Below are 131,109 nucleotides of genomic sequence, written 5' to 3'. Positions count from 1 at the left end.
AATTGATGAAAACTACATCACAGAGGGCATATGTTGCTATTGACCAACAGCACTGTAATCAAGGGGATAATGATGAGGATTATTATGGTGGTGACTTTAATCACTTATTGATGATCACTAAGTTATCGCTGCTTTTCCTCCTGTTGAAGAGAATTATAATCATAATGATGATGATAAAGGATAATGATATTCTGCTGCTGCTACAGTACATGTACTTCTGATGATGATGATGAAGATAGCCTTCCACTGTGATCCACAGTCCAGAGCAGCTCAGCCCTTTAACACCGTCTGCCACCGAGCCTCCACAGACCCCAGATTCCATAGTGATTTATTAAACAGGTGCTGGTTCACACCCACTCCTCCTCCCTCTCATTGAGCTGCAATCTGCCTCTTGCACAGCCTCTGGTGCCTGTACTCTCTGGGGAGAAGGACACACTGTTCCCCAGGGCAGGCTCCATCTCTCTGCCTCCACCCGGCCCAGCCTCTGTGTGCCCCTGGCCCCTGCCCTCTCAATGCATTGTCTCCATGTCTCTTACTGAGAGCCCAACATGATGGAAGTGCTCATGGACAACCGGGTGCCTGCTCTCCCTTTGTCCCCCTGAATGGGGCTGGAAATTGGGCAACAGAAGTGGAGTCCAGATGCCTGTCCGGCAAACTACACAAAGAGAGGCCACAACAGCATTAACCCCCAGCTCCAATGGAAGCATGGACCTTATCAAAGTCTACAAAAGCTAAACAGAGCAAATGGAAACATCTCATCAGGAGTCTTACATGCTGACCACACCGCACGTGTCGCAAAATAAATGTACACATACATGTTATTCAATCATAGCACCCACACGTCAACGAGCGTCTGCGTGGCCAGGCGCTAAAATAGAACTCGGTTATATTTGTGACCCTCAACGCGCTGCAAGTCCTGCCTCTCCCATCTCCTTATTGATTTTTAGGAGCATCTACCCACGTGGGTGATTGAAATATGAACTGAGCAGTGGCGGCTCCTGAAAAAATTCTCAGGAGGGGCAATTTTTCGGATGATTTAGGTGACCTACACACATTTAAAAAAAGATATGTCCAGCAACAACATGAAGACAGGGGCAGCATATAAGTCAATACCAGAAGCATTTATTGACTGATCTCAAAAGTGTTGGCTTACCAGGGTTGGTGGAGCCCTCAGTTTCATCTTTGCCTCGCAAAGCTAACTCAAACACTCCGCAAAACTTCACACACTGGATTAGCCGGCTGAGGATGTGGCGGTTCTTGCTAATGTCGTAGTAAATATATTTGTTATAGTGAATATGGAATATGATATGTTGAGTAAAATGTTGTGCTAAGATCTATTTAGGTCAGGAGCTGGTTATAAGTTCTGTTCCTATCCAATAACAATGGACAAAAGGGTCCTATCTTGTCAGCCTTGTCAGCAGGTGGCCAAGGACAACACCCACGCCATAGGCCTCTCAGTTCTTCCAACTCACGAGTTCTTGCTCTGAGGACACACACACACACAAACACACACACACACACATCATCACTGTTAAACACACACACACACACACACATCATCACTGTTAAACACACACACACACACACACACACACACACACAAAAATCCCCTCTCTTAGGCTGAACATTTGAAGACAGAGAACCCGACTCAGAGCCAATGCAACAGTGACAGTAGCCTGCAGGGGACCTCGCCCAACTCATCAGGACCAATCAGAAGATCAGAACTACTAGATTGAACCTACTTCATTTATTGCATAAAATGTCTGCACACAATGTTTCGGGGCTCTCTTCAGATAATAATAATAATAATAATAATAATAATAATAATATGCCATTTAGCAGACGCTTTTATCCAAAGCGACTTACAGTCATGCGTGCATACATTTTTGTGTATGGGTGGTCCCGGGATCGAACCCACTACCTTGGCGTTACAAGCACCATGCTCTACCAGCTGAGCTACAGAAAGTGGATACTCATGGATGCGCATTGCAATTGTAAAATGTCAACACAATTGGAGACACCACGTCATTTTTGGAGACATGTTATTGACAGTAAACTATTGTAGATGCGACTGCTAACTAAATAAAACATTTTAGCTGGCTAGCTAATCATCTTAGCTAAATGTGGGGCAAACAATTCAGTTATTTACCGTTAATTTGAGGGATTGGGGTGAAAGAAATTGAGTTACATAGTGATACTTTACGATATACTGTATTGACAATATCGCAATATTTTAGCGCTAGTTGGCTGTACCTGCACCAAAACACCATTATTGTTCCTTCATAGCTTGTTCTCAATCTTTTCACATTGGGAGCAAATTTGTTTTCAGCACTTTTATTTCCATGACTGATCAAAACTCGTTCTCATGGCTTTCTGATCCCTCTGCAACAGACATATGGTGCGCAATAAAATCACAGTATCGAATCGCAATACGTATAGAATCATGAGACTCGCAATGCTGATGCATATATCTTATCGTGAGGTTCCTGGCAATTCCCAGCCCAAGTTCATTTGCCACAACAAATCTCTTCGCTAGCAAACGCGATGTCTTCTCCAAAACGGCAATGTGTCTCCAGCAATGTTTACTTTTTTGACGTTCTATGGCATCTCCACTTTCCAAGCATATATGACCACATGTAATATTTTGGTAAGTGATGCAAATAGTGAACTATGTAGGGCCAGGATGTAAAATATATGTAGCTGCAGCAATTTCTCTTATCTGATATGGTAAGTAATGGGGCTTAATTTATAGCTCCCTAAGAGTTTGACGAACGGGTCCGTGAACGCGATTCCAGATATATTTACCTCTGAATAAACTGCCTTTATTACACCATATCCACATCCAGTAAACTTGTGATTATCAACACTAACCTCATCGTTGTGGCGGCGGACAGCTAGCCTGTATCCCTCGTCATCCAGTTGAGTGAGTGGCAATGTCTTTTTTCGTTCAGTACCAATTTTTGGAAAATCCTCGGGTGTAGGACTTTCCGCCTTTAGTAGAAACCTGTTGAATTATTAAATTTGGTCTGGGAGGTCCTAATTGTTTCGTTGCCAATTTATCTTCATTTGTTCGCCGAATCGCCGACAAAAAGGAACTTCTTTCAAACAATCCACTCTTTTCTCAGTTACGTTCATGGTTACGTAACGTATGACGAAAGCGCGTAAGTGCAAGCCCACAGACACCCATTGAGATTGTATTGAAGGCTCTGAAATTTGAAAAAAATAGATTTTACATGGGAGTCTATTACAGACTTCTGGGCGATTTTCAACCTGACTGAAATCGCCCCAAAAGGGGGGGAGCCATTTGAAGCACGACTTTAGCCTGATTCGACATTTAGTGGCAGTGTGGCACTGTGGCAGATCAGACGTATAGATTACAACACTGATAACTACTGTTGCCGTGATATAATTGATTAGAAAAAAAATCCCTTCCTTTTCCCGTTTGGCAGTGCGTCGCCCATATCGCCCTATTGAACAGGCCGCCCCTGGAACTGAGGTCTACTCTCCAGTCCAGTTGGTTGTGGTAATGCACCATAAAGTTGGTTGCCAACGGCCATATAAAGTCCAAAAAAGAAGACGAAGCCTGAAGGAGGAGAGATTACTAGAAAACAAACTTTTACCGTTTTATCTGTGGATTAATTGTCGGAGTAGAGGACCTTATGCATTTCATGTAAAATAACAACCCAATGTTTATATCCCAGGACAAATTAGATAGCAACAGCAAGCTAGCTAGCTAAATTGCCATAAATATTTAATGGTTTTCACCTGTCCCCAAATTAATATAATTGGTTCAGAGTTTATTTTGATATTTCAACCTGCGTGTCCTGATCGCGTCTGGTGTGGGTGTACAAAATCAAGATGCACGCGATGGCGGCGCAGGCGTGCGTGCGGTCTGGGTAGCATGTTAGTGGCATCATTGGGTGTCAGTCTATATTTAAACAACAACAAATGCCACCAGTTGACACTCTCCAGGTGTTGGAGGTTATCCATGCACTCATGCCCAATTCTTAGGTATTTCTCTCATGATGCAGTCAAAATAAATACATTACTTTTTGTGCCTTTGAGGGAAACGTATTCAGATTGAAAAAAGTTTTTACCCGAGAGCAGTTGTGTTGTTTACTTGGAATTCAGCAATGTGCATTTAGGTAGAGTCCATTGATATATTTTAGATAAAATAATGTTGTTAATTGTAATAACCAACGGTCCCAAGCTATGTTTAAAGTCAATTGATCCCTCTGCATGGGGTAGAGTATGTGGATCGTCGGGAAAGTGTGGCGGGGTACAGATGGCGGGACAGGCTAGTGAGTTTGACTCCGGTAAAGAACGTGAGGTTCAGCTGTCCACCCTGAGCCCTGACCTCATGTCTCTCAGATCACCGTCTGGCTCCATACCATAACCTGGAAACCCAATCCAGAGACAAGACTCTACAGACAACTACATTTTCCCTTTTACACAAACTCTACAGTATATCCCAACCAGAAATGTACAATTCTAATGACAAATTAAACACAACTCTCAACAACTCGAAATGTGAGCCTCTGATCATGGTTGGTTGTTCCCTGTACAGTGTAGAAAGCTCCTTCAGGGATGCTAGTTTCTCTCTACCTGCCTCTCCTGGGCTCACCTCGTCACCTACAGTATCTACCTGTGTTTCTCCTCTCCCACAGAGAGGGTCCTTAGCTGTCAACCTCTGTGGTAACTGATCAGCCAGTCTCATTAGTCACTGGTGCAGACCCTTTGTCTTCCCCTGCCTGCCTGGCTGTGTGAGGGACCTTCAGTCAGCCTGTAGGACTCAGGCTACGTCCCAAATGGCACCCTATGCTCTTTGTAGTGTACTACTTTTGACCAGGGCCCATAGATCACTGGTCAAAAGTAGTGCACTATATAGGTAACAGGGTGCAATTTGGGACACAGCCTCAGCCTGGGGTTTATTTATAGACCTTGTGTCACTGCCGTGCAGGGCCCTACAGCAGGTCCTTTACATCCAATACAGTACAGTGCTAAGGTAAGCAACTAATATTACAGCTGCATTTGGCGGCCAGCCCATCTTTTCTCATTTCAGGCCCTTCAATACAGACAACGTGAACATACACCCTCTTATCATGCCCTAAAACGTCAGTGGCAAATTGTAGGAGTTGTATTTTGTATTGAGTCACCCCGGAGGGAGTGAGGTGGTTTGTATTACTAGTTCTCCTTTCTCATCAGTCTACCTGACCAGGAGTGCTGACTGCTATTGGATCTCCTCCACTAAGTGTTCATGAGCCAAGGAAAACACTTACTTACTCTTTCTCTGGCACAACTGACTGCAAGTCTTTCTCTGCTATATAGAGTGCCTTCAGAATATATTCACACCCCTTGACTTTTCCCACATTTTGTTGTGTTACAAAGTGGGATTAAAATGGATTTAATTTATGTTTTCTGTCAACGATCTACACAAAATACCCCAATGTCAAAGTGGAAGAAAATGTCCAATTTTTAAAATGTATTATTAATGGAAATAAAACACTATCTTGATTAGATAAATATTCAACCCCCTGAGTCAATACATGTTAGAATCACCTTTGGCAGCGATTACAGCTGTGAGTCTCCAAGAGCTTTACACACCTGGATTGTACAATATTTGCCCATTATTCTTTTAAAAATTCTTCAAACTGTCAAGTTGGTTGTTGATCATCAAATCCATAGATTTTCAAGCCGATTTAAGTCAAAACAGTAACTATGCCACTCAGGAACATTCAACGTCATCTTGGTATTTAGCCTTGTGTTTTCGGTAATTGTCCTGCTGAAAGGTGAACCAAGTTTTCCTCTAGGATTTTTCCTGTGCTTTTTTCTATTCCATTTCTTTTTATCAAAGAAAACTCCCTAGTCCTTGCTGATGACAAGCATACCCATAACATGATGCAGCCACCACCATGCTTGAAAATATGAAGAGTGGTACTCAGTGATGTGTTGTTAGATTTGCCCCATACAAATGTGTATTCAGGACAAAAAGTTAATTTATTTGCCAAATGTTTTGCAGTATTACTTTAGTGCCTTGTTGTAAACAGGATGCATGTTTTGGAATATTTTTATTCTGTACAGGCTTCCTTCTTTTAAGTCTGTCATTATGTTAGTATTGTGGAGTAAATACAATGTTGTTGATCCATCTTCAGTTATCTCCTGTCACAGCCACTGTAACTGTTTTAAAATCACAATTGGCCTCATGGTGAAATCCCTGAGCGGTTTCCTTCCTCTACGGAAAATGAGTTAGGAAGGGCATCTGTATCTTTGTAGTGATTGGGTGTATTGATACAAAGTGTAATTATTAACTGCACCATACTCAAAGGGATATTCAATGTCTGTTTTTTGTTTTTTTACACATCTACCAATTTGTGCCCTTCTTTGTGAACCGTTGGAAGACCCTCTGGTCTTTGTGGTTGAATCTGTGCTTGAAATTCACTGCTTGACTGAGGGACCTTACAGATAATTGTATGTTTGGGGTACAGAGATTGGGTAGTCATTTAAAAAGCATGTTAAACACTTACTGCACACAGTGAGTCCATGCAACTTATTATGTGACTTGTTAAGCACATTTTTACTCCTGAACTTATTTCGGGAACTTACTCCTTCCCATAACAAAGGGGTTGAATACTTAGTGACTCAAGACATTTCAGCTTTACATTTTTAATTTGTAAACATTTCTAAAAACATTAATCCACTTTGACATTATGGGCTATTGTGTGTAGATCAGTGACACAAAATCTAAATTTAATCAATTTTAAACTCAGGCTGTAACAAAATGCGGAAAAAGTCAAGGGGTGTGAACACTTTCTGAAGGCACTGTAGTTGTTCCAGCTTTGAGAGTCTAATCTTTTGCACAAGGCTTGCCTTGTATTAAAGATGCACTCTCAAACTTTTGTATAATTTCAGCCACTAGTTTTGAAAGTGGTGCTCACGAACCAAAACGGGTCCCCATATGTGTACCACGTCATCAAATTGTGTACTACGTCATCTAATTGTGTACTACGTCATCCATTTTGTGTGATATGTCACAAATTTTACAATTTGTATGATATAAGATTTTTGCAATCTGTTTGATATGTTACGAATCCAATTTGATACATGGGGTTATAGTCATCGTCATCATGTCCTTTCACACTGCTCAGAAAGATAGACATCTGTGCAGCACGTCATACCATACAATGCCATATGGGGCTTGTCAGGCCCAAACACATTACAACAGTTGAGAAAGATGTAGATCGGGATAGGGAGCAGGAGGGAGAGCGAGAGTAGTGGAGGGGGAATAAACCACTGGATCACTCTCAAAGGATTTCTATTATGAACTCATAGTGCCCTCTACTGGCCATTCTTCCCACATGCAGTCCTCTCATGGTAAATTCAACACATTGCCTTGTCATGAAATGTGAATAGGGTTCCATATTATATTGAATGGTCCTAAAACAGTGTATATTGTAGCTTAATAAATGCACTTTATATTACAGTTCCCTTATTACTGGGTAATTATAAGTACAGTAACAAGTTTTGTAATTACCCATTGTTGCGCCGTATTTATATTGTACTTAGGGTTAGGTTTAGGGCTAAGGTTATGGTTAGGATTAGGGTTGTGGTTGAGGCTAGGGCTATGGTTGGTATGTTTCCATTGTATGAATACTTTTTTAAAATGTCATACACAAGTGGCAAAACAAAAACTGTAAACAGTCATAATATCACATGGCAGCAGAGCCATGGACCTCAGTGCTGCATGCAACAAATAGCTCAAACTTTAGAAGCTTGAGATGCACAGGAGGTTGGGGGCACCTTAATTGGGGAGGACGGGCTCGTGGTAATGGCTGGAGCGGAATAGGGGGCATGGTATCAAATACATCAAACATGGTTTCCATGTGTTTCATGCCATTCCATTTACTCCGTTCCAGCCATTATTATGAGCCTCCCCTCAGCAGCCTTCACTGCTGAGATGATAGGATTATATGAAAATAATATATACTGAACAAAAATATAAACACAACATGCAACAATTTCAGTTACAGTTCATATAAGGAAATCAGTCAATTGAAATAAATAAATTAGGCCCTAATCTATGGATTTCACATGACTGGGCAGGGGCGCAGCCATGGGTGGGCCTTGGAGGGCATAGGACCACCCACTTGGCAGCCAGGCCCACCCACTGGGGAGCCAGGCCCAGCCAATCAGAATGAGTTTTTCCCCACAAAAGGGCTTTATTGAAGACTCCTCAACCCCCCCCACATTTAACTCCAAAATGACAAAGAAACATCAATAGGCTTTCTAAAAGCACTATGCCTTCCAAATTTCTATTTAAAAACAGAAATGTTCTGGTCTTGGTCCTTCTTTCTCCCTCTTTCTGTCTTAACCCTTTTTCTGATACTTCACCTCATGCCCTCTTGTCATTTACATTTTAGTCATTTAGCAGACGCTCTTATCATCTGTCTCCAATTCTCTCTCTCTCTGTTCCACTTGCTCCACCCCTTCCTCCTCTCAGTGATCAGCGGTCCCTCGAGTCTATGGAGAGAGAGAGGGCATGTGTCGTCAGAGATAAATGCATAAACAGTTGAATTGTAACTATCCCTAGGAATGGGTGGGAAAATACAAATGCACAGTATTTAAGTATTCAGGCATACAGTATGTATTTACATACCAAATTACCCTGCATATTTCAACATTTCTCTGTGGAACTAGTTGTCCAGCAGGGGCAATAATTAATAATTGTACGCCTCCACCATTCTGTTGACAGCACTCTTTACTACCACCCATGTCATTCCACCAGCCCCTGGGGCAACTAAGGTCCAGTGGGGGTAATTTCACTGACACAATCCCACTTCTGCCCAGTTGTCAACTTAATCTATAGGCTGGCATTGATGAATAGTTATATTGATGAATAGTGCCAGGTTAAACATTATTGATAAAAAAACACATATCAAGATTAAGGAACATTATGCCAATTCCACAATGGAACTCAAACTAATCCACACAAGTATTTGGAGGAGAAGGTCAATCTTGGGTTCTCCTCATTCCAACCCTGCCTTATATTATGGATTGACCCATCTGGCCAAGTGTGGAGCTCCATTACTGATGAGCAGCTTAAACAAAGACAAGAGGCCGGGTGATGAGGTACTGATTACACACTGAATTATGGGATCGCTCCTGCTCTAGTTGTTCCTGTGATGAGGTGGGTAGTCACAGCTGAGGAAGGCACCAGTACTATTTGATTATCTGTTGTGTTGCCTCCTCGAAGCCAGGTGCTGAGGAATAATGACCACAGATAGCACAATACATATTGCCCCTGGATGTTAGCTATACCTTATTGATTTGGTTTGGTTTGGTAAATGCAACATACAGATCCGGTGCCTGGTTGGTTATAGACCATAACAGATTATTTGAGCTCAGTGACACAGCGATGTAAGTGGAGGGTTCCCGATTTAGATGTCATCCTCTCCTGTACTGGAGTGTTTCTAAACATCTAACCTACATACAGTGCATTCGGAAAGTATTCAGACCCCTTGACTTTTTCCACATTTTGTTACGTTACAGCCTTATTCTAAAATGGATAAAACACATTTTTTCCCTCATCAATCTACTCACAATACCCCATAATGACAAAGCAAAAACAGTTTTTTTGAAATGTTTGCAAATTTGAAATATGACATTTACATCAGTATTCAGACCCTTTACTCAGTACTTTGTTGAAGCACCTTTGGCAGCAATTACAGCCTCAAGTCTTCTTGGGTATGACGCTACAAGCTTGGCACACCTGTATTTGGGGAGTTTCTCCCATTCTTCTCTGCAGATCCTCTCAAGCTCTGTCAGGTTGGATGGGGAGCGTCGCTGCACAGCTATTTTCAGGTCTCTCCAGAGATGTTTGATCGGGTTCAAGTCCGGGCTCTGGCTGGGCCACTCAAGGACATTTAGAGACTTGTCCCGATGCCACTCCTGCGTTGTCTTGGCTGTGTGCTTAGGGTACGTTGTCCTGTTGGAAGGTGAACCTTCGCCCCAGTCTGAGGTCCTGAGCGCTCTGGAGCAGGTTTTCATCGAGGATCTCTCTGTACTTTGCTCCGTTCATCTTTCCTTCAATCCTGACTAGTCTCCCAGTCCCTGCCGCTGAAAAACATCCCCACAGCATGATGCTGCCACCACCATGCTTCACCGTAGGGATGGTGCCAGGTTTCCTCCAGACGTGACGCTTGGCATTCAAGCCAAAGAGTTCAATCTTGGTTTCATCAGACCAGAGAATCTTGTTTCTCATGGTCCGAGAGTCCATTAAGTGCCTTTTGGCAACTCCAAGCGGGCTATCATGTGCCTTTTACTGAGGAGTGGCTTCCATCTGGCCACTCTACCATAAAGCCCTGATTAGTGGAGAGCTGCAGAGATGGTTGTTCTTCTGGAAGGTTCTCCCATCTCCACAGAGGAACTCTGGAGCTCTGTCAGAGTGACCATTGGGTTCTTGGTCACCTCCCTGACCAAGGCCCTTCTCCCACCGATTGCTCAGTTTGGCCGGGCAGCTAGCTCTAGGAAGAGTCTTGGTGGTTCCAAACTTCTTCCATTTAAGAATGATGGAGGCTACTGTGTTACTGGGGACTTTCAATGGGGCAGAAATGTTTTGGTACCCTTCCCCAGATCTGTGCCTCAACGCAATCCTGTCTCTGAGCTGTACAGAGAATTCCTTCGACCTCATGGCTTGGTTTTGCTCTGACATGCACTGTCAACTGTGGGACCTTATATAGACAGGTGTGTGCCTTTCCAAATCATGTCCAATCAATTGAATTTACCACATGGACTCCAATCAAGTTGTAGAAACATCTCAAGGACGATCAATGGAAACAGGATGCACCTGAGCTCAATTTCGAGTCACATAGCAAAGGGTCTGAATACTTATGTAAATAAGGTATCTGTTTTTATTTTTAATAAATTAGCAAAAACTTATAAAAACCTGTTTTCGCTTTGTCAATATGGGGTATTGTGTGTAGATTGATGAGGAAAAGGAGTCTGAATACTTTCCGAATGCACTGTAAATAACTACTCATAAGTAGAAACACAACCTTATGGAATAATCCTTGGATAGCTTTTCAGAATTCATCGATAAAATTGGCCGACATGGAAAACTAAAGGCATAGAAACCGTAAATGACTTGCTAACAGGAAATACATTTATTTCCATTACAGAATTAAAAAGTAATTTTGGACTGATCAATGTAGATCGTTTCAAATCCATGCAACTTAAAAGTTACTTATCACGAAATTTCGATTTGAAATCTTGTGGATTTGAGTCAGAAAATGATGTTAATATGATAGGGAAGAACTATAAAACCTTGTAGAGAGAATATCCAAGTGACAATCTCTTAGAAAGAAATATAAACTATTGGAACCAAGACTTAAAAATAACTGAAATGGAGGGAAAGTTGGACAATAAGGAACGAAATTACAGTTAACAAAAAATGTATAGAATGTATTATACAAGATACACAATTAACAAGTTCTACAGTACGGCAGAGTCATGTCTCAAGTGTAAAACTAATATTGACTCAATAATCCATGCTTTCTGGGAATGCTATAAAGTTCGGAAATTGTGGGTGGGGCTAGAAAGTTGTCCGAAGTATTACAATGTAAATTTACTTGTAATCCATCCGCCTGCATATTTCAAGACATGACATATGGGGGTATGGTGAGATACCCAATGGGCTGGACGATTCTTTTCTCATTACTCATTTTGAAAAAACGTATACTAATAACTTGGAAGTCAATCAATCCGCCATCATTGACACAATGGTCAAATCAAATTATGTATTATTGAAATAGCATGGGCGACCAAGAAAAAACGAATTGGTACAATTTAAGACCAAGTGGCAAACAATAATGCAGACACTAGGGATAGGGGTGTGAGCATGCGGGTCTGGGCAGATGAGATGTAGTCATTGTTTTTATTTGTCTGTAAGTTGTCATTCGTATGTATACAGTACGTTTGTTTTTGGAATGTAAAAAAAAGAAAAAAGGAAATAAATAACTACTCATTGTTATTTGTAGATCATTCAGTCACAATGTACCCATGATCCACTACAGTTTGATCCTCTCGAACACAGCCATTATCTCTCCTCTGGTGATTGCTCACAAGCAGGGAGTCTACAGTAGTCAGGAACAGTAGTACTGTATATGTACAGGTGGGGGAGATATTGCTTTAATTTAGAGCACAGGGGAACATGATCAAGTGGATTGCCATTTAGTTTTTCCCCTCTGTCCGAGCACATATTTAGAAGCTGTGCATTGATATGTATTGGAGACATAGAACCAGCCCATTCACTCTCCTAATAATCCTGGTGTCTCATTCATAGTCAAGTCATTCACATAGTCCCCTCTGGTCATGGCCTTCAGATCCTTCCTCTTTAGTGATTCAAGCATAGGAGGCTTTTGAGGTGAGGACGGCTCATAATAATGACCGGAACATGGAAACCATGTGTTTGATGTATTTGATACCATTCCACTTATTCCGCTATAGCCATTACCCCGAGCCCGTCCTCCCTAATTAAGGTGCGACCAACCTCCTGTGGATTCAAGTATTGTGACCCTACTGTGACTGTGGGGTCTGTATATTATGGTATAAAAGTACTGTGACTGTGATGCTGTACACTAATACATTATGAGGGCGCAGTACTCTAAAGTGATTAAATGCATCAGCCTAATAAGTGCCACAGATGATGAGAGATATGGATATGATGCATTAAAATAGGCTGAAATTCTAGTATGTGTAAAATCAATAGATTATTTTTATGTAATCACGGTATCCAGAACCAAATCTCACGTGTGCTGGACATGATAGTCTGTCACGAGAGAGACTGGTATTTGTGCAATTTACCTCTTTGGCATCTGTCTGTGTGAATAAAATCCATCTCTCGGTGAAGAGATGCTTTTCAGAGAAAGATGTTGAGACTGAGGGTTCACACAAGGAGAGGATTGGGGGATATCCTCCTTGTGGATTATGTTTCTAGTTGAAGTCACCTCTCAATTTCAAATGTAAATTAAAATACTGCAGGCTATCATTTGGTTTTGAAAACGGATGCTCTGCACCTCTTGACCACTAGATGACACTAATCAATCATACATTAATAACAAACTAATCAGTGATAGATTCTCTGCTGCATTTGAGTTCCACTTGTTTAGATAAGGAGAAAGTCAACTGAGGAACAAGGCACAAAGAGTTGAATTGAGTCATTAATCATGCCAGACCAGACACACTATAAAAGCATGGACAGAGAGGCCCATATTCCACCTGGCATTGAGATAAGGGGTTCTTCGCACTTGAACATATTTAACAAAGAACTTCTTCAGGAAGTCAACTGCAGCTCCAAAGTGAAAAGATAGCAAATAATTAGGGAGTACATGCCATTGAAATAAGCTATTATACAGAATGAATGGACAACAAGGAAGTACTTATTTAAAAGCCCAGTGCAGTCAAAAACATGATTTTCCTGTGTTTTTAAAAATATATTTCCACTCTGAGGTTGGAATAATATTGTGAAATTGTGAACATGATGTTATGCCCTTTTAGTGTAAGAGCTGTTTGAAAGAGCGCCTGAAAGTTCTGCCTGTTTTGGTGGGATGGAGTTTTGGCCTTCTATGGTGACATCACCATGACGTAAATTAGTTAACAAATTAATAAGAAAGAGAGTACCAAACCTCTCTGCCAATAACAGCTAGGTTTCAGTTTTCCCCTCCCCACTCAAACCACTCCTAGCTAAAGTCCTAGCTAAATTCTTGCTTGAGAAACTGCCCTTTGCTAAGAAGCTATTTTTGTTTTTTGTATATTTTTTTTCACCCCAATTTCGTGATATCCAATTGCGATCCAATTACGATCTTGTCTCATCGCTGCAACTCCCCAATGAGAGGCAAAGGTTGAGTCATGCGTCCTCCGAAACATGACCCGCCAAACCGCGCTTCTTAACACCCGCCCACTTAACCCGGAAGCCAGCCGCACCAATGTGTCGGAGGAAACACCGTCCAACTGACAACAGAAGTCTGCCTACAGGCAGGGGCGGTGTGTTCAATAGGGCGATATGGGCGACGCACTGCCAAACGGGAAAAGGAAGGGATTTTTTTTCTAATCAATTATATCACGGCAACAGTAGTTATCAGTGTTGTAATCTAGACGTCTGATCTGCCACAGTGCCACTAAATGTCCAATCAGGCTAAAGTCGTGCTTCAAATGCCCCCCTCTTTGGGGCGATTTCAGTCAGGTTGAAAATCGCCCAGAAGTCTGTCATAGACTCCCATGTAAAATCTATTTTTTTCAAATATCAGAGCTTTCAATACAATCTCTATGGGTTTCTGAGGGCTTGCACTTACGCGCTTTCGTCATACGTAACATATAACCATGAACGTAACTAAGAAAAGAGCGGGTAGCAGCGTCAATCAATTCACTACTTCTATCAAAATGGCTAGGCTTCAGTGCAACTCGATTGTGTCTTTGAAAGAAGTTCCTTTTTGTCGGCGAACAAATGAAGATAAATTGGCAACGAAAAAATTAGGACCTCCCAGACCAAATTTAATAATTCAACAGGTTTCTACTAAAGGGGGGAAGTCCTACACCCGAGGATTTTCCAAAAATTGGTACGAACGAAAAACCTGGCTAGCAGGCTGCGATGTAGCTAATGCAGTCTTCTGCTACCCCCTGCTTACTCTTTCACCCTGAAGGCGGCACGGCAGACAGCACCGCTTGGACAGCGACTGGTGTGTAACGGACATGCACCATCTTTCAGGAAAGATTAAGAAACATGAGCTGTCAAAGACCCACATGGATAGCTGTTTGAGATTGTCTGCTTTGGGGAGAGTGAACATTCCCACTCAACTGGATGAGGGATACAGGCTAGCTGTCCGCCGCCACAACGATGAGGTTAGTGTTGATTATCACAAGTTTACTGGAGAACTGAAACTGACAAGGCTGACAAGATAGGACCCTTTTGTCCATTGTTATTGGATAGGAACATAACTTATAACCAGCTCCTGACCTAAATAGATCTTAGCACAACGTTTTACTCAACATATCATATTCCATATTCACTATAACAAATATATTTACTACGACATTAGCAAGAACCGCCACATCCTCAGCCGGCTAATCCAGTGTGTGAAGTTTTGCGGAGTGTTTGAGTTAGCTTTGCGAGGCAAAGATGAAACTGAGGGCTCCACCAACCCTGGTAAGCCAACACTTTTGAGATCAGTCAATAAATGCTTCTGGTATTGACTTATATGCTGCCCCTGTCTTCATGTTGTTGCTGGACATATCTTTTTAAAAATGTGTGTAGGTCACCTAAATCATCAGAAAAATTGCCCCCCCTGAGAATTTTTTCAGGAGCCGCCACTGCCTACAGGTGCCCGGCCCGCCACAAGAAGTCGCTAGAGTACGATGAGCCAAGTAAAGCCCCCCGGCCAAACCCTCCCCTAACCCAGACGACGCTGGGCCAATTGTGCACTGCCCTATGGAACTCCCGGTCACGGCCGGTAGTGACACACCCTGGGATCGAACCCGGTCTGTAGTGACGCCTCAAGCACTGCGATGCAGTGCCTTAGACCGCTGCGCCACTCAGGAGACATTTTTGTTTATTTTTGACCATTTTAATTGACAACATTCACAGTAAGGTACTTAATTGTTACCCAGTAATGATCTGATATTGAGATAAAAACAGCTGCATTGGACTTTTAATTATATTCACACAAAATACATTTTAAGGCAATCCAATTTCACAAATCACAATTGATCTCACGTGGGTTATAGTGTACATTTTATGGTTCCTTAAACAAAGTAACAGTGATATAGAGGCTAGGCCTACTCTATAAAAGCTTGCCCCACAATTTGAAAATCTGTTCTGGGAATATATGTGGAGTGAAAAACAGTGCAGGCTTAGAATGTTCCCACTGTGCAGTTTGAGATTAGTGCCTCTCTCCATATACCCTCAATTAATTATCAATAATTTATACTAGCCATCAGCGTCAAGTTTTCTTGGTATGTTAGTGTGAATAAGCTGGGGGTTTTGAATAAGCTGAAGTTATTGAAAAGATAGCTATATCTTTTCAATAGGCTTTTCAGATATCCTTGGGGTTTGTTCCTATCTGGTGAAAGTAAAACAAGAGCATCAGTTACATAGACAGGTCATGGTGAGGTCATGTCAGGGTCTCTCTCATTTACCTATACCTGTCTACTAGATAATGATGCTCAGAGCCACAGACAGTCACATTTCACCTCCATTCAGACTAGCGAGTGACTCTGTCTGGTTTAACATACAGTGGGGAAAAAAAGTATTTAGTCAGCCACCAATTGTGCAAGTTCTCCCACTTAAAAAGATGAGAGAGGCCTGTAATTTTCATCATAGGTACACGTCAACTATGACAGACAAAATGAGAAAAAAAAATCCAGAAAATCACATTGTAGGATTTTTAATGAATTTATTTGCAAATTATGGTGGAAAATAAGTATTTGGTCAATAACAAAAGTTTCTCAATACTTTGTTATATACCCTTTGTTGGCAATGACACAGGTCAAACATTTTCTTTAAGTCTTCACAAGGTTTTCACACACTGTTGCTGGTATTTTGGCCCATTCCTCCATGCAGATCTCCTCTAGAGCAGTGATGTTTTGGGGCTGTCGCTGGGCAACACAGACTTTCAACTCCCTCCAAAGATTTTCTATGGGGTTGAGATCTGGAGACTGGCTAGGCCACTCCAGGACCTTGAAATGCTTCTTACGAAGCCACTCCTTTGTTGCCCGGGCGGTGTGTTTGGGATCATTGTCATGCTGAAAGACCCAGCCACGTTTCATCTTCAATGCCCTTGCTGATGGAAGGAGGTTTTCACTTAAAATCTCACGATACATGGCCCCATTCATTCTTTCCTTTACACGGATCAGTCGTCCTGGTCCCTTTGCAGAAAAACAGCCCCAAAGCATGATGTTTCCACCCCCATGCTTCACAGTAGGTATGGTGTTCTTTGGATGCAACTCAGCATTCTTTGTCCTCCAAACACGACGAGTTGAGTTTTTACCAAAAAGTTCTATTTTGGTTTCATTTGACATTCTCCCAATCCTCTTCTGGATCATGCAAATGCACTCTAGCAAACTTCAGACGGGCCTGGACATGTACTGGCTTAAACAGAGGGACACGTCTTGCACTGCAGGATTTGAGTCCCTGGCGGCGTAGTGTGTTACTGATGGTAGGCTTTGTTACTTTGGTCCCAGCTCTCTGCAGGTCATTCACTAGGTCCCCCCGTGTGGTTCTGGGATTTTTGCTCACCGTTCTTGTGATCATTTTGACCCCACGGGGTGAGATCTTGCGTGGAGCCCCAGATCGAGGGAGATTATCAGTGGTCTTGTATGTCTTCCATTTCCTAATAATTGCTCCCACAGTTGATTTCTTCAAACCAAGCTGCTTACCTATTGCAGATTCAGTCTTCCCAGCCTGGTGCAGGTCTACAATTTTGTTTCTGGTGTCCTTTGACAGCTCTTTGGTCTTGGCCATAGTGGAGTTTGGAGTGTGACTGTTTGAGGTTGTGGACAGGTGTCTTTTATACTGATAACAAGTTCAAACAGGTGCCATTAATACAGGTAACGAGTGGAGGACAGAGGAGCCTCTTAAATAAGAAGTTACAGGTCTGTGAGAGCCAGAAATCTTGCTTGTTTGTAGGTGACCAAATACTTATTTTCCACCATCATTTGCAAATAAATTCATAAAAAATCCTACAATGTGATTTTCTGGAAAAAAAAATCTTAATTTGTCTGTCATAGTTGACGTGTACCTATGATGAAAATTACAGGCCTCTCTCATCTTTTTAAGTGGGAGAACTTGCACAATTGGTGGCTGACTAAATACTTTTTTCCCCCACTGTAACTCATGTTATTAATTGAAGCTCTATTTTATAGCCAGTGAAAATCTTCTTCGTAAGCTATGACCTCAAAAAAATTCTGCCAAATTGGCAGGCAATGTTAAAAAGCAGGAAAAGCAGGACCGAAAATATGAGGCCATGAAAAATTCAAGATTCTGCCAGTCAATTATTAACTCAAAGTTCTGGAACACAGGTCTGATGTGATGAGGTAGTGGGTTGAGGTTAGCATTAGTGGCGGTCATGGTCGTTGTGTACTTCACTGCAGGTCAAGGTGAGGACAGATCAGTCTAAAAGATGCTGGATTTGATATCATGTAATAAATCCATTACATCCAACAACTAAAACAACACATGGGCCCCGCAGACATTAATATTTCACCTGACAACCCATTTATGAGCTGAGGCAGGACCTCAGACTTACACTACAACTTAAAAGCCTAGCTCATGCTCCTGTCTGTCCTCTCACACAACTATCTATTAATGTTTCCTGGGGATTTTTACATGCGAAAGAAGTGTGTCCTATATATAAACTTTTAAATGAGACTAAGGTAATGCACTTCAATTGTTTTGGCATCTTTATAGACTTTATCTGGAATTAATATCAGTATGAACTATATCCCTGAAATGTTTTATCTATGGCATTGACCTGCTTTATACATTTCAGTACAAATCAGGAATAATCTTCTCCATGCTCATTCACAGCATTATTCCATACACCCTATCCATTCAGTAGGCATGCCACTGCCATGCTTTTCTTCTTAGATGTTTGACAGGCCTGTAGGCCAATGCTTGTATCCCCTTAGCACTTGACCTTAAAGGTCCAATGCAGCCGTTTTTTATTTCAATATCAAATCATTTTGGGGGAACAATTAAGTACCTTACTGTGATTGTTTTCAATTAAAATGGTCAAAAAGAAACAAAAACAGCTTCTTAGCAAAGAGCAATTTATCAAGAAATAATTTTGCTAGGACTGTCTGGGAGTGGTCTGAGTGGGGAGGGGAAAACAGAAAACTAGCTGTTATTGGCAGAGAGGTTTGGAACTCTCTTTCTTATTGGTCTATTGACTAATTTACCACCTGGTGATGTCTGGTGATCCAGGCTGAAATTTCAGCCGGTCTTTTAAAACAGTTCTTACACTAAAAGGGCATTATCATCAATTTCACAATTTCACAGTATTATTCCAAATTCAGTGTGGAAATATATATTTTAAAAAACACAGGAAAATCACTTTTTTTTATGCACTGGGCCTTTAACAACTTTCTTCACAGTTAATAAGGCTACATTACAAGTCTTATTTCATAGTAATTAGTACTATAGATTATTAATCTTGCGTAGAGATGTTGCAGAGTAGACCGTATAAAAACCACCTGTGCAATGTTAAACCACGTCCATAATGACAGGGGGCGGGGCATTTCATGTGCACACAGGTGCAGGCGGGTAGGTGGCCGGTTATAACGGTTCACTTCGAGGATAAGGAGATGAAACTGCTGTCTATGTTTCAACTCTGGGGAGAGAGGGGACGCAGCACAAATGTAAGGGTTTGTGGAGTGACAGGGGTAAAGTCAAGAGAAACAGAGCGTCGACTTCTCGACAAATGGTTACGTCTTTGACCGTGTACTGTGGAAGTGTACCAGCGCCAGTGCTCTGCAATGTTTGTTCGCCGGACGGGAAAACTGAAATAATCCATTACCTTTCCTCTTTCCCATACTGTCGAAGTTCTGCTTCCCGCGTTCACTTTGGCCAAAAGCGGAGCGGAGGACCCGAACAGGAGACGAACTTCAAAAAGACAACAGACGCCTAGTCCGTCTGTAGACAAGTTTGCTGTTCGTCTTGCGGCGCGCACCGGGCACGTGCGGTTGATGTTGGACGATGGCGGTATCTGGGAGAGTCCGAGCGCTCCTGTTATTGTTATGGATTTTTCAAGGTAAGATCATTTTGTGCCACAGCTTCTCTACTTACCCTTTTAGTTTTTTGGATTTGTAAACAAGTGATACATTTTATACTATTTCAGTCATTGTCGTTCCAGCTCTGTGCATCAATGATTTACACAGACTGTTAAGGTCTTGTGGTAGAAGTTATTTTTCACATTTAGTCGTTCTGTGTAGCTTTCAGAAGATGTGTGGCATTGGAAAATTCCTCAGGCGATTTCACAAATTGTTTTTAAGATTTGGAACTGCGAGGGCTGTACGGTAGGCTACCACCTGTTTTATAAATATGATGTAGCCAATGAATACCTAAATCATGTGTGAAGACCTTGCGCTCTAGTCTAGTGTTCTAGCATGATGAAAAGCATATTTTGGCTCCTGTCTGTCCCAATAGCATTTGCATGGTGTGTTACAATAGTGTTGTGGTGTTGTAATGTAGTTTGTAGAAATTGCCTCCTGAGATTTGGCCCCTGAAATTAAAAGTGATCTAGTACACGGAATAATAAGATATACCCGGAATAATAAGATATACCCTACATGTTTTTTAGGTGGCTATTATTTTTCAAAGCACCATTGAACCAGGTGTTGGTTTCCTCAATAGTGGAGGGGAGAAAGGTGTGGTGTGCTCATAGCCTACCTATCTCACTGGCTACTGGCTACATCCTTTCACCTGTCAGGACAGTTGAAACTATCAAAGGGCATTTTTATTCTGATGGTAGAGATGTAGTTTTGAATCAGGTTTACCCACAGATAGCCAATTGCAGGGATCATCAACTTGATTCAGCCGCAGGCCGATATTTTTTTTCTTGAGCGAATGGTCAGGGGACCGGAACATAATTACAAATAATTTTTAGAGGGCAAATCGACCGCAAGAAGCCCAAACATATATAATATTTGACTAAAACAATTATTTCAAACCTTGCTTACATTTGTATACGGTCACATATATCTCTCTGTAATGCGTGGGAAATTAAAATCACTTGGAGCTGATTTGCTGGTGTTTTACAGTCTTATGTCCAACAATAAAAAATAAAATAAAATGTTTATTTTGTTGCTCAAAAACTTGGGGGGCCAAATAAAATCACAGACAGGCCACCAATTGGGGAACCCTGGCCTATTGTAACCCATTTTGTGTTGAGAAAACCCCCATACTAGATATGTGATTGACTCCCAGCAGCAGCACAGTGAGATGAGCATTGTGGTTGTCGCTAAGCTGCCCAGCCTACGCTGCTGAAGTCAAAGGAGGTTGTAATCCGCTGATTTGCCCTGGCGTTTTAACAAGGCAAGGACAAGGTACAGATTCACCGGCCGGCCCGGGTGGCGGTCTTGGCTGATGAGATTAAAACGCAAGTGATGACGACAGACTGGCTAAGGGACTGGTTTCACGTCAGACTGGGATTAAAATGGCAAACATGAAGTTGGAGTGTGTTCATCATGACACACTCTGTCCATTCAGTCTGGAGTAAACCCTGTGTTTTAGGATGGGCCATGGCCAACATGAACTCATCAACTCACTGCATTATTTGACTTCCGTCTGTCCTACTTACATAGGATGTCAGGGGATTGACAGCAACCATTGGCTCCTACAGTCAGGGAGGATTTATCATCAATGCCATAGGACAGGACACCTGGGTGGTGTTTGATCAATTAGGATAGCAGTAAATAAGGGTGGTTTTGAAAACCACTGCTCTAGGCTATCAGCTATAACCTCTCAACTCGGCCCCTATAATGTTCTGCAGATGTCAGACCCTGATACTGCAGTTTGCTGCTAGATAAGGAAGGTGATTACACTGTATGTTGCTAGTTTATGGGCGCTCTGTGTGCTTATGCTTAATGCGAGCACATGATGGGGCCTATTAAATGCTCACCCAGCTGAAGTTGTTGCCTCCTAACATTAAATAATAATATGTCATTTAGCAGACGCTTTTATCCAAAGCGACTTACAGTCATGCGTGCATACATTTTTGTGTATGGGTGGTCCCGGGGATCGAACCCACTACCTTGGCGTTACAAGCGCTGTGCTCTACCAGCTGAGCTACAGAGGACCATTAAGTAAGCCTACTGTCAATGGAGAGCTTCCATTTACAAAACAAAATGTCATTTAAGTTTTCATTAGCATTTTGCCTGTTTTTATCACAGTTGCTATGCTCAGATTAATTGGCAACTTTGATTGTTGAAAGGAAGTTGTAAAGATGTTTTGGGAATAGGGATTAGGACAGAATGATCTCTGTGGAAGGGTATTTCATACCCTAGCTATTTAGAGGGAGAAATAAAGAATCATGTTTATTTGTATTACAGTGAGGGAAAAAAGTATTTGATCCCCTGCTGATTTTGTACGTTTGCCCACTGACAAAGAAATGATCAGTCTATAATTTTAAAGGTAGGTTTATTTGAACAGAGACAGAATGACAACAAAAAAATCCAGAAAACGCATGTCAAAAATGTTATAAATTCATTCGCATTTCAATGAGGGAAATATGTATTTGACCCCTCTGCAAAACATGACTTAGTACTTGGTGGCAAAACCCTTGTTGGCAATCACAGATGTCAGACATTTCTTATAGTTGGCCACCAGGTTTGCACACATCTCAGGAGGGATTTTGTCCCACTCCTCTTTGCAGATCTTCTCCAAGTCATTAAGGTTTAGAGGCTGACGTTTGGCAACTCAAAACCTTCAGCTCCCTCCACATATTTTCTATGGGATTAAGGTCTGGAGACTGGCTAGACCACTCCAGGACCTTAATGTGCTTCTTCTTGAGCCACTCCTTTGTTGCCTTGGCCGTGTGTTTTGGGTCATTGTCATGCTGGAATACCCATCCATTACCCATTTTCAATGCCCTGGCTGAGGGAAGGAGGTTCTCACCCAAGATTTGACGGTACATGGCCCCGTCCATCGTCCCTTTGATGCGATGAAGTTGTCCTGTCCCCTTAGCAGAAAAACACCCCCAAAGCATAATGTTTCCACCTCCATGTTTGACGTTGGGGATGGTGTTCTTGGGGTCATAGGCAGCATTCCTCCTCCTCCAAACATGGCGAGTTGAGTTGATACCAAAGAGCTCGATTTTGGTCTCATCTGACCACAACACTTTCACCCAGTTCTCCTCTGAATCATTCAGATGTTCATTGGCAAACTTCAGACGGCCCTGTATATGTCCTTTCTTGAGCAGGGGGACCTTGCGGGCACTGCAGTATTTCAGTCCTTCACGGCGTAGTGTGTTACCAATTGTTTTCTTGGTGACTATGGTCCCAGCTGCCTTGAGATCATTGACAAGATCCTCCCGTGTAGTTATGGGCTGATTTCTCACCGTTCTCATGATCATTGCAACTCCACGAGGTGAGATCTTGCATGGAGCCCCAGGCCGAGGGAGATTGACAGTTCTTTTGTGTTTCTTCCATTTGCGAATAATCGCACCAACTGTTTAGGGATGGTCTTGAAGCCCATTCCAGTCTTGTGTAGGTCTACAATCTTGTCCCTGACATCCTTGGAGAGCTCTTTGGTCTTATTTCCCTCATTAAAATGCAAATCAATTTATAACATTTTTCAAATGCATTTTTCTGGATTTCTTTGTTGTTATTCTGTCTCTAACTGTTCAAATAAACCTACCATTAAAATTATAGATTGATCATTTCTTTGTCAGTGGGCAAACGTACAAAATCAGCAGGGGATCAAATACTTTTTCCCCTCACTGTATGTTGCTACTGTGTGTAAGCCATTAGTGTCTCCTGTCGCTTTATCTGTACCTTGTGGAACAGCAGGCGTTAATGTGACCTATGAGCTGCTTTGTCAGGGTTTTGCTCCATTTAACACGCAGAGTGACAGGTTGCTGATGCCATGTAACTCTCTGCTCTCTCTGGGGAGGAAGAGCAGTAAAATTAGCTAGAGGTCTATTGGATTGAGGAAGCCTCTTGTCAACAAACACACTGACAGGATTGACAGCTAGTGCAAATGTCACACTTTAACTTAAACTGGCCAATTAGGCCTGACAGAAGAGATATGATAACATTGCTATGTGACAGTTTTCTTTGTTTGAGACAGCTGATTCAACAAACATGATTTTGATTTTTCCCTTATTCACTAATGATTATTTTCCTAGTTTGCAAGCATAAATTATTCTGCCACTTTCTAGGGTGTCCAATCAAAAATGCATCTTTTGACTAATGGTTCAAATATTAATTGTGTAGATGCTCCTTTGAGAAAACCAATGGTCCAAACTTCATGTCTCTATCATAATCCGTTCAAAAGTTATTGGAGTTTCTACCCTTGTAGGATGGCCACGATTAGGGTGACACAATCAATGGAGGCCAGAGGAGAAAAAAAAGTGGTCTAAAATCTGGGAAATAGTATTGCGTCAGCTAGGCTAGATGCTGTGCGAGAGTTAAGGCAAACTGACAGGCTTACCGTTGAACTCGTCATCTTTCTTCTCGAATCCAGACATAAAACAATATAGAGGTAAGATGGATATCGATTTTGAGACATGACATGTAGCTTTTCACATTAATGTGAAATCCCTGTTATTTTTCAAAGATTTCTCAGGAAAAAAAAGCTGATCTCTGTGAAATGTCAACGGAGCACTGAGCGTACTGCAAGTTTTTTATTTTGAAAGTCCTTTACATTTAATTCGGCTCGTGTCATGCTAATTTAGCTTTTTGCGACCCGTGGAAACTTTGATGAATACCACCACCTAAACATGTAAAATCCCCCAAAGTCGCTGCGACTTTCTGTCAACAGAGCTCGGTGCTTATTATTGGATGTACTGTATTAGGTTACGAAATCCGACTTTAAAAAATATATAATGTTAATGATATGTTAGAGAAAGACCCCACTGAACGATTCAGAACATGAAGAATCATATTTGTCTTGGTAAAATGTATTTTATAACATAAGGAAGTGAAATTTCATCACCAATGTGCATTTTCACCCACTCTAGGCAGAGTGGGTAGACACTCTACACTTTCTATGTCAAACCATAACAGGAGATATACTGTCCTGTACTGAAATACGTGAATTTATGTTGGGTCCATTTGAGCAATTAATCGCTAAGTAATCATAGTGCTTTATGGTAGGCAAAAATCTTTGGTATTAAAGATGATTGAATAGTAGTACTGTTTCTCCCCCAGAGGTTTTACTTGTGTTCAGCATTGTTTGTATGTGAAGTTAGCAAAAGCACATTTATTCAATTGTAACAGTGGGGGCGGATGGCACGGAGGGAGCCAGTGCCTTGGAATCAGCTCCTCTCTCAGCAGAGATCATTAGCAAGGCTAATGCCCAGCTAGCTGGGGCAATTATATATACCCCCCACAATGCAGCCAGGACGTGTAGCACCCACAGTCAATATTTCACCCCATTAACTCCTACTACTACTGACAGTGAATGGGTGAACATGTTACACTGAGTTGTTTTAATATTTTTATTTTAATATTTATTGTAATGTAGAATCCTCTGTTTCTTTCCATTCTTTTAGTTGTTTGAGCTCCCTTCAGAATAGCATACAGTAGCCTTCTTTTATACACTGTCAATCTGCTGATGTGTCTGACCTGAATTAGCAGCAAGACAAAAGTAGCCTACAATGGTTGTTTTTAATGGGTTGAAAATAGGCCTGTCTTTGTGGCACGATAATCTCAGTCGAACATACAGTACAGTGATTTATGTTGTCTGTTTAGTCTACTATGGTACAGTATGACTCTGTGGGGAAGGAAACGGAGCGGTTCTGATGATGAAGCTGAGTCTGGCAGTGAAGCGAGCTGAGGCTGAGGCACACAGACTGATTGACTGCAGTAAAGGTGGCGGTGTGGGTGCTGCCACAGCTGCAGCCTGACAGGAGCCCTTCACCACCACCACATCTCCATCAAGGTCCTGTCCTCATGTGACTAATGATGCAGGGGAGGGCAGGCAGCAGGCAGGGGAGGGGAGGCAGGGAGGGGAGGGCAAGTGCGAGAGGGCAGGCATCAGGCAGGAGAGGGGGAGGTCAGGTATGGGAGGGAAGGGGGTAGGAAGGCAGGAGAATGGAAGGCAGTGGAGGGCAGGTAGGGGACGGAAGGGGGAGGGGGGGAAAGGAAGGCTCAGGTTGCCAGTGAGATGAGTCAGGACACAGGCCAGTGAGGCCATGCCAGTCTGCCAATTACTGACTATGACTGGAGGCTCCTCAGAGGAGGAAGGGGAGGACCATCCTCCTCAGTAAATTTCATAAAAAAATATTTTTTAAAACATAAAAAAAAGTATCCTTTTTAGCCTCAACAGCACTCTGTAGGGTAGCACCATGGTGTAGCCGGAGGACAGCTATCTTCCGTCCTCCTCTGGGTACATTGACTTAAATACAAAAGCTAGTTCAGCCTACTCAAACACCATGCTCAAACAGAGGGATGCTATGTCAGCTAGCTGGCTATATCCAACACAAAACTGGTACTTTTCCAAGTCAAGGTAAGCTTTTGGTTTTACTAATTTATTGCCACCGGGGCCCGCCGGTGTAACTGCTAAACTGCGTACTGACAATACACTGTAACATTACTGCATGATTGTAGCGGCTTTACTAACGCGTTAGTTCCATTAGCTATGTTGACTATGACGTTACTTTAGTTGATATGGTGACAACGATGTAGGCTGTGTGTAGCGGTTTTGATATGGTTTGGCTTGGAAAGGTTTCGCCTGGGCACATACAGATGATGTGTTGTGTGCATTGAAGTCCACAAACGAAGGGAAAAGGTGAGAGGAGGAGCGCGCATAGATGCGAGAAGTAATACAACGTGGCTGCTTTGAAAGTGAACTGTGTTTACGCGTGATCAGGGGTGTATTCATTCCGCCGATTCTGTTAAAAAGTTTCTTAAGCGGAATAAACGGAACGAAATGGGGATAAACATACCTGAATTTGTCCAATAGAAACTCTCGTTTTCAACTGTTGGTCTAATGATTACACCCTAGATCAACTCGATGCAGGCAAGAGAGTGCAAGGCGGTGTTGAATGTGTCACTGTCTGTCACCTCAAATTTTTATCTCGACCTGTGTGCATCTACGTTGTCAACATTAATTCACAGGCTAGGTTGTAGGAACCTCATGATGGGTATAGGGAAAATTTCAAGTATCATGTAGTAGCCTAAACCTATCGCTGTTACATTGAACTGGGTAAATGGAATATGAATGACAGTCATCCAATATGCTGTAATAGATATAAGGCCATGCTCATAAAATTAAAATAAAAATGTTCTTCCTCATCATAAACGGCACAGACCGCCACTGGACTGAGACAACGTGCTCCTTGTTTTGGCCTCAATAGAGTTTCAGTTAATTTATTCACCTTTTAGTATTGACTTTTATGTCATTTGGTTTGACTCAATTTCACTTTTCATACAATGCATGTCAGTTGGAGTACTTGATGTCCAGGGGTTAACGGTATCACGGTGTCCACTTCATAAATGACGGATCTCAGAGCAAGCGACGTGCCATTTACTCCCTGGCGTGGGCGGTGATTTAGGCCAGGTGCATCCTGGGAAAAGAGCACACACTAATGAGGTAGTCACCTTTTTTAAATGAGGCCTTTCGCTCCATCATACAAACTGACAGCAGTGTGTGTGCTTCAGAGAGAACGAAACAACCAATGGAAGATCACAAACCAACACATTTATATGAATCATCCCTGTTAGTGTATCCTACCATACAGTACATGCCATAAATCAGAACAAACCCACATTCAGCACATAGTGTTGCATTTTATTTTTATTCACAATCCTGTTGAGCCTAGTGTGAGTTGGGAGGCTGTGGTGGTCTAGTCTCAGCTTCCTGAATATGTCATTAAGATAGAGGGGAATAACTGTTATTTATCCTCTCTCTCATGTACCAACACAAACAGCCCTTTGTTAAAACAGAAACCTCTGTAAAAGTGTCTTTCATTGACATTTTTAAAATGGCTTGCCATTGATTTCCGAGGCAGGGTACAAAGGCGTGAAAAGCGGTGGTCCGTAAAACCTGCCTTTATTCTGTCTGCTTTGTTGTGCAGGTAGGAGACGGATTACCGGGTCGAAGTGAAGGGTTTTGTAGTGAGCGAGTGGAAGATTAGAGTTGTTTGTGTGTAATTGTAGAGAGATTGGATCCGGGGGTGTAATATCAGAGGAGGGGTCTGTGGTAGATCGCTGTTAGAGATTGGTTAGCGCTGGAATGGTGGATGATAGGCTTGCAGAGTAAAGCTAGATGGGTTTGTCAAGGGAAAAGGGCAGAAGATGGCTGTGCTGGAACGGAGGAGGGAGATTGATGGGTTTGGCTGTGGGGAGATGAGAGATTAGTATTCATTGAGGAGTGAGAGAGAGGCATGCTTTATCCTCTCTGCTGGCTGCAGGCCTCAGGGCCAGGTGGATGGGGTAGATCAGGAGGGGTGTGACCTGGTCTTAGAAGGTGCCGTCAGGTTTTAGACCTTACAAGCCTGGTTTTGTGAGGCTAAGGACCTTCTAAGGAGGGTCCCCTGGGGCAATCTGAGAGGCTACTGCAGGGGATTGAGCAGCACAGGGTCTGGCTGTTGTCCAATACAGATTACAGCCAGCTAAGTATGTTTCTCTGTCTCTGAGCGAATGAATGAGAGCGTGAGAGAGCATTTTACAGAGGAGATATAACATATCCAACTGATCTACACCTCCACTCCAGCATTCCCATCCCTCTGTATGTAGACAGTTTGTATACAGGCTACAGATGCATTGATACTGTGTGCTGTATAACCATACCAACTCCATTACATACCTGTTTTGACATAGAATTTTACAGCCATGCTCATAGGCTGTATTTACACAGGCAGCCCAATTCTGATCTTTAGCCCTATTATCAGCAAAAGAGCTGATCTGATTGGTCCAAAGACCAATTAGTGGAAAAAGATCAGAGTTGGGCTGCCTGTGTAAACACAATCTTAGACCCTAATTTACATTTTAGCAGACTCTACAGTAGTGAGTGCATACTTTTTATTTAATTTAATTTTTTACTTGTACTGGTCCCCCGTGGGAATCGAACCCACAACCCTGGTGTCACAAGCGCCAATTGCTATCCACTGAGCCACACGGGACCGTCAGCTAGACTTTTTAGCTCTAACGTCAATCTACACTGTGTTACATTCTTGCCCTGTTCCTCTGGTAGAATGACAATCACCATTAAAATGAATACCTCAGGGTTTTTGGTACTACTGCTGATCAAAATAGAAACACCACAATCAAGCAGCAGAGAGACCAATATCCGTGTGTTTTACAACTGCCTTCTTAAAAACCCTAAAGTAATTGGGTCAATTACATGATCCTATCTCCGGATTGACTGAGAACTGTTGGAAGCATGGACCCAGGTAAGGTAATATCCTGAAAGAGCGACTGCCTTTAAAAAGCAATGAATCCCTTTGAAAACCGACTTTGGGGCTTCGATATGAGTCAGAAACAGTTATTCTAGTGTCAAATTTGACTACAAAGTGTAAATAGGATAATTTTGGTCATAAAGTCAGTCTCGTCTAAAACTGAGTTTGGAACATCCATGCGTCACAATGGGCAACTGAAGGTTGGGTTTTGATTTAACAATGTACATTTGCCCACTAACATGGGGTGAACAGCTGCAGTGATTGTGCTCTATCCAATAGCATAGACAGTGAGACAGACCTGCCCAGCAGCTCCGACTTTGTTTACATAAGACAACACGTCGCACATTTTTTTAACTTGAGAAATACAGCACCAAACACCTTAGTTAGATGTAAAATTGCGCAACTAAAACATCCTTGGCAAAAACGTCAAAATTAATTACAGATTTCTTGAGTTATCTTAGATTCAACCTGGGGATTTTGAGAAAAGTGAAATAGGCTTCTGTGTTTACAGTGCCTCATGGGGGACAAACATCATTAACCTAACACGGAATCGGTCAGGATACACACCTCCAAGACTGAAATCTTGTTTTTCTAATGAGCAACAGAAAAACGTGCCTTCAGTGGCTCTTTAACATCACTTTTAAGTGGCATGCAGCTTTCTTCCATAATAGGCTTTTCATTAGTCTGCTGCAGTTTCAATTTACCTCTTAATAAAGACCCCTTACTTCCTAGTTGGACTGACTCCCTCCCTAACAATGTTCTCTGTAAGTCAATAAGGAATTACAGAATATGAACATGTTAGAGCTCAGATCAGGGAATTGGAGACAGCTCGCTCTCCAATTATCCTGACTCCAGCAGTACGTCATCATGGAAATCAGACAAATAGATTGAAAAGTGCCATTCCAGGCAACCTGCTTCGGCAATTGGCTGAACCGTTGGCTATTGGAATGACCAGGTTTTAAGTCCCCCTGAGTTGAGACATTTGACATTGCTAAGAGCCTTGGGGAAGTCCTCCTGGTAGATTATATTACCAATATGGATATACAACACAACCTTATTGGCTGAATGGAGAATGTCTAATCAAACCAAATACATGTATTTGCCCTGCACTGTCATTGGCTCCTCTAGTAACATTTCATCAGAGTGATATATAAATAATAATTAGGTTACATATCGGGGGAAAATATACAGAATGACTTTTATTAGATGTTCTCGGGAGTGGAACTTTTTTGCTTTTCTAATTTATATTTCAAGCCCCGAGGTTGCCTGGTTGGCTCTCTAAATTGATGCGCGCAGGGCTGCTTCTCAGAAACCTGCTTCGACCTGATAAGCCCAGTTACTATTGGCGTTTTCAGAGGGCTTGCTCAGGCTCCCTTCAAATATTTTCAGTTTCAGGTGCTAAGATGAAATCATAGTATGCACTCAATTCACGTGGTTTGGCGTCTACCATACCTCAGATCCCTAAAATATGGAATTAATTCTGAAAATATAGGGACATATATGACCCCCAGTTCAAATCTGTCAAATCTGAAACTGACGCCATTTGTCTGTTCATTTGTCTCAAATCATTCTGTTATTTAACAGGCTGCAGTTCTAAATGGCTTTACTTCAAAAATAATTATCTCAGTGGGTATTCTGCTCACTGATGCTATTTCTAATGCAGCACTACTATTAGTCCATGTTATCAACACAGAATCAGCCATCATGTACTCTGAGTAGCAGACATCGCCATTGTCAGAAATTGTTCACCAAAAGCACATTTTGGTGTCTGATGATTGAGAGAGAGAGAGAGAGAGAGAGATGAAAATAGACGATTAAGGGTTGTGGGGAATTTATTTACTGGTTGGGAAGGTCTCTGGACAGTCAGGCCTGACACAGATCTTTAGGTGACACTGAGATCTTTAGGTTCTGTATCATAGTCAGTGGCATTTTCAGACTGGCAGGTTCAGGCCACATACTGTAAAACCAGTGCCACGTTCAGTTGTCAAACGTTATCGAATGTTGCAGATAGGAATGCCATGAATAGAGCAGACATGATTCCTTGTTCTGCATGTCGGAAAGGCATGTTTGTTCTACAAACATATTTCCATCTGAACGTTCCAAAACGTTGTGTCCTTCTGAACGCGCCCCAGGTCTAGAGGATCGTGATCTGCATATACATGAGTCCACCTCTGTGACTGTTAGGTGTTTGAAGCACCCCTGTATTCTTTCAAGGGTGCAGTAATACAAACAATTGCACACTCACCGAGCATGTCAGTATTCATTGGAGTTTTCATCCACCATATAAATGGAGCAATTGTCTGAACGCAGATAAGGATTGTGTCTAGGCATTCATAGAATTCCTCATACTTTTGTGGAGATCACTACCATATTCATCAGTTCAGCCATGTGCACCACTATACTAGGATGTCTGGACCTATTGGAAATTACTGAATTGGTCTCGAGCCACAGAAAGAGCTGGTCAGAATTCTCTGCAATACTTTACCAGCAATGGAGTCTGAAAATCCTATATGCAGTTGTCACTATTTCTGTCTTTAACTTTCAACCAGTTTCTTCTTACTCTTCGAGAAGTCATATTGGAATTTAAAGGGTTAATAAAATTCCTTATTTATGTTCTAATTTCACACCTGGAATACCTATCCACAGCAGAAAGTCTTAAGTCCATCTCAAACCTTCCAAATCCGAGGCAGCCCGCAATCCAAGATAACCATTCCCTCCCCTTGCCGCAATCCACTGAAGTTATTCCAGTGAGCGCTGATCGGATCGCTGCTATGATTCTCTGCAAAACATAAATAATTCTCTTGGTGTGTCAATTAGGATCAGCTTGCTTCATACCATGTTGTTCTGCAGCCATCTGTAGGCCAAATATCTGTCCAGGACCAGCATGGCATGAACAGTAAGAGGGCAGTGGAGAGGTGAGATTAATGATAACAGAAACATAGGTTACTGCGTGGAGTAGTTGCAGAGAAGAAAGGCTTGCTCTCTCACTTCACAGTAAAAATATCAGTTTTTCTACTGGTCTTGGTTTGGCGTTTTAAAGATTTTATAACTGTTACAAAAACTATACTCTCCTTTAGGCTATTTTTTTACTGATGCGCTGTTAAAAAAGTGTTATAAAAAGGTTACATTTAATAACAAGCTGCCACCATTTTGTGTGTGTTGGGAACCAGAAAACGTAGGCATTTATTTTAGTTTATTTTGGTGGGGGGGCCTAATTTATGTAGTGTTAAATTGAGTTAATTAAGATGAGCTCTGGTCGTCATGGACATGAAAGGAAGCATTAGAGTAGGGCTGGGTGATATATCAAATTAATTCGATTAATTTGAATTTATGTTTTAGCACAATATTACATGCCTATCGCAATAATCATAAAAAAAAAAAAAAAATGAGCGTTTGTCTGCTTGTTCTCATGTCTGTTTGGTCTTGTCTACTTTGCTCCTTCTGTTCTGTGTGCACCTTCCCTCTCACACACCAAACCCCTCTTCCTCCTGCCACTCACAACAACAAAGATGAAAGACAACTTCTTCCTTTCTGACAAACAGTTTGAACTCCCTGTTTGCATTTATGGTTTTGTCCAACATAATCGGTCATTTGGACACCGAAAGACATTGAGACAATATTTCACTGTAATAGACGAGAACTTAAATGGAGAGCATTATGTCATATTTCTGCATTGTAGTTTCACTAAATCTCCATATTATATCTATATAGTGGAATAGTGGAATGTTTCACAGCCAAAAATATTTTGGGCCTATACAAAAATCGCATTCTGAAAATGCAGCCTTTCTATTTGACTATTTCTATTGGCCAGTCTTCTGTTGTCAAATGGGAAAGCTGCCCCCTCCCTCTCTTCCATCAGCGTCACTCAGGCGTGGACATCTCCTCCTCGAGCACAATAGTGATGGGAAGTTTGGCTCTTTTTACTGACTCTGATCTTTGACTCGTTCAGTAAAAAAATAAAAAAAAATATATCTATACAGTGGGGGAAAAAAGTATTTAGTCAGCCACCAATTGTGCAAGTTCTCCCACTTAAAAAGATGAGAGGCCTGTACTTTTCATCATAGGTACACGTCAACTATGACAGACAAAATGAGAAAAAAAAATCCAGAAAATCACATTGTAGGATTTTTAATGAATTTATTTGCAAATTATGGTGGAAAATAAGTATTTGGTCAATAACAAAACTTTCTCAATACTTTGTTATATACCCTTTGTTGGCAATGACACAGGTCAAACGTTTTCTGTAAGTCTTCACAAGGTTTTCACACACTGTTGCTGGTATTTTGGCCCATTCCTCCATGCAGATCTCCTCTAGAGCAGTGATGTTTTGGGGCTGTCGCTGGGCAACACGGACTTTCAACTCCCTCCAAAGATTTTCTATGGAGTTGAGATCTGGAGACTGGCTAGGCCACTCCAGGACCTTGAAATGCTTCTTACGAAGCCACTCCTTCGTTGCCCGTGCGGTGTGTTTGGGATCATTGTCATGCTGAAAGACCCAGCCACGTTTCATCTTCAATGCCCTTGCTGATGGAAGGAGGTTTTCACTCAAAATCTCACGATACATGGCCCCATTCATTCATTCTTTCCTTTACACGGATCAGTCGTCCTGGTCCCTTTGCAGAAAAACAGCCCCAAAGCATGATGTTTCCACCCCCATGCTTCACAGTAGGTATGGTATTCTTTGGATGCAACTCAGCATTCTTTGTCCTCCAAACACGACGAGTTGAGTTTTTACCAAAAAGTTATATTTTGGTTTCATCTGACCATATGACATTCTCCCAATCCTCTTCTGGATCATCCAAATGCACTCTAGCAAACTTCAGACAGGCCTGGACATGTACTGGCTTAAGCAGGGGGACACGTCTGGCACTGCAGGATTTGAGTCCCTGGCGGCGTAGTGTGTTACTGATGGTAGGCTTTGTTACTTTGGTCCCAGCTCTCTGCAGGTCATTCACTAGGTCCCCCCATGTGGTTCTGGGATTTTTGCTCACCGTTCTTGTGATCATTTTGACCCCACGGGGTGAGATCTTGCGTGGAGCCCCAGATCAAGGGAGATTATCAGTGGTCTTGTATGTCTTCCATTTCCTAATAATTGCTCCCACAGTTGATATCTTCAAACCAAGCTGCTTACCTATTGCAGATTCAGTCTTCCCAGCCTGGTGCAGGTCTACAATTTTGTTTCTGGTGTCCTTTGACAGCTCTTTGGTCTTGGCCATAGTGGAGTTTGGAGTGTGACTGTTTGAGGTTGTGGACAGGTGTCTTTTATACTGATAACAAGTTCAAACAGGTGCCATTAATACAGGTAACGAGTGGAGGACAGAGGAGCCTCTTAAAGAAGAAGTTACAGGTCTGTGAGAGCCAGAAATCTTGCTTGTTTGTAGGTGACCAAATACTTATTTTCCACCATAATTTGCAAATAAATTCATTAAAAATCCTACAATGTAACTGTTTGGCCATAATGACCATCGTTATGTTTGGAGGAAAAAGGGGGTCGCTTGCAAGCCGAAGAACACCATCCCAACCGTGAAGCACGGGGGTGGCAGCATCATGCTGTGAGTGTGCTTTGCTGAAGGTGGGACTGGTGCACTTCACAAAATAAATGGCATCATGAGGAAGGAAAATTATGTGTATATATTGAAGCAACATCTCAAGACATCAGTCAGGAAGTTAAAGCTTGGTCGCAAATGGGTCTTCCAAATGGACAATGACCCCAAACATACTTCCAAAGTTGTGGCAAAATGGCTTAAGGACAACAAAGTCAAGGTATTGGAGTGGCCATCACAAAGCCCTGACCTCAATAACTATAGAAAATGTGTGGGCAGAACTGAAAAGGCGTGTGCGAACAAGGAGGCCTACAAACCTGACTCCGTTACACCAGCTCTGTCAGGAGGAATGGGCCAAAATTCACGTAACTTATTGAGGGAAGCTTGTGGAAGGCTACCTGACATGTTTGACCCAAGTTTAAATTGTTTAAGGCAATGCTACCAAATACTAATTGAGTGTATGTAAACTTCTGACCCACTGGGAATGTGATGAAAGAAATAAAAGCTGAAATAAATCATTCTCTCTTATTATTCTGACATTTCACATTCTTAAAATAAAGTGGTGATCCTAACTGACCTAAGACAGGGAATTTATTTGCAAATTATGCGGGGTCCGGATGCGCCAGCACCGGAGCCGACGTAAACCGGTCCTTCAGTCTCCTAAAGGCCCTGTCCGCATCAGCTGACCACTGCAGGCGCACCGGACCCCCTTTCAGAAGGGACGTGATGGGAGCTGCCACCTGTCCAAAACCCCGGATAAACCTCCGGTAGTAATTCGCAAAGCCCAAGAACTGCTGCACCTCTTTGACAGTGGTTGGGGTTTGCCAATTACGCACAGCGGAGACACGATCCACCTCCATTCTCACCCCTGACGCGGACAACCGATAACCCAAAAAGGAGACAGACTCCTGGAAAAACAGACATTTCTCTGCCTTGACATATAGGTCGTGCTCCAACAGCCTCCTCAATACACGACGCACCAGGGCTATATGCTCGGCTCGGGTAGACGAGTACACTAGAATGTCATCAATGTACACGACCACCCCTTGCCCCTGCATATCCCGGAAAATGTCATCTACGAAGGATTGGAAGACTGATGGAGCATTCATCAACCCATATGGCATGACGAGATACTCGAAATGACCTGACGTGGTACTAAACGCTGTTTTCCATTCGTCGCCCTCCCTAATGCGCACCAAGTTATACGCGCTCCTGAGATCCAGTTTTGTGAAAAACCACGCTCCATGCAATGACTCCGTCATGGTCGCAATCAGAGGGAGTGGATAACTGTATTTCACAGTAATCTGATTGAGACCACGGTAATCGATGCACGGGCGCAACCCTCCATCTTTTTTCTTCACAAAAAAGAAGCTCGAGGAGGCGGGAGAAGTGGAGGGCCGTATGTATCCCTGTCTCAAAGATTCGGCTATGTAAGTTTCCATAGCTTTTCTCTCCTCGAGACAAAGGATACACGTGGCTCCGTGGGAGCGCTGCTCCTGCCTGGAGATCAATCGCACAATCCCCCTGTCTATGAGGAGGCAACTGCGTCGCCCTAGCTTTACTAAACACGAGAGCTAAATCCCCATATTCAGGCGGAATGTGCAGTGCGGGCACTTGGTTTGGACTTTCCACCGAAGTCGCCCCTACGGAAACACCCAGACATCGCCCCTCACACTGAGCAGACCACCCATTGAGAGCCCTCTGTTGCCACGAAATAGCAGGGTTATGGGTGCTTAACCAGGGAATTCCCAGCACCACCGGGTACGCAGGAGAGTCGATCAGATACAACTGTATAGTCTCCTCATGACCCCCCTGCGCACACATCCGAAGTGGCGCTGTGACTTCCCTAATCAACCCCGACCCCAACGGGCGGCTATCTAAAGCATGAACGGGAAAAGGTTTGTCAACAGGTAGGAGAGGGATCCATAAATCTAAACAAAACTTTCGATCAACAAAATTCCCAGCTGCGCCTGAATCTACTAGCGCCTTATGCTGGGAATGAGGTGCAACCTGTGGAAAACAAACAGGTATACAAAAGTGCGCAACAGAGAGCTCTGGGTAAGTGGGGCGTCTACTCACCTGGGAGGGCTCCCCAGTGTGTGGCCTGTTGTCTCCTCCCTCGGGGAACCCTCCCCAGCACCTGGCCGCAGTGTGCCCTCCACGACCGCACTTGGTGCAGGGGACAGGCCCCCTCGGGCTCCTCCTCCTCCTTTCTCTAGCGCCAGCACCCCCGAGCTCCATAGGGCTCGGCTCGGAGGTGCCGGAGGGTGGAATGGACGGACCCCACTCGGGACGTCCACGGGTGGCCAGCAGGGTGTCCAGACGGATGGACATATCGACCAACTGGTCGAAGGTCAAATTGGTATCCCTGCAGGCCAACTCACGTTGAACGTCCTCCTGTAGGCTACATCGAAAACGTTCATTCCACCCTGCGTCTGCCGCTAGAGTCCGGAACTCCAGCGCGAACGCCTGTGCGCTCCTCCTCCCCTGTCTCAGGTGGACTAGACGCTCCCCCGCCGCTTTGCCCTCAGGTGGATGGTCGAACACGGCCTTGAAGCGACGGGAGAACTCGGCGTAGGAGATGGTGGTGGCGTCCATCCTCCTCCACTCGGCGTTGGCCCATTCCAACGCCTTGCCCGTGAGACAGGAGATGAGGGCGGAAACGCTCTCGTGTCCCGAGGGCACCGGGTGTACAGTGGCCAGGTAGAGCTCCACCTGCAGGAGGAACCCCTGACACCCGGCAGCTGTTCCGTCATACGCCCTCGGGAGCGAGAGCCGAATCCCACGGGGTTCCGGACCTGGGACTGGTGGACCGGCCGATGGGGGTGGCAGGGTAGGTGGAGATGTGGGTACCCCTCTGGACTCCCATCGGTGCAGGGTGTTGATGACGTCCTGTAGAGCGGTCCCCAGTTGTCGTATCTGGTCATCCTGGCCGCGGACATGCTCCTCCAGCGACTCAGGCGTGACTGTTGCTCCTGCTGATTCCATTATTGAAGGTGTGTGATTCTGTCAGGGGTGCTGAAGGTGGGTGTGGTGCAGGAATCAAGCGCAGGACGCAGAAGCTTAGTCCAAAAGACTTTAGTGAGTTATTCACGTAGTACACGAGAACCATAAGCCCTGAGGCGAAACAAAGGCGCACACAGGCGTAAAACAAAAGGCGCACTAACATGTGCGAAAACCTCTCCAAACAACGGAGGGAAGATACGTAGCTCAGAACACCAAACAGAGGAGCAATCACACACAACACCAAACACACACAACGAGAACTAAATAGGACACTAACGAGGACTAACTAGACACAGGTGTACAACATCAAGACAAAACCAAACGAACATGAAACATAGATCGGTGGCAGCTAGTACTCCGGGGACGACGACCGCCGAAACCTGCCCGAACAAGGAGGAGGAGCAGCCTCGGCCGAAACCGTGACAGAGAGTTACAAAAACAAGAAGCGTCTGGACATAAACTGAACCAATACTGCCTGAAGAGTGACGCTGTGGAGTGCTCATCAGGGTAGTGATGAAGTCCAGGTGTGCCTCATAAAGGTTGCCAGGTGTGTGTCATATGTCGAGCGCCGGAGCGGGAGTAGACGTGACATAACATGTGCTCACCTGGGATTTTAACTCTCATAGGCTCTTGCATTACGGTCTTCCTGCTATGCCACAGTGTCTGTGTCAATTATCAGTTAATCTGACTATTCTCTCATCATTGATTTGATTGACTTATTTCAACAATTTTAGGTTTTTCTGTATAGTTGTCTAATGTTGGTGGGGAATATTACTCTGTTTTTAATGTTACTCCTTAATCACTATGATCAATACAATAGTTTTTCTTGAGTGTTACTTTTAACAGAGCTGAGATTTACTTTGAAGTGCAAAGTGTAGCAATACAGGTGAAATCAGTTATTAACACAGACATGGCGGCCGAGCAAGGCGATTGGAATGTCGTGAACCAAAGGGTTGTGAGTTCAAATCCCACATGTTGAATATGAATTACTGTATAAAAGAACATGCACAATGTAATCATGTATGTCAACGTGTGTCAAATATATCCGTTGAAAACATTGTATGTTAAAAGCGCTATGCAACCTGGCAGTGTGGTGCCAGGACAACAACCTCTCCCTCAATGTCAGTAAGACAAAGGAGCTCATCGTGGACTACAGGAAATGGAGGGGCGAGCATGCCCCCAACCACATCGATGGGGCTCTAGTGGAGCAGGTTGAGAGCTTCAAGTTCCTCGGTGTCCACATCACTAAGGAGTTAACATGGTCCACCCAAGTCATAAACTGTTCTCTCTGCTACCGCACGGCAAGCGGTACCAGTGCACCAAGTCTGGAACCAGCAGGACCCTGAACAGCTTCTACCCCCAAGACTGTTAGACTGAATCCAAACATTACACTGATTTTATGTGTATTTTACATTTACTGTACTTCTTGCCACATTTGTTGACAACGAAATCTGAAAATACTCTGGATACTGTGGCAACCCGGGGGCCAGCAGGGAGCTACAAAGGAAGGAGCAGGCCCTTGGTCAGCTACAGAGGGCTAGAGAGGCCAAGGTCAGTCAGCACCATGGACAGCTCTACAGGCACCAACTGGGGCTGGTGATTCAACACCAATACTACCCAGTCCAATTGGCACCTGGAATTGGTCCCACCTGTCCCACGTTACCCCAAATAGGTATAAGTAGAGGTGCAGTCGCTTGGGCAGACAGGAAGAGGGTACGTCTAGACCTCAGAAGAACCGGAGTGAGTATGATAAGCACCTCGATCAGACGCCAAAGAAGATACTAGGCAATGTTCGACTCACCTGTCTCTCTTCATTTTCTTTGCCCCAAAGGAAGAGGACCCATTCCCGGGCACCACGCCACCCGGCGCAAGTTAAGAGCAAGTATTGAAACCCCGGACTCATCGCTCTCTCTCTGTTTTGTTCATTAACACAGGCGGTCCAAGGAGCCGCCACGCCAGACGCAGAGTGACCCACTGTTACCTGAGAGGCCTTTCAGTTGTATTCCTCCCCTCCCCGTTCCCCCCAACCTTTATTAAAGAACAACTTTTGTTTGAGCACCTCAAAACGGTCTCCCGCTGTCTTCTTTTATTGTTTCACCTCTGACTCCCCTGGGCTGCCACAATACATTCAGTAACATGATAAGACTATTCCTGGAAAATGTGGGGTCGGTGCAACATAAGACCAAAACATTACAAGGGTTTGAGTGAGAGGACTAACTTGTGTATTTGGAACACAACCCTGCATTCCCGCCATCACACAATTTACTGTTTACACAATCCAAAAATGATCCATTTATAAATCGCAATCTGGGTCAGGTGGGCATGATTTGAAAGCTTGTTCTATTGCCAACATGAACAGCTAAGTTATAAAATACGATCTTACAGTGTTAGGCTTTCACAAGGCAATTCAGAGAAACGCATCGTAATTTTGGTGCGCATAGAAAGGAGTCATGAGTGCATTCAGATGCGTGTGCCCCTGTGAATTTTCTTCCAATAAACAAACAGGCTCATTCTGTTCAGGACAACACAGGGTATGACGCCTTGTCATATTGTAACTGTACATCAAACAGTGATAATAAACGTTGACACTGTATGATATGAGTTTTATGATTTGGAAATGTGAAGTGCACATTTGGACTCAGAGGTGTTTGGCTTGCTTGTATGACATGAAAGCTGTATTTATTATAATCCTCAACTTTCAAAATACATTGAGTCCTCTTTATTTACAGCATTTCCCTTACTCAGACAACAAAACATTAGCAAAAGTTGCCTAATTACCAGGAGGGATGGGGCCAACTTCTTATCACGCACGGTGCTCAAGTTCAGAATGGCTGTCAGTCAAAACCCATACAGAGCTGTAAAGAGCAGAATCAGAGCTCTGACTTCATGTATAAGCATGTTACTGTACAGCCACTACGTTCCAATTTACACACTTATTAGTGCCATATTCAAACCGTATATGATACCCTTTTTATGTCTCAACTCCCAAAATTGATGGAGAGCAGACCTTACTAAAGCGGAAGTATCAATCCTGGTAAATGTATTCTCAGTTTCTGTCTAGCGTGGCAGCATTTTACATTTACATTTACATTTTAGTCATTTAGCAGACGCTCTTATCCAGAGCGACTTACAGGAGCAATTAGGGTTAAGTGCCTTGCTCAAGGGCACATTTACGTCATTTAGCAGACGCTCTTATCCAGAGCGACTCACCAATTGGTGCGTTCACCCTATAGCCAGTGGGATAACCACTTTACAATTTTGGGGGGGGTAGAAGGATTACTTTATCCTATCCCAGGTATTCCTTAAAGAGGTGGTGTTTCAAATGTCTCCGGAAGGTGGTGAGTGACTCCGCTGTCCTGGCGTCGTGAGGGAGCTTGTTCCACCATTGGGGTGCCAGAGCAGCGAACAGTTTTGACTGGGCTGAGCGGGAACTATGCTTCCGCAGAGGAAGGGAGCCAGCAGGCCAGAGGTGGATGAACGCAATGCCCTCGTTTGGGTGTAGGGACTGATCAGAGCCTGAAGGTACAGAGGTGCTGCCCCCTCACAGCTCCATAGGCAAGCACCATGGTCTTGTAACAGATGCGAGCTTCAACTGGAAGCCAGTGGAGTGTGCGGAGGAGCGGGGTGACGTGAGAGAACTTGGGAAGGTTGAACACCAGACGGGCTGCGGCATTCTGGATGAGTTGTAGGGGTTTAATGGCACAGGCAGGGAGCCCAGCCAACAGCGAGTTGCAGTAATCCAGACGGGAGATGACAAGTGCCTGGATTAGGACCTGTGCCGCTTCCTGTGTAAGGCAGGGTCGTACTCTCCGAATGTTGTAGAGCATGAACCTGCAGGAGCGGGTCACCGCCTTGATGTTAGCGGAGAACGACAGGGTGTTGTCCAGGGTCACGCCTAGGCTCTTCGCACTCTGGGAGGAGGACACAGCGGAGTTGTCAACCGTGATGGCGAGATCATGGAACGGGCAGTCCTTCCCCGGGAGGAAGAGCAGCTCCGTCTTGCCAGGGTTCAGCTTGAGGTGGTGATCCGTCATCCATACTGATATGTCTGCCAGACATGCAGAGATGCGATTCGCCACCTGGTTATCAGAAGGGGAAAGGAGAAGATTAGTTGTGTATCGTCAGCGTAGCAATGATAGGAGAGGCCATGTGAGGATATGACAGAGCCAAGTGACTTGGTGTATAGGGAGAAAAGGAGAGGGCCTAGGACTGAGCCCTGGGGGACACCAGTGGTGAGAGCACGTGGTGCGGAGACAGCTTCTCGCCACGCCACTTGGTAGGAGCGACCGGTCAGGTAGGACGCAATCCAGGAGTGAGCCGCGCCGGAGATGCCCAGCTCGGAGAGGGTGGAGAGGAGGATCTGATGGTTCACAGTATCAAAGGCAGCAGACAGGTCTAGAAGGACAAGAGCAGACTTATGTGCTAGCTGTCTAGTCTGTGTTTTTTATAAGTGTGCAATGAGCATAAAAATACACATTTATATAAGCAATTGGCAACTTGTTCTCATTCTAAGAAATAAGCATATTGTTATACAGGTAGGCAACTTGAAACATATAAACAAAGTGGACAGGCTAGTATGCTGTTCAAAAAGTTGAAGACTGACAGGAAGGTGTGTTCATATCAGTTCAACTGTTGTACCTTGTTAGCTAGCAAATAGATCCAAGTTGGCTAGACTTGAAATATAAAGATTAGCTGGCTACTAACTAGCATGTGGGTTTGTGCTTGAGAGATTGTTAATGAGACCTGTGTTAATGTTCTATAAAGCCTGCTACCAGAAGTTGGTCATTATTAATGGATGTGCGTGGTTCTGGTCAATTTTGTATAAAAAGGGTGTTTTTATAGACCGACTTGAAAGCCAGAAGAGTGATTATTGCAAAAAAGCAGGTTAAACTATTTTGATTAAATAATAAAATAGTGGGGTGTGGAAGGCTTATACTGTATTTATTTAGCCTAGATATGATTTTACAAGCACTAATTCATTCGATTGTTTGACTGTTTGAAATGCAGTGTATTGAGCTTTAATTTTGCAACAACTTATTTAGAGAAAACATATATACAAAAATCTAGATATACATATATCGTTAATGGACCATAAGTTTGAAAAAAAATCGAGAGATGATTGTTACGCCATATCGCCCAGCCCCAATTTAGAGACAGGAAAACAACACGGTTTGTTTTGGAGACATGGATAAAACTGTTCCATTAGGTTCTCCGAACTAATTAGAACAGCCTTTTCCTTGAATTTGCAACAAGGGATTGATAGACAGGCTAAATTCATCAAATTAGTAATGGCACAAGGGTACACACTATGTGTGTGTGTGTACACACTATGCCTTGGAAGGCAGTCACATGATCTGTTTGCATTTCCCACTAATACTATATATACATTTGGATTGTCTCCCAACCAAGTCAAATTGTCTGTCTGGACTATAATAGTTAATTTTGTATGAACTTGAATGCATTTGGACTTGAGGGTTCCAAGCCGATGTGTTATTTGAATTGGGGCTGCTTTCTCAAAGGTAAACCATGAATAGCGGAGATTACATGATGTAAAACGTTGGTAATAGCTTATGAAAAGGGTATCCACCCGCCCACCAGCAGCCAGCCAGGTCCCGGTGCCTAATGCAACTGTGTGGGAATCAAAGCGCAGCGCAGTGGCCAGATTAAGACGTGTTCTCTGTACAGTTGGGATCAGCCTGTCCCAAACTCCCTGCCTCTCCCTTAAAGCCAGTTTGGGCTGATAATAAGATTAGAGTGTGGAGAGACAGCTTAGCGACCTGGACTAAGATACGTCAGCCATCCCTCATCTCATCTCAATGAGTGCCACAGGATCGAGCAGACTGGCTGGGGATGGTTTGGTTCGAGATGGAGTAGGGGTTAAGAGCAGTAAACCTCTCTATCCAGCCTTTACACACAAGCATATGCAAATGTAGGTTTGGGCTGTATACATTTACATTTTACATTTACGTCATTTAGCAGACGCTCTTATCCAGAGCGACTTACAAATTGGTGCATTCACCCTATAGCCAGTGGGATAACCACTTTACAATTTTTTTATTTATTTTTTTATTTATTTTTTTATTTATTTTTTTAGGGGGGGGGCGGGGGGGTAGAAGGATTACTTTATCCTATCCCAGGTATTCCTTAAAGAGGTGGTGTTTCAAATGTCTCCGGAAGGTGGTGAGTGACTCCGCTGTCCTGGCGTCGTGAGGGAGCTTGTTCCACCATTGGGGTGCCAGAGCAGCGAACAGTTTTGACTGGGCTGAGCGGGAACTATGCTTCCGCAGAGGAAGGGAGCCAGCAGGCCAGAGGTGGATGAACGCAATGCCCTCGTTTGGGTGTAGGGACTGATCAGAGCCTGAAGGTACAGAGGTGCCGTTCCCCTCACAGCTCCATAGGCAAGCACCATGGTCTTGTAACAGATGCGAGCTTCAACTGGAAGCCAGTGGAGTGTGCGGAGGAGCGGGGTGACGTGAGAGAACTTGGGAAGGTTGAACACCAGACGGGCTGCGGCATTCTGGATGAGTTGTAGGGGGTTTAATGGCACAGGCAGGGAGCCCAGCCAACAGCGAGTTGCAGTAATCCAGACGGGAGATGACAAGTGCCTGGATTAGGACCTGTGCCGCTTCCTGTGTAAGGCAGGGTCGTACTCTCCGAATGTTGTAGAGCATGAAACTGCAGGATCGGGTCACCGCCTTGATGTTAGCGGAGAACGACAGGGTGTTGTCCAGGGTCACGCCAAGGCTCTTCGCACTCTGGGAGGAGGACACAACGGAGTTGTCAACCGTGATGGCGAGATCATGGAACGGGCAGTCCTTCCCCGGGAAGAAGAGCAGCTCCGTCTTGCCAAGGTTCAGCTTGAGGTGGTGATCCGTCATCCATACTGATATGTCTGCCAGACATGCAGAGATGCGATTCGCCACCTGGTTATCAGAAGGGGGAAAGGAGAAGATTAGTTGTGTATCGTCAGCGTAGCAATGATAGGAGAGGCCATGTGAGGATATGACAGAGCCAAGTGACTTGGTGTATAGGTAGAATAGGAGAGGGCCTAGAACTGAGCCCTGGGGGACACCAGTGGTGAGAGCACGTGGTGCGGAGACAGCTTCTCGCCACGCCACTTGGTAGGAGCGACCGGTCAGGTAGGACGCAATCCAGGAGTGAGCCGCGCCGGAGATGCCCAGCTCGGAGAGGGTGGAGAGGAGGATCTGATGGTTCACAGTATCAAAGGCAGCAGACAGGTCTAGAAGGACAAGAGCAGAGGAGAGAGAGTTAGCTTTAGCAGTGCGGAGAGCCTCCGTGACACAGAGAAGAGCAGTCTCAGTTGAATGACCAGTCCTGAAACCTGACTGGTTTGGATCAAGAAGGTCATTCTGAGAGAGATAGCAAGAGAGTTGGCTAAAGACGGCACGCTCAATAGTTTTGGAAAGAAAAGAAAGAAGGGATACTGGTCTGTAGTTGTTGACATCAGTGGGATCGAGTGTTGGTTTTTTGAGAAGGGGTGCAAATGTATACCGTATATACCATGCCGTATACCGGTTTATTTCTCTCAAATGTTGTGCTCAAATTTGTTTACAGCCCTGTTAGTGAGCATTTCTCCTTTGCCAAGATAATCCATCCACCTGACAGGTGTGGTATATCAAGAAGCTGATTAAACAGCCTGATCGTTACACAGGTGCACCTTGTGCTGGGGACAATAAAAGGCCATGAAAATGTGCAGTTTTGTCACGCAACACAATGCCACAGATGTTTTGAGGGAGCGTGCAATTGAGACGCTGACTGTAGGAATGTCCACCAGAGCTGTTGCCAGATAATTGAATGTTCATTTCTCTACCATAAGCCGCCTCCAACATTGTTTTAGAGAATCTGGCAGTACGTCCAACAGGCCTCACAACTGCAGACCACGTTCATGGCGTCGTGTGGGCGAGCGGTTTGCTGATGTCAATGTTGGGAACAGAGTGCCCCATGTTGGCGGTGGGGCTATGGTATGGGCAGACATAAGCTACGGACAACAAACATAATTTGCAATTTATCGATGGCAATTTGAATGCACAGAAATACTGTGACAAGATCCTGAGGCCCATTTTTTGGGGGGGTATCTGTGACCAACAGATGCATATCTGTATTCCCAGTCATGTGAAATCCATAGATTAGGGCCTAATGAAGTTATTTCAATTGACTGATTTCCTCATATGAACTGTAACTTAGTAAACTCTTTGAAATTGTTATGTTGCTTTTTTTTGTTGTTGGTATAAATACCTACAGTCAACTTGTGCATTACGTTAGGAGATCAAGCTGATCGCGTTTTTTCATTCATTCATTAATTCATGGCCCATGTTGGCTAGCCGTGTTGGGCTGGTGTGGGCTAACCCGTGTTGGCCTGGTGGGGCTAGCCCGTGTTGGGCTGGTGTAGGCTAACCCGTGTTGGCCTGGTGTGGGCTAGCCCATGTTTAGCTTGGTGTGGTCTAGCCCGTGTTGGGCTGGTGTGGGCTTGGTATGGGCTAGCCTGTGCTGGGCTAGCCTGTGTTGGGCTGGTGTGGGCTTGGTATGGGCTAGCCTGTGCTGGGCTAGACCGTGTTGGGCTGGTGTGGGCTAGACCATGTTGAGCTTGGTGTAGGCTAGCCCGTGTCAGGATGGTGAGGGCTTGGTGTGTGCTGATGTGGGATTGCAGTGCCCATGCCCACTTACCCACCAAATACGGTTTCCACTAGATAGCACAGCCACAGTCAAAATGTTCTATATTGTAGTAAAATGTGCTTTTTGATCTTAATTTAAGGTTAGACATAAGGTTAGCAGTGTGGTTAAATTAACATTTCACCGCTGCTCTATTTCACTATATAAACTATATACAAAAGTATGTGGAAACCCCTTCAAATTAGTGGATTCGGCTATTTCAGCCACACCCGTTGCTGATAGGTGTATAAAATCGAGCACACAGCCATGCAATCTCCATAGACAAACATTGGCAGTAGAATGGCCTTACTGAAGAGCTCAGTGCAAAAAAATGTCTGCAGCACTGAAATTCCTCAAGAACACAGTGGCCTCCGTTATTCTTAAATGGAAGAAGTTTGGAACCACCAATACTCTTCCTAGAGCTGGGGCCAGCTCTAGGAAGAGTCTTGGTGGTTCCAAACTTCTTCCATTTAAGAATAATGGAGGCCACTGTGTTCTTGAGGAATTTCAGTGCTGCAGACATTTTTTGGTACCCTTCCCCAGATCTGTGTCTCGACACAATCCTGTCTCGAAGCTCTACGGACAATTCCTTCGACCTCATGGCTTGGTTTTTGCTCTGACATGCACTGTCAACTGTGGGAACTTATATAGACAGGTGTGTACCTCTCCAAACCATGTCCAATCAATTCAGTTTACCACTGGTGGACTCCAATCAAGTTGTAGAAACATCTCAAGGATGATCAATGGAAACAGGATGGACCTGAGTTCAATTTCAAGTCTCATAGCAAAGAGTCTGAATACTTATGTAAATAAGGTATTTTATATTTTTGCAAACACTTCTAAAAACCTGTTTTTTCTTTGTCCTTATCGGGTATTGTGTGTAGATTGAGGATTTTTATTTATTCCTTTTTCGAATAAGGCTGTAACTTAACAAAATGTGGATAAAGTGAAGGGGTCTGAATACTTTATGAATGCACTGTACAATTACATTCTAGATGATTCTGTGCTTCCAACTTTGTGGCAACAGTTTGGGGAAGGCCTTTCCTGTTTTAGCATGACAATGCCACCGTGCACAAAGCGAGGTCCATACAGAAATGGTTTGTTGATCGGCGTGGAAGAACTTGACTGGCCTGCACAGAACCCTGACCTCAACCCCATCAAACACCTTTGGGATGAATTGGAACGCCGACTGCGAGCCAGGCCTAATCGCCCAACATCAGTGCCCGACCTCACTAATGCTCTTGTGGCTGAATGGAAGCAAGTCCCCACAAATGTTCCAACCTCTAGTGGAAAGCCTTTCCAGAAGAGTGGAGGCTGTTATAGCAGCAAAGGGGGGACCAACTCCATATTAATGGCCATGATTTTGGAATGAGATGTTCGACGAGCAGGTGTCCACATACTTTTGTCATGTAGTGTATGTCCATATGTTATTAACATATCATATGTGTCATAAAACATTTAAATGTCCTCACTACACGCAAATACGAGCGTTTCTGCATCTCACCGGTAGAAACGGGCCAGCTACATTTCCTGGTTGTAAGCTAACTACAATGTCCAGAATTCATAGCTATTTCAGGACGTAGTACAGCCCCCTGGAGGTGTATCCAGTTGATGTGAGAAATATCAAAATGTCTGTTTTAGGCTTGCACGGTATACCATATACCAGGATAATTGGAAATAGCCATGGGATTATGAAGCTTACCGTAGTTCCCCAGAACAGTTGAACCGCTCATGTGTTTGTATACTGAACAAAACTATAAACGCAACATGCAACAATTTCAAAGATTTTACTGAGTTACAGTTTATATAAGGATCTCGTCACGGTATCTCTGTGCATTAAAATTGCCATCGGTAAAATGCAATTGTGTTCGTTGTCCGTAGCTTATGTCTGCCCATACCATAACCCAACCGCCACCATGGGTCACTCTGTTCACAACGTTGACATTAGCAAACCGCTCGCCCACACAACGCCATACACGTTGTCTGTGGTTGTGAGGCCGGGTGGACGTACAGCCAGATTCTCTAAAACAATGTTGAAGGCAGTTTATGGTAGAGAAATTAAACATTAAATTATCTGACAACAGCTCTGGTGGACATTCCTGCAGTCAGCATGCCAATTGCACGCTCCCGCAAAACTTGAGACATCTGTGGCATTGTGTTGTGTGACAAAAAGGCACATTTTAGTGGCCTTTTATTGTCCCAGCACAAGGTACACCTGTGTAATGATCATACTGTTTAATCAGCTTCTTGATATGCCACACCTGTCAGGTGGATGGATTATCTTGGCAAAGAAGAAATGCTCACTAACAGGGATGTAAATAAATCTGTGCACCAAATGTTATAGAAATAAGTCCGCAAATAGTCCGGGTAGCCATTTGATTAAATGTTCAGGAGTCTTATGGCTTGGGGGTAGAAGCTGTTAAGAGGCCTTTTTGACCTAGACTTGGCGTTCCGGTACCGCTTGCAGCGCGGTAGCAGAGAGAACAGTTTATGACTAGGGTAGCTGGAGTCTTTGATAATTATAAGGGCCTTCTTCTGACACCGCCTGGTATAGAGGTCCTGGATGGCAGGAAGCTTGGCCCCAGTGATGTACTGGGCCGTACGCACTACCCTCTGTAGTGCGTACGCTCTACTCCTGAGTGGCGCAGTGGTCTAAGGCACTGCATCGCAGTGCTAACTGTGCCACTAGAGATCCTGGTTCGAATCCAGGCTCTGTCGCAGCCGGCCGCGACCGGGAGACTCATGGGCGGCGCACAATTGGCCCAGCGTCGTCCAGGGTAGGGGAGGGAATGGCCGGCAGGGATGTAGCTCAGTTGATAGAGCATGGCGTTTGCAACGCCAGGGTTGTGGGTTCGATTCCCACGGGGGGCCAGTATAAAAAAAATAAAAATAATAATAATATGTATTCACTAACTGTAAGTCGCTCTGGATAAGAGCGTCTGCTAAATGACTAAAATGTAAATGTAAATGTAGTGCCTTGCGGTCAGAGGCCGAGCAGATGCCATACCAGGCAGTGATGCAACCAGTCAGGATGCTCTCGATGGTGCAGCTGTATAACTTTTTGAGGATCTGAGGACCCATGCCAAATCTTTTCAGTCTCCTGAGGTGGAAGTCGTGCCTGGCCATGCAATCATGAGTGGACATGGAGTACAGGAGGGGACTGAGCACGCACCCCTGAGGGGCCCCCATGTTGAGGATCAGCATGGCAGATGTGTTGTTACCTACCCTTACCACCTGGGGTGGCCCGTCAGGAAGTCCAGGATCCAGTTGCAGAGGGAGGTGTTTGGTCCTTAGCTTAGTGATGAGATTTTGAGGGCACTATGGTGTTGAACGCTGAGCTGTAGTCAATGAATAGAATTCTCACGTAGGTGTTCCTTTTGTCCAGGTGGGAAAGGGCAATAGAGATTGCATCATCTGTTGGGGCGGTATGCAAAATGGAGTTGGTCTATGGTTTCTGGGATAATGGTGTTGATGTGAGCCATGACCAGCCTTTCAAAGCACTTCATGGCTACAGACGTGAGCGCTACGGGTCTGTAGTCATTTAGGCAGGTTACCTTAGTGTTCTTGGGCACAGGGACTATGGTGGTCTGCTTGAAACATGTTGGTATTACTAAGTAAGTGGCTGAATTAATAAGGTCATGGGGCATCATATTGTGTTCGCTTTCTTCCGTGTTTGAGAGGTCATAGCCCTTTTGGATGAGTTATCTGTACAGCTGCCACTGCAGCTTGATTTCCTTGCGTTTTTTTCTCCTCTCCGTTCTGGGCCCATCTGCTCCTCCCCCTTCTCCAATCAGAGCAGGCAGACCTGTTGCCCTAGAAACTCCCAGACTCCACACAGACAATGTGTACACAGTACTGTTCTTTCTTCAGACAAGCATGTGTCAAAAAATTATCTCGTTCACGTTTGCTTGTAAATGTCCAAACTCACCAAAAATGACATTCGGTAGCTCCTACCTATATATGTATAACTTTATGAGCTGGAGTGCCTGTCTTTGCAATTCGTTTATTTTTGTTTGTGCTCGTTGGCATATTCTGCTAGAAGCCTCCATGGAAATTCGCTATTACTTGTGCTAATTTTGTTAGCGTTCTGGTAATGGACGCCCAATTAGCTTTTTTTGCCAGGTGGGGGGGGTTTGGGGCCCCCTTGTATACTAAGCCGGTAATGCCATAAATCCCAGTGTGAGAGAAGGACGATATGAGGATATGAAAATCTGGATACCGCCCAACCCTATGCAAATGTAAACAGACGCACCTCACACAAACTTTCTCCCACATACTATACACACTAAGAATCACAGATTGTATGCATTCACACACTTGACACACACAAACACTCCCCCTAATCTCTGCTAATTATCTCTCACACAACACACACACACACACACACACACACACACACACACAGTGAATTTACCCCCAACACGACAGGTTTCAAACTTATCTGCCCTGTTAAACTGTGGGAGAATTAAAGACTTAACCCCTCTACCACCAACTGTCACAGACTGTCGTCACACAAGCTGTCAGTAATGGGATGTTTAATGAATTGAATCAGCAAGCTTTATCGAGACAGAGAGTAAATTAGTGTTTACAGTAAACAAGTCAACTATACTGTAACTCCCGTATCTTTGGTTATGGCGGGTGCATGCATGTTCACTCTGACAGCTGCATATACTGTATATGCATATAGAAAGCCCTCTCTCTCTGTGAGTAGTAAGGGATCGTGAAAAGCTTTTGTTTTGTGTATGTGTGCACTCAGCTGGAAGATTACCCTCATATGACCCTGTGTCGAGTGATTGTGTTCCAGGTGTGTGGGGTCTGTCCATCAAACCCCCCCAGACCATCAGGCAGCTGAATAGCCACCACTAGGCAGCTATCTGCTCACCTGCCCCCCCGGACCTCCTACCACCACCCCCCAATGGACATTTACCCTGCCCCCACCCCCCAATGGACATTTACCTCAGTGGTGGCCTATTGACGTGTAAATCCCATGTGCCCGCGTCTCTCCAGCTCTGGAGTTTGATGGACAGACGGCTGAGTGTCAATAACGGCTGCCTACCCAGTACACCTGCAGTATATTCAGTGCCAGGTGTAGAGAGAGGGATAGGAGATGTGTTTGAACACAATATGTTATGATAATAGCCTCTTAAGAGTCTATAGAGAATATATTCTATATCAGATAGGTAGGCATTGCTGTTGCTTTATTTTTCTCTCTGTTGTTGGTCTAGACAACAACTTGTAAGCTAGTCTCTAAATCTAAAATAAGATCACAGCGAAGTTCTTTGGTTCTTACATCCCCAGGATGCTTGTTTTCCTGTGTAATTTTTGTGTGCAAAATTCTATATACATATGTACAGTGGGGAAAAAAAGTATTTAGTCAGCCACCAATTGTGCAAGTTCTCACTTAAAAAGATGAGAGAGGCCTGTAATTTTCATCATAGGTACATGTCAACTATGACAGACAAATTGAGGAAAAAAAATCCAGAAAATCACATTGTAGGATTTTTTATGAATTTATTTGCAAATTATGGTGGAAAATAAGTATTTGGTCACCTAGAAACAAGCAAGATTTCTGGCTCTCACAGACCCCTAACTTCTTCTTTAAGAGGCTCCTCTGTCCTCCACTCGTTACCTGTATTAATGGCACCTGTTTGAACTTGTTATCAGTATAAATGACACCTGTCCACAACCTCAAACAGTCACACTCCAAACTCCACTATGGCCAAGACCAAAGAGCTGTCAAAGGACACCAGAAACAAAATTGTAGACCTGCACCAGGCTGGGAAGACTGAATCTGCAATAGGTAAGCAGCTTGGTTTGAAGAAATCAACTGTGGGAGCAATTATTAGGAAATGGAAGACATACAAGACCACTGATAATCTCCCTCGATCTGGGGCTCCACGCAAGATCTCACCCCGTGGGGTCAAAATGATCTCAAGAACGGTGAGCAAAAATCCCAGAACCACACGGGGGGGACCTAGTGAATGACCTGCAGAGAGCTGGGACCAAAGTAACAAAGCCTACCATCAGTAACACACTACGCCGCCAGGGACTCAAATCCTGCAGTGCAAGACGTGTCCCCCTGCTTAAGCCAGTACATGTCCAGGCCCGTCTGAAGTTTGCTAGAGTGCATTTGGATGATCCAGAAGAGGATTGGGAGAATGTCATATGGTCAGATGAAACCAAAATATAACTTTTGGTAAAAACTCAACTCGTCGTGTTTGGAGGACAAAGAATGCTGAGTTGCATCCAAAGAACACCATACCTACTGAGAAGCATGGGGGTGGAAACATCATGCTTTGGGGCTGTTTTTCTGCAAAGGGACCAGGACGACTGATCTATGTAAAGGAAAGAATGAATGGGGCCATGTATCGTGAGATTTTGAGTGAAAACCTCCTTCCATCAGCAAGGGCATTGAAGATGAAACGTGGCTGGGTCTTTCAGCATGACAATGATCCCAAACACACCGCCCGGGCAACGAAGGAGTGGCTTCGTAAGAAGCATTTCAAGGTCCTGGAGTGGCCTAGCCAGTCTCCAGATCTCAACCCCATAGAAAATCTTTGGAGGGAGTTGAAAGTCCGTGTTGCCCAGCGACAGCCCCAAAACATCACTGCTCTAGAGGAGATCTGCATGGAGGAATGGGCCAAAATACCAGCAACAGTGTGTGAAAACCTTGTGAAGACTTACAGAAAACGTTTGACCTGTGTCATTGCCAACAAAGGGTATATAACAAAGTATTGACAAAACTTTTGTTATTGACCAAATACTTATTTTCCACCATAATTTGCAAATAAATTCATAAAAAATCCTACAATGTGATTTTCTGGATTTCTTTTTCTCATTTTGTCTGTCATAGTTGACGTGTACCTATGATGAACATTACAGGCCTCTCTCATCTTTTTAAGTGGGAGAACTTGCACAATTGGTGGCTGACTAAATACTTTTTTCCCCCACTGTATATGGTAATTTATAGCTTGTCAGCATGCATATGAATGCTAACATTCTTTTATGTTTCTTGGGTGGCTGCATCTCATCTCCTGACAGAACTGAGTTTTGTCTCCAATCCTTGGCTGACTCAGCCTCTCTTATAGCACACGGCTGTTGATCGATTAAACCACTGCTAGATGTGGCACTTTCCCCCTCCGGTTTCATATGTTAAAGATTTGCATGTTGTCCTACCTACCTGTACCTGCCCTTGCAGAAAACCTCATAATTTCACATTTGGAAAATTACATGTAGTTTCATGTTAGCACATGTTGCTTTACATGTTGTCACATTAACTTCACATAAGATCTCGTGATCAGATGAAAACGTGTTTGTTGAATATTTCACGTGAAATTCATGTGGTTTTTCTGTAAGGGCACGGCTGCTATTTTCAGCAGTTTGTAGAGAAAGAGACATAAATACTCAACAATGTATCACTTTTTGTCGTTGACTACTACGGTGGTGAAATATAATGTGTGTTGCGCACATTTGAAATAGTTTAGACTAGTAAAACTATCACCAAAGGAAACACCTTTTGAATCAAGAAGTGCTTGACTACATTTTAGTCATTTAGCAGACGCTCTTATCCAGAGCGACTTACAGTTAGTGCATATAAAAAAAAAAAATTATAATCATACTGGCCCCGTGGGAATCAAACCCACAACCCTGGTGTTGCAAATGCCATGCTCTACCAACTGAGCTACATCCCTGCCGGCCATTCCATCCCCTACCCTGGATGACGCTGGGCCAATTGTGCGCCGCCCCATGGGTCTCCCGGTCGCGGCCGGCTACGACAGAGCCTGGATTCGAACCAGGATCTCTAGTGGCACAGCTAGCACTGCGATGCAGTGCCTTAGACCACTGCGTGTTTTTATTAATTTTTTCCATTCATCGAAACCATTATGCATTTTTCAGTGTGTGCTGCTTCTGTCTTCTCCCATCAATGGGTCATGATTTAGGGATGAGTCTGCTTGCTTTCATAGCAGGACATCTAGGCTAATCAGAGAGCTGCGTCTATCCCACCAACTCTCCATCTATGGTTGGTGCAATAAAGGTTAAAGAGGCTGGAGGGCTCCATTCTACTACAAAGACACTTGAACCCGTCCTCCGTTGACCCACCAACTACTACACACTTAGGGTTATATTTTAACAACCCTAGCGCAACGTCAATCTAAGCGCTGGCGGTAGCGCTATAGGCCCAGGGGGTGTCATAAATATTTTTTCTATTTTCACAGCGGTTAATATGAGTGCGATAGCTGGCAGTAGTGCGAAAGGGCTGGATTTTGATTAATAAACAGGTTATAGGTGTGACAAGGGCTTGGACACTCACTGGCCAATCTATTTGTTCCATGGCTTAATACTGCATGCATTTGTCATAAGATCTGTAGGTTATTGATGGTCTTTGCGTTGTCATCAACTTCATTTCGGATGGGGACACGGAATATTTTCCTCCTAGTCCATTGTGGATTGATACTACAGTTTGTTAAATAGCATAAACTACAGTAACGAGTGATAGCAACAGTAAAAAACAAAAAAACATCCAGTGTTTGCTCTGTGTTTGGAGTGTCAACATTTGTTTTAATTGGCTTCAACAACAATAGGCCTTTACGCATCGCATTTCTCCTCATAAAAAAAAAATGGTATGTGTGAGGCACGTTCTCAATAAGCAACATATAGCCTAGGACTACCGTTGATAAGGCGTTATAGGACTGAACATTTTTAATAGCCTATGTTTGGACGAGCGCGTCTTTGGTAACCGGAAATGGGGATGGATACAAGCCGAATGAAGTATACGCTGCAGGTAGGCCTGTGCAAAAGCATGTTGGCAAAAGCCTTTTTATGACTCCTTGGCTAATGCATGGCCAGGATAACAAAGACACCAGACACATTGCTGTTGAACCAGTTTCCGTTATAGTGGGGTAAGGGTAGCCTACTATAAGGGCTTGTTTTTTTTATCAAACGAAACGGAAAACATGCAATTGTTACAGGAAAGTAACTTAAATGTTTCTAAATATGAGTGTCACCGGATGATCTAATCTCTTGTTCCATGATGGTCATATAGCCTACATGGAAAGGCCATCGGATAATCTAATATCTGGTTCCATGATGGGCATATAGCCGACATGGAGGGGTTTTTACGCACATCCAAAATAATAACAGGAGCTGTGTAAAAGTATGTACTACAATACATAGATAGATAAAAAGGGGATGTCGGCTCACTGTTCTGCTGCTGTCAAACTTGGTATTTTAATAAAGCTTTGGTAATTAAGATTTATTTCAAAGCGGTCTCACGAGCCAAACCCTTTATAGATAGTCTTGACTACTTGGCGAATGCATTGGGTATGACAAAAAAAAACAGCCTTCATTGAGAGGAGGGGAGGCTATGCTTGGTTTTTAATGAAATGGGGAAAAATATTAGTTCCCAAATACGAGGTTTACGGTCACAAAAAGCACATCTCTTGTTCCATGTGCATATGGGCACTGTTCGTCACAGCTAGATAGGCTACGCTTCCGCTGTAACCAACCGCCATAACCAACCGCGTTACCGCTAAAACCAGCTTTCGGTTGGTCTTAAATATCCGCTTTGGCGCATGTTTTTAAGGACACACGAGCACATATAAGAGAGGTAAATTACCAATCCTGGCTAGGGTTTGAAAATAAAGAGTGCTGGCTTTAACAGTTCGAAATTGCAAACGAGCATGTATTTGACAATTCAGCTGACTTAACGCCAGCCGAAAATAGAGCCCTTAGGGTGTCAGCTGGGGGGTTAGGTGAAGCGTAAAGACCCCCAAAGAGGATTACGACCAAAAAAAGGTAATCTTAAGATTCTCACTCTCTTGTCTTTAAACATTACACAGAGGCACAAGGTCAGAGAGAGAGAGCACTTCAGTTTACAATGCACTCTCTCATTCATGTGCTGCTGCTGCAGGTTGGTTGCCTAGCCCCAGTTAAAGACAGTGTAAGACCCAAGAGGCTTTAAAAGCCTGTCTCTGTTCATCTATTGTGACAGGGTGTGGGAACCAAACATTGGAATCCATTTAGGCTGTGGCATAATCCATACTGATTACGCTCCTCTCGCCACAACGATTTACATCCATCCCCTAAATTAGTTTTGAAAGGCTATTAGGGATTATTATTAGCCGCCTTGTCTCGTATGTTTACCTTCTTGATTTAACTGTGATAATGTCCAGTCATGGGCTGTGCCCATGTGCATACAACATACTGTGACTTTATCATGCACCTTTGTAAAATAGTATGCAAACTTGTTATATCAAGGATTAGACCTAGCTTCAATCTTTTGATTTTAGAATTATCCCCAGTGCCATTTACATGTAAAGTGGCCCCTATGGATTCGTCTAAAGGGTGAGCGCTGATCTCTCCAATGAGATGTATTATCAGTGAGTGACAGTCCTTGGTGATGTCCCTCCTTATGAACCCCATTGATTATGCCTCCTCTACAGTACATTCATAGAGATTGACTGACAGACAGAGCAAAGGTCCTCTTAAATCATCTTTGATTTAACATTCTTATCACATATTCCATTGATCTGTAATTAGGACCTTACCATGTGTTCATTTATTTCAATATTGAACACTACAAATACAAAACTGTGCTTTGAAAACAGCTTGGGAAACTGGTTTATTCGGGAACAGAGTAGCAGCAGCAACAGTCTGGGGTTATGAGGCTGCAGGGCTCAGGTGGGGCCATGACTGACAAAGTATTTCCAGTGTTTTCCAAGTACTAGGCTAAGCGCTGTGTTATGTCTCTCAGCGTTGGCTAAGCTCCACTGTGGGACACACATGTGTCTACTGGATTTGAGTGCTGGCTTGCCATTGATCTTTGTGTGTGTGTTTAGTTTTCTGTGTCTACTGTGTGTGAGTACTGGCTTGGCACTGACCATGGTGCAGGGCCACCTGAGCCCTGGTCCTAGGGTTTTACTGCCTCCCAGCTGCATCCCAGCTAACAATTCTAAGGAGAGAGGGAACGTTTTTGTAATGTTACCCGTAATGTTCCCCTAATGTTTACGTGTCCAGTTTTCCGTTAGTTAGGGGAAGATTCTATCTATTTTAGCTAAAAACTTTTGAGAACCATTTTAGCATATGTTGGTGTTGAAGGTAGAAAGTTCCCTTAATGTCAAGCAAAAATAATCTAGAAGGTGGTTACAATGTTCTCAGAATATACAACATTAATGTTCTAGATGCGTTTTATGGGACTTTGCAAGAACATTCATGTGTCCAGTTTTCTGAGGGTTAGGATAATATTCCATCAACGTCTCACCAAACATACACAGTACATGGTTGCCATGTTCTCACAATATTAGATATTAATGTTCTAGACACATTTCATGAGACAATTTGCAAGGACATTTACATTTTACATTTTCGTCATTTAGCAGACGCTCTTATCCAGAGCGACTTACAAATTGGTGCATTCACCTTATGATAGGCAGTGGGACAACCACTTAACAAATTATTATTATTATTTGTTTTTTGTTTTTTGGGGGGTGTAAGTGGGGGTAGAAGGATTACTTTATCCTATCCCAGGTATTCCTTAAAGAGGTGGGGTTTCAAGTGTCTCCGGAAGGTGGTGAGTGACTCCGCTGTCCTGGCGTCGTGAGGGAGCTTGTTCCACCATTGGAGTGCCAGAGCAGCGAACAGTTTTGACTGGGCTGAGCGGGAACTGTGCTTCCGCAGACGTAGGGGGGCCAGCAGGCCAGAGGTGGATGAACGCAATGCCCTCGTTTGGGTGTAGGGACTGATCAGAGCCTGAAGGTACGGAGGTGCCGTTCCCCTCACAGCTCCGTAGGCAAGCACCATGGTCTTGTAGCAGATGCGAGCTTCAACTGGAAGCCAGTGGAGTGTGCGGAGGAGCGGGGTGACGTGAGAGAACTTGGGAAGGTTGAACACCAGACGGGCTGTGGCGTTCTGGATGAGTTGTAGGGGTTTAATGGCACAGGCAGGGAGCCCAGCCAACAGCGAGTTGCAGTAATCCAGACGGGAGATGACAAGTGCCTGGATTAGGACCTGTGCTGCTTCCTGTGTAAGGCAGGGTCGTACTCTGCGAATGTTGTAGAGCATGAACCTACAGGATCGAGTCACCGCCATGATGTTAGTGGAGAACGACAGGGTGTTGTCCAGGGTCACGCCAAGGCTCTTTGCACTCTGGGAGGAGGACACAACGGAGTTGTCAACCGTGATGGCGAGATCATGGAACGGGCAGTCCTTCCCCGGGAGGAAGAGCAGCTCCGTCTTGCCGAGGTTCAACTTGAGGTGGTGATCCGTCATCCACACTGATATGTCTGCCAGACATGCAGAGATGCGATTCGCCACCTGGTTATCAGAAGGGGGAAAGGAGAAGATTAATTGTGTGTCGTCTGCGTAGCAATGATAGGAGAGGCCATGTGAGGATATGACAGAGCCAAGTGACTTTGTGTATAACGAGAATAGGAGAGGGCCTAGAACTGAGCCCTGGGGGACACCAGTGGTGAGAGCACGTGGTGCAGAGACAGATTCTCGCCACGCCACCTGGTAGGAGCGACCTGTCAGGTAGGACACAATCCAAGAGTGAGCCGCGCCGGAGATGCCCAATTCGGAGAGGGTGGAGAGGAGGATCTGATGGTTCACAGTATCAAAGGCAGCAGATAGGTCTAGAAGGACGAGAGCAGAGGAGAGAGAGTTAGCTTTAGCAGTGCGGAGAGCCTCCGTGACACAGAGGAGCAGTCTCAGTTGAATGACCAGTCTTGAAACCTGACTGGTTTGGATCAAGAAGGTAATTCTGAGAGAGATAGCAAGAGAGTTGGCTAAAGACTGCACGCTCAGGAGTTTTGGAGAGAAAAGAAAGAAGGGATACTGATCTGTAGTTGTTGAAATCGGAGGAATCGAGTGTAGGTTTTTTGAGAAGGGGTGCAACTCTCGCTCTCTTGAAGACAGAAGGGACATAGCCAGCGGTCAAGGATGAGTTGATGAGCGAGGTGAGGTAAGGGAAAAGGTCTCCGGAAATGGTCTGGAGAAGAGAGGAGGGGATAGGGTCAAGCGGGCAGGTTGTTGGGCGGCCGGCCGTCACAAGTCGCAAGATTTCATCTGGAGAGAGAGGGGAGAAAGAAGTCAAAGCATAGGGTAGGGCAGTGTGAGCAGGACCAGCGGTGTCATTTGACTTAACAAACGAGGTTCGGATGTCGTAAACCTTCTTTTCAAAATGGTTGACAAAGTCATCCACAGGGGGGTAGGATTCAGCAGGGAGGAGAAGGTGGCAAAGAGCTTCCTAGGGTTAGAGGCAGATGCTTGGAATTTAGAGTGGTAGAAAGTGGCTTTAGCAGCAGAAACAGAGGAAGAAAAAGTAGAGAGGAGGGAGTGAAAAGACGCCAGGTGGGAGTCTAGTTTTCCTCCATTTCCGCTCGGCTGCCCGGAGCCCTGTTCTGTGAGCTCGCAATGAGTCGTCAAGCCACGGAGCAGGAGGGGAGGACCGAGCCGGCCAGGAGGATAGGGGACATAGAGAGTCAAAGGATGCAGAAAGGGAGGAGAGGAGGGTTGAGGAAGCAGAATCAGGAGATTGGAGGGAGAAGAATTGAGCAGAGGGAAGAGATGATAGGATGGAGGAGGAGAGAGAGAGCGAAGGTTGCGGCGGCACGTTACCATCTGAGTAGGGGCAGAGTGAGTAGTGTTGGAGGAGAGCGAGAGAGAAAAGGATACAAAGTAGTGGTCGGAGACTTGGAGGGGAGTTGCAGTGAGATTAGTAGAAGAACAGCATCTAGTAAAGATGAGGTCAAGCGTATTGCCTGCCTTGTGAGTAGGGGGGGACGGTGAGAGGGTGAGGTCAAAAGAGGAGAGGAGTGGAAAGGAGGCAGAGAGAAATTAGTCAAAGGTAGACTTAGGGAGGTTAAAGTCACCCAGAACTGTGAGGGGTGAGCCATCCTCAGGAAAGGAACTTATCAAGGCCTCAAGCTCATTGATGAACTCTCCAAGGGAACCTGGAGGGCGATAAATGATAAGGATGTTAAGCTTGAATGGGCTAGTGACTGTGACAGCATGGAATTCAAATGAGGAGATAGACAGATGGGTCAGGGGAGAAAGAGAGAATGTCCACTTGGGAGAGATGAGGATTCCTGTGCCACCACCCCGCTGACCAGATGCTCTCGGGTATGCGAGAACACATGGTCAGATGAGGAGAGAGCAGTAGGAGTAGCAGTGTTTTCTGTGGTAATCCATGTTTCCGTCAGCGCCAAGAAGTCGAGGGACTGGAGGGTAGCATAGGCTGAGATGAACTCTGCCTTGTTGGCCGCAGAACGGCAGTTCCAGAGGCTGCCGGAGACCTGGAACTCCATGTGGGTCGTGCATGCAGGGACCACCAGGTTAGAGTGGCAGCAGCCACGCGGTGTGAGGCGTTTGTATAGCCTGTGCGGAGAGGAGAGAACAGGGATAGACAGACACATAGTTGACAGGCTACAGAAAATGGCTACAATAATGCAAAGGAGATCGGAATGAAATGAACTAAACATCTGGGAAAGCGAGAGAGCGGGGCCTCCCTCACTTATGTTTCACTGAAACACCCAAATATAACTCTCCCAACTTCCACCTCGGAAACTATAATTGTTGTAAACTACAGCGGTTCAATGTTTTCTAGGAATAGACTAACTTAGTTTATTCAGCTAGCTAACTTGATACAGTATTCTTCCGTGAAAACCATCCAGGGCACCGAATCCTATGACGCCACAGCCAATTAGCATGCCAGCCTCCAACAATACGGTTTAGCACCAATACTCAGCCACAACAAACCACCAGTGTGTCAACACGCCAAGCAGATCATTCGTGTCCGTGTCTAACGTTGTGTAAACTTCTGGGTTAGTCCCGACAGCTTGAGCGAGGCCGTCGTCAACTTATTCAGCCAGTTAGTTAGCTAGAATAGTTCGCATACTAGCTAGCCATTGCTCTCTGCCAAAAAACAACAAAAAACTCCTCCCACGGCACGAACACACAGAGAGAGCCAAGCTAACGTTAACTAGTCACCCATGTCCCGAATTCCCTTGAACAACTCTGGTTACCAGTATGTAAAAACAAAACACAAATGTAGGTTATAACTTACCCCTAGCAGCTACTGTTAGCCAGCCAAGTGCAAAGCTAGCCACTGAATCGACTCAGCCAGTTTGCGTCTGTTCGCTAGGTCGTTCCAGCTATTGTTTAGTTAGCTATCCAGGTAGCAACAAGCTAGCTACATTTTTAAGCACAGTAGCTACTAACTACCTAACGCCAACGCTTCAGACAATGAGGTTAGGTTACATTCCTGTCCCCCAAAAAATGTAGGGTTAGGAGAATATTCCATCAACGTCACATCAAACATACACAGAACATGGTTGCGATGTTCTCAGAATATACACTGCTCAAAAAAATAAAGGGAACACTTAAACAACACAATGTAACTCCAAGTCAATCACACTTCTGTGAAATCAAACTGTCCACTTAGGAAGCAACACTGATTGACAATACATTTCACATGCTGTTGTGCAAATGGAATAGACAACAGGTGGAAATTATAGGCAATTAGCAAGACACCCCCAATAAAGAAGTGGTTCTGCAGGTGGTGACCACAGACCACTTCTCAGTTCCTATGCTTCCTGGCTGATGTTTTGGTCACTTTTGAATGCTGGCGGTGTTTTCACTCTAGTGGTAGCATGAGACGGAGTCTACAACCCACACAAGTGGCTCAGGTAGTGCAGCTCATCCAGGATGGCACATCAATGCGAGCTGTGGCAAGAAGGTGTGCTGTGTCTGTTAGCGTAGTGTCCAGAGCATGGAGGCGCTACTAGGAGACAGGCCAGTACATCAGGAGACGTGGAGGAGGCCGTAGGAGGGCAATAACCCAGCAGCAGGACTGCTACCTCCGCCTTTGCAAGGAGGAGCAGGAGGAGCACTGCCAGAGCCCTGCAAAATGACCTCCAGCAGGCCACAAATGTGCATGTGTCTGCTCAAACGGTCAGAAACAGACTCCATGAGGGTGGTATGAGGGCCCGACGTCCACAGGTGGGGGTTGTGCTTACAGCCCAACACCGTGCAGGACGTTTGGCTTTTGCCAGAGAACACCAAGATTGGCAAATTCGCCACTGGCGCCATGTGCTCTTCACAGATGAAAGCAGGTTCACACTGAGCACATGTGACAGACGTGACCGAGTCTGGAGACGCCGTGGAGAACGTTCTGCTGCCTGCAACATCCTCCTGCATGACCGGTTTGGCGGTGGGTCAGTCATGGTGTGGGGTGGCATTTCTTTGGGGGGCCGCACAGCCCTCCATGTGCTCGCCAAAGGTAGCCTAACTGCCATTAGGTACCGAGATGAGATCCTCAGACCCCTTGAGACCATATGCTGGTGCGGTTGGCCCTGGGTTCCTCCTAATGCAAGACAATGCTAGACCTCATGTGGCTGGAGTGTGTCAGCAGTTCCTGCAAGAGGAAGGCATTGATGCTATGGACTGGCCCGCCCGTTCCCCAGACCTGAATCCAATTGAGCACATCTGGGACATCATGTCTCGCTCCATCCACCAACGCCACGTTGCACCACAGACTGTCCAGGAGTTGGCGGATGCTTTAGTCCAGGTCTGGGAGGAAATCCCTCAGGAGACCATCCGCCACCTCATCAGGAGCATGCCCAGGCGTTGTAGGGGAGGTCATACAGGCACGTGGAGGCCACACACACTACTGAGCCTCATTTTGACTTGTTTTAAGGACATTACATCAAAGTTGGATCAGCCTGTAGTGTGGTTTTCCACTTTAATTTTGAGGGTGACTCCAAATCCAGACCTCCATGGGTTGATACATTTGATTTCCATTGATAATTTTTGTGTGATTTTGTTGTCAGCACATTCAACTATGTAAAGAAAAAAGTATTTAATAAGATTATTTCATTCATTCAGATCTAGGATGTGTTGTTTAAGTGTTCCCTTTATTTTTTTGAGCAGTGTACAATAATAATGTTCTAGACACGTTTCATGCGAAAGTTGCAAGAACATTTCTGTGTAGCAGTTGTCGATAGAAACATTCTCCCACCCCAAAACACAGTGCTTCTAACATAGCGTTTTCAACTGACATATTTTACATACCTGATTACATTGTGCATGTTCATTTATACAGTAATTATTATTCACCATGTCCTCACTTGGGATTTGAACTCACAACCTCTTGGTTCACGCCATTCAGATCTTCCTGCTACGCCACCATGTCTGTGTCAGGTATCAGTTCATTTGACTATTCTCTCATCATTGATTTTATTGACTAATTTAAACAACTTAAGGGCTTTCTGTATAGTTGTCTAATGTTGGTGGGGCATATTAACCAATTTTAATAATACTCCTGAATCACTATGATCAATACAACTTTTTCTTGAGTGTACTTTTAACAGAGCTGAGATTTACTTCAAAGTGCATTCACCCTATTGCTTACACCTATCAAGTTGTTTTAGATGAAAGTGCCTAGGGAGGTGGGGTTAGGGCTTCTTTTGGACAGGGCCTAAGTATACTGGCTCAATAAGCACATGCCCTAGAGATATATGTTATTGGGACAGTGGTTAGGGTATATCTTACCCGTATACATGGCTGGATTACCAACACATACTGACCAGCTCATGTTATAGACAGAAGCGTGCTACATGGCAGACCAATCCGAACTCTCGGCATGTCCATAAAGGCTTGATTAGTGGAGTGCTGCAGAGATGGTTGTCCTTCTGGAAGGTTCTCCCATCTCCACGGAGGAACTCTGGAGCTCTGTCAGAGTGACCATTGGGTTCTTGGTCACCTCCCTGACCAAGGCCCTTCTCCCCAGATTGCTCAGTTTGGCTGGGCGGCCAGCTCTAGGAAGAGTCTTGATGGTTCCAAACTTCTTCCATTTAAGAATGATGGAAGCCACTGTGATCTTGGGGACCTTAATGCTGCAGAAATGTTTTGGTGCCCTTCCCCAGATCTGTGCCTCGACACAATCCTGTCTCGGAGCTCTACGGACAATTCCTTCAACCTCATGGCTTGGTTTTTGCTTTGACGTGCACTGTCAACTGTCGAGTTTATATAGACAGGTGTGTGTGCCTTTCCAAATCATTTGTCCAATCAATTGAATTTACCACAGGTGGACTCCAATCAAGTTTAGATGTTTCTACAAGGATGATCAATGGAAACAGGATGCACCTGAGCTCAATTTCGAGTCTCATAGTAAAGGGTCTGAATACGTATGTAAATAAGTTGTTGTTTTTTCATTTGCAAAAAAATTCAAAAATACTTTCACTTTGTCATTATGGGGTATTGTGTGTAGATGAGGCAAAACAATAATGTAATGCATTTTAGAATAAGACTGTAACGTAACAAAATGTGGAAAGAGTCAAGGGGTCTGAATACTTTCCCAATGCACTGTATATATTTTTTAAGCCTTGTCTCATGCTAACGGAATTCATGCTGTAGGCTATCGTTTCCAATAGGCCATTGTAAAGCCGAAAATCTAAGAAATATAGAAGCTGTGACATTACCCCGCATAAACTTTTCCTAGTGGAAATGCTCCCATTTTAGTCAAATGCAAACTCTGCAAAGGCAGCATTGATCTCCTTGTCCAGAAACACCACATCAAACCTGAAAAAGCATCTGAAGGTCGTGCACAAAGCTAGTAGCCAAAGTTCCAGAAATGTGTGAACGAGGAGAAATGTATACACATTATGATGATAAACAAAGGTACATAAATAATATTTCCAAATATTCTAACAAAATGTCCATATAAACAATCAAAATGTCTGATAAATGCAATTCAAAACAGCAATAGTGACATTAACATATTGCTTAGAACGTGACTTCTCTAGCGGATCTTGAACCCAGGCCACCAGCACCAACAGCAAACGCCCTAACCACTGTCCCAATAAGGGATATCTCTAGGGCAGGGCTCTCCAATCCTGTTCCTGGAGAGCTATGGTCCTGTAGGTTTTCTCTCAAACCCTAATATTGCGCACCTGATTCTAATAATTAGCTGGTTGATAAGCTGAATCAGGTTAGTTACAACTGGGGTTGGAGTGAAAATCTACAGGCAGGTAGATCTCCAGGAACAGGGTTGGAGAGCCCTGCTCTAGGGCATGTGGTTATTGGGCCAGTATAGTTAGGCCCTGTCCAGAAGAAACCCTAAACCCTCCTCCCTAAGCACTTGTGTAGATCTGAAACAACTTGATAGGTGTGAGCAATAGGGTGAATGTATTTTGAAGTAAATACTGTATCAGCTCTGTTAAAAGTACAGGTTAATATGCCCCACCTGCATTAGACAACTATACAGAAAGTCCTTCCTTCAATTGCTGAAATAAGTAAATAAAATCAATGATGAGAATAGTCAGATTAACGTGATTTACATTTACATTTACGTCATTTAGCAGACGCTCTTATCCAGAGCGACTTACAAATTGGTGCATTCACCCTATAGCCAGTGGGATAACCACTTTACAATTTTATTTTATTTATTTATTTATTTATTTTTGGGGGGGGGGGGGAAGAAGGATTACTTTATCCTATCCCAGGTATTCCTTAAAGAGGTGGGGTTTCAAATGTCTCCGGAAGGTAGTGAGTGACTCCGCTGTCCTGGCGTCGTGAGGGAGCTTGTTCCACCATTGGGGTGCCAGAGCAGCGAACAGTTTTGACTGGGCTGAGCGGGAACTATGCTTCCGCAGAGGAAGGGGAGCCAGCAGGCCAGAGGTGGATGAACGCAATGCCCTCGTTTGGGTGTAGGGACTGATCAGAGCCTGAAGGTACGGAGGTGCCGTTCCCCTCACTGCTCCATAGGCAAGCACCATGGTCTTGTAACGGATGCGAGCTTCAACTGGAAGCCAGTGGAGTGTGCGGAGGAGGGGGGTGACGTGAGAGAACTTGGGAAGGTTGAACACCAGACGGGCTGCGGCATTCTGGATGAGTTGTAGGGGTTTAATGGCACAGGCAGGGAGCCCAGCCAACAGCGAGTTGCAGTAATCCAGACGGGGAGATGACAAGTGCCTGGATTAGGACCTGTGCCGCTTCCTGTGTAAGGCAGGGCCGTACTCTCGAATGTTGTAGAGCATGAACCTGCAGGATCGGGTCACCGCCTTGATGTTAGCGGAGAACGACAGGGTGTTGTCCAGGGTCACGCCAAGGCTCTTCGCACTCTGGGAGGAGGACACAACGGAGTTGTCAACCGTGATGGCGAGATCATGGAACGGGCAGTCCTTCCCGGGAGGAAGAGCAGCTCCGTCTTGCCAGGGTTCAGCTTGAGGTGGTGATCCGTCATCCATACTGATATGTCTGCCAGACATGCAGAGATGCGATTCGCCACCTGGTTATCAGAAGGGGGAAAGGAGAAGATTAGTTGTGTATCGTCAGCGTAGCAATGATAGGAGAGGCCATGTGAGGATATGACAGAGCCAAGTGACTTGGTGTATAGGGAGAAAAGGAGAGGGCCTAGAACTGAGCCCTGGGGGACACCAGTGGTGAGAGCACGTGGTGCGGAGACAGCTTCGCCACGCCACTTGGTAGGAGCGACCGGTCAGGTAGGACGCAATCCAGGAGTGAGCCGCGCCGGAGATGCCCAGCTCGGAGAGGGTGGAGAGGAGGATCTGATGGTTCACAGTATCAAAGGCAGCAGACAGGTCTAGAAGGACAAGAGCAGAAGAGAGAGAGTTAGCTTTAGCAGTGCGGAGAGCCTCCGTGACACAGAGAAGAGCAGTCTCAGTTGAATGACCAGTCCTGAAACCTGACTGGTTTGGATCAAGAAGGTCATTCTGAGAGAGATAGCAAGAGAGTTGGCTAAAGACGGCACGCTCAATAGTTTTGGAAAGAAAAGAAAGAAGGGATACTGGTCTGTAGTTGTTGACATCAGTGGGATCGAGTGTTGGTTTTTTGAGAAGGGGTGCAACTCTCGCTCTCTTGAAGACGGAAGGGACATAGCCAGCGGTCAAGGATGAGTTGATCAGCGAGGTGAGGTAGGGGAGAAGGTCACCGGAGATGGTCTGGAGAAGAGAGGAGGGGATGGGGTCAAGCGGGCAGGTTGTTGGGCGGCCTGCAGTCACTAGTCGCAAGATTTTATCTGGAGAGAGAGGGAGAAAGAAGTCAAAGCATAGGGTAGGGCAGTGTGAGCAGGACCAGCAGTGTCATTAGACTTAACAAACGAGGATCGGATGTCGTCAACCTTCTTTTCAAAGTGGTTGACGAAGTCATCCACAGAGAGGGAGGAGGGGGGGGGGGGGGGAGGATTCAGCAGTGAGGAGAATGTGGCAAAGAGCTTCCTAGGGTTAGAGGCAGATGCTTGGAATTTAGAGTGGTAGAAAGTGGCCTTAGTAGCAGAAACAGATGAAGAAAATGTAGAGAGGAGGGAGTGAAAAGATGCCAGGTCGGCAGGGAGTTTAGTTTTCTTCCATTTCCGCTCAGCTGCCCGGAGCTCTGTTCTGTGAGCTCGCAATGAGTCATCAAGCCACGGAGCTGGAGGGGAGGACCGAGCCGGCCGGGAGGATAGGGGACACAGGGAGTCAAAGGATGCAGAAAGGGAGGAGAGGAGGGTTGAGGAGGCAGAATCAGGAGATAGGAGGGAGAAGGATTGAGCAGAGGGAAGAGATGATAGGATGGAAGAGGAGAGAGTAGTGGGAGAGAGAGAGCGAAGGTTGCGGCGAGCGTTACCATCTGTGTAGGGGCAGAGTGAGTAGTGTTGGAGGAGAGCGAGAGAGAAAAGGATACAAAGTAGTGGTCGGAGACATGGAGGGGAGTTGCAGTGAGATTAGTAGAAGAGCAACATCTAGTAAAGATGAAGTCAAGCGTATTGCCTGCCTTGTGAGTAGGGGGGACGGTGAGAGGGTGAGGTCAAAAGAGGAGAGGAGTGGAAAGAAGGAGGCAGAGAGAAATGAGTCAAATGTAGACGTAGGGAGGTTGAAATCCCCCAAAACTGTGAAGGGTGAGCCATCCTCAGGAAAGGAACTTATCAAGGCGTCAAGCTCATTGATGAACTCTCCAAGGGAACCTGGAGGGCGATAGATGACAAGGATATTAAGCTTAAATGGGCTAGTGACTGTGACAGCGTGGAATTCAAATGAGGACATAGACAGATGGGTTAGGGGAAAAATTGAGAATGACCACTTGGGAGAGATGAGGATTCCTGTGCCACCACCCCTCTGACCAGATGCTCTCGGGGTATGCGAGAACACATGGTCAGACGAGGAGAGAGCAGTAGGAGTAGCAGTGTTTTCAGTGGTAATCCATGTTTCCGTCAGCGCCAGGAAGTCGAGGGACTGGAGGGTAGCATAGGCTGGGATGAAGTCAGCCTTGTTGGCAGCAGAATGGCAGTTCCAGAGGCTGCCTGAGACCTGGAACTCCAGGTGTGTGGTGCGTGCAGGGACCACCAGATTAGTGAGGCAGCAGCCACGCGGTGTGAGTCGTTTGTGTAGCCTGTGCGGAGAGGAGAGAACAGGGATAGGCATAGTTGACAGGCTGTAGCAGATGGCTACAATAATGCAGAGGAGATCGGAATGAAATGAACTAAACATCTGGGAAAGGAGAGAGCAGGGCCTCCCTTACCAAAAAAAAATATAACTCTCCCAACTTCCACCTCAGAAATTAGAATTGTTTCAAGGAATAGACTCAACTTACTTTATTCAGCTAGCTAACTATGACGCCATAGCTAACTAGCATGCTAGCATCCAATAGCACACAGTTTAGCACCAATACTTGGTTACAACAAACTACCAATAGTGTGTTAACACACTAAACAGATAATTCGTGTCCGTGTCTAGTTCTTTCATAACGCAGCAATAATTAAACGTTGGCTAGCTAGCACAAAGAAATTGTATTTAGCTACCACAGTACAGCTAGCTGGTAGTGTTGGCTAGCTAGCAATGGCTGCTGTGTTGACTTTGTTTGAAAAACGGCGTCGCTGCGAACGAATGTAGCTGGCTAAAAGGATATTGTATTTAGTTGCTACCGTTGCTAATAGCTACTCCAACTAGTCCAGGAGGTGAGTTAGCTAGCTAGCTTCGTGCTACACCCGGCACCGCCGCACCGCCGAATACAAAAGTAACCTACAATAACTACATACAACAACTACCCACAACAGCCCACGATGCCTACCTATAATACCTAGTAATATACAGCCCACGATGCCTACCTATAATACCTAACTACAATCTAAATACATAGTTTAAGCCTTACTCGACAAAGCCCAAGCTATGTATAAAGCCAAACTTACCCGACGCCAGCTGTCTGGGTGGCAGACTGCAATCAGTAGCTGTAATTAAGTACAGCAGCTACCAACCACCTAACGTTAATGCCTCGGATAATGAGGTTAGAAAAACAGCTGAATGGTAGGCAGCTAGCTGGCTCAATTACAGGTACTCTTAAGCGTGAAATAACATTGGAAACAACTAACCACAGTTGCTAAAAGTTACCAGTAGCTACCCGCTAGCTAGCTAACTTTGTTGGTCCAAGTAGTGGGTTAGCTAGCCTCGTGCTTCGCCGGGGTCCGCCGAATACAATACTTACCTACAATAACCTACAATAACTACCTAAGTAAACTACCTATAATACCTAACTACAATACCTACCTACAATCTAAATACATGGTTTAAGCTTTACTCAACACCATATAAGAAGCCAAGCTTACCTCCTGCTAGAGAAAACACAACCTCTCCCGACCACCGTCAGCTTACTTATTTAAGGATTCTGTTTTAATGTTACTCCTTAATCACTATGATGAATAAAATGTTTTATTGAGTGTACTTTTATCAGAGCTGAGATGTACTTTGAAGTGCAAAGTGTAGAAATACAGGTGAAATCAGTCACTGACACTGACATGGTGGCGTAGCAGGAAAATTGAAGTACCGTGAACCAAGAAGTTGTGAGTTCAAGTCCCAGGTGAGGACATGTTGAATAATAATTACTGTATAAATGAACATGCACAATGAAATCATGTCTGTCAAATATGTACAGTGTCTTCAGAAAGTATTCATACTCTGTTGTGGAAATTCTAATCAAAAGGATGAGAGACTGCAAATATGTACAGTACCTTCAGAAAGTATTCATACCCCTTGACTTATTCCACATTTTGTTGTATTACAGCCTGAATTCAAAATGGATTAAATATACATTTTTCTCACCCATCTACACACACAATACCCCATAATGACAAAGTGAAAGCATGTTTTTGAAAATGTATTCAAAATGAAATACAGATCTGTATTTACATAAGTATTCACACCCCTGAGTCAATTATTTGTAGAAGCACCTTTGGCAGCGATTACAGCTTTGAGTTGTCTTGGCTATGTCTGTATCACCATTGCACATCTGGATTTGGGGATATTCTCCCTTGCAGATTTTCTCAAGCTCTCTTAAATTAGATGGAGAGCGGCGGTGAACAGCAATCTTCAAGTCTTTCCACAGATTTTCAATGTGATTCAAGTCTGGGCTTTGGCTGGGCCTCTCAAGGACTTTCACATTCTTGTTCTGAAGCCATTCCAGCATTGCTTTGGCTGTATGCTTGTGGTCATTGTCCTGGTGGAACGTAAATCTTCCCCCCCCAGTCTAAGGTAGTTTGCACTCTGAAGCAGGTTCTCATCAAGGATTTGCATGTATTTGGCTCACTTCATTGTTCCCTCTATCCTTACCAGTCTTCCAGTTCCTGCCGCTGAAAAGCATCCCCATAGCATGATGCTGCCACTACCACCATGCTTCACGGTAGGGATGGTGTTAGATGGGTGATGAACTGTGCTTAGTTTTCTCCAGACATAGCGCTTTGCATTCATGCCAAAGAGTAACATTTTGGTCTCATCAGGCCACATACTATTTTGCCTTATGCTCTGAGTCTTTCAAGTGCCTTTTTGCAAACTTCAGGCGTGTTGTCATGTTTCTTTTTCTCAGGAGAGGCTTCCGTCTGGCCACTCTCACATAAAGCCCAGATTGGTGAAATGCTGTAGAGACTGTTGTCCTTCTGGCAGGTTCTTCCATTTCATCCAAGAACTCTGTAGTTCTGTCAGAGTGGTCATTGGGTTATTGGTCACCTCCCTGACCAAGGTCTTTCTTGCCCGGTTGCTCAGTTTGGTCAGACAGCCAGCTCTAAGCAGAGTCTGGGTAGTTCCATATTTTTTAAATTTCCCAATGATGGAGACCACTGTGCTCTTGGAAACTTTCAACACTCCAGAAATTGTTTTATACCCTTCCCCAGATACATGTGCCTAATCACAATTCTATCTCGGAGATCTAGGGACAGTTCCTTGAAATGTATGGTATAGTTTCTGCTCTGACATTCACTGTCAACTGTGGGACCTTATATACAGGTATGTTTCTTTCTAAATCATGTCCACATAATTGAATTGGCCACAGGTGGACTGCCAAGTTGTAGTGACATCTCAAGGATGACCAAAGAAAATGGAATGCACCTGAGCTCAATTTTGAGTGTCAAAGCAAAGGGGTGTGAATACATATGTAAATTATATATTTTGTATTTCATTTTCAATACATTTGCAAAAATTTCTAAAAACATGTTTTTACTTTGTCATTATAGGGTATTGTGTGTAGATGTGTGAGAAAAATATATATTTAATCAATTTTGAATTCAGGCTGTAACACAACAAAATGTGGAATGTCAAGGGGTATGAATACTTTCTGAATGCACTGTAAGTTGAAAACACTATGTTAAAAGCACTGTTTGTGAGTATCCCTAACCTTGCCAACAGTCAAAGAGCTATGAATGGATCAGTGGTTCACCAATCAAGGCCTTGTTTGGCTCGGCTACAGTAAAAATATGTGATGTGTAATGAATTCTTTGGACGCAAATGTTATTGCAACTTTCCCATGAAACGTGTCTAGAACATTAATATCTTATATTCTGAGAACATGGCAACCATGCAAGACAAAATATTGAAGTGCCTTTGAACGGGGTATGGTAGTAGGTGCTGGTTTTTCATGCGCAACAGTTTCCTGTGTGTATCAAGAATGGTCCACCACCTAAAGGACATCCTGCCAATTTGACACAATTGTGGGAAGCATTGGAGTCAACATCGGCCAGCATCCTTTTGGAACGCTTTCGAACCTTTGTAGAGTCCATGCCCCAACGAATTGAGACTGTTCTGAGGACAAAAAGAGGGTGTGCGTGCAACTCAATATAAGGAAGGTGTTCCTAATGTTTGGTATACTCAGTGTATATAATCCCTAGCTTTCACTGTATAGTGTTAATTTTTAATGACCTAATTTCCGTGGCCTGGAGACATCATGGAGTCATGAACATGACTTGAGCTGCAGGGAACATGTATTCTTGTCAAACTGCCACTGTCCTGAATTCTGATAGTAGCTTGTGCCACATAGCCAATAGTTGTCCCTTACAGTAAACATATAGACGTATAGGCCTACTGTGCAAATCTAAAATACTGGAATATTTAGGCTAGAATTTCAAACAGAAGATCTGATACACACAGTCGGTGAAATTCCAGGAATAATCAATGATGATCCTTCTAAAGGATCAGCTGAAGGTTTATTCCTTGGCCTGGCATAGATTAGTAAGAATACTATGAAATTCTTAGTATCCACAATGCCATTCATATGGACAGGATTAACGATTAATACAAATCTATATGAATGGCTTTGTGGATTCAGAGTGTAGATGGAACTCAGGACAAGATTCCTGTGTTTAGATTTGTTGTCCACCCCCTGTCTAGGTTAAAGACAATGTAGATGTTTGTCCTGCTGCCATAGGTCATGTTCTTGAGGTTCTGAAAGGCCACTATTGTGTTGGAGGGCTGAAGGTACACACACCTCCCCGTCTAGAGCAACATAGTCATCCAGAGGAAGCCATAACTCTATGGAGGCAGCTGCCTGGCTGCAGGCCTTTTGTTTCTGCTCCTACCTCCTGACCTTCTCCTCTCCTGAAGTCTCCTGCTGGTTTCCTGGCCCACCCTGCCTGAACAATGGAGAGGAAGCTGCCGCTTACCATCACTGAGGAGAAAGGTTGTTCCCTGGCAGGTTCTAAGACGTCATGGTGGGGTGTCTGCTTCCCCATCAGCACACTACCCCCTTCAAAGGCAACATCTCTTTCATCTTCAAAATTGCTGTAATATTGTAGAACATTGTGACATGCATGCAAATATCTGATGTTTTCAATGCTTGAGAGGCTTTCGAGTATTGCATGATGGGCCCTGTAATTCCTCAGATAAGAGCTCAGCGGAAATCTGAAATCAGATCACATCTTCTTAATTACAGGCCTGCATTAAGCTGTGCCGTGCTCCTCAGGGCTCCACGGTGCGATAGGCACTTAGGAAGAGACGGAATCCCCCAGCCAGCACTGACTCTCTCTGTCACTAGTCAGCCTGTCAGCACCGCGGCCCTCTATCCTGGAGATAAAAGGGCCACCCCGTGCCCTCCCGATTTACCCCCCCCCACCCGCTACACTAATGACTTATAAATATCTCCTTCAGAGCCCAAGATGGTGGGATGCCTGCTGCTCTGGTGGTGTAACAGTGCAGACCAGAGCCATTTAGGTCCACAGTCTTCCTTTCATGCCCTGCCACCATTCCTGCCAGAGAGAGCCAGACCCAGGCCAGTGTGGGCTGTTAGATGATGGACAGCTGGCCTGATGAGGTCACTGACATGAGACAAGACCGCTGGGCGGTATACAGTATTTTACGACATATCGGTATTGATGCACAGACTTTTGGGGTTTTTACTTTACCTTCTATAACAATATTTGAATGTTTGGTTTGTTAAATGTGAAACGCTGTGTGTAATGTCTATTTTTTCATAGTTTACTTCGCTACTTGAGTCATCTCTCTCCGCTATCTGTCTATGCGCTTTCCACACAGACCTAACCCCGCCCTGTCACTCAAGGAGCGCATTTGTTGTTCCTCGACCATGAGACACTTGCGTTCAGTCTGCATGGTCAATGCAGCACATGTAACAATTATGATAACAACGATGCTGTTTTCACTTTGATTCTTAATATAAATCCACTAGAGTTCTGTAATTACACTATTAGTTTGTGTTTCTTACATCTGCAAACAGCTAGTTTGTCTTTTCCTAGCAAGTTGGGCCTAAATCTTGTTAGCTGCTAATTGTTAGCCGCTACTGCTAATCGCTAGATAGCTAATAAATGTACTGAGTCAGCACAAACGTAATTAGCTATACAGCCTGATAATACCAGTGATGGTGTAGACCTAAATCAGCATGTTGTTTGTGCAACCGTATCGTCTAAATCAGAGGAATATGTTATCTACATGAAGTCAATAAGAGAACATTCAATGTAGCCAAAGATTATAGGGTCCCCTAGGAAACACAACACTTTGGTTTCTACCCTGTCACAATAATGCCTCCCTGGCATTTTCATTCGTTCTCATGTCAAACAACACTGTATTCAGTGGCCACTATTATATTCTAACTATAGAATTAGAATAATCATTCTATTTCCATGATTCCAACAGTTCACCCAAGTGTTTTGCTCTAAATCGCAAGTCAAATCGCAATTGCAACATTTTATTAAAACATTTGATTACGTTGTTTGCCCATATTGTGCAGCCCTACGTGGCAGTGTGAAAATGATTTCAAATGAGTGCAGAAAATGCCTGAAATCTATGAAAATGCAGACAATTATTTTTGGTTGAAGTTGAATTGAACAGTATAAAATAATCAGAATGGAGAAAGACCCATTGAAATCACTTAGAATGTATGTGTTGCCACCCTAGGGTCACACACTACTCATAAAGCAAATTTAGAACTTTTTTATTATTCCAAAACATAAATTTCCGTCAATCTTCTTTAAAGTAACTTGATATGGTATTTTAGCCATATCGCCCAGCCCTACACAACTCTCCACCTCCATCAAAATAGTAGTCTTGACTTGCACACTATGGTGTTAAACAGCTGCACCTGTTTTTGTTTTTGCTTATACACATTAAAGGATTACATTTATTTTTATCGTCAATTGCACACAAGGTCCAACCGAAACCTGACTTTCAACCCAACCCCTCTGAATCGTAGAGGTGCGGGGGGCTGCCACATTGGGCACCCAGGGAGCTGTTATGGGGGGTTAACTGCCTTGCGCAATGGCAGAACAACAGATTTTGTTTCACCTTTTCGGCTCAGGGATTTAAACTGGCAGTCTTTCACTTACTGGACCAATGCTCTAACTGCTAGGCCACCTGTCGCCCCAAATGCATACACAAACACACACACACACACACACACACAATGCATTTTCCCATTGCGAATAATTATTTATTCAGCTCAGCCTTCAATGTCGTTGTCACAATGGTGTTAAGCTCCTATCAGAGGGCATGGCTGCCATATTGTAGTGTATCTGTTTACATCAAAACACCTCATATCCCTGCCCTATCCCTGGTGAGGAATCTACACTGATCAAAGCTTCAATATATCCATCCTTTTACACCTCTGTGGTCAGTGTGTGTGCCTCCCTTTCCTCTCCTCTGTCTCATGTCTTTCTCAGCTGGGAGAGTGTGATAAATGCTCTGTGTTAGATGTCAAAGCTTCCAAGACTGTATGACAGTCCATTCAGTGATGCACACACAGAGAGGCATGCAGGCAGTCTGTTTCCAAGCAGAAATATTCATGTAAACAAAGATGAAAAGACAAGGCACTAAGCAAACAGGAGCAGCATCGTGCAAAGATTACAGAGGCCCATGAACTGCACTGGGCCCTAGTCCAAACACAGAGTTCTGACTGTTGGACAGCCTCAGTCCTGTAGAGTGGAACAGACAAATGACCCTCCAAAAGGCACCATAGTAGAATACCATCAGTCAAAACTGACCTCTGTCTTCAGCCTACAGGATCTCTCTTGATATGTGAAGGATGAAGGATTACTGTCTACTGTTATTAATTACTGTCTTAATTCAAGCCCTATCCACTATGTTCTACAACTCACTCTCTTTTATCAGTGTAAGTAGGTCATGGCTTATGGTCTATGACAGTGATCAATGGAGATATGAATATTAACCGTTGTAGTGGTCACGATCTGGTCGTTAATGATGATGCAACGGTCATGAGGTAATGGTCATTAGTGATCGAGGGGAAGCGCCTTTCCTTCACGTTGACTGGGCCTAACACTCTCTTATTTGGATTAGCCACAATGCATAATTCAAATCCAATCCATCTGCCTGTGTGTGTGGGGAATGGTGAATCTGGCACAGAGATTGATATAGGGAGGGGGACTGTGTCCTAGTGTGAGATTTGGAGAGTGGTCCTCTTTCAGTCCTATTTAGTGTTTAAAAGGACTGCTCTGGTTGATGGCCATCTATATAGAATAGCCCAATGTGGTTTCATAGCTTCATAGTCTCTGAAGCCATAGAGGGTTATTTCAACGTGGGCCAGCGGAATAATGTGTCCACTTTGGGGTGGCAAAGGTTTAATAGTCTTATCTTATTCTCCCCATTCTTATGAACAAATGTATATATGATACCCACTCCAAAAAAGTTGCTTTCTATGTTTTTCACACCTTTATATGTATGGGAGTCTATGATATGTTAAGTGACTGAAATGCATCAGAAAAGTATTGGAAAGTTCAGGAAAACATCAGGGAATAGTTATGTGTGTGTGTGTAGAGAAGATCTGCTTTGCTTTGAATTGTGGTGTTGTCACAGTCCCTTCTAACGTCTCATACGCGGCTGGTAGCTCTACCGTTCAAAAGGTGGAGCCAAATTTGTAGGAAGAAAACCAAAACCATTGACTCCATTTGTCGCAACCGCTAACCATGAACTAAGCAGCGCATTCAGTTGACTACAATTATTCTACACCATCGCAGCAGCACAAAAGATTCAGGGCTGACCCAAAAGCCCGGTCCTGGTGATGTCCCTGTAATGCTGTATTCCATTACCTTTTCCTCTCCTACAACCTCAATGCCTGTATCCAATCTCTCCAATGTACACGGTTAAAGATATGAAAAATAGTCAATCTAAAATCAGCTTAGCTGGTGAAATATTTTTTTCTCCCAGAAGTGCTCTTCCTTTTTTTTTTTTCTATTGATAAATTAATAATGTGATTTAGTGGTATTTGAGAGAGAGAGAGAGAGAGAGAGAGAGAGAGAGAGAGAGAGAGAGAGAGAGAGAGAGAGAGAGAGAGAGAGAGAGAGAGAGAGAGAGAGAGAGAGAGAGAGAGAGAGAGAGAGAGAGAGAGAGAGAGAGAGCCCATGTTTGCATGCAGAATCAATTTCAACACAATCAAAACTTTAGAGGGATTAAAGTTCCTGTGTTGATGGCATTCTCAAAATGCTTTAAAATAGCTGCAGAGATTACGCTAATGTAATCCAATTTAAAGGAGCCTCCTCCAAATATTTATTATTTAAGCACCATCTGTTTGAAGCCCCAGGGGTCAGCCACATACAGTATATGCACACAGTCTTCCACAAAGAGGGCTATCTCATTGTCCTACATCACTAACTGCCTCCGCACCATCCAGAACCCAACTCACCCCTCATATACCCTCCATATCCTCACTTTACCTTAATCCTCTTTTGACATAGCCAAACACAGGCTTAGCTTTGTGGACTGTGTACTGTCAGGACACGTTTCATAATGAAGCCTCATATTTTCCCATCGTTGAATGCCACTCAGTCTGAGATGTTACATCGGTCACGGCCTATTTATATACTGTAGCCCCCCTGCCACTCACTGTGCTGTCAGTCTCGTCTAGTCAGTGCCCTGTGAATCCTTCCCTCTCTTCTGTGAAGACCTTTAGCCCCTCCGGAGCGAGGTGCTGCAACTTTCACCAGCAGCTTCAGATTAGTGGTTCATTTGAAGGCTGTCTCAGTCAGCACAGGAAAGGAGAGAGAGATAGTGGGGGATGTGCTGTAGTTTGAACACAGGACCCTCGGGAGATCAAGACTATGGTGAAAAGAGAGATTATAGTGAAAGATAAGAGTGGTTCTGTTTAATGAGAGTTGGTTTATCTTCGGCCACGAGGCTTGAAGGCTGGAGGGTGGGAATGGTTGTGTGTTTCAGCAGGGGACTGGAATAATTTCATTGTTTTATAAGCAATTTTTATTTTTCAAGGAGCCTATGTTGTACTGGTGGTGTTTAAAATGTAGGGAATATTTGTTTGTTGTTTTTCATTGTGGATTTCAGGTGTTAAGCCTATATTTTAACATACTTGCTTGGATATAATTGAATTACTATCAAGGATTATTATGGGTTATTGATCATCTAAAGATGGAGGCACTAAACATTTTGCCTGGCTACCCATCCACATGGCTCCGGCCAAACGCCACGCCCACTAACATTTCTTCTCCACCATGAGTCTGGATTTGATCTCCTCCCCGACAACTTCTTGAACGCAAACACATTCAAACCGTTTTGATTGGTCCCTGAAACAGATGGGTTGGGCCAGACCCTGAACACACATGGGTAGAGCTGCATTTGGGAAGTAGTCATTGGCTTTGATACTCTAATTGGTTAGAGACGATCCAATCGCTGATGACTTGTTTTGTACAACTCCCCTCACTTTGACAGCAGAAAATGACTTCTATGATGGCAGTCTGGCGATAGGTAGAGCAGTGGAATTAAATTCAGTATGAGTCATCAGGCTACTAAACATTGGCCACTGATATCAAATTACTCCACTACATCCATGTGATTCTAGTCTGTTACTTAGTTGGTGATTCTCATGAAGATTTGCTGCCCCCTCTTGGCTGCTCATGGTAACTGACATGTTCTCAGTGTGCTCTTGTTTGAGCACCAGCTTGGTAGCCTTGTTTGACCATCCTGATGGATCAGGCCACCAGTTTGGCATGACCATTACAGTATTTGCTGAGATATTTTTTCCATCGATTTTAGAACTCTCCAAAAAGGCCCACCATACTAATGCCTGTCTGTCATACATTTTTGGGGAACAGATGAGTCTAGTTGTATTTCATAGGCAAGATTAATCTATTATTATTTTTATTTTTTTAACATACCCACATTGTTAATGTAATAACATGGTAGTTATTAAACCAGCCAGTTGACAGTTATGCCCTGCCTACATTCTGTTCTGCAGTGACAGCTTTTCAAGGGTTGATCTGTTGATAGATTTAGATTCATGATGATACACATATCCACACCTTCCAGTGTGTCTCATCTGTCTGCAGCAACATACAACCCAGATCGAGAGTGGAGACAGAGCCGGGAATTAGGGAAGATTTTCCTTCATTTAATAAACAATTTGAATGACACAGTTCAGAGGATAAACCTAGATCAAGAAGAAGCGGTAAGAATAGTCAAGGGAATATAGAGCATTATCGTGCATTAAGGTGTATCATTTAAAATAACCATTCCCATTCATCATCATTCTAATCTACAACACAGTCCAATACTCATTCGCATTAGGATACATTTACATAATTTAGCAGACGCTCTTATCCAGAGCGACTTACAAATTGGTGCATTCAACTTATGATAGCCAGCGGGACAACCAATTTTTTATTTTATTTTTTTGTGGGGGTGGGGGAAGAAGGATTACTTTATACTATTCCAGGTATTCCTTAAAGAGGTAGGGTTTCAAGTGTCTCCGGAAGGTGGTCAGGGACTCCGCTGTCCTATCGTCGTGGGGGAGCTTGTTCCACCATTGGGGTGCCAGAGCAGCGAATAGCTTTGACTGGGCTGAGCGGGAACTGTGCTTCCGTAGAGGTAGGGGAGCTAGCAGGTCAAAAGTGGATGAACGTAGTGCCCTCGTTTGGGTGTAGGGTCTGATCAGAGCCTGAAAGTAAGGAGGTGCCGTTCCCCTCACAGCTCTGTAGGCAAGCACCATGGTCTTGTAGTAGATGCGAGCCTCAACTGGAAGCCAGTGGAGTGTGCGGAGGAGCGGGGTGACATGAGAGAACTTGGGAAGGTTGAACACCAGACGGGCTGCAGCGTTCTGGATAAATTGTAGGGGTTTGATGGCACAGGCAGGGAGCCCAGCCAACAGCGAGTTGCAGTAATCCGGACGGGAGATGACAAGTGCCTGGATTAGGACCTGTGCCGCTTTCTGTGTAAGGTAGGGTCGTACTCTGCGAATGTTGTAGAGCATGAACCTGCAGGATCGGGTCACCGCTTTGATGTTAGCGGAGAACAACAGGGTGTCGTCCAGGGTCACGCCAAGGTTCTCTGGGAGGAGGACACAATGGAGTTGTCAACCGTGATGGCGAGATCATGGAGAGGGCAGTCCTTCCCCGGGAGGAAGAGCAGCTCGGTCTTGCCGGGGTTCAGCTTGAGGTGGTGATCCGACATCCACACTGATATGTCTGCCAGAGATGCGATTCGCCACCTGGTTATCAGAAGGGGGAAAGGAGAAAATTAATTGTGTGTCGTCTGCGTAGCAATGATAGGAGAGACCATGTGAGGATATGACAGAGCCAAGTGACTTGGTGTATAGAGAGAATAGGAGAGGGCCTAGAACTGAGCCCTGTGGGACACCAGTGGTGAGAGCACGTGGTGCGGAGACAGATTCTCGCCATGCCACCTGGTAGGAGCGACCTGTCAGGTAGGACGCAATCCAAGAGTGAGCAGCGCCGGAGATGCCCAACTCGGAGAGGGTGGAGAGGAGGATCTGATGGTTCACAGTATCAAAGGCAGCGGATAGGTCTAGAAGGATAAGAGCAGAGGAGAGAGAGTTAGCTTTACCAGTGCGGAGAGCCTCCGTGACACAGAGAAGAGCAGTCTCAGTTGAATGACCAGTCTTGAAACCTGACTGGTTTGGATCAAGAAGGTCATTCTGAGAGAGATAGCAGGAGAGTTGGCTAGAGACGGCACGCTCAAGAGTTTTGGAGAGAAAAGAAAGAAGGGATACTGATCTGTAGTTGTTGACACCGGAGGGATCGAGTGTAGGTTTTTTGAGGAGGGGTGCAACTCTCGCTCTCTTGAAGACGGAAGGGACATGACCGGCGGTCAAGGATGAGTTGATGAGCGAGGTGAGGTAAGGGAGAAGGTCTCCGGAAATGGTCTGGAGAAGAGAGGAGGGGATAGGGTCAAGCGGGCAGGTTGTTGGGCGGCCGGCCGTCACAAGTCGCAAGATTTCATCTGGAGAGAGAGGGGAGAAAGAAGTCAAAGCATAGGGTAGGGCAGTGTGAGCAGGACCAGCGGTGTCATTTGACTTAATAAATGAGGATCGGATGTCATCAACCTTCTTTTCAAAATGGTTGACGAAGTCATCCACAGAGAGGGAGGAGGGAGGGGGAGGAGGCGGAGGATTCAGCAGGGAGGAGAAGGTGGCAAAGAGCTTCCTAGGGTTAGAGGCAGAGGCTTGTATTATTATTATTATTATTATTATTATTATTATTATTATTATTATTATCCCCCAAAAGTCTATAGGGCTTAGACTTAGCTGCACATAGTTGTATAGAATTGTTCCAATAGGTATGTAGACTATGATGCTAAAAATTCAGGGTAATAAAATATCACTCTAAATTACTTTTTCCATAGTGACACAATCCATCATAATCTAATCACATCCTACATCTATTTTCCCATAGGAGGAAGAACAGTTATATATTCCTCATATTCCTATATACTCTTAGAATTTTTTGGGGGGTTCCATGTAGAGTCCTCTGGGGAAATTGTTCTACCTAGAATGCAAAAGGGTTCTACATGGAACCAAAAAGGGCTCTTAAAAGGGTTCTCCTATGGGGACAGCCGAAGAACCCTTTTAGGTTCTAGATAAAAGTGTGGCACTGCTCTTTTCGAACACACTCATCATTTCTCAGTAAAGATGACTTCCCACTAATGGAACAGCCCACCCCCCTCACCTTTTAAATCCTCCATCTCAAGCAGAAAAATGAGTTTTTATCCCTAACAGGATTAGAGAGACAAAGTGCAAGCAAAATCAGAAAAAACAATCCAAGGTTTATTATTTTGTGGAATAACACAATGGCTGATACAATGATGATGCATTAAACTCATGGATCATCCACTTACTTCAGTCAGTCTGACTGCATCAGCTGTGATTACTGTTTTTGCAAGTTGGACTTTAATTGGCGAAAGAGTGGACGTTGCATTCTCCATTGGCGCATTGGTTCTCATTTGCCTTTGGAATTTCTGTGGAACAACAATCTCTAATAAACTTGTAAGTTCAATGCAAGTTCAGGACATTAATCAAGTAGTTGTATTTAGGCCTATCCGTTTCTGTTAGTACACTTAAACAACACAATGTAACTCCAAGTCAATCACACTTCTGTGAAATCAAACTGTCCACTTAGGAAGCAACACTGATTGACAATACATTTCACATGCTGTTGTGCAAATGGAATAGACAACAGGTGGAAATTATAGGCAATTAGCAAGACACCCCCAATAAAGGACTGGTTTTGCAGGTGGTGACCACAGACTACTTCTTAGTTCCTATGCTTCCTGGCTGATGTTTTGGTCACTTTTGAATGCTGGCGGTGCTTTCACTCTAGTGGTAGCATGAGACGGAGTCTACAACCCACACAAGTGGCTCAGGTAGTGCAGCTCATCCAGGATGGCACATCAATGCGAGCTGTGGCAAGAAGGTTTGCTGTGTCTGTCAGCGGTGTCCAGAGCATGGAGGCGCTACCATGATACAGGCCAGTACATCAGGAGACGTGGAGGAGGCCGTAGGAGGGCAACAACCCAGCAGCAGGACTGCTACCTCCGGCTTTGTGCAAGGAGGAGCAGGAGGAGCACTGCCAGAGCCCTGCAAAATGACCTCCAGCAGGCCACAAATGTGCATGTGTCTGCTCAAACGGTCGGAAACAGACTCCATGAGGGTGGTATGAGGGCCCGACGTCCACAGGTGGGGGTTGTGCTTACAGCCCAACACCGTGCAGGACGTTTGGCATTTGCCAGAGAACACCAAGATTGGCAAATTCGCCACTGGCGCCCTGTGCTCTTCACAGATGAAAGCAGGTTCACACTGAGCACATGTGACAGACGTGACAGAGTCTGGAGACGCCGTGGAGAACGTTCTGCTGCCTGCAACATCCTCCAGTATGACCGGTTTGGCGGTGGGTCAGTCATGGTGTGGGGTGGCATTTCTTTGGGGGGCAGCACAGCCCTCCATGTGCTCGCCAGATTTTGTTGTCAGCACATTAAACTATGTAAGAAAAAAAGTATTTAATAAGATTATTTCATTCATTCAGATCTAGGATGTGTTATTTTAGTGTTCCCTTTATTTTTTTGAGCAGTGTATATGTTTAGAAAACCTATGCAGGTGAAGAGACTTGTCTGAGATGAGAAAACAGAAGTGATTTGAATATAACCAAAGCTGCAAATATGAGAATGAGAATCCAGTCATAGCAACAGCTAGCAGCGTAGACAATTGTCAAAGTAACCATGTGTTAGCCTACCTCAACTGTGTCCAGCCGAGCTGCTGTACTTGGGTCACGTGAAGCAAGAGTCAGAGTCAGGGTTGAAGGATTGAGCCAGGGATTGTTTAGGGATTAGTCAATAGGAGCTTCACTGCAGGAATTAAACAAGGGACACCATAGCAATGGGGTCACATGATACCAGGGGCAATAAGAAAGCATAGAGTCACTGCAATTATAAGCCCAGAACAACCTGCCAGCCCTGACGCCAGACAGATGCCCAGTTGCGCTCTGTCTCTGTCACTCTCTCGTTCTCGCTCTAATTCGCCCAGCTGAATACACTTTAATTCCAGAAAGAAAGTAACCGGTGTGCCGTCACACTGCAGCTGTTGAGCAGCCCCTAGCCTAGCCTAGCTAGATGTATGTGTGTGTACGGATTTGACCGTCTTGCTGAATGTGTGTGTGTGTGTGTGTGTGTGTGTGTGTGTTTGCATTTGCGTTTATGGGGACTGGGGGTTAAGACCCTCCCCTTATAGGGTTAGTGTTTTTGCGGACTAGGGATTTGAGACCCTCGTCACGCTGAGGGGGTTGTCTGTGTGTGTGTGGAGCGGGGTTATTCTGGGTGTGTGCGTGGGACCTAGCGCCAAGCTGGCAGAGGGCGAGGACTACGATTGCTGGGATCAGATGATCCATCTTCAGCTGACCAGCTCAGCAGACTGGCCGGCACCCTGTGAGTGAGCCTGCCCACCACCATACTCTAGTTCAATCTCTCTCCTCTTTTTTTTCTCCTTCTCTTATCTCTCTCATTCCATTCATTCAATTATCATCATCCGATCTTTCTCATTCCAACTCTCCATGCTCCTCTACTTCTCCTTTCCACCTTTATTTTATCACCTGCCTCTTCTTCCTCTACCTCTTTTCAATGCTTTGGTTGTAGGCTGCTGGATGATACTTTAGGTTTTATTGCTCTGCCTTATGTCTTTATGAAGTGTAGTTATATGGGTTATCTCTTGGCATATAGTCTTGATATTTTGTAGGAGATATGGGCTAGACCTGGTCATTAAATGTGAACTAGACAGTTCAATCAACTAAATGCTTGAGATTATTTTATGCATATCCAGATATTCCAATAATTTCTAATGCTTGACATTAGCAAATGTCTCTTTAGAAAGTTCAATCAACTCAAATGTTTGACTTTAGCTTATGTTTTTTGGGATATCCCAAATGGCTCAAACGCTCGAGGTAAGTTTATGAATGTATTTGTTTCTGAAAAGTCAATATAACTATGTTACAGTTCAAGTTTACTGCAAACAATTCAGGGTTGTCTGACTACACATACAGTAGGAACAAACAGAACTCTGGTAACCAAGTACAACATCCCAAATGTGGGTAAATTATTGATTTGTGAGATCTGTCATCTCCATTTTGGTCTGTCAGAACCTTTGTGGAGCCGAGTCTAGCTGAGTGTTGCCTAGGTTACGTAAAAGCCCTCTCAATCAGCTGTAGGGGATGACAGATCTTTATCCGCTATTAATCAAGGCACTGTCATTATTTTACTTTTTTCTAACGCGCTCCATTTTCCCCTTCCATTGATCTCATCTGGGCTTTGCAGGTTTACGTCTGGCCAGTGTTTGTAGTGTTAGGGTGATTACCAGTAGCAGTGTTGAATTATGATGGGTGAATACAAACAGATTGCAAGAGAGGGCTATGCAGATGTCAAGGAAGACCTAACTGTGGTTTTTGCTCCTGACCTCTTGACTTTCATGTGAAGCATGCTGTGACAAGTAGGACTGGCATAATTACCCGATGAAGACCATCATGAAAATAAAATGTATTTTAATTGTGGAATGAACAGCTGACTGAAGACGAGACGGCCAGGCATACAACGTGATGAAACTTTGTTGCTCCTTGCTGAAAACAAGCAAAGTGTTATAGCAATCGAGTCACCAGTTGTCTAGGCAACGCCCCCCTCCCTGCAGCAGTAGCACCTGCAGTCAGGAGCGGAGGAGATTCTTTTTTCGAACTGTTAGTACAGTGACCACAGTTATTTGGCTGACAATAACCGTCATCCAAAATTCCATGACCGTCACAGCCCTAGTGGCAATTGACATCATACTTGTATATAAAACTGAACTGACTAGATTGGAAGAGTTTTGTTGACTGCAATTCGCTCCCTACCCCTTCCTATAACCCTTCAATGTTGGCAGGTCTGTGGAAGCAATATGGTGGAAGCTTCACCACTAAATCGCTTATACCTATCCAGAGCCTTCACATCGGCAAACACTGAAGGGTTAGCGTGAAGGGGTTAGGGGTAGGGAGTGTATTGGAACCGGCTGTGCATTGGTGCTGTATCAGGTGAGTTTTAGTGACTGTATCTCTGTGTTTGCTGTGTCCAGGTGACTCCCAGCGGGTGGAGATGCCCAGGAGAGAGATGGAGGTGGTGAAGGGTCAGATGGTGGTCCTGCAGGCCTGGTACAGCCCCACATCTGATATCGGCAGGAACAGCGTCATCTGGAACTTCATGGCCAACGACTCCAAGCAGGTATGTAAGCCATCTCCTCTTCCTCAGACATCATGCATGGTTTCCACAGAAATGACTGTTGCTGGATCTTTTCTCATGAACTTTTCCCTGAAGTGTTATGTCCCTCTAGTTGGTGATTAGTTGGTGTGTGGTCTGAAGGAACAGACTAATGTTGAAGAAACTGTTGATGAACTGTTGAAGAAGCTGTTTGATTATTTCAGGGCTGGGAGTGGTTCGGGTTTTAGTTTGTTCTCCGAAGTACAGGACCAACCTCCCATTCTCATTAATCCAATCTCCTTCTAGTAATCCCAGATCTGGCCACATCTCACAGGCATTTTAGCTATTCAGCCATGCGGCAGGTAGCCTAGTGGTTAGAGATGCGAGCCAGCAACCGGAAGGTTGTCCGACTGGAAAAAGCTGGCGGGAAGTGAGCTAGCAACCAGAGAGTTGCTGGTATCAAATCCTGGAAGCAATTGCCTGCCGTTGTGCCCTTGAGCAAGGCATTTAACCCCCTACGACAACAGGTGCCCAGTGTGGCAGCCCCCTGCACCGCTCCAAAACCTGTATGTCTTGTCTTTTGGAGGACTAGAAAGTCATCTTAATCTTAATGGCATGTACAGTGCCTATAGAAAGTATACACCCCCTTGAACTTTTTTCACATTTTGCTACCTTCTAAAATCTAAAAAGGGATTCAATTAGATGTCTTTCCTATACATCCAGACAACATACTCCACATTTTCAAAGTGAAAGAAAGTTATAGAAAATTTTTCAAATTAAGAAAAACCCCCACTGAAATATCATAATTGGATAAGTCTCCACCACCCTGAGTTAATACTTGGTGGAAGCACCTTTGGCAGCCATTACAGTGAGGGGGAAAAGTATTTGATCCCCTGCTGATTTTGTACGTTTGCCCACTGACAAAGAAATGATCAGTCTATAATTTTAATGGTAGGTTTATTTTAACAGTGAGAGACAGAATAACAACAAAAAAATCCAGAAAAACACGTCAAAAATGTTATAAATTGATATGCATTTTAATGAGGGAAATAAGTATTTGACCCCCTCTCAATCAGAAAGATGTCTGGCTCCCAGGTGTCTTTTATACAGGTAACGAGCTGAGATTAGGAGCACACTCTTAAAGGGAGTGCTATTAATGTCAGTTTGTTACCACCTGTATAAAAGACACCTGTCCACAGAAGCAATCAATCAGATTCCAAACTCTCCACCATGGCCAAGACCAAAGAGCTCTCCAAGGATGTCAGGGACAAGATTGTAGACCTACACAAGGCTGGAATGGGCTACAAGACCATTGCCAAGCAGCTTGGTGAGAAGGTGACAACAGTTGGTGCAATTATTCGCAAATGGAAGAAACACAAAATAACTGTCAATCTCCCTCGGCCTGGGGCTCCATGCAAATCCTCACCTCGTGGAGTTGCAATGATAATGAGAACGGTGAGGAATCAGCCCAGAACTACACGGGAGGATCTTGTCAATGATCTCAAGGCAGCTGTGACCATAGTCACAGGACTGAAATCCTGCAGCGCCCGCAAGGTCCCCCTGCTCAAGAAAGCACATATACATGCCCGTCTGAAGTTTGCCAATGAACGTCTGAATGATTCAGAGGAGAACTGGGTGAAAGTGTTGTGGTCAGATGAGACCAAAATTGAGCTCTTTGGCATCAACTCAACTCGCCGTGTTTGGAGGAGGAGGAATGCTGCCTATGACCCCAAGAACACCATCCCCACCGTCAAACATGGAGGTGGAAACATTATGCTTTGGGGGTGTTTTTCTGCTAAGGGGACAGGACAACTTCACTGCATCAAAGGGACGATGGACGGGCCATGTACCGTCAAATCTTGGGTGAGAACCTCCTTCCCTCAGCCAGGGAATTGAAAATGGGTCGTGGATGGGTATTCCAGCATGACAATTACCCAAAACACACGGCCAAGGCAACAAAGGAGTGGCTCAAGAAGAAGCACATTAAGGTCCTGGAGTGGCCTAGCCAGTCTCCAGACCTTAATCCCATAGAAAATCTGTGGAGGGAGCTGAAGGTTCGAGTTGCCAAACGTCAGCCTCGAAACCTTAATGACTTGGAGAAGATCTGCAAAGAGGAGTGGGACAAAATCCCTCTTGAGATGTGTGCAAACCTGGTGGCCAGCTACAAAGGTTTTGCCACCAAGTACTAAGTCATGTTTTGCAGCGGGGTCAAATCCTTATTTCCCTCATTAAAATCCAAATCAATTTCAAAAAAAATTTACATGCGTTTTTCTGGATATTTTTGTTATTATTCTGTCTCTCACTGTTCAAATAAACCTACCATAAAAATTATAGACTGATCATTTCTTTGTCAGTGGGCAAACGTACAAAATCAGCAGGGGATCAAATACTTTTTTCCCTCACTGTACATCTGTGAATCATTTCCATTAAGATTCTACTAAATTTGCACAACTCTTAGGGTTACATATCCATTGTTTTAGTCAAAATGGCTCAGTAAATTTGGTTGGATCATTGATGGACAGTGATATAATATATAACTTATATTATAAACCTTGTCTCTGCCGGTGACAAGCATACTCATAACATGATGCTGCCACCACAATACAAAGTGAAAAGAAAGAAACCTGTGTTAAAAAATCCACTCCAAATCATCCATTATTTTTGCAACAAGGCTGTTAAGTAATACTGCAAGACAACACGGCAAATACATTTACTTTTTGGCCTAAATTAAAAACTACAGGGTTGGGTCAAATCCAATACAACACAACACATAGAGAGGGTTTCACTATTTTCAACTATTGTGGTGGCAGCATCATGTTATGGGTATGCTTGTCATCGGCAGGGACTGGAGAGTTTGTCAGGATCAAAATAAATATCAAAGGAGCAAAGCCCAGGTAAAGAGTTAAAGGAAAACCCACCTCAGTCTTCTGAAAACCTAACCATGGGATAGTTTTTTGTTTTTCAGCGAGACAATGACACAAATGTTTATGCCAAAGACACAACAGAATGACTTGCCAAGAGATGTTGAGTTTTCCTGGGTGGTCTAGTCTCAGTCCTGACTTAAATCTGCTTAAACCCAGAGACAAGGTTGAAATATCACTGTCTATCAATGATCCCCAACCAAATGTACTGAGCCTGAGCAATTTTGACTAAAACAATGGATATATTTTGCCCTAAGAGTTGTGCAAAGTTGGTAGAGTCTTAGTTACATTTTACATTTTAGTCATTTAGCAGACACTCTTATCCAGAGCGACTTACAGTTATTGAGTGCATACATTTTCATACTGGCCCCCCGTGGGAATCAAACCCACAACCCTGGCGTTGCAAAACGGCATGCTCTACCAACTGAGCTACACGGGACTGAAAATGATTCACAGCTGTAATGGCTGCCAAAGGTGCTTCCACCAGGGGAGTGGAGCCTTATCCAATGATGTTTTTTTTTCTTTTTTTTTCTTGAATGTTCTATAACTTTCTTTCACTTTGAAAACGTGGAGTAGGTTGTGTAGATCAAAAAAAAATAAAAAAAATAATAAGCAATTTCATTTACTTTATAAATTTCATTTTAAGGCAGCAAAATGTGAAAAAAGCTCAAGTGGGTGTAGACTTTCTATAGGCACTTGTCACGAACCGGCTCAAGTTCGTAACAAAAGGGAGACACGTGGAGACAAGGAATACCCAAAATATATATTTATTAGCTAAAGTAAACTAAATCAAATAACAATGGTGTGTGTAATCAGTAATCAGTAGTGTAAGTGAGTGTTTGCAGGCATAAATGTAATAATGCAAAGTGTTGAAAGGTGCCAAAGCAAACAACCAAAAAAAAGGCCACAAAAATACCACAACCAAAGTCAAAGTATCTGCCTGGAGAGAGTCTCCTCAATGAATGTGGAAGAGGTCCATTTATGCTGGGACACACCCGGCCCAGGTGTTTCCCATGTAGCTGACGACCCTCCCAACTCCACCCACCGGCATCCTAATAAGGAAACAAGAGCAAATAGATAATACGGCAGACAGAGTGGGAGGGTCGTCACACACTGTACATACATAGAGCAACTGTTATACACATTACAGACAACAAAAGAAGCTACTTCACTTCACATGCTAGAATATGTCAAGCTGAACAGCTCAACACGGAACAATGCACTGGTTGTAGACTACATAGTTGAAAGCTGTCAGAAGATTAATATTTTTATTTTGTGATTAAATTTGAGTTCTCACACAACATAAAACATTTTTTAATAAAGAAGATTAATAGTTCAGAGTTGGTTGGTTTGCCTCTAATCTCGTCCACCAGCCGGCTCTTTCTCTGTCGAACCGTCTGGTTTCACAGCACCTCAGTCCATCACCATCTAGCAGAACCCATAGAACCTCCCCCTACGTTGTGGAATTCAAAGCGCGAGCAGCTTAAGTGATTTAAACAATCGAAAAATCTGAAAGTACGCATCTTAGAAATAGTTTTCACATATAAACGTTATATGCCCAAACTCCGAATCAATTGGGCTTCCCAAAAATAATATGGTCAACGTGATAGAACATTAATTTTGAAAAGGCTATTTTATAGTCCTATCTACCCGCCTCGATTTTAACCACACCCCTTTCAAGTCCCACTTTGTGGCACAGTGTTACCAGGCTCTATGTGCCAGAAATTTGAGTCTGGGGACGAGATTAGTTTATCTCCACCTTTAGAGTTTAGCCTAAGCATGTAGTTTTGTGAGACTGTGTATTAGGATTATTCTCAACAACCATCCTGATGGCTCTTTTAGTTTTATAGATACAGACAAAATATGTGGTAACCAGTGGAGCTCTGCTGAGGGGAGAACGGCTCCATAATAAAGTCTGGAACGGAGCCAATGGAATGGCATCAAACCATGTGTTCCAGCCATTACCACGAGCCCGTCCTCCCCAATTAAGGCGCCACCAACCTCCTGTGGTGGTAACCATATGTCACTAACGGTGTGGGTGTGTTGCATGTATGTCCTGTATGTTTATAAAAACCTCTGGATGTGTGTGTGCGTGGCTTCTTCTGTGATTACGATAATCTCAGTAGTTTCACTGGCCATGCATGGCCTGTGAGCTTATCTCTAACAGAAAATCAGTCAAAAAATTCAAACTCCACCATCTGCACATACATATCAGGATTATCTTTATGAAGGACTTTGACTTCTGTTATATGGTACATTTGTGTGGCTATGTAAACTGTCTATAGATAGCACCGAAAATCGTATTTCAGCTCAATATCAGTATTGTATATTTAGAGAACCGGTATTTCTATAGTTACTTGCATTGGTTTTCATTACAACAAATCCTCTCGTGCAGTGTTGCAAAAATGCTAGTCTCTCTCCTTGACAAGCAACACAAATGTTGGCTTGAAAAAGGCTAACAATATGTAGAGTTTAGATACAGTATACCGGCGCTACTAGAAGGCTTCTATGGAATAGAGTGCTCATCCGGGTAAAATCATATCATTGCTGACAGTACATTTGGTTCCTGAATTGCAATAGGGAACACAATCTACCGTTGTGTTCCCTATTGTAAAGTATTTCCCCTGTCTGTCTGTGCAGGTAATCTCCTACAGTAACGGTGAGCCAGGGATAGGTAGTCATGAGTTCAGGAAGCGTGTTGGGTTCAGCCTGTCCATGCCCTCGGCCAATCTCTCCATCTACATCAACAACACCCAGGAATCAGACTCAGGACGATACCTCTGCAATGTCATCATCCCTGGAGCCCCCGGACTCTCTGGAGAAATGCGCCTTAATGTCAAAGGTACCAACCGGACCGGACGCCTTGATTCTGGCACTTTTCAAAAATACTTTTTTTTTGGGCCAACCCTCAGAGATGGAGTCACAAAAGTGTAAACTATACTGCAGTTTGTACATATGCACTGGGCTGTCTCTATAATATTTTCCTACAGCTTCAACAGAGTGAGTGTTGGCACATTTCCTTTACCTTGTGCAGTGTGGCCAGCATTCTTGGAAATACAGTACCCTGTTCAATTGAAATGGATTAATACGATACTTCAGGAGGTCAATTGGGGGTCAATTGTAGTAGAACAAATCATTTTATTTGTTTCTCTCATAGCTCTTCTGTTTCTAACTGTGTGTTCTCTCTTACTCTCTGAGTCCCTCCCTCGCCTCCTGTGTGCACGATGACTGGGTCATCTGTGTTGAACGGCAACGTGACACTGAGCTGTAAGTCCAGCTCGGGCAAACCCATCCCTCAGTACAAATGGACCAAGAATGCTCCCATGTCAGAGGTCTTCTTTTCCCCCATGCAGAGTGAGTACTCCTTTATATCTCTACCAATAATGTTAGCCAATCACATGACCTCTCTACCTCAGTTAAGTTTTATCATAATACTGAGTAGTCCCCATCAGAATAGATTGAATCCTTATTGAATATACACTGAGAGTACAAAACATTAGGAACACCTTCCTAATATTGAGTTGCATCCCCTTTTGCCCTCAGAAAAGCCTCAATTCGTTGGGGCATGGACTCTACAAGGTGTCAAGTGTTCCACAGGGATGCTGGCCCATGTTGACTCCAATGCTTCCCACAGTTGTGTCAAGTTGGCTGGATGTCCTTTGGGTGGTGGACCATTCTTGATGCACACGGGAAACTGTTGAGCATGAAAAACCCAGCAGCATTGCAGTTCTTCACACACTCAAACCGGTGCGCCGGGCATACCCTGTTCAAAGGCACTTCAATCTTTTGTCTTGCCCATTCACCCTCTGAATGGCACACATACAGAATCCATGTCTCAATTGTCTCAGGTGACATCAATAAGGGATCATAGCTTTCACCTGTATTCACCTTGTCATGGAAAGAGTTCCTAATGTTTTGTACACTCAGTGTATGTACTGTATGATATAAGGATTACAAAGGATAGCTCATCTCCATCCATCACCGATGTATAGCACTAACCCATGTGATGCAGAGTAGCCACTACTAACCAGCACTGAAAACACCTGCCACTACTGTGGATGGGTGCAATGTCATTTTAGCCAATGCAATCTGTCAAATTGTCCTCTTCACAGCAGCTCCATATGGGTTATTGTAGTAAGGAGCCCAGCCTGTCACTAAGTTTGTCAAAATGAGAGCTAAAATAGATAAATTGATAGGCTCTTCAAGTAATACCTAGCTTCTAAATAGCCATTGACATAAGATGGAGATAATGAATTGGAGATAATGAATAACAAATATATAGTTTCAGATAGGCAGCCTATAATTCTGATATTTTTCCACTAATTGGTCTTTTGACCAATCAGATTAGCTCCTTTGCCAATAGAATTAGAATTGGGCTGCCTGTGTAAACGTAGCTATAGTAGCATACTGATCATCCATGTTCTTACTGGTAGATCTGTTCAGAAAACCCATTCAGGGTGAATTCTCCCATCTAGTGTTATCTCTCCTAACCTTCTCCTCTGGAATGTATTGCCAGGGGTTCACTTGTTAACTCTGTGAGTCGGGCTAAATGTTGAGGACAAATGTGTGGTGTGTTGGCGCCTGGCGGTGGGATTGCAGATCCTAATTTCTCTCTTTTTTTCTTTCCGGAGACTGAGTTTTTTCTTTGAAATGCCATAACATGCATCACTTAATCCACTTTAAAGACTGGGAAACACGACGTACACACTGCATGCTCATGTCAGACTTGTAGAGGTTTATTTCTCTTACTATACTGCACATATGCCTTTTATATTGTATTATTTTGTGAGGAGTTGTGGAAATACAGTGGAAACAATTATTGTGAAAGCACCAGCTGTTTCTGAGCAATAATGAGGCTTACACTGATTGACCAAGTATTGGAATAGCTCCTCTGATCTCTGATCCCCTCGCTTCTTCTATAGATTACCCAACTAATAATACACTTGATCTGTTTCACTGCCTGATTGACGCAATATGTGGGTTTGAATGCACCACCAAACACACATCGACAAACCTGCATAATCTCTAGGAGTTGAAAACACTCTGATCCTCTGTATTTTTCTTTTTGACCTGGCATATGCTCTCTGTGACATTGAGCCTCCACCCCTGTGCTCTACTGGCATTTTAAAGGCCACTACTTTCGACTGAGCGTAAGGGCTTGGTATTATCAAACTCAAGTGTTAATTTTGATTGTTTTGGTCCAGCTGCAGCAGTCGGCTAATTATTTTCTGCTACTAACAGATTTGGCAAGTTTCAGTTGTTTATGGTAGTAACTTTGTCAGTGGTGGCACATTGCCTAGCCTAAATTGCCCGTATGCCCATGGAACAAGATATGTGATTTACAACACCATGTGAGTTGATCCTACCTAGAAACATTGAAGTTGTTTATATAAAAAATAGTCTGCTTATTTTAATTTCATTTTATTAAAAACCAAGCTTATGTAAATAATATCGTTCGTAATGCTATATCAACCTAACTGCAAATGTAATCTTGCTTATTGAACATTTGGCATGTCCATGCATGGCTCGCACATGATGCAATGCAATTTAGCCTAATGTAGCCTATATAAGGTATTTTCTGCTTACGAAAGTGCTGTGTAAGATAAAGATTCCATATTGAAGCCAATTACCTACTTACAATGTAGACTGCATACATTTCCATCATATTTAGAAAAAAAACTAGATACATTTTTACGATTGCTATTAGGGCCTATAAGGTCACTGTTGGTTTTTTAAAAAAAAACTGTACTCCACAAATCACAATGGACTAAGACGAACATTCATGCCCTCCCACTGAATTAGAGTTCATGACAACACACAACGTCAAAGACTGTGCATGACTTGAAGCCACCACAAATTAGCTATTGAGTGGTCAAGCCCTCGCCACACCTACAACTTATTCATTCATCAAAAGCCAGCCCTTTTACGACAACTCCAAGTATTTCGTCCCGCCGGGAAAATAGCAACAATATTTCTGACACACCCCATGAGCTATTTTGGTTTGTCAAAATAGCGAGCTTCCCTCAATCAATCATGTCTCTCGCTTAATTCTAAGAAGCTGTGTTTCTGTTGTTCCCGGTCTCTACTTCTCTCCTGCCTCTGTCTCATCACTCTTTTCTTGCAGACTTTTGCAGCTATCAACTCCCTTGTAGGGGCTAGGGGTTGATGTCTTGCTTCCCTACTTAATCACTCTCTCTGCACCAGCCTTTCTTCTCTCGGTCACTCTCTCTGCCACTTTTCTCTCCTGCATGACCACAGAATGGAGAGCCTGCCCCTCGCCCTTGCTTGTTCTAGGGTTCATGGGTAAGGGTTTCACACATACACCCCCTAGCACACAGAAGCCTGTAGAGCCCCACAGCCTATATAATATTACAGCTCGCCAGTTTGTAGTCCTAAAAATGGGAAATGAGTTACCTCTGATTCGTTCAGCCATTCCTATGGGGGAAATTAATGGGGAAAGAATTAGGTTTTGGGATAAATTATAAATATAAGGTCTGAGGTTAACACAGGCATAGGAGATCTTATATGTTTTGTTCTATGCGATAATATCAGTCAGTTAACATGACCTTTATGAATTATGAAGCCTTTATGTGCAATAAGTGCTTGTTTTGATTACATACAGTGGGGAAAAAAGTATTTAGTCAGACACCAATTGTGCAAGTTCTCCCACTTAAAAAGATGAGAGAGGCCTGTAATTTTCATCATAGGTACACGTCAACTATGACAGACAAAATGAGGAAAAGAAATCCAGAAAATCACATTGTAGGATTTTTAATGAATTTATTTGCAAATTATGGTGGAAAATAAGTATTTGGTCAATAACAAAAGTTTCTCAATACTTTGTTATATTCCCTTTGTTGGCAATGACACAGGTCAAACGTTTTCTGTAAGTCTTCACAAGGTTTTCACACACTGTTGCTGGTATTTTGGCCCATTCCTCCATGCAGATCTCCTCTAGAGCAGTGATGTTTTGGGGCTGTCGCTGGGCAACACGGACTTTCAACTCCCCTCCAAAGATTTTCTATGGGGTTGAGATCTGGAGACTGGCTAGGCCACTCCAGGACCTTGAAATGCTTCTTACGAAGCCACTCCTTCGTTGCCCGGGCAGTGTGTTTGGGATCATTGTCATGCTGAAAGACCCAGCCACGTTTCATCTTCAATGCCCTTGCTGATGGAAGGAGGTTTTCACTCAAAATCTCACGATACATGGCCCCATTCATTCATTCTTTCTTTTACACGGATCAGTCGTCCTGGTCCCTTTGCAGAAAAACAGCCCCAAAGCATGATGTTTCCACCTCCATGCTTCACAGTAGGTATGGTGTTCTTTGGATGCAACTCAGCATTCTTTGTCCTCCAAACACGACAAGTTTAGTTTTTACCAAAAAGTTCTATTTTGGTTTCATCTGACCATATGACATTCTCCCAATCCTCTTCTGGATCATTCAAATGCACTCTAGCAAACTTCAGACGGGCCTGGACATGTACTGGCTTAAGCAGGGGGACACGTCTGGCACTGCAGGATTTGAGTCCCTGGCGGCGTAGTGTGTTACTGATGGTAGGCTTTGTTACTTTGGTCCCAGCTCTCTGCAGGTCATTCACTAGGTCCCCCCGTGTGGTTCTGGGATTTTTGCTCACCGTTCTTGTGATCATTTTGACCCCACGGGGTGAGATCTTGCGTGGAGCCCCAGATCGAGGGAGATTATCAGTGGTCTTGTATGTCTTCCATTTCCTAATAATTGCTCCCACAGTTGATTTCTTCAAACCAAGCTGCTTACCTATTGCAGATTCAGTATTCCCAGCCTGGTGCAGGTCTACAATTTTTTGTTTCTGGTGTCCTTTGACAGCTCTTTGGTCTTGGCCATAGTGGAGTTTTGAGTGTGACTGTTTGAGGTTGTGGACAGGTGTCTTTTATACTGATAACAAGTTCAAACAGGTGCCATTAATACAAGGAACGAGTGAAGGGCAGAGGAGCCTCTTAAAGAAGAAGTTACAGGTCTGTGAGAGCCAGAAATCTTGCTTGTTTGTAGGTGACCAAATACTTATTTTCCACCATAATTTGCAAATAAATTCATTAAAAATCCTACAATGTGATTTTCTGGATTTTTTTCTTCTCAATTTGTCTGTCATAGTTGACGTGTACCTATGATGAAAATTACAGGCCTCTCTCATCTTTTTAAGTGGGAGAACTTTCACAATTGGTGGCTGACTAAATACTTTTTTTCCCCACTGTAAATGCTTCAACGTTCACAAACGTGGTGTTAGCTGTGTTTACCACAGACCTTAGTTTTGCTGTTTATCCCAAAAAAAAAAAAAAAAAAAAAACATTCATCCCCCATAGGCTTTGGCCAATGAGCCATGGTGGAGTTTGTGCCTACAAAAAGACGCCATTGCTATTGCTCTCTATAATCTCACTGGTGTCACCCCATCCCCCCTGACCCCCCACTGGACAGACACAGCTGTAAAGTTGAACCTTTAGAAGAATTGTATGTTATTCATCCAAAAGCATGTCTTTGTTAATCCTCACCAATGACTTTGCCTTGTATACATCTGCATTGCCTTTATAAACTCAGTCGATCTGAGATGACATGTCTTTTTTTCCTTTGGTAATGATCAACTGATACGAGCCCTTGGCCCTTAGCCATTTGGCCTGGCCAGAAGATGAAACTACTTCATAACATAGCAACCACTATGCTGTAGGTTAACCTCTTCATAATATGCTCAAATAACACAATATAAAAGTATGAAAATCCACAGTAATCAATATGCAAAAATAAATGGTAAATTACTGTAAAGGCAACAATAGTCAAGTGGTGAAGGTAAAGGTAGGCTACATATCAAGGCCAGAGATAAAGACAAAGCCTTGACTTTCTCACAATGGCTTTCATTGGTCCTTTGCATCAAATGACAGACATTCAATGATTAAATCAAAACTAAGATTGCAAGGTGCAATTTGCTGCATTTGCTGAGGTCATTGAGTTTTGATTTAATCCATAATAAGTGTTTCGTTTTTGTGTTGTACATAGACTAAGATTGTTTCTTAACATTCTGAATATGTATGAAACATGAGAAGGTGCACAATTAACAATTGTCACAAATACTGTCAGTTTGTTTGTGTGTTCTTGCATTCTTGGATCTTTCCTGTAGAAATGTTGGTGATAGTCACTTGCTACTGTAGTTAATTAGTACTGTAGTCAGTATTACTGTAGTTATTTCATGGTTTGATTTCAGTGTATTTTGATCAGTACAATACTTTCTTGCTATATAGAGATTGGTGATGTCAGATCACCTACATGTCTGTCTTTGGATCTTGATTGCAGTGCAATTTTGAGAATCTGCCATGTTTAAGAATGAGCTGATCTGTCGTTAATCTAAAGCAATTATGTCTGGTTCCTCTCGTCTGAGTTACTAATGGCAGGTGCTTATTGAACACACCTACAGGCACATCCATCTGGCACACCAAATCACTGTCAGGCCAAGTACTTAGTATAGTTGTATTGAATCCTCATTACCGCAAATTATATCTCCCCAAGAGGCATTGTTTACTCTGGAATGGAAAGTATGAGTTAGCAGTAGCACCGTTGCGATGTGGAGTCTGTGTGCTTTGCTTGCTTAATGATTTGCCCCCACCCTCCCAGAGAGAACAGCAGATGGTGCATGCTAAGGTTATCAAACAAGAATCCCAGCCAGTAGTTCACTCCTAGACTTTGGGACAGGGAAAAACAGCTGTTTGTCGCAATGAAAATTTAGGACAGAGGACATCGTACACCATAGTTTATTTATAGGACTTTCTAGTCTGGTTATTAGTAAAGGTACTGACATCATATTGTGAACTTTAGCTTCTCTACTTGAGCTGAGCTGGTTGAGTCACTGGGTTGCTTTGATTCTCCATTTATGAAATTCATCAGGATATATATATTTGTTTTCCCCCTTGATCCTTTATATTGGTATATATGGGTGGAGGCTCCAGCCACCCAAGTCGGACTGTTCTCTCTGCTACTGCACGGCAAGCGGTACCGATGCACCAAGTCTGGAACCAACAGGACCCTGAACAGCTACCACCCCCAAGCCATAAGACTGCTAAATAGTTAACCAAATAGCATTGACCCCACTTTGCACTAACTCTTTTGACTCATCACATATTCTGCTGCTACTGCTTATTATATATCCTGTTGCCTAGTCACTTTACCCCTACCTATATGTACGTATATACCTCAATTACCGCATACCCCTGCACATTGACTCGGTACTGGTACCCTGTGTAATAAGTTATCGTTACTCATTGTGTATTTATTCCTCGTTATCTTTCTATGATTTATCTATTTTTCTCTCTGCATTGTTGGAAAGGGCAAGTAAGTAAGCATTTCACTGTTAGTCTACACCTGTTGTTTATGACGCATGTGACAAATAACATTTGATTTGATTTGTAAACACATCTGATGAAAATATTCTCTCATGTGACGTTTCCAATCGGATTTTGAGAGGATTTGCTTGGTAAGAGCTGCCCCTCGTGTTTATTATTCTCTAGTATCCCCGGTGTTACATACTTAGAATAGAGCATCCCCACGCCAGCTATGACAAGTGGATCACAACAACTAGGATTATGTAAACTGAGGAAGTCCAGCTGTGAAAAGCCACAGGTTCTGATTCATCATTGTGGAGATTCCTTGTCCGGTGTTTAACCATTTGCTAGTGATGTCTCTCCATATAACCTCATTATTTATGCCCGGGACAGAAAGGAGTGATATCATCAAAGAGGATCTGTACTGGTATAAAGAAAACCAACAGCCCATCCCACTGGGCACATACTGGTTGAATCAACATTGTTTCCACGTCATGTTGAACCAACGTGGAATAGACATTGAATTGACGATGTGCCCAGTGGGATGTGACTCCCTGGGACCAGGTACCCCTCAATACTTATAGCTTCGGAACCAAGAGAGTATTGTACTTAGTAGAGTGTGTAGTCTAATTATGTTTGTGTACATACTGTAGCTACCCTTGTGTTACCTAGTGTAACTGTCTACATTACTGTAGAAGGAGATTTCGTATGAAAGGTATATAACATTCTGTGCACTGTACATCATAAACATGTTCATGTACTGTAGAGGCAAGAGTGTGTAACACTGTCTTTCTCTTTCAGATGAGAGGCAAGGCACCCTCAGGCTGAGTAACCTCACTAAGAGCATGTCAGGGAAATATGTGTGCCGAGCTAGCAACACTGCCGGCTCTGACACTTGCTCTATCAACCTGGAGGTCTTCACCTGTACGTATAGCAAAGGAACACACACAATTTCATACTAGTATATACAGACTGCTCTTGTTTCCTGTTTGAATCCTCTCTGTGTGTCCTCTTCCACAGCCTCTAATGCTGGAACCATTGTTGCTGCTACTCTGGGGTCCATCGTGGGACTGGTAGCCATCATACTCTTCCTCATCTTCATACTGAGGAGGAGAGACCACGAAGAGGAGATGGCCAATGATATCAAGTGAGATTTTGTCTGTGTTCGTTATCTGAAAAAAGGGTGCAGTTGTTAAACGTCACGGGATGTATAACTAATAGTACTCTACCATGGATGATGCAGGTGTTCTAATTCGGTTTCTGCAGGTTGGTGGTTGGAGGATGTGTGTAACATGTGATATGATCTTAGTTGGTGGTTTCTCATTAGCTGGCTGTCTGTCTCTGTCTGTCTATCCATCACAGGGAGGATGCCCAGGCACCCAAGCGTGTTTCCTGGGCAAAGAGTGGCACAGGCTCAGACATCCTCTCCAAAAATGGGACGCTGTGCTCCATAGACATGAGCCCCCATCTGCGAGACCCCCAGCAGCCCAACAACTTCCACTACCCCTACCCCACTGCCCCGGTCTGTGACACAGGCTCTGTGCTCAACGCCTACCGCCTTCGGCCTGGAGAGCCCAACCCTCTGCAGGGCCTCCCAGGGTACATCAGTGGCACACCTCCACCCGGGCACACCAGACCCCACTGTGTTGCTAACAACATTGATGCCACCTCTCCACACGGGCACAGTCAACCCCCCAGTTCTAACCACATCAGTGGGGCTCCACCCCCTGGCCACACCCGGCCCCTCAGCACTAGGATCATTGTTGACACCCCTCCCTATGGGTTCAGTGAACCCCCCAGTTCTAACCGTGTTGGTGTCACCTCTCCACATGGGTTCAGTGAACCCCCCAGTTCTAACCATGTTGGTGTCACCTCTCCACATGGGTTCAGTCAACCCCCCAGTTCTAACCATGTTGGTGTCACCTCTCCACATGGGTTCAGTCAACCCCCCAGTTCTAACCATGTTGGTGTCACCTCTCCACATAAGCACAGTCGACCCCCAAGTTTTAACAAAATCGGTGCCTCCTCTCCACATGGGCACAGCAGACCACCGAGTTCGAACCACATTGGTGGCAGAGCTCCACACAGGCACAGCAGACCTCACAGTTCCAACCACAGCCGACCCACCAGCATCAGTAGCATGCCTCACTATGGACACAGCAGATCCTCCAGTTCCAACGGTGCCCCACCCCATTCCCCACCTGGCCACATGGTCACAGACCCCGACAAGACTGAGGGGGCCCAGCCCCAGGTACCACGCCCTCTCACCTCGCCCATCAGATCCGCCACCCTGGCCCGTATGGGTGCTGTGCCCGCTCAGAGCCAGGCTGGATCACTGGTATAGCCCACTGGAGGGTATCCTGTTTTACTATTGAGCACAAAAAACTGAAGCAAATGGATAAAGACTTCCTCAAAGGAAGACTGCATAGAGGAGAGGATTTGCTAGGAATTAAACTCTTTTTTTATTGCAATCGTTCAAAATAAGTAGAATAAAGAGCTCATGCTAAAGAAGGCACTTGTTGAATCTACGGTATTCAAGTCTGCACAAGTTCAGACTTACTTGATTTGTTTTTATTCTTTTTGCTGTTTAAATCTTTTTTGCTAAATATGTTTTTGCTTTTATATGCCATGCTCAGATTCTTTAAGGTTAAAACAAGGCCTATTCTCTAAGGCCACAAACATTTTTTATGGAAGAAGTTGTTTGTGAAGAGGTTGTTGAATCGGTATATTTGACAGTTGTATGACATAAACATTTTACATATAATGTATATATGAAATATTGACATTGATAAGCGAGGTGTTGTCTGGAGAGAACGTATGCTCATCAACTCACAACACCATCATGCTGACACTAAGCATATTACTGCTCATAGAGATGTGTTAAACATTTAACTTCACACACACACACCTGATATACAGTAAAGCACACTCCCTTAGTCCTCCTGGACAATGTTTTTCTCAGGCCAACTGTTCATGTTGAGTTGTGTTTCACTCCAGTAAAACTGCCCATACATGCTCTACCCAGGTATTTGATAGAATTTCAATACTGGCAATGATGTTTAAAGACAAAGCGTCGACCCATACTTGTACATGTGTGTATCTAATAAGAACAACTTACAGAATATTCATGCAATTTTATCACATTTATGTACACTGAGAATATATTACTAACCTCAATTAGGTAGCTGGAATGTATAATTCATCGATAATGGTAGGCTATAATGTTCATGTTCAATGGCTGAGATATCTGGGTTTTAAATATTCTTCCCTTAACAAAGGTTCTTAAAGGCACTGTGCAGTCAAAAATGTGATTTTCCTGTGTTTTGAGGTTGGAATAATACTGTGAAATTGTGAAAATTATAATGGCAGTTTAGTTTAAGAGCGGTTTGAAATTCTTGCTTGAGAAATTGCTCATTGCTACAAAAGAAAGAATTGTACCATTTTAATTGAAAACAATCACAGCAAGGTAAATAATTGTTATCCAGAAGTCAACAGCTGCATTGGACCTTTTAAAACTTTTCAATAAACATGGTTCTGATCATAATGCAGTACCAAACATTGAGCACCAAATATTATAGTACACACACGTACATGAAACCTCGGTCATCCAACCCGCCTAGATACATTTAATTTAGTGTTTCCTACATTCTATAAAAAAATATTAGTTTTATGATTAAACAGAAATTGTATCCTGAGAACCAAACTTGTTCATGTTTCAAATGTTGCCATCATAACTGAATACACATGAAAGGCCACTTTGTGCAGGAGAGGCCGTGATGTCATCAAACTAATCATCTGACAGAATGTTAAGTGCAAGACAACCAAAAACCTTCACCCCAATACTAACACTTATTAACCACAAAATACAGCATGGAGAAATATTACATTTCTAATATGGTTCCACTTCCATATCTCTCAATGAGCAGCTGTTATTTAAAACCCCTACATTTAATTCCACGCAAACAGGAAAGGAGGACCTAATGACGGCTTTAGCCTATAGTAATCTCAAAAACAAAACTCGCTTGAAACAAAGCATAAAACTGCTATAGTATTTCCCCCTTTAAAAAGAGGGGAGTTCAAGACACTTGAGGGATCCAGTCACAGTCAAACACCACACGATGGCTGCCACCACACCATCCCTTTAAGACAGAAGAAAGTTAATTTTTGGACAGCCCATGGCATTACATTTATCCAGACTGACAGTAAACTTCTAGCAATTATCATCCGCATCACTTCATTTGTTCCTGAAAGAGAGAATATAAAAGGGTAAAACATCAGTAATTTGTCAATGCAACAACAGTGACTAGTGATCACAAGTTTATAAAGATGTGCATTGCCATTAAAATACTGATAACCATCTATGTTATAAAGCACAATTTCACAAGGACAGCTTTGTCGTGGTAAGAGAGGTGTGTGTGTACATACCCTCCAGTATCTGGTGTACTCTGATGTCCCGGACAAACTGCTGAACAGTATCCACCATGCATCTGGAGTGCCTGGTTACAGATCTGCTGAGAGAGGGCAGAGATACCGATGTGTGTGAGAGAGCTGTCCAGCTACATCTGATAGCTAGACGTCTACATCATTACCAGTGTGCAAGAGAAGACCACTTACTGTAAAACGTTGAGTCTCCAACAAGCACTGGTCTCTTAATGGTCGGGCATCGTTTCACATTTTAGCAAATAAACACTGGCCTATAATAAGCTCTGGGTCCCAAAAAAAAGTGTCGTCATGCATGCGCTGTCTGCATTTTGCAGGTCTGCTACAGTGGAATTTCACTGCATCGCTACCTTGCGATGAATGACTGATCCCTGCATGTCAAAACGCAAGTCTGCTGCAGTTGAAACAAATACACGCCCAGGCTAATAACTAGCTAATGGAAGTTTTACAGTAAATACTAAAATAACAGTATTCATTATTTTGGGGAGGATCTATCCTTAAGAGCCATTTTAAGAGAGAAAACTAATTGACTCACTTTGAAGCACTCGTCAGTGACAAAGAGTTGGCCATGGAGCAGAGGGAAACAGCATCAGACCTGCCCTCCTGCAGCACCAACAGACGCAACGCCACTAGCTTGGTTGCCATCTCAAACTGCAGGAACTACAGAAGGAACCCAGAGGGAAACCGTCAAGAAACACAGTATCAAATGTCCTATTGGATTACTAAAGGTATGTTGTAGACCTGATGGGATGTTTACCTGGTTGTTGGAGAAGGTCTCTCCAAACTGCTTGCGTACTAACAGGTGATCTCTCGCCAGCTGTACACATGCATAGGCCGCCCCAAGAGAACAAGAGGCTGCAGGCAGATAAACCACAGTAATTTAATGTATCAGACACCTGAGCCTTGGTTGTGTTTTCAAAACGAGTGAAGTAAATGGGTTAAGCAAAACCGACTTGAGAAAAATATATAGATGGCCATCAAATAACAAACCATTGAAACAAAAGGTACATCTGGTGCCATCTCACCAATATTGATCCTGCCTCCGTTCAGGCCTCTTATAGCGATGTTAAAGCTCTGACCCAGCCGACTGGTCACTGGGACGTGGCAGGCCTCTAAGATCACTGCTCTGGTTGGTTGAGAGTTCCATCCTACCTGGAGAGAGAGAATAGAAGCCTCCGTTGGAGAATCACTGCACCCCTCTGGGCATCAACACAACTATGACTCAACTATGCCCCCTGGTGGGCATGGCTTCACTTAGACGTGGAAATGAACTACAGACCATGTAAGTTTGTAGGCTCCTGCTTTACAGTACTTCTCCCTCTGCTCAGTGTTGCCAAAAGGTGTCAATCATCCAGTTACATATGCTGCACAGAAATGAGCATCTATTAAAGAACACCCCATACTTACACCAAACATCACACATAGACAATTGACTAGATATTAATTGAAAGCAGGGGTATCTCTTGAGCAGACACTTTTGAGAGGTTGAATGTTGTGGTGATTGCTGGCACTTGCCAGGCCTTACTTGTGAATGCTGATGTAGGCCGTGGTGCTGACGCAGCCTGTCGATAAGGCCTCAAAGATGACCGAGGTGTCCAGGCGAGACAGGCCAGATCCCCCCCCAAACCCCAGCTGGGCAGCCTTACGCATGGTCTCCACCGGGAAGATTTCCTGAACAATGAAAGTTGCTTTTTACGTTCAAACAAATGCCCTCACACAAAAAGGGGTTTAGTGATTTCAGAGGAGGCTGGTGGTAGGAGCTATAGGAAGACAGGCTATTTTTAATGGTATAAATGGAAAGGAGTCAAACATGTAGTTTCCATATGTTTGATACCGTTCCATTTATTCCATTGATATGTATGGGTTGAAAGGGAGTCAGATGTTAAAGTACCTCAAAAATATAGCTAAACAAGCTGCACTGCACAGTAATACCTTTTCATCTCACTTGGCCATGTGTGGAGACATTTCATTGGCTGCGAAGTCAAAGGCCATTTTCTGAAACTGCTTCTGTTCATCACTGAGGCCATGAGCAGCTGCAAGGAGGGAGTTAAGAATAGAGTCATGCAGGGCACATACTGCATAAAGCCTAGTGGTGTAAGATAATGGTAGTACTGTAGAGTAAGGCAAAATGACCAGAATCATTTTAAACACTTTTTCACATGAAGAGAAATTGTTGAAACAACCATTGAACATGTGACACACATCACACTTGCCCTTACATCACATATGTCAAGTCAACATAGATCAGGACAGAAGCCCACCCCAAGGCAGGGTGTTGCCAACTTAGCGACTTTGTCGCTATATTTAGCAAGTATTCATACCCCTCTAGCGACACATTTTCAAAAAAGCGACTAGCGACTTTTTCTGGTGTTATTGGAGACTTTTGGAGACTCTGACATGAAAGCGCGTATCGTTCTTACTCTTCTCAACGAGCAGCGGGTGCTGCCGTGGGCCCCACCCGTCCCAAAGCACTCACAGGCGGCCCAGTCCTCGCGGAGCAGTCCCTCCCAGCTGCAGTCAGAGCACGATGTTCACCCCTCCGCGTCCAGACTGCAAATGAATTGCGCATGCGGGAAGCTACCGTTGGCTGATCCCGCCCTGGCTTCTTCTTCTTCTTACATTTTAGTCATTTAGCAGACGCTCTTATCCAGAGCAACTTACAGTTAGTGAGTGCATACATTTTCATACTGGCCCCCCGTGGGAAACGAACCCACAACCCTGGCGTTGCAAGCGCCATGCTCTACAAACTGAGCTACAGGGGACTTCAATGAGGTTTAACAGCGGTTGGCATCCAATTTGTTGCATTACCGCCACCTACTAGCCTGGAGTACAACTCCCTTATCTTTCCTTGAAAAATTTAATAAAACAAAGCAAAGAAATATCCTACCATCTAACACCACTCACACCTTCAACACGACAACTAATAATTAACCCCACCCTTCTCCACTATTTAAATATACTCACTCCTACCTCATGCCCTCAACCTGAAATGATGGGACATCACCACTTAACACTCCCTGTAACTCTTCTGCTGTCAAGTCTCGCACACCCAAATATCTCTCTGCAGCTGCCACCACAACCTCAATTTTCTTCGATTTGCGTTCCATCCCTGCAGTACAATTAATAACCATTGCTATAAATGCTAAAAACCCAATCTTACTGAAACATATATCACTTGCTTGCCTATCCCACTGTACTGGTATATATCTCCTACTCTCACCACTCCCTTACCCTTGACCCCTCTTCCTCTACTTTCTTCACTGCCTCCACATATGACAACTTCTTCTCTACTCTTACCCTGGAAACCTCAACCTGCTTCTCTCGCACTGGACATGTCTGATCCCCAGCCCCATGGCCACCCCTACAATTAGCACATACCACCACTTTCCCCACTGCTTCACACTCCTCACACCTTGGAATCTCCCTCCTACATACTGCTGCCACATGCCCATAAGTTTGACACCTGTAACATCGTAATGTACTCGGCACATAAGCTCGCACAAGATAACTTATATATCCTAAATACATTTTCAAAACTCAAAAGAACAGACAATGACTCTTCTGTTTCCCCACTCTCGCCACCCTGTTTACGTCACACCAAACGACGAGCATCACACACACTGGGAATTTTCTCCTTCAGTTGATCCACTTTTACATTCACTGCTACCCCAGTAATCACTCCTCTCAATGGCACCCTTTTCCTAAGAGCGAAACAATTCACAATTCTTTCCCCCATTTGTTTAACTCTGAGCGCCTTCTCCCTCTGCCCAACAAAACACAAACAATTATCACTAGACCACTTCTGGTTACCCTCACCGATTCCACTATAGCCAACGCTTTTTTCACCCATCTTGAAACCACAAATGGATCAGCCAAAAGGCAAGAATCCACTTTTTCCACAAACTTCATTCCTACTGTCACAGACTCCTCTTTATCCTGACCCTCTGTGCAAGCCTCTGGCTCTGAGCACTTCACCACACCTACCACCTCCGATACTTCACCCTCTTCCATTTCTACTCCTGTCTTCAGCTCACTTTGCTTACATTTCCTACCACTCTTCAACAAACCTTCTCCCCGCCATTTTTTACCGACTCAACCTCACAGTCTTCCTCCCCCTCTCTCTTAGACCTCCTCTGCCTCTCTTTTTCCCTCCATTCCTCCTCATTCATCCAAGTATACGTCTCCTTATGATAACACTGCATTTCTCCTGACCAATATCTATTTCTTGCCTTCTCAAAGGACTCAATTTTCCCCCTCCTTTCCCTTCCTGCGTCTATTCTATCCTCAGCCTCACAGTCCACAATTACCTCTTCATTGCTCCCTCCGGCATCTATTCTATCCTCTGGATCTTGGCCTGCGTCTTCCATCTGAAAAAATTTGGTCCGCCACATAGTCCCCAATCGCCCGACGTCATTCCTGATTCCGGTCTTCCACCCGCCCGGATGTAAATGTAAAACATTAAAAAAAACAAGAATCGACAGAAGAAAGTTCATTTGTAGTTCTAAACATATTTAGGGGGTTTTCTACTCACTTTTTGTCTCTTCCACGGCGTTATTCCACTCTCCTACAGCATCCATCACAATTACATGCACATGGCCAATTATGCAAATTAGGCGATGACGTCATTTAGCGACTTCTAGCTACTCTTAGGACAGCCAATAGCTACTTTCCTTACTGAGGAGTTGGCAACACTGACGATATGGAGTATCACTTGACCACCAGAGGTTGTTACATAGCTAGTATAACGTTAGTTGTTTCTGTCTAAAACTCTCACGTTACCAGCAGAGTATGACTAACTAGTACTTAGGTAGTAATGTATTGCTGGAAAATGGACACTTAGTAATGAAAAACAAAACACTATATGCAGTCTGTTACCGACTAGTCAGCTAAAGTTAGCTAGTTTAGCGAGCTATTCTGCTCATCCCAACTAGCTAACGCGTCAGATGGCTAGTAGTGCAAGTTCGCATTACTCTAACGATTTTGAACTCCAAAAGATGGAGTTTACGGTCAATGCATTAAGCTATTCCTCGTCTCTGTGTGCTGATAGATATTAAACGGCGACTTCTGCAGATGCATGAACTCAGTCTAGCAACTCTAGAGAACGTTCCCACGGCCGCCATGTTCGTCACTGGTGATATCACGCTGCTGCTGTAGGGAAATGTAGTGCGATTGTGTAGTTCTTGGTTAGTTTTCTTCTGTGCTTTTTCAGGAAAAGGCACATTTTCCCTCGTAATTTCATTAACCACCGAAATATACCCTAAGGTCAATTGCTTGCATAAACCATAGACATTAAGGGGACCTAAACAGAGAAATCAAACTAAAGCTAATTATTTCTACATCACGTGCCTTCGACATACGTCACTAGCGCGGGAGTTTTTCATCATTCAGGGACCTTCCTTTTGCAGTGTTACATTTTAGTCATTTAGCAGACGTTCTTATCCAGAGCGATTTACAGTTAGTGAGTGCATACATTTTCATACTGCCCCCCCGTGGGAATCGAACCCACAACCTTGGCGTTGCAAACGCCATGCTCTACCAACTGAGCTACACGGGGGACCCAGTGTTCTGAGTTTTATGGTTTCGACCAGTTCGATTTGCATCTTTATAACATACGAATAAGTAAAAATGTAATCCTCCGCATAATTATCTGATTTAATGAAATACGTTCTTTATTTGCTGTAAATCAAATGTCACACACACATAATGGTTAGGGATCATTGGAATGGTACTTGAAGGTTCTAGTTCTTCCAAGCCAACCAACGCCAACAACTATTTATTCATTTCTCAGACATTGCACCTAAAATGAGAACCCGTGGAACCACAAGAACCCTACAATCCAGTAAGTAAAAGCATTCACATTTCTGTGGAATGAATGACATGCAATTGCAAGGTTTTTCACACTCACTTTACTACCACTATGAATTGATTTTCGAATGGCTATTAATATGTGCATGTATTCTATGTACTGTTACCCAGGCAAGAGACACAAAATAGTGCCCACAGTGAGGACTCCCCATTGGAGGTTGGTCAGGCAGTCCAGGGGGAAGAGGAAAGCTTCAGGTTCAGGGAAGACTGGAAAAGAGGAGTTCAAAGGGAGAAAAATCACCTGAATGACCACAGTACTGTCACTGGCTGATGAAGTCAGAGCCAGAGAGCTGCTTTGAAAATTGCATAGATGTCAAGGTATTCTGTTCTCCTTAATAATAGGATGGTGTCATCTGTTTCAAAACCTGTTGTTGCTCAATAATGATGTCTTGTTCAGGATAAATTCTATCTAGGCTATTCCATGTCACAGTTGTTACCAACTCAGAGGCTTTGTGGTTAATGAGTCCACCCTTAGATTGGAAGGTCCACTGTCAAGTCATACCAAAGACTCAAAAAAGGGGACCCGATGCATCTGCTTGGCTTTCAGCATTAAGGAGATGGATTGGGGGTAAGGCCCTGCGGCAGACTAGAATCCTGTTTAGGGGGTACACTTTTACATCAAGCTGCCTAACGATATACAGAAACAGGAGATAGGCTCCTGCCCTATGGGTCGTTATGGCTTGTTAAGGCTTACTTACTTACTATGTCACAGTTTGGGATCGAGGATCTGAAGACTCTTCCCAACCAAACTGGGTGTTGGGATGGTGTTCGGAACTACCAGGCCTGTAAAGAGGGGCAGCATGCGTTCTTCTACCACAGCAACTGCAAGGAGCCTGGAATATCTGGAGTTATGAAGGTGAGCCTCTACCTCTTCCTATTTCTGTTGGTAATATACACTCTGTGTTTCAGGTATGGTGCCTCTTACCTGCTTTCTCTTTTCCAGATTGTAAAGGAGTCTTATGTGGACCACACGGTTTGAAAGATGTCCATTACTACACCTCCAGCAAGGCAGACAACCCCAAATGGAGTATGGTATGAACGGTTTCATGTTTACATTTGTTTGTGTTCCAAATGGCTTGAGATCAAGATACATCACTGATATGTAACAGTCTTTTTATCACAATCCAATTTAGACCGTACTAGTGCTCTGCTGGCTTGTTTCATGTTTGACTGCCAGGTTGATGTCCAGTTTGAGAGGATGTTGAAGGACTTCATTTCTCTGTCTGACTTGAAGACCCACCTGCAGCACAAGGCGGGCCCCTGAATGGCATGGCTCTCTTCACCAGGGCCAGGCTGTCTTTCCAGCCCCTCACCAGTGGTACGTGGAGATCAGTGACACTGAATAATATGGTTATCAAATCAAATCAAATCTTATTTGTCACATGTGCCGAATACAACAGGTGTAGACCTTACAGTGAAATGCTTACTTACAAGCCCTTAACCAACAATGCAGTTTTAAGAAAAATGTTTTTTTTTAAACAACTTATCAAGAAAAATAGAAAAGTTATTAAAGAGTAGCAGTAAAATAACAGTAGCAAGGCTATATACAGGGTACAGAGTCAATGTGCGGGGGCACAGGTTAGTTGAGGTAATTGAGGTAATATGTACATGTAGGTAGAGGTAACGTGACTATGCATAGATAATAAACAGAGTAGCAGCAGCGTAAAAGAGGGGGTGGGGGACAATGCAAATAGTCCGGGTAGCCATTTGATTAGCTGTTCAGGAGTCTTATGGCTTGGGGGTAGAAGCTGTTAAGAGGCCTTTTGGACCTAGACTTGGCGCTCCGGTACTGCTTGCCGTGCGGTAGCAGAGAGAACAGTCTATGACTAGGATGGCTGGAGTCCTTGGCAATTTTTAGGGCCTTCGTCTGACACCGCCTGGTATAGAGGTCCTGGTTGGCAGGAAGCTTGGCCCCAGTGATGTACTGGGCCATACGCACTACCCTCTGTAGTGCCTTGCGGTCTGAGGTCGAGCAGTTGCCATACCAGGCTGTGATGAAACCAGTCAGGATGCTCTCGATGGTGCAGCTGTATAACTTTTTGAGGATCTGAGGACCCATTCCAAATCTTTTCAGTCTCCTGAGGGGGAATAGGCTTTGTTGTGCCCTCTTCACAACTGTCTTGGTGTGTTTGGACCATGATAGTTTGTTGGCGATGTGGACACCAAGGAACTTGAAGCTCTCGACCTGCTCCACTAAAGCCCTGTCGATGAGAATGGGGGCGTGCTCGGTCCTCCTTTTCCTGTTGTCCACAATCATCTCCTTTATCTTGATCACGTTGAGGGAGAGGTTGTTATCCTGGCACCACAACGCCAGGTCTCTGACCTCCTCCCTATAGGCTGTCTCATCGTTGTTGGTGATCAGGCCTACCACTGTTTTGCCGTCGGCAAACTTAATGATGGTGTTGAAGTCGTGCTTGGCCATGAGTCATGGGTGAACAGGGAGTACAGGAGGGGACTGAGCACGCACCCCTGAGAGGCCCCCGTGTTGAGGATCAGCGCGGCAGATGTGTTGTTACCTACCCTTACCACCTTGGGGCGGCCTGTCAGGAAGTCCAGGATCCAGTTGCAGAGCTCTCCACCTCAGTAAAATCATATTTTCATCTCAGAGGAATTTGAGTTTGGAAGACAAAGACCCACTGTGAAGATTTGGACAAGATGGCCTGGAGAGAATAGTTTTCCTGTCTTGTGTATGATGCTGCTGCTGCTAATATGTTTCCTGTAGGTGAGGTCTATTGAACCATTGTGCATGTATTGAATGGAAATTGTCTCAAGGTTTCTGTGTTTGTCAGACACCCTGGAGTTTATTTCTAATATTAAATATGTTTATATTATTAAGACAGTTAATGTGTTTTCCTTCACTGTCTAAAGGGGATCATTTCGGTCTAAACATGCAACATTTGCCTTTACCCTTGGAAATTAAATCAATCATTCCATCAGTCCATTGAAATATTTATCAGGTGCACACAACTTATTTCTATACTAAAATGAGTCTGTGGATAACAATGCATTTGGCATCAATTTATTTCCGTTTTGGGGAAAGGGGCTATAGATTAGTAATTTGCAGAGCACAAAAAAATAGAGGAAAACCTCAGGCTAAAAGAAGTGTGTTAAATGTATTGAGGCAACAGGATTTCATTTGCTAGATAGATACACTTAGGCACAACATTTCAAGTCTCTAACATGGACGATACAGAAGACTTCTTACTATCGGACCTCAAATACAAGCACTTAAAATCCCTGCCTAACTATTGAATGCTTAGGTAAAGCATGTGAATGGAATGGTCATATTGTGGCACCGTCGGTATGCTATTCACTGTATATGACGGTTTAACGGCATAAGAGGGTGAGAGATTTCTATAGCTCTTATTTGCAGGACTTTAAAATTAATGGGTTAGTAATACTTTATCCAGCCCTCTCACTCAACAAAGAAATTAGACAACACTTCCAACGCTATAGAAACCTTCCATTGATCTCACTGTGCAATCATTACACAAGGACTGAGAGGAGAATGTGTATGTTGAGGAGCAACAGATACATACATCTGTGCAAAGATAACATTTCAGATTTCATTATGACAGGCCACATTAAAATGTCAGGAATGCATTTGACTGGGTATGGAATGTTTTCAAAATGCATCACTGTTACTCATGACTTCAACTCCCTATGACAATACAGTGTTGTATACGGAGTTAGAATCCATTCATATATAAAGCTAAAGCTAGAAATATATTTTGTGACAAAGAAAGTTAATCATTTGAAGATGACAGATAACAGGGTATAATTATGCAATAAGGCCAGAGGTGTGGTATATGGCTAATATACCATGGCTAAGGGCTGTTTTACGCACGACGCAACGCGGAGTACCTGGACACAGCCCTTAGCCGTGGTATATTGGCTATATATCACAAACACCCAAGGTGCCTTATTGCTATTATAAACTGGTTACCAACATAATTAGAGCAGTAAAAATGTTTTGTCATACCCATGGTATACGGTCTGATATACCATGGCGGTCAGCCAATAAGCATTCAGGGCTCGAACCACCCAGTTTATAATATTCAATTTTTAAGGTATCAAGTGGCCGGCTTTACTTTCACTGGATATGTGTGTTGATGATGAGGGAGTTGACCTGCAGCGGAATTTTAGGCCCCTGTAATGCCTCATGCAGGCTTCTTTTTCACTTCCCTTCATCCTTCCTTTATCCCTTTATTCAGCAGCCCTAATAAACAGAGGGCTACTTTATCAGTGATCATGTGAGCTGACAGGTGCCCCCCACTACTTTTCCGCAGACACTGCCAGTCTTTGTGAGGAGAATGAGTGGAGGCAGCTTTAGCCGCTGTCCTCCCTCGCCGCCTTCTCCAGAGCACTCTCCGAACTGGCTGAGCCCTCGAACCGCTGGGCTCCGATGGTGGCCTGGGTCGACATGCTCTTCCTCACCACATCCCCTTTCCTCCACAGTGTGATTTCCTGGTGGAGAAGGAAGTGGTCATGAGCTCATTGTCTTAATCACTAAAGCATTTCCATAGGGACACATTTACTGCTAGATAGGAATGCAATATATAATGTGCAGCACAGTGAACAGTGGATACACCATGTTGAACCTGACACCTGATACATTCCCTCTAAGGGCACACCATTTCATCTGGGATCACTGCTAACAGTTAAACATCAGAAGCTACTGTTCTGTACCTGTTGTTTGAAGTAGCGTCTCTCCTCCTCATCAATCAGCACCAGGTTAAGGTAGTAACGCACAGAGAACTTCTTATTGATGTCTCGCATGGTAGGGGTCATCTCATAGCCAGCCAGAAACAACCGGATTGGAATTGACTCTCCTTAAACATAATTAAAACACTCAGTCAGACCTGATAGGTAGTTTGAGCATTGCCATTTTCAAAAGCATACAATCTACTTCACTATATCCTTTACCTCGGACAGGAGCTCCATCCATGATCTCATATTTGGCAATGGTGTCATTTTCATGGTATACACTAGGACCGGTGCCAGTTGTCTCCCGTTTGATGATGTCAATCTCCATGTGCTTGATCTTAATCCGCACCAGCAGGAAGTAGATCTTACCCACAATGACGTCTTTCAGGTGGTACCTGTGGAAGACAGGAGAGATCGTCACAGGGCTGCTCTGCCACAAAGACAATTAGTCAAAGGAAAGGTTCTAAGCTACAATGATTTCTGCATGTTCCTGTGACTAGGAGTGGTGTTATTTTGTAAATTGAGTAAAAAATTGAGGTGATTGAGGGTATTGAAGAAATTAATCTCTTTCAGTTTTACTTGGATTTGTTGTACTCAAACTCAATGTGGAGACAGTCTTCGATCCCAACTTCCATTTTTATTGACGAGTTGAGCTCTGGGTACGTGCTGAGTGTGTGCACCACGATATCCATCTCTTTACTGATGTCATTCAGTCTCCTGCTCACCGTAGCGCGCAGAAAATACCTGCAAGTACAACCAACAGACACTGAGCAAACCTCTAATCTCAACAGATGTCATCCAACAACATATCCTCATTGCATCCTGAGGCTATAAAAGAAGATGGTCATGATCATAACCAGTAATCATGATTTGTGTGTGTAATGCAAGACATTGAGCATGTGAAGCCCACAAACATTACTCTTGCTGAGGAAGTAGTGCTAGGCATGTGACCGACGGGTCAAAGGGGAACTCGGGTTAAAGAGTGAGCCATAAAGTAATAGTTATTTTGGCAGAGAATGTTCAGGCTGCATGTTTCCTTACCTTAGCTTCACATTCTGGCCTGTGTAGGACTCATAGGGCTTCTCAACATGGGTGAACTCAAAGTCGAAGGTCTGTGACTGAGTAAGCTCACCAGGCCTTGCCAGATCTTTCACCAGGGAGACAAACTCATGATGGTTTCCCCTGTCGTAGTACAGCTCTGTGAAGGAAGGACAGGTATACACTTCAGACATTCAAAGAAAGACATCGCAACAGAATCAATATCTCATAGAAGAATGCATCTAGGCCTATTGGCACATATGACACTACTGTTGTTGATCAAAAAGTCCAACATAAGGGGCCATTGTATTTATTATGATTCGTTTGGAATAGATGCCACTGCATTAAACTAAGAAGAACACTCACCAATTTGGCCTACAAATTCGATTTTGATCCCTTGATGTTCCAGTCTTTTCCCAGGGTTCTTCAGTGTAACGTTGACCTTTCCAGCCACAGTCTCCCCGTCATAAAATAGGAAATATTTGTCCTTCTTCCCATCTTCAGTCTTATGTTCAGCCTTCTTTCTCGTCTCAGCATCAGTCAGAACTACATCAATTTCTGCACTTTGGCCAAAACTGAAGAAACTCATGCTTGTGTTCTTTTCTGTGTCGTTTTAGGAACAAGGTTAAGATTGATCGGATCTGAACAGATCTTTTAAGACCAATTTAGGTGACACTTTCAGTGTGACCTATTTCTTACTGAAGTGAATTCAGTCGTTCATTCGAAATGACGGAAAGTGCAAAAACACTAACTTGTTTGTTACCAGCAATGATCACAAAGGTAGTAATTCTGCTTCTAGTCTGCGCATGCAGATGGGAGGTCTGGAAAAATATGCAAACGTTAGCGTTATTTTACCTTTATATTTATTCTCAAATTCAATTGAATTCAATTACATACAGCACCATGTCTTCGTATCCCTATCGATGAAGCCTAAATACTACAAAACATGTCGCATGGTGATATCCCCAAACACTGAAGGTTGTTGCGTTTCCCTCGAACTCAAGATGTATACGTCATTCATCGACACCGATTAACAATGTGGTGAGCCTTGATTGTTTCCTTTAGAATGTTATTCGCGTTAAACTGTTCAATTGTATCTTTCCTGAAATAGCATAATGTTGCAAGCAATCATTTCCTATGTTGTTGCACTTCCGGGGTTGTCTGGTTGACTGCATTATTTTTCAAAATAAAAGTTCAACTCTTCTGTAGTAATTTGCAAATAAAAAGTCCCAACAATACAGTAAATACAGTTACTAATGTTATTTATGTATTTATTGACAAAATGAAGTAAGCATAACAGAATCCATTACTTGCACTACAACGAATCAACAATTCACATTTTACAACAGTTCCTGAGTAGTGTTATTTTACAAAGTATATAAATTAAAAAATAACCATATCAATGTTTCAAAAAGTCATTTAACAATTTCAATTTGAAACATGTTTAATACTTATGTATTGTTACTGATAAAAATGTATGTGTAGACATTTGTTTCTAACAAAGTTTTATTGCCTGTACATCCATTAATATTGTATATTGTGTTCATAAAGAAAATACAGTTAATTCTGAGTCAAAACTGGACAATATGTCCAATATTCATAAAATAAGTAATTAGTAAGCACAGAAGGTCACTTATACACAGACGCGGCACTCTGAAAAAATCATAATTACTTGATCTAATCATAATAATACATTTGAACTTGCAGCATTATACTGTATAACTTTAATATGTTTCTTAGTTATTCTGAACGCAGAGAATAAAGTTAGTTGGCTTTTTTAAGCACAATAGACAGTTTCATTGTGCCCCTTGACTCTGCATGTAACAGATTATCAGCTTTTTATACATGCCCCACTCATTGTCTGTCTGTCTGTATGTATATATAAATATTGACACAACCTACCTTCATATTAACATAAACTAGTCTAGCTTGCATTCAGAGGTTATGCAAGACTGTTTTTTTAAAACAGGTTTGTTGTACTTTGTAGACATTTTAGGATGTACAAAACATTGTCTAAAAACAGTATGGGTGAATGTTCCAGCATCAGTTATTATTATCAGTTAAGATGAACATGTTGGTGGAAGTTCAAAAGTCAAAGCTTTAAATCGTACTGTAGTTGTAGTTACAGTAAAGACTTGAGGACAAGACATTTGTGCTACAAAAAAAAAAGTAAACAGTGTACTAACATGGGGCATGATTTTGCAATTGCCTATCAGAAAGCAAAATTGAAATAATGATTGATATTTTTCCTGATGATAACTTTGGCAAGCTTGTAGGTTCATGTGTAATGTTACAGCTCAAATTTCTCACACAAAGCCCCATTATGGGATTTGATACGCCTTTGACTTCAGTGTGTCTCCTCTTCAGATGTCAAATGATAAATGATGATTTGTGGCGGAAGTGACCCTGATGGAAATGGGAATATAAATTATCAAAAAATATATGTCGACCTGCAGTTGATATTTATTTTTGTTTGTCATTTTTAATAATACATTATGATTACATTTTAGCTCAATAATAATATAGAATATAGAAAACACAATTAAGTGAAGTTTATTCACCTCATCTGCTTCAGCATAGTCAACACCATCATCCTGCGCTGGAAGTTTGTAGCTAAAAACACACAATAAATCCTTAATTTCCACATAAAGACTTACTAAGCAATTCACAGCACATGGCATGTCTCTATTAAACTGGTCCATTTAGCTTTAAAAGCCCAGTACAGTACATTCAACCTATATCGTACTTCTTGGGTTAATTTTTTTATTTAATTTTTAATCATATTTTCTATTATTATCTATATTACTATTATTATCATCACTGCATTGTTGGAAAGAGCTCTCAAGGTAAGAATTTCACTGTACTGTTTTACACCTGTTGTATCCTGTGCATGTGGCAAATAAACTTTGAAACTTGAAACTACATAGCCCTACTCACTTGGTTCCTGTGTGATCCTTGCCGGAGGAGAAGCAGCCATGTTTGTGTGCATGACAAACCCCCACCATCACAATAATGAATCCAGCCAATGCCGCCAACACCTTCAGAAAAATCCCCACAATGTCGATATCATCTGAAAATACAAACAGGGCATTTTGAAATGAGATCTGGGTGACATAAACCCAAATTTAAACAACTTAAAGCAGCCGCGGTATGTCTTTTTTAAAATTATTTTTCGTGAGCGGATGGAGAGGGGCCGGAACATAATTACAAATAATTTGTAGACTGCAAATTGACTGCAAGAAGCCCAATCAGATATAATATTTGTCTAAAACATAATAATTCGGCCCACGGGCCGCCAGTTTGGGAACCCTGACTTAATGACCTTGGAATGCATGTCCATGTCAACCGCTATGACTTATGTGCACCAGAGTAGATGCATGTGACTCACTAGCAGGTTTGGTAACGCACAATGGTATGTTCAGTGTGGCAGCGGTATGACACACTGAGATATTTAAACACAATACATAGCCGCAGTAAGAATGTCAGTTGGGTGTTTAGTGCAGCATGGCCTACTCACAGACTTCCATCAGCTGCGTGGGACACTGTGCATGTCCAGCTTCATTCTTTGCCTGGCAGTAATACTCCCCCGCATCCTCCTTCCTCATCCGGCGGAATTTCTGCAGGGAAAAACGCCAAAATCAACCCCAATACATCATACAACTTTTCTCTTGTACTAACATCATCCAACAGTTGGATTCATATATCTAGTTTCCGTTCGACCTCCCAGTCCTATTGATTCCTTACCAGACCACCCGTGTCAGCGTTAATGGAGTAGGTAGAGTTGATAAACTTGGGGCTGCTCTTTGGGTCCTGGGGAAGCTCCTCGTTGTTGTGGAACCAGCGGTACTGTGAGGCAGGGAAGCCCTCGTTCTCCAGGCAGTGCAGCTCAGAGGACGTGCCAACAGTCACCGCCACAGGCACACTGCACCTGGGCACCACAGGCTTTACTGCACAGACAGAAGAAGACAAATACAAATATTTGTCTAATTGTACACAAAGGTCCAACTGGAATTCGACTTCCGCTTTATCCCAACTGCTCCGGAAGACACACATACACATAGGCAAAGGGCAGAGGCCATACTACGGCACCCACAGAACAGTGTTTTAGAGAGAGAGCACATAACACAGTCTTTACTTAGAAATAGACAACACTGAATAAACACAGCAAACTCTACTACAGGCTTAAAATGTCTGTCAACAACACACCTAACACTGACTAGGCCTATACTGAGATTGACCAGCAGACACACATATATCTCAGGCTAATGACAAGGTGTGAGCTCTGCATTGGTTAAGTGACACGGAATATGACAATACGACCTCACCCCTGACAGCAAGACTGATTAGAATTTCATCAAAGTGTTTGTGGTCATCAATGGCAGCGACCTCACAGCGATACTCTGCAGTGTCTGCACGGCTGGTGTTCAGGATCAGTAGGTTGGCCGGCTGGATCAGCTGGGCTCTGTGCTCCAAGTCCCCTAACAGAGAGGCAAAAACACACTCCAACTTCTCATTTCACTTACAGAGAATAATAACACAGTTCTGAGGCCAATATGGTGTTGGTAAAGTGCTTAAAAAATAATAATCTTACCCGAAATTTGATTTTGAAAGTACACATAACTAGGGACGCCGTTTTGGATTTTCTTCCATTCGATTCTGGGGTTGTTTGTTGAGATGGACTCTATCAAGCAGGTCAACTCAATAGCTGGAAAGAAAACCGTGATACTACGATATTAAAACACTGGCAGACAGACAGGCAATAGAAGAAAAATAATTCTGAGAGAATGAGTCAGTGTTTCAGTGACTTACGTTCAAATTCATTTGCCCACACAGTCTTTTCTGTGGTTCGGAGGATTACCCCAAGTGATGGAATGTAGCCTGTAAAAGACAACAAATAAGTGGGGGAAAAATGCTGACTGACAAGCTTCAGAATTTTCTTCCCAGGACAGTGCCAATTTGGCCAATGCCCCTTAAACAGATAGGCCTAAAGGATTAGAGGGTCAGGAAGTGTAGGCCTATAGCTACAGAGAGGGTGAGAAAGAGCCTTAGGGTCAGGATTAACCATATCTCCGGGAGCATTTCTCACATCTATATAAGAGGCAGGTGGAGCACATCTCGAGGGGAGCACACGTCTCAGTATCACTCAGTGTTGTTTCATCACTTAGCCTAACTCTACAAAACACTCTCAAATTATTCGTAGATACACATAGGGAGGCGTAAGAGTTACTCAAATAACACATAGTGAGTAATAAAAACAGTCTCTCCTTCTGTGCGGGCGTCAGCGATATTAAGGACTCCTAAGAGGGGTGAAATCAGACTGTAATGTATTGGAGCACAATTCATCTGAGTGTATTAAGCACTTCCAAGGTATAATCCAGACAGATAAAAGCACTCTGCGGCTGATTTAAAATGTAATAATAATAATATGCCATTTAGCAAAATGTCTCTGGTTAACTATTCATGATGCACATACAGTGGGGAAAAAAAGTATTTAGTCAGCCACCAATTGTGCAAGTTCTCCCACTTAAAAAGATGAGAGAGGCCTGTCATTTTCATCATAGGTACACGTCAACTATGACAGACAAAATGAGAAAAAATAATCCAGAAAATCACATTGTAGGATTTTTAATGAATTTATTTGCAAATTATGGTGGAAAATAAGTATTTGGTCAATAACAAAAGTTTCTCAATACTTTGTTATATACCCTTTGTTGGCAATGACACAGGTCAAACGTTTTCTGTAAATCTTCACAAGGTTTTCACACACTGTTGCTGGTATTTCCTGAGTGGCGCAGTGGTCTAAGGCACTGCATCGCAGTGCTAACTGTGCCACTAGATCCTGGTTTGAATCCAGGCTCTGTCGCAGCCGGCCGCGACCGGGAGACTCATGGGCGGCGCACAATTGGCCCAGCGTCGTCCAGGGTAGGGGAGGGAATGGCCGGCAGGGATGTAGCTCAGTTGATAGAGCATGGCGTTTGCAACGCCAGGGTTGTGGGTTCGATTCCCACGGGGGGCCAGTATAAAAAAAAAAAAAAATGTATTCACTAACTCTAAGTCGCTCTGGATAAGAGCGTCTGCTAAATGACTAAAATGTAAATGTATTTTGGCCCATTCCTCCATGCAGATCTCCTCTAGAGCAGTGATGTTTTGGGGCTGTCGCTGGGCAACACGGACTTTCAACTCCCTCCAAAGATTTTCTATGGGGTTGAGATCTGGAGACTGGCCAGGCCACTCCAGGACCTTGAAATGCTTCTTACGAAGCCACTCCTTCGTTGCCCGGGCGGTGTGTTTGGGATCATTGTCATGCTGAAAGACCCAGCCACGTTTCATCTTCAATGCCCTTGCTGATGGAAGCAGGTTTTCACTCAAAATCTCACGATACATGGCCCCATTCATTCTTTCCTTTACACGGATCAGTCGTCCTGGTCCCTTTGCAGAAAAACAGCCCCAAAGCATGATGTTTCCACCCCCATGCTTCACAGTAGGTATGGTGTTCTTTGGATGCAACTCAGCATTCTTTGTCCTCCAAACACGACGAGTTGAGTTTTTACCAAAAGGTTCTATTTTGGTTTCATCTGACCATATGACATTCTCCCAATCCTCTTCTGGATCATCCAAATGCACTCTAGCAAACTTCAGATGGGCCTGGACATGTACTGGCTTAAGCAGGGGGACACGTCTGGCCTGGCACTGCAGGATTTGAGTCCCTGGCGGCGTAGTGTGTTACTGATGGTAGGCTTTGTTACTTTGGTCCCAGCTCTCTGCAGGTCATTCACTAGGTCCCCCTGTGTGGTTCTGGGATTTTTGCTCACCGTTCTTGTGATCATTTTGACCCCACGGGGTGAGATCTTGCGTGGAGCCCCAGATCGAGGGAGATTATCAGTGGTCTTGTATGTCTTCCATTTCCTAATAATTGCTCCCACAGTTGATTTCTTCAAACCAAGCTGCTTACCTATTGCAGATTCAGTCTTCCCAGCCTGGTGCAGGTCTACAATTTTGTTTCTGGTGTCCTTTGACAGCTCTTTGGTCTTGGCCATAGTGGAGTTTGGAGTGTGACTGTTTGAGGTTGTGGACAGGTGTCTTTGATACTGATAACAAGTTCAAACAGGTGCCATTAATACAGGTAACGAGTGGAGGACAGAGGAGCCTCTTAAAGAAGAAGTTACAGGTCTGTGAGAGCCAGAAATCTTGTTTGTTTGTAGGTGACCAAATACTTATTTTCCACCATAATTTGCAAATAAATTCATAAAAAATCCAAGAATGTGATTTTCTGTCATAGTTGACGTGTACCTATGATGAAAATTACAGGCCTCTCTCATCTTTTTAAGTGGGAGAACTTGCACAATTGGTGGCTGACTAAATACTTTTTTTCCCCACTGTAAAAGACAATTCCCTCATATGCAAGACGGGCCTTTACTCCAATAACTTGGCGGTTTGGTGGAGGACAGGCTAGTTTTATTGTACGTCCCTATCAGAGACTGTGAGAACACGTGTAAGCTTTTAGGATGGGTTTGAACACTGCCTCAAAGGCTTCAGCCAGCCCTGAGAGTGGAGAACACATGGGTCCTGCCAAAGTGGAGCACACAGTCATATTAGCACAGCTGTGGACGCTGATGAGATGCGACTCTCAGGTCTCAGCTTCCGTCTCTGCGGCTGACTTTCCCAGCCCTGTACACCATGAGCTATTTTTACAACAAACAGTGACTGGTCATCCTGAGAGACACAAGGAGAGCTTGTCCAGCAAATCTTTCCTCTTGTAAACAGAGCAGGGACAGCCTATCCCTGTAAAACCACTCATTAACCTTCAATTCCTTTACAACGTACTTAGAATGTAGATAATATGAACTACTAGGCTATAAATAGCTTAAACTACATGTCTCTATCCTAACTCTCCTACTTTTTTGCTGCCAACAGACAGACAGGCAGACAGGCAAGACACTTCTTGTCTCATTGTATATTTTAGGTGTCCAAGCTGTATCCCCACCTGCATGAGGATGTGTTGTCCCAGACAGTTTTCAGACCGTGGGAGAGAATCTGTGGTTAATTAAGAAGACAATTGCTATTGTGTGCCTGGAATAAAAGCATTCCATAGCCGAATGCCCTACTTTACACTGTGTAGCCTACATAAAGAAAGGGACCTACAGTACCAGTCAAAAGTTTGGACACACCTACTCATTCAAGGGTTTTTCTTTATTTTTATTTTTTTCTACATTGTAGAATAATAGTGAAGACATCAAAACTATGAAATAACAAATATGGAATCATGTAGTAACCAAAAAAGTGTTAAACAAATAAATAAAAAATGAGATTTGAGATTCTTCAAATAGCCACCCTTTGCCTTTATGACAGCTTTGCACACTCTTGGCATTCTCTCAACCAGCTTCACCTGGAATGCTTTTCCAACAGTCTTGAAGGAGTTCCCACATATGCTGAGCACTTGTTGGCTGCTTTTCCTTCACTCTGCGGTCCGAGTCATCCCAAACCATCTCAATTGGGTTGAGGTCGGGGGATTGTGGAGGCCAGGTCATCTGATGCAGCACTCCATCACTCTCCTATTTGGTAAAATAGCCCTTACACAGCCTGGAGGTGTGTTGGGTCATTGTCCTGTTGAAAAACAAATGATAGTCCCACTAAGCCCAAACCAGATGGGATGGCGTATAGCTGCAGAATGCTGTGGTAGCCATGCTGGTTAAGTGTGCCTTGAATTCTAAATAAATCACAGACAGTGTCACCAGCAAAGCACCCCCACACCATAACACCACCTCCTCCATGCTTTACGGTGGGAAATACACATGCGGAGATCATCTGTTCATCCACACCGCGTCTCACGAAGACATGCTGGTTGGAACCAAAAATCTCCAATTTGGACTCCAGACCAAAGGACACATTTCCACCGGTCTAATGTCCATTGCTCGTGTTTCTTGGCCCAAGCAGGTGTCTTTTTATTATTGGTGTCCTTTAGTAGTGGTTTCTTTGCAGCAATTCTACCATGAAGGCCTGATTCACACAGTCCCCTCTGAACAGTTGTTGTTGAGATGTGTCTGTTACTTGAACTCTGTGAAGCATTTATTTGGGCTGCAATTTCTGAGGCTGGTAACTCTAATGACTTTATCCTCTGCAGCAGAGGTAACTCTGGTTCTTCCATTCCTGTGGCGGTCCTCATGAGAGCCAGTTTCATCATAGCGTTTGATGGTTTTTGCACTGCACTTGAAGAAACGTTCAAAGTTCTTGAAATTTTCCGGATTGACTGACCTTCATGTCTTAAAGTAATGGACTGTTGTTTCTCTTTGCTTATTTGAGCTGTTCTTGCCATAATATGGACTTGGTCTTTTACCAAATAGGACTATCTCCTGTATAGCCCCCCTAGCTTGTCACAACACAACTGATTGGCTCAAACGCATTAAAAAGGAAAGAAATTCCACAAATTAACTTTTAAGAAGGCAGACCTCTTAATTGAAATGCATTCCAGGTGACTACCTCATGAAGCTGGTTGAGAGAATGCCAAGTGTGTGCAAAGCTGTCATCAAGCCAAATGGTGGCTCTTTGAAGAATCTCAAATATATTTTCATTTGTTTAACACTTCTGGTTACTACATGATTCCATATGTGTTATTTCATAGTTTTGATGTCTTCACTATTATTCTACAATGTAAAAATAAAGAAAAACCCTTGAATAAGTAGGTGTGTCCAAACTTTTGACTGGTAGTGTGTGTGTTTATGTGAAGAATTTAATCAGTACTGGAATGTTGTCTGACAGTAGAATAGATAGAAATGTGGCATATGTTCTCTAAGCAGGGGGAAATGAATGCATCGCTCTCTCTCTGTATCTCTCGCTCTCAAAATGCAGTAGACTAGTATGTGAATAAAACTGTAAAGATCAGTCAATAACACACAGCGACTGTCTTAGCTATAATGTTAGCTGTCTGACCTGTAGTTGCAGCAATGTTGACAGAAAACTATTTATTCAAAACCTAGATAGTCCTAGTGAAGTCTTCCTGAAAGCACTGCCGCTGTCAGAGTGCTACTTTATCAAATCAAATTGTATTTGTCACATGCTTTGTGGACAACAGGTGTAGACTAACAGTGAAATGCTTACTTACAGGTCCTTTTCCAACAATGAGTTAAAAATAGAAATAGTGACACAGTGAATAACTAATAAAAATAAAGAGTAAAAATAACATGGCTATATACAGGGAGTACCAGTACCAAGTCGATGTGCAGGGGTACGAGGTAATTGATGTAGCTATGTACTGTACATATAGGTAGAGGTAAAGGGACTAGCAGCAGCGTATGTGGTGAGTGAGTGTGTGTGTGGCATCAGTATGCATGTTTGTGCATGTTGTGTGTGTGTGGGCGTATGTAGTGTGTGTGTCTGTTGTATGTGTGTGTTGGGGTGTCAGTGTAAGTACACTATATATACAAAAGTATACACCCCTTCAAATTAGTGGATTTGGCTATTTCAGCCAAACCTGTTACTGACAGGTGTATAAAATCGAGCACACAGCCATGCAATCTCCATAGACAGACATTGGCAGTAGAATGGCCTTACTGAAGAGCTCAGTGACTTTCACCGTGGCACTATCATAGGATGCCACCTTTCCAACAAGTCAGTTTGTCTAATTGCTGCCCTGCTAGAGCTGCCCCGGTCAACTGTAAGTGATGTTATTGTGAAGTGGAAATGTCTAGGACCAACAACGGCACAGCCACAAAGCTCACAGAACCGGACCGCCGAGTGCTGAAGCGTGTAGCGTGTAAAAACGTCTGTCCTCAGTTGCAACACTCACTACCAAGTTCCAAACTGCCTCTGGAAGCAACATCAGCACAAGAACTGTTCGTCGGGAGCTTCATGAAATGGGTTTCCATGGCCGAGCAGCCGCACACAAGCCTAAGATCACCATGCGCAATGCCAAGTATCGGCTGGAGTGGTGTAAAGCTCACCGTCATTGGACTCTGGAGCAGTGATGAATCACGCTTCACCATCTGGCAGTCCGACATACGAATCTGGGTTTGGCGGATGCCAGGAGAACGCTACCTGCACGAATGCCAACTGTAAAGTTTGGTGGAGGAGGAATAATGGTCTGGGGCTGTTTTTCATGGTTCGGGCAAGGCCTCTTAGTTCCAGTGAAGGGAAATCTTAACGCTACAGCATACAATGACAATCTAGACGATTCTGTGCTTCCAACTTTGTGGCAACAGTTTGGGGAAGGCCCTTTCCTGTTTCAGCATGACAATGCCCCCATGCACAAAGCAAGGTCCATACAGAAATGGTTTTTCGAGATCGGTGTGAAAGAACTTGACTGGCCTGCACAGAGAACTGACCTCAACCCCATCGAACACCTTTGGGATGAATTGGAACGCCAACTGCAAGCCAGGCCTAATTGCACAACATCAGTGCTCGACCTCACTAATGCTCTTGTCGCTGAATGGAAGCAAGTCCCCACAGCAATGTTCCAACTTCTAGTGGAAAGCCTTCCCAGAAGATTGGAGGCTGTTATAGCAGCAAAGGGGAGACCAACTCCATATTAATGCCCATGATTTTGGAATGAGATGTTCGACGAGCAGGTGTCCATATACTTCTGGTCATGGATGTGTGAGTGTGTGGGTAGAGTCCAGTGTGTGTGCATAGAGTCAGTGCAAGAGAGTTAGTGCAAAAAAGGGTCAATGCTGGTAGTCGGGTAGCCATCTGATTAGCTATTTAGCAGTCTTGTTTAGAAGTCTTATGGCTTAGGGGTAGAAGCTGTTCAGGGTCCTGTTGGTTCCAGACTTGGTGCATTGGTACCGCTTGCCGTGCGGTAGCAGAGAGTCTTTAGCAGAATAAAATAATTAACACAATGAACTGTAGACCTACCTGACAGCCTGGATGGAAATAGTGGTTGACATCATCACATTTTGAGTGACAGTTGAAGAGAGCTCAACATTAGAAGATACATAGCAGTGTGTGCAACCTGTTCTCTATTTATATAAATGGAAAACTGCTGAGGATTGTGTGAGCGTTTCAATGTGATGATAACGCATGTATAAAGAAAATTATTTACCATCTAATAATTGTGTGGCTCATCCTCAGCATGTTTACACCCGGCCAAGCTACTATGCTAGGAAGCCCGTCTAGTCGGCGCGATCATTTGCATAACAAAGCATCGCTGTGTCTGTGATTTAATAAATTGTGATGCACAACACGTACCGTTAAACTACACCTTATCTTAGTGGAAATTAAAATAACTTACCGAAAATCAGGTAAAGGATGAAAAAAGCCGTCAGTCGTTGTAACGCCATCTTGAAACCTCTGATTTATCGGTAATTCTGGCACACTTAAAGCTAGCTAGCTATATCACACTTAATACCCCTGGTCGGAAGGGGTGAACAGGCTGGTGGACGTTGCCATTGACGAGTTTCCATAGCTACAAGGGCATCAGGGCGGAAGAGGGATCGTCCCGAGACCGGAAATGCCTTTACATCTATTTTTCAATGATGGTGTACACCAATGCAATTTCATTAATGTGCAAAACAAGATTTATTCTCCTTAATTCTCTCTGATATATCCCATACGCAGCTTTGACCCAGAGAACTACTCAATGCAAATTACATTTTCTGTGAACGTGTCAGGTTAAGGTGAGAGAGACGGTACACGCTCTTTTCACTCCGTTTCGCCCGGTGGGCGGTGCTACACGTCACGGTGGGTGTGGGTTTCAAAGTGCTAGGACTGTCCGATGCGCGTCCACGCGTTCAACCGAGAACCCTCCCACTTGTCGTCATATGAAAATGCTATTGTAAACTATAAACCCAACATAGTTTAATTTATGAATGAGTACATCATGTTGCTTTATTTGAACTAACGATAGCTATCTACCAAGTGGCTGGACCAGTTTCTCCCAAATGTGAATGTGTAACGTCAAGTTTTGCTCGCTAGCCAGCCAACAACGTCAATGCCGCTATCAAGCCAATCTACAAAATGTACTTGAATGAAATATTATATGTAACTGATCATAAATAGATTTAATCTAATTTCACTGCGATTAGTTAGTCAACATGTAAAAATACCAGTATTCTGTCAATCACTGAGATTAATTATTTGCGTTGCTGACTTCATTCAAATTAAAAACTGTTAATCTGATGGATTTTGGATGATCTTGGTTTTATTTATTTGTTCGAGGGCCTATGCATGAGGCCAACATTACCGTATTATCCTGGAGGCATACATACACACCAAGTCTCATGATGATAGGCCATTTCTCAACTTTAAACAATGCGAAATTCGAATACAAAATAATTTGTTTGGCATCTTTCTATTCTGTGGCTGCATGAAATAGCAAACATGATTACATTTGTTTACTTCATCTTTATGTCTCCCTGATGAAACAGTAACATCCATTACTGTAGTTAGGCTTAACCAAGTTGCCAACCTGTACTCTATGGTTTTTGTGGTGTGTTGAATAGATTCCACGATATGGCTATGATCGAGTGCCCGTGTCATGTAAACAAATATTCATCTATTGTGAGCTATTTCACGCTGTGAGCTTTTCTACATGACACCCGTCTTGTTCTCGACACTATGTGCACCTAAATGCGCGCTGAAATCTACGCCCACGGGGTTGTATAGCACCACCTACCGGGCGAAATGTAGTGAAAATAGTGTGCCCTGAGTAAACCACGTTTGACTCTGTTCTATTAATTCCATTCCAGCCATTACAATGAGCCCGTCCTCCTATTGCTCCTCCCACCATCCGCCACTGACATACAATATGTTACGTATTCCAATTTGTTGTGGCTAATGTTAGCTATGTGGCTTAAGCTAACTAGGTGGCTAACATTAGCTAGGCTGGGGGTTAGGGGTTAAGGTTAGGGTTAGGAGTTAGGCTAATGGGTTAAAGTTAGGGTTAGGGGAAGGGTTAGCTAACATGCCAAGTAGTTGCAAAGTAGCTGAATAGTAGTAAGTAGTTACAAGGTTGCTAAAATGCTAAAGTTGACAGTGATTAGATTCGAACACTCAACCTTTGGGTTGCTAGACATTCGCATTGTACGCCTACCCATACACACTGAGCAACCACCCTCTTTAAGTAACCTTCTGTCTTATGTAACCATATCAAATGTAACATATCATACTAATTTGAGTGTCTCGGTTTTACATTTACTATGTTACGTCTAGTCTATGAGACCAGGTTGTAAAATAAGATACATTTTGCTTTGATGGTCCACATTTATTGTTGCCAGAATCTGGTCACATGTCTTCATTCTCTCATAAATACACCAGGTGGCAGTGTGTGACCAAACATCACTGATTTGTCATTCAATTATTATACTGTGTCATGTGTCACAACAAACACACCCCACATACATTTACAGTGACATTTTAGTCATTTAGCAGACGCTCTTATCCAGAGCGACTTACAGTTAGTGAGTGCATACATTCACATACTGCACAATTCCTCTGTAGTCCCTATCAACACCCAGTGAATCATCTGCCCTTGTGCGAATTGGCTTTATTTAGGTCACATCAAATTATTAAGGGTTAATAAGTGATTATTACAGTGTTATTGTAGACCTATGGTTTATAGTGGGGATTAGTTTTATGATTTATATCACTTTACTCATAGGCTATATGCAAATCCATCAGATGAAAGGCCTCGCTGACTTCCCCATTATTCTCAACAATCAATCTATGTCATTCATATTAGTGAAGGGCTACTATGCGCTTCAGTCAGGATAATTACCTCCATCAATGTTCCCAAATTGATATTGGAATAAATGTGTGTCCTGATCTTATTTGATATCTAGGCCTATGCTGGCTTTTTGAAATGACACAGATATAGCCATGAACTCTTTACCCCATCTTGTAGAATGGTCATGTGCTGAGGTGATCATGCTGCTCTAGCCCACCTTAGAACTGTTGCTAATATGTGTTGCTAGGCAATCGTCCCCAGCGGGATTCCCCCTTATGGATCAGGGCCTTTGTGGAGTCTCCTTGAGAATCTGAAGGTTTTACGGCCTGGCAGAAGTTCACAGATTGAATTGATGAAAGAAATATCCTGACTATGAACAGTTTGTTTTTCTCAGAGAATACTGGGGGCCTGGGGCCATTACTATTAACATTTCATGCCCCGCATTCAGATTTAAATGTCTTAGTGGAAAAATAATATCCCTCTGATTGCATTGAGGAGATAATGACTGTCCTTGAGATCTACAGTAGGTTGTGAGACTACATTTTAGGATCTCAGCTGTTCAGTCACATTTAGTCATAGCAAACACAAATTAGTACGACAAGTCCTGATGTTATATCATTTAGTTTAATTAAAAGTTTCTGTTTCATAAATTCTTTATGTAGGGAACTTAACAAGACTAGGCCTATTCTCCAGTGTTTTGTGTGCTTGTATTTCTCTTGTATCAGTGAAGGCACAGTGGCCATGATGCCTGAGCACAGGAGATTATTAATTGGAGGCCATGGCCTGCACACTATTTGTTTCTTCTTCTTGCAAGAGTTTCATTAACTATGCATTATGGAAGACTTCAGGAGGCAATCATGCACTCTATTCCCTCTATTTTGTCCACATTAGCAAGAAACAGCACGGCTGTGGAAGACATAGAGAGCTGAATTGTGTCTGGCATAAAACATATTTACCATGTTATAGAAACACAACATTTTCCTTACAACAGGCTGTAATATAGGATGGCAACAGAGAGAGAATTTATTACAGATAAGAAAATCAGTCCCAGTGGGGTCCTCAAGTTTCTCATAGAGGCTAATGAATTTCCCTTATAAATA

At 43.6% G+C, this 131,109-nt stretch overlaps 3 protein-coding genes, 1 long non-coding RNA gene and 2 pseudogenes across 5 annotated transcripts; 2 read left to right on the top strand and 4 right to left on the bottom strand.

The window, feature by feature from the left end:
- The first annotated feature begins 19,311 nt into the window (after nt 1-19,311).
- On the top strand, nt 19,312-102,323 carry LOC121567993 (endothelial cell-selective adhesion molecule). 2 transcript variants are annotated; one of them, XM_041878449.2, is made up of 8 exons: nt 19,312-19,796; nt 85,922-86,067; nt 91,605-91,806; nt 92,163-92,318; nt 95,223-95,267; nt 100,105-100,227; nt 100,324-100,450; nt 100,666-102,323. In XM_041878449.2, the coding sequence occupies exons 1-8, from the start codon at nt 19,742-19,744 to the stop codon at nt 101,645-101,647; spliced, it is 1,836 nt and encodes a 611-aa protein (XP_041734383.1). In that variant the 5' UTR covers nt 19,312-19,741; the 3' UTR covers nt 101,648-102,323. The 2 variants fall into 2 exon arrangements, with proteins under 2 accessions (XP_041734383.1, XP_041734384.1); XM_041878450.2 differs by lacking the exon at nt 95,223-95,267 and having other exon boundaries at nt 19,313-19,796.
- A 405-nt stretch (nt 102,324-102,728) lies between these two features.
- Nucleotides 102,729-108,896, bottom strand: LOC121567994 (annotated as a pseudogene).
- A 792-nt stretch (nt 108,897-109,688) lies between these two features.
- Nucleotides 109,689-112,344, top strand: LOC121568176 (annotated as a pseudogene).
- A 267-nt stretch (nt 112,345-112,611) lies between these two features.
- LOC121568398 lies at nt 112,612-113,557 on the bottom strand. The gene is made up of 2 exons (XR_006001248.2): nt 113,521-113,557; nt 112,612-113,435 (listed from the first exon to the last, which is right to left on the bottom strand). It is a non-coding gene; the product is annotated as an uncharacterized LOC121568398 (long non-coding RNA).
- A 34-nt stretch (nt 113,558-113,591) lies between these two features.
- Nucleotides 113,592-116,515, bottom strand: LOC121568396 (vacuolar protein sorting-associated protein 26B-like). Its single transcript, XM_041878938.1, has 6 exons — nt 115,720-116,515; nt 115,357-115,513; nt 114,895-115,059; nt 114,535-114,710; nt 114,298-114,440; nt 113,592-114,075 (listed from the first exon to the last, which is right to left on the bottom strand). Exons 1-6 carry the CDS (start codon nt 115,940-115,942, stop codon nt 113,938-113,940), a joined length of 1,002 nt encoding a protein of 333 aa, XP_041734872.1. The 5' UTR covers nt 115,943-116,515; the 3' UTR covers nt 113,592-113,937.
- A 95-nt stretch (nt 116,516-116,610) lies between these two features.
- On the bottom strand, nt 116,611-127,999 carry LOC121568395 (junctional adhesion molecule 3B). The gene is made up of 9 exons (XM_041878937.2): nt 127,577-127,999; nt 120,163-120,231; nt 119,945-120,058; nt 119,679-119,831; nt 119,098-119,300; nt 118,871-118,970; nt 118,291-118,423; nt 117,915-117,966; nt 116,611-117,759 (listed from the first exon to the last, which is right to left on the bottom strand). The coding sequence occupies exons 1-9, from the start codon at nt 127,623-127,625 to the stop codon at nt 117,724-117,726; spliced, it is 909 nt and encodes a 302-aa protein (XP_041734871.1). The 5' UTR covers nt 127,626-127,999; the 3' UTR covers nt 116,611-117,723.
- Nucleotides 128,000-131,109: the final 3,110 nt, after the last annotated feature.

The sequence above is a fragment of the Coregonus clupeaformis genome, chromosome 6 (genome assembly GCF_020615455.1).
Source record: "Coregonus clupeaformis isolate EN_2021a chromosome 6, ASM2061545v1, whole genome shotgun sequence".
Classification (NCBI taxonomy): domain Eukaryota; kingdom Metazoa; phylum Chordata; class Actinopteri; order Salmoniformes; family Salmonidae; genus Coregonus; species Coregonus clupeaformis.
The sequence above is the reverse complement of the archived record's forward strand: the minus strand, read 5'-3'. Positions and strand labels throughout refer to the sequence as shown.

What these genes read in the sequence shown, in the direction of transcription:
- LOC121567993 (XM_041878449.2), top strand. Translation starts at nt 19,742, where the DNA reads ATGGCGGTATCTGGGAGAGTCCGAGCGCTCCTGTTATTGTTATGGATT. An exon ending in CTTCTTTTCCCCCATGCAGA is followed by an intron (nt 92,319 to 95,222) that starts GTGAGTACTCCT and finishes GCATGACCACAG; the next exon opens with AATGGAGAGCCTGCCCCTCG. An exon ending in GCTTGTTCTAGGGTTCATGG is followed by an intron (nt 95,268 to 100,104) that starts GTAAGGGTTTCA and finishes TTTCTCTTTCAG; the next exon opens with ATGAGAGGCAAGGCACCCTC.
- LOC121568396 (XM_041878938.1), bottom strand. Translation starts at nt 115,942, where the DNA reads ATGAGTTTCTTCAGTTTTGGCCAAAGTGCAGAAATTGATGTAGTTCTG. An exon ending in GGCCAGAATGTGAAGCTAAG is followed by an intron (nt 115,060 to 115,356) that starts GTAAGGAAACAT and finishes TTGTACTTGCAG; the next exon opens with GTATTTTCTGCGCGCTACGG. An exon ending in TTTGAGTACAACAAATCCAA is followed by an intron (nt 114,711 to 114,894) that starts GTAAAACTGAAA and finishes TGTCTTCCACAG; the next exon opens with GTACCACCTGAAAGACGTCA.
- LOC121568395 (XM_041878937.2), bottom strand. Translation starts at nt 127,625, where the DNA reads ATGGCGTTACAACGACTGACGGCTTTTTTCATCCTTTACCTGATTTTC. An exon ending in GTGGGCAAATGAATTTGAAC is followed by an intron (nt 120,059 to 120,162) that starts GTAAGTCACTGA and finishes TTTTCTTTCCAG; the next exon opens with CTATTGAGTTGACCTGCTTG. An exon ending in AAGGATCACACAGGAACCAA is followed by an intron (nt 117,967 to 118,290) that starts GTGAGTAGGGCT and finishes GTGTGTTTTTAG; the next exon opens with CTACAAACTTCCAGCGCAGG.